The sequence below is a fragment of the Nyctereutes procyonoides genome, unplaced genomic scaffold, assembly GCF_905146905.1.
Source record: "Nyctereutes procyonoides isolate TBG_1078 unplaced genomic scaffold, NYPRO_anot_genome, whole genome shotgun sequence".
NCBI classification, from domain to species: domain Eukaryota; kingdom Metazoa; phylum Chordata; class Mammalia; order Carnivora; family Canidae; genus Nyctereutes; species Nyctereutes procyonoides.
The window spans coordinates 157371-301549 of NW_026575045.1; the positions used below are offsets into that span (position 1 = coordinate 157371).

Sequence of the window (144179 nt, forward strand, 5' to 3'; positions counted from 1 at the left end):
GTGTTTAGACTTATTTGACGGAAACTTTGTAGGCTGGATTTTCCTCTTTTCCCACTCTGACTTTACAAGCCAGAGCCCACATACTTGGAAACAGTAACTAGGCAATTAGTAAATGGTTGCTGAGTGATGGCATCAATAGTTGGAAAAAAGCTTGAATTTGGATTCATGACAGCTATCAAGTTAAAATTTCTTACTCATATTATAGATAGCTTTATATACGAATGGGACACAGGACTCTGGAAGGAAAGTGGAAGTTTTCTGGGTATATCAAATTAAAATTCATCTTGATCTGTCAAGCGTGTTATATAAAAGTATAGAGAAGACATTTTTTTTTATTTTAAAAAAGTTCTCTTAAAAAAAATACTTGCCCTGGGAGGCTCCGCGTGTCCTCAGTAGCCACTGCTATGTGCTTTCTGAGAAGACATACAGAAACCTCCCAACACAGAGGGAACTTAAATTCAAAGAGCCCTTGTCCCAGCACCAGGAACTCTAGGTTGGCCAGCTTATTCTCATCAGAAGCTGAAGCCAGGGCAAAGACAGGCCAGGAGCAGAACTGAGAGTCCTTGTCACTTTCATATTGTATGTTTATCCATATATGTTTATGGATATATAACAATATTGCATATTTATCTATCAGGTGAAAATAACATTCTCTTACCTGCAGAATTTCACAACTGCCACCACCACACATACACACACACACACACATACATACACACACACACATCTGCTTTACTGGGTGAATATTTTGATAAACTGCTTGGGATGTAACATGAAAAACACTTGAGCCTGCCTTAATCAACACTCATTATTTATTGATCTGTTTTTTTACAGTGGTGGTAATGGCTATTATGTGTGGAGGGCATTCACTGGTCACCTTTTTGATAATTGAAGAATTCAAGCCAAAGGCTGGATTTGAATGTTAAGATAATAGAAATAATTTTTTTGATTGGCAGACAAGAGAAGGGAATGGAAAACAGTGAAGATTAACCTTCATTACATTTTTCTGGGCAATATGTAATTTCTTTTCCTCATTTCCCCTAGAAATCATCAGTAAAATTGGTATTACTAATGAATGCATGGTAGTGTTGGATATATTCTGTGGATGTGGCAAAACCTGAATTTGGCTTCAGAATAGATACAGGGTGAGAATGGGAGCCAATATAGAATGTTAGGCACATCTTGTAACTTAGATTTTCAGGCAGTGATTCATCTCATCTTAATCGGAAATGCTGTTATGGTTATCAGGTTATCTGCTGTTAATACTTTTGCTCCAAATTTAGCCTGTAGAAGCAAAAAAAGATGACTGCTTTCATAGGCAAGAAAACATTTCCTTTCATATATGCATTATAATTGTATCTGTATGTCACTAACAAAATTGTAAATACATGAAACTCTTTTGCAAATGGGTAGTTTGGACTAATTAATCAACAGGGAAATTTCTGATGTAAAAAGATGAAAAAACAAACACTTGTCACTGAATTTAAAGTATTATCTTAAAAACTAAAAATCAGTTATTAATCTTGTTATGAAACTCTAAATGCTTTCTATATACAGAGAAATACAGATAGAAAAATGGAATAACACTCAAAATATTATCAAACAGAGCAAATCACTGCTAATATCTGAGTGCATATTCTTTTAAGTGCTGCTTATAGAAGGTCGTATTCTGTATATTCATTATTCTCTGTATCCTACAGATAATAGTACTATGCTAAATACTCTACATACAGTATTTCATTAAACTTCTTTTTATACCAGGAGATAAATGCTATCTCATTTATGTGTATATACTTGGCTGTTTAAAGAAGTAGAAATTAACTCCTTTGGGGGTTCTACAAAGCCACTGTACTTATTTATGGTGTATGGTGCCTTAAATTGGTAAGCTCCACTGTTACTTCAGCCCAGACAGTGGCCTAAATTGGAATATTCCTTCAGGAGATTTCAGGAATATAAAGAAATCCAGATCAAAACCAAACTTCTAATCTACAGAAGAAAGAATTCAGGAATATCCAATGTATAGAGTTCTCTCTATGTTGATTGAAATATAATAGGAAGTATCCTCATATTTGGTTTATTTTCAAATATTGAAGTGCTAGGATCATCAAAGACAGAGTTGAATTGTCCCAAATAAAATATTCAACGTTGTTGTGTTTGAACAAAAATACAATTTTGGTCATGTATTTGCCAAAACAATTAGCATTACTCTGATTAATGCAATTATTGATTATGGTTATAGTTAAAAATATGAGTGTAGAAGACAACATAATGAAATGAAAATACCTTATGTTACAAAAAATATATAACATTTTCAAGCTTTAAAAAGCTATGTATTATTTTATATGTATTTATTTTATGTTTAAATTTTTTAACAGACATACTGTATATTTGGGAAATGTGAATCCTTTTTTCCAAATGAAATTGTTTAAGACAAAATCTATGAAATATGAGTCACCTCCCAGACTTCCAAGAAACCAATACTCCTGAGTTTCCTTAACACATGGTGATTCATTCTTCCAGAATGCTCCAGAACGTGGGTGGCAAAGGAGAAATTAAGAGCAAATATAAGAATTAAACAATAGAATGTGTCTTATTTTGCACATGGTGTTTCTTGCCTGAATGCATATTCCTGGTATTTTAACCCATTTTTGGGAACTACTTGATATTTTGTTTTTTCACTTTTACTCTATAATCTATGGTAATTCACTTGAAGATGGGAGTTACTAGAAACCACTGGGAGCAGTGGCCGGCTGAGTAATGAAACTTTTCATGTACCTTGGAGGTTTATATTTAAGACACAATATTTAGAACAATGCAATTGTACTTGAAAGACCACTTTATAAAATGTATTACAGCCCTTTCTGCCCTTTTAAACGAAGTATTCTATACATAACCAAATGTTGTCCTACAGACTCTGTTTATTATCTTGAACAGCAATGCACTCTGCCCTTTGGCCAGAATTTTTTTTTTTTTTAGGATTTTATTTATTTATCCATGAGAGACACAGAGAGAGAGACACACACACAGGCAGAGGGAGAAGCAGGCTCCATGCAGGGAGCCCGATGTGGGACTGGATCCTAGGACTCTGGGATCATGCCCTGGGCCAAAGGCAGATGCTCAACCACTGAGCCACCGAGGTGCTGCCAGACTTTTTTTTTTTTTTTTAATGTATGTTGTGCTTGTTTTTCAATGTGTTCTTCGCTGCCACTCCTTACCCAGCCCGGGCCCACTATGCTCTGTCTGCCCTTTGGTTTCAGGAGATTGGTTGTCACTTCTTTCTCTGTAGTTATGTCACAGCTTAGACCAGCCCTGACAGCCATTTTTCTCATTTGCATTACAGAGATTGTTATGGACTGAATTGTGTTCTCCCCAAAATTTATATGTTGAAGTTCTAACCCAGTACTTCAGAATGTGACTCTACTTGGAAATAGCGTCTTCACAAGTGTATCAAGTTAAGATGAGGTCGTTAGGGTGGGCTTAATCCGAATGGCTAGAGTTCTTACAAGAAGAGAAACTTTGGACACAGAAACCTAAAGAAAGAGGATGTGAAGACACAGGGAGAAAACGGCCATCTATAAGCCAAGGAGAGAGTCTGAAACAGATCCCTCCCTCACAGCCCCCTGAAGTAGCCAACCCCGCTAAAACCTTATCTAGGATTTCTAGTCTCCAAAACAGTGAAAATACATTTCTGTTGTTTAAGCTATCCAGCGTGTGGTACTTTGTTATGGCCACCCCAGCAAACTGTTATAGGTCAGCTTGAAAATCCTGTATCTAAATTAATGAATACCATGAAAACTAACCATAAATAGACTTTGAAAAAGTCTAAGAATATATTTTCTACGAGTAGCTTTTATGAGCTTTATAAGATGAATATTGGCTATTCAAATCCTGGTTATTTTATACTGCCTTCTTAGGTACTACTATTCATTAATCCAATTATCTATGCAGTTAATGAATATTTGTTGAACTGTATTAAACCTTAGGAATATAGTACCAGACATTATGCCAGACATGGCACAGTGAGGTGTTGGTACATCTCCCAGGGAACTTAAAATCTCAGAGAGGGAGACAGTCCTATATAAAACAAACAAACAACTAGTTATAATAAACTACAACAAGTATATAGGGTGTTGGTGAGGTTCAAAGGAAGAAGTGATTTATTTTCCCTGGAGTCTCTGTATAGAGATAGTGATTCTTGAGCACACAGAACGGGAAGAGGGCACTACACTTGGAGCATGCTATGGATTGAATTGTGTCTCCCCCAAATTCAGATATTGTAGTCCTCACCCCTATGTGATGGTATTTGGAAATGGGGACTTTGGAAGATAGATATTAGATTTAGATGAGATCATGAAGGTGGAGACTTTATGATGGGATTTGTGCCTTTGTAAGAAGAGATACTAGAGAGCTTGCTCATTCTCTCTCTCTCTCTCTGTCTCTCTCTCTCTACTATATGAGGATTCAGTGAGAAGGCGATCACCTATAAGCCAGGAAGAGAGTCCTCATTAAACACTGACCATGCTCACACCTTGATCGTGATCCAGAACTGTGCGAATATTAATCTCTATTGTTTAAAGCAATTTCTTGGGAGTGCAGTGGTGAACAAGTTAAGTCTTTGATCTCATAGAATTTATGTTCTAATGAAAAGATAGATAATAAACTATTGAGCAAATAAACAAGATACTCTCAGATTATGAAACTGTCATCAAGAAAAGAAGCAAGAATGAGATGAAGAGTAACTAGTAGCTACTATAGATAGAATGCCCAGAGAAGATTTCACGAAGAAGTAACAGTTAGCTAAGTTCTGAAAAATGAGAGTCTGAGAGCTGTATAAATATCTGGGAGACAGTGATTCAGGTAGATGGGCCTGCAAGTTCTAAGATAGAAAAGAGGACCAAGGCTAGTGTGGCTGGAACACAGTAAATGAGGGGAGAGATATGTGAGGAAAATTGGAAAGATATGAAGTGGCCAGGTCATGGCAGGCTTTGTGTGCCAGGTCAAGACCTTTCCAAAGACAGTCTTGTGGACAAAAAAGAAACTTTGACAACATTAAGCTGGAAAATACTATGGTACAATTTTTTTGCTCACTTTGACAACAATATTAAAGATGTGTTTGTAGGATTGCCAGATAAATGATAGGTTCCTATTAATATTTGGGAAATATGTGCACTAAGATAATATTGATTGTTTGTCTGAAATTCAAATTTAATTGGCCATTCCGTATTCTTATTTGCTAGATTTGGCAACCCTGGTTGGAAGGCACAAGAGCACAGTTAAGTGGCTGTGGTGATTGCTCAAAGAGATGACAAGGCCTAAAATGTGAAAAAATAAAGAGAAAAAAAGTGGAAGACTGAGTGGAGGAGAAGAGAGATGGACCTAGGTGGATGTGATAGCTAATGATTCTGGCAGGATATAGGAGGCTGAGATTTGAGGGAAAAGAGGGAGTGTATAGTGACTAAGTTTTCTGACTTGGGTAGATGACATTGTCTGTTTCTTAGAGATACAAAACAGAAAGAAGATTTAGGGGAAGGAATGAGTTAAGTTTCAGAAGCAATGAATTTAAAGTCCCAGTGGCCCATTCAGGTGAAAATAAATAGGAGGTAGTTGGATATACAGATCTGAAAATCAGGAAGATTCTGGTCAGAGAATTCTGGGTTCCTGATTTGTGAGTCATCTGTATGTTATGGTCAATTATGTCTATGAAAACGATCATCCAGGAAGTATACATTAGAGTGAGAAGGATCAGGCAAACTTTATCATGATTTTTATATTTAAAGAACAAGAAGTGGGATGACGAGCAAAAAGGGAGAGATGCAATAGAATGTGGTGATACCAATGAAAAGGAAAGTTTAGAAAAGAAAGTAGTGGCTTTCCCACTTCAGGTAGTAAGAGGGACCTGCTAACCAGAAAACAACCTTGCTAAGTCACACCTAATATGTTGGATAAAATATAACAAACATGCTTTAAATGGCAGGATAACTTTTTGTGTTGTAATCCATCACATACAGAATAACAAAACAAAAGGAAAAAATTCTGCAGAAACATTCAATTCTGAGCATTTAAATGGCAGGATAACTTTTTGTGTTGTAATCCATCACATACAGAATAACAAAACAAAAGGAAAAAATTCTGCAATTTCATGTTACAAAAAATGTACTGCTGTAAAATATTAAGAAGGAGTAAAGGATATCATCTATAACACAAAGTAACAACTAGAGGGCAGCCCTGGTGGCTCAGAGGTTTAGTGCTGCCTTCAGCCCAGGGCGTGATCCAGAGACCAGGGATGGAGTCCCACATTGTGCTCCCTGCATGGAGCCTGCTTCTCCCTCTGCCTCTGTCTCTGCCTCTCTCTCTCTGTGTCTCTCATAAATAAATAAATAAAATCTTTAAAATAAAAACAACCCCCCACAAAATGTGTCAAAGAGCAAACAAGACTCCTAAATAAAAATATCAAAATACACATAGCAACCGAAGCACAAATACTGCATTAAATACAGTAAAGATTTAATAAGACTAGCTTATAAAAGACACAAAAATAGGGGGAGCTAGGGCAACCAGTAAATAAAACCAAAATAAGGGGGAAAACATGTGAAGTATTGTTTTTCCCCTAGTTGGAGCACAATTTTTTTGGGTGTCATTCCATTCATATAATACCTAACACTGTACATTAAGATATTAATGTCACAGAAAAGCTTGGTTCTTCCATGAAATTCTTTAAATTCTTGATGAATTTTTCAAAGTAGACATTATTATGAATGAAAAACAACCAACAAATGGGCACCTGTTGTTTTTAACACTGCAGATTTACAGGAACTTTTTAAAAGTTATCGTAATGGTTTTTGTCTTTTTTCCCCTCAGCTTCAAATCCATCAACTCCATCGCTATCCTTTCTTCATTTCCTGTGGATGTTGGCTCATTTGGGTAATGGATCCATGCCTAGAACTTTGTGTATCTGGTGGAATGCATGGACTCTCAATGCAAACTGTGCACTGGATGTGATGTCTTCACGCTGTTGATCAATCATTGTTGCCAAGATATCAAATGGATCCTTCTCACAAGGACCCAGAAGTCTAGGACTACCTTTAAAAATAATCCCTAAAGAAATGGACTCAAAAACTCTTCTCAGTGCATCTCCAGGGCTCTGAGGACTAGAAGCACTACTGATTGCTTTCTCTACTAGTAACTCCATAGCCCAGCTTGGAAAATCAGACCATGTTGGAACTGTCTGACCGAGGTCCTGGAGAATACGTATAATAATCACACAGGACTGCAGACCATTAGCTCTAGCCTGGAACCACTTAGCGTGGCGTAGAGCAGCCAGAGTGTCAAGGCATTTTTGCCTGTCCAAGACAGAAGATTAACACCGGTGGGTGTTTCACCATATCTGAGGTTACATCTCCTTCCCTCATGTTCTCTTCTTGAATAATTGGAGATGTCAGGGTGATAGTGACTTGCATTTTGGGTTCCACACATGAATTCCAGATTATTGCAGCTTCAGACACAGCACGTTTTATGTCATACTTCTCAGGACTTATAACAGCAAGCTGTTTGGGTAGGTTTTCTGCGATATGGCTTAATAATGTCTTTGAAGGTTTCTCAGAGCACAGCAAAACAAGGTTGACATTTCTATCTGCTCGAAGAAGTAATCCTTTTGCCAATACTCCCACTCACAAAACTCCTTTTAAAGCTTTGTCTTTACCTCCCTCTTTCTTATCATCTCCCTCTTTGCTCTTGCTCTTCTCACGTTCAAACTGTCTGAAACAAGTTTTAAAGCACGTTCAGTAATAGAAACAATTTTCTGAACTGTCTGCAATTCCTCTTCAGTTGGATAAATGGTTGCATGTTTTGTCATTACATAATGGTCATCAGAGGAGTCAGGCATAAGGGTGCAGGCCCCTGTGGCTGAGGAGGCATGCCTGGTCGGACTCCTAGAAGGCCTAATGGGCCTGGGAGACCATGAGGATATCCTCCATCAGGTATTCGGTGGCGATTATCCCAATGGTGTTGTTCTTCCTCCATTCTTCTCCAGTACATGTCCTCTTCATAACGCCTTATTTCCATTCTCCAGCATTCTTCTCGTCTTTGCCAATACTCTTCTTTCTGCATCTGCTTCCTCATTTTCTCTTCTTGAATCTTTCTGGCTCGAATACTGGGCTTTACTTCTACTTGCAAATCTGGATTTACTTTTTTTTTTTTTAATATTGAAGTCTGTGTCTTTGCCCTTTCAAGTGCATCTCCTTAGCATTGAGATCATTACAACTGTATTTGCATAATTACTTTTCCCTCATCATTTCGTACCTCCTCCACATAATCATGGCCCATTGGCTGCATGTCACTCTGCAAAGCAGCAAGAGATGCAGGTGTGACTGGTTCTGACACGGTGTCTGGCCTACTTCTGGAATCTGTACAGAGGTGACAGGAGTGCTTTTAACACATTCCGTTCCTTTGAAGTGTTCTGTTTTACTTCCTGTTGATTGCAGCTTATTCCCACCAACAAAGTTTATTTTGGGTGTAGATGTTTTCTTGGCAGCCATATTTGTAGGCTCTGGTGATACTTCAGTGTTGGATGTGCTATTAAGAGATGAGTTTCCTGTAGTTGTAAGATCTTTCACTGAAGAAGTTGCAATTGATGAAGTATTTACAGTACAATTGCTTGCTGCAATGCTTGAGGGAGAGGCAGTAGGTTTTGAAGCAGACACAGCTGTTGAAGAAGTAGCTTGGCTAACAACATTTGGTTCTGTTGAAGGAATGGGTTTACCAAGTTTTGTGTGTAATTTATCCCAAAGATACAGATGCAGTGAAACGCCGGGACACCTGCACCCCGATGTTTATAGCAGCAATGCCCGCAATAGCCAAACTGTGGAAGGAGCCTCGGTGTCCATCGAAAGATGAATGGATAAAGAAGATGTGGTTTATGTATACAATGGAATATTACTCAGCCATTAGAAAGGACAAATACCCACCATTTGCTTCAACATGGATGGAACTGGAGGGTATTATGCTGAGTGAAGTAAGTCAGTCGGAGAAGGACAAACATTATATGGTCTCTCTCATTCATTTGGGGAATATAAAATATAGTGAAAGGGAATAAAGGGGAAAGGAGAAAAAAATGGGTGGAAATATCAGAAAGGAAGACAGAACATGAGAGACTCCTAACTCTGGGAAACGAACAAGGGGTGGTAGAAAGGGAGGTGGGCGGGGGGTGGGGGTGACTGGGTGACGGGCACTGAGGGGGGCACTTGATGGGATGAGCACTGGGTGTTATTCCGTATGTTGGCAAATTGAACACCAATAATAATAATAAAAAAACACTTTCTGATGCTTAGCACCACGAATGTGGGCAGCATATGCATCTGCTCCTGTACAAGACACATCGCAGAGCTCACAACATAGATGATTTTGAGTCCCACGATAGAATTGTTGCTGCTGCCAGTATTTTGTGAAGCTTTCAATGTGGCTTCTTCTTCTTCTTCTTCTTTTTTTTTTTTTTTAATGTTTTTGTCCTTTTAAATGTTCTTTATAAGTCTGTGGTCCAGCACAGCTAATCTTACGAACATCATGATAGTCTATCTGGGCCAGTTTGGGAGGCTGTTTTGGTTTCAGTTGTTTATTTTGGAATGGTGCTTTTTTAGTAAAGATGGTCCCTGTCCAGGCAGCTGTTGCAACATCAGCTTCTGCTGCCGCTGCTGCTGCCGCCAGCGCTGCTGCCTGCTTCTGTTGCTGCTGTTGGTAGTAGAAGGATGCAGCTGAATATACTGCTGCTTCATAACCTGAATAAGATGTACCAGAATAAGTAACTGCCATGGTACTATAAGTAGCACTCTGGGTATAGTGGATGGCACCACAGTAGCTGCAGCTGCTACTGACTGTACGGTGGAAGATACGGGATAAATGGAGAAAGTAGTGGTAGCTGGACTTGGTGTGGCTGGTTTTATGGCTGTCACTTGTCGAGTTTGCTGGGCTTGTGTATACTGAGTTGTACCTTGGCTATAACCTGCTTTGGGGGCTATCTGATAGTAGGTTTCAGCAACAGAAGGCTGAGGCTGGGCAGGCAGCTGCTTACTATCATATGCTACAGCAGGAGCAGTGGATCTTACATATGAGTATGAGTCCTGGTAGTTCTGTGTAGTAGCTGGGGGTGGTGGTGGTGGTGCTTCTTGTTGTCTCTGGATAGAGCCATAGTCACTTGCTGTATGTCCAGTGGGGTAGCCTCCATAAGCAGCAGCTATTTCAGCAGCTGCAACAGCTGCTGGGGCAGGCCTGGCAACTGCAACTGTGGTGCCTGCTGGTGCATAGGCCGCAGTAACTGTGTGAGCAGCTACTGGAGCCTGATGGACAGTGTAGCTAACAACTGTAGTTGGATGAGAGTAGGCTACACCAGAAGCTGGATGCTGGCTATACTGGGCCGCGGCCGCTGCCGCTGCCCCGCTGTGGGTGAATCCAAAGTAGTTGCGGGTCGCCATCTTGGCATCTTCCCCCAGCAGGCTGGGCACATAGGTGAGAGAGACTGCAGGGCACATGGGAGTCATGGGCTCAGGCTGCTGCCGCTGAGCTCTGAACTCAGGATCTTCATTTCTCTCTCTCTCTCTTTTTTTAATAATAAATTTATTTTTATTGGTGTTCAATCTGCCAACTACAGAATAACACCCAGTGCTCATCCCGTCAAGTGTCCCCCCCAGTGCCCGTCACCCATTCACCCCACCCCCCGCCCACCTCCCTTCCACCACCCCTAGTTCATTTCCCAGAGTTAGGAGTCTTTATGTTCTGTGTCCCTTTCTGATATTTCCCACACATTTCTTCTCCCTTCCCTTCTATTCCCTTTCACTATTATTCATATTCCCCAAATGAATGAGAACATACACTGTTTGTCCTTCTCCGATTGACTTACTTCACTCAGCATCATACCCTCCAGTTCCATCCACGTTGAAGCAAATGGTGGGTATTTGTCGTTTCTAATGGCTGAGTAATATTCCATTGTATACATAAACCACATCCTCTTTATCCATTCATCTTTCCATGGACACCGAGGCTCCTTCCACAGTTTGGCTATTGTGGACATGGCTGCTAGAAACATCGGGGTGCAGGTGTCCCGGCGTTTCATTGCATCTGTATCTTTGGGGTAAATCCCTAACAGTGCAATTGCTGGGTCGCAGGGCAGGTCTATTTTTAACTCCTTGAGGAACCTCCACACAGTTTTCCAGCGTGACTGCACCAGTTCACATTCCCACCAACAGTGTAAGAGGGTTCCCTTTTAGGAACTTCATTTCTATGAAGAAGCGAGAGATGAGATCTTATAATTAAAAAAAATAACCTACATATTCATAAACAGGTAACAGTATAAATAAATTGTAACGTGTACATACAGTAGCCTACTACTAAAATGAAATTACAATGAACTATGACTACATGGATCATTGCAAATAAGTTTCAAAAAGCAATGTTAGATGAATGAAGAAAATTTCAAGATGATACTCCAGTATTCCACTTAAAGGAAATTTTGAGAATACAAAAGATTAAAATTATTTATTTAACTATAATTAAATTAATGTTAATTAATATATGCATTAATTATTAATTGATACATGTATAAATAATAAAATATGTAACCCCTATATGATATAGTCATGTTACTGGTTACCTTCAGTGAGGAAAAGAAAGAAAAGGGGTCAAGGAGAGGCGTATCAGAGTTCCTATGATACATATAGTATGGTATTCTTTAATAAAATAAAAAAGTTAAAATGTTAGGATTTGTCAAATCTAGGTTATTAGTATATGGGGCCTTATGCTGGAAATAATGTAATATATAATGAATAAAAGGAGATTTTGACATCTTATCTATAAGCTATAGAAACCAAAGGAAATTCAAGACTACAGAATGTAGGTGTGTGCGTGGGTACACACATGAGTGTGTGTGTATACATGCATGTCTGTGCATATGTGTTTGCATGTGTATTTGTTTATGTTGAAAGAGACTGAGGGTGTTTTTATAAGTTGTGTAGAAGGTTCCAGCACAGTGTCATACATTTGAATGAGCATCTGAATAAATAAATGAAAGATGGCCTTAACTTTCTCTGTCAATTGTAGAGAGAAAAAAAGCTTGGGTGCTTGACATGTGAAATTTAAGAATCAGTTCTGTGGTCACCTCATACCTGCCAAAAGGACTAAAATAAAAAACATAAGAAACAACTGTTGGCAAGGATATGGAGAAAAAGGAACTCTCATGCACTGTCACTGGGAATGCAAGCTAGAGCAGCCTCTGTGGGAAACAGGATGGGGTTCCTCAAAAAATTGAAAATAGAACTACCCTTTGATTCAGCAATCACACTACTGGGTATTTATCCAAAAAATATAACAACACTAATTCGGAGGGATGCATGCACTCCTATGTTTACTGCAGCATTATTTACAACAACCAAACTATGGAAGCAGTTCAAGTGTCCATCAGTAGACGAATGGATAAAGAAGATGTGATATATATATATGTATGAATTCATATATTCATATATATATGAATATTATTCAGCCATAAAAAATGAAATCTTTCCATTTGCAACAACATGGATAGAGCAAGAGAATATAATGCTAAGCAAAATAAGTCAATCAGAGAAAGACAAATACCATATGATCTCACTCATATGTGGAATTTAGGAAACAAAACAGATAAGCAAAGGGGGAAAAAAGAGACAAACCAAAAAACAGACTCGTAAGTATAGAGAGAAAACAGGGTTACAAGAGGAAAGGTGAGTGGGGGGATGGATGAAATAGGTAATGGAGATTAAAGAGTACACTTATCATAATGAAAAAAAAAGAATTAGTTTTGTGAGGTATGCAAGAGGAAGCTGACTAGAGGTGAACAAATACATGCATATTCTATACATCAATGCTTGCATGCATGCATACATAAAATGATTAGGTGATCCTGAGTTCTAAAAGGTGAGTTCACCAGATGGTTGAATTCAAAATACATGAAATATTATAGTTGTGTGTGTGTGTCTAGATATTAATCTGTTTACCTAACTGCCTATGTCTGTTAACATATAAGCACACTTACATTTTTGCTTCGTTTCAATGCCCATTGTAAGACTATGGAGGCCAAGACATATGATAGAGTGGTGAAATAGTCAGAAGATGTGTTCATGTCTTCCTTTTGTTACCGCAAATAAATCACTTAGCCTTTTTAAGCCTCAATACTTTCCTAACTGATTGTTTGGGGGATTTGATAAGATGATATATGTCATAGGGCTTTGGAAAAATACATCCTTAAATAGTCTGATTATGATTTATTGAAGAAAAAAATGAATCTGCCTGGAAAAGAAAAAGTTAAAATTAATAAATGGCAGATGAAACCAGGGCTAAATCAGGTGCAGGGAGCACGTTACCCTCTAAAAATTATTTTCGTTATTTTAGGTATTATGTGGCCTTTTGTGTGCAAATTTCCATTTTCGTTGTTTTTACTTTTCTAATACCATTAAATGGTGCTTTCTGCTTTATTGGAAAATTGAGCATTTATTATGCTAGATGTGTGGGAGTGGTTGGGGAATGTTCTTAGTATGATTAAGAGCATTCCCTGATGGACAATACTGTTATGTGGTTAGATACACAGACTCTAGAATTAATCCCAAGTTATTTTAACCTCCATGTAAAAATAGGAATAGAGATGCTATTTACCTTATTACAGGATTGTTATAAGAAGTAAATGATTTGAGATTTATAAAGCACCTAGAGCGGCTGGCACATACTAAGTGCTATATATATATTAGGTTAATAAGTAAGTTCTGCATCTCTGAAGCATCAGCTTTTACCAACTGCTGCAGACCTCTACACCAAATGCTGGGTTTTGCTCTGTTGTCTTAACAAAGTTGCACATTGCAACAAATGCCTTCTCAGAAGGCCCCTGGATTCTCCATTGTTCTGAGATAATAATCTAACTCTGCTGCCGTCTCATTTTACAAATGGGGGCAACAGAATGACAATCATTTACATTATCTTAGCAAAGTATAAGACCCCAGTGGAGGGGCCTCGTGGCAAAGCAGCAAAACTGCTTCTTCTCTCTTCTGGCATTATAATAAGGACCCATTGATTTGCTCTGCTAAGGATGTTATGGCACTTTCAAGGACTGTTAGGGAAAATGTTGGTTGGAGGATCCTCAAAAAAACCTCAAAAATAGAACAGCTATATGATCCAAGCAATTGCACTTCTGGGAATATAGGCAAAGGTTACAAAAACACTAACTTAAAAAGTTCATCTTCACTTCCATGTTCATAGAAGCATTATTTTCAATAGCCTAAACAAGGAAACAACCTAGATTTCCTTCAATGAATGAGTGAATGAATGGATAAAGGAGTTTTTGTGTATATATATATATACATATATATATATATATACACATATGCATATACATTTATATTTACTTTTTGCATTTTATATATATATACATGTATATATGTGTGTATACATATTCAACCACGAAAATGAGAAATTCCTACCACTTTCAATGACATGGAAGGACCCTGAAGGCACTATGATTAGTGAAATAAATTAGAGAAGACAAATACTGTATGATCTCATTCATATGTGGAACCTAAAACAAACAAAAACACAGGGCAAAAAATTACCCACCCCAAACTCATAGGAAAAAAGATTAGAGGGGATCCCTGGGTGGCTCAGTGGTTTGGCGCCTGCCTTTGGCCCAGGGCGCCATCCTGGAGTCCCAGGATCGAGTCCCACGTCGGGCTCACGGCATAGAGCCTGCTTCTCCCTCTGCCTGTGTCTCTGCCTCTCTCTCTCTCTCTCTCTCTCTCTCTCTCTATGTCTATCATAAATAAATAAATCTTTAAAAGAAAGAAAGAAGATTAGATTTGTAGTTGCCAGAGGCAAGTAGTAGGGGAAGGCAGACTTGAAGGAAGATTCTCAAAATTACAAACTTCCAGTTACAAGGTAAGTAAGTATTTGTGATGCCATGTACATGATGACTATAGCTAACATTGCTGTATGATATAGAGGAGAGTTAATAGGAGACTAAATGTGAATTCTTATTATAAGGGGAAAATTTTTTCCATCATTCTTCCTTTTCTTTTCATTTTATCTATATGAGAATGGTTGTTAGCTGAACTTATTGTGGTTATCATTCACAATATATGCAAATCAAACCATTATGCTGTATGCCTTAAATTTACTCAGTGATGTATGTCAGTAATTTCTCAATAAAACTGAAAAAGACAAAACAAATCCAAGAAAGAGCTTGGAAGAATCTGCAAAAAGTATTAATGGTTATTATCTCTGAATAGTAGTATTTTGAGTGGTTTTAATTTACCCATTTTCTTTTCTTTTTCTTCAAAGACTTTTACCCATTTATTTATTCATGAGAGACACAGAGAGAGAGAGAGAGGCAGAGACAGAGGCAGAGGAAGAAGCAGGCTCCAGGCAGGGAACCTGATGTGGGACCCAATCTTGGGACTCTGGGACCACGCCTTAAGCTGAAGGCAGACACCCAACCACCAAGCCACCCAGGCGTCCCCTCACTTTCTTTTCAATTGTATTTTTTACATTTTTTTTCAATGATTGTGAATAGAATGCATAAAAACAAAAAAGAGGAAAAAATATTTTAATGAGGCATTTCATCAGTTTGGCTGTTTTTTGTCATCAAGTTATTTGGAACAAAACTTTCCATGCTTTCCAAGAGGTCTCTCGGGAAGGGGAAACTTCCTGCCACCGTCCTAGGTAGGGTCTGTGGCTGGCTCTAAGAAGTAAGCTGACAGAAGACAGATGAGCAGGAGCAAAGCATACAAATTTTATTTAATATTTAATGCGTGCGTGTGAGTCTTCAAATGAAACTGGTGACCAAAAGAAGCCATTAGGTCCCAAAGCTTATGTATTTTTTTTAAAGCAACTAATGATAAATTGTGGGTATGTGGGCAGCCCCGGTGGCAAAGCGGTTTGGCGCCGCCTGCAGCCTGGGGTGTGATCCTGGAGACCCGGGATCGAGTCCCACATCGGGTTCCCTGCGTGGAGCCTGCTTCTCTCTCTGCCTGTGTCTCTGCCTCTCTCGGTGTGTCTATGAATAAATAAATAAAATATTTTAAAAAAATTGTGGGTATGTGGTTTAAGACAAAAGTTTGGGCTACGGGCAGCAAATCGTGAGGCAGTGATGAGAAAATATATGGGAGAAACTAATGGAAGATAATAGTTATTTTAGTAGGTTTGCTTGTGTGTTCATCTCTGGTGGTAAGAACGTTCTTTTCCCAGTGCAAAAAGGACATCTTTTCCAAGACAAATCTTATGACATACTTTTGGTAGAAAGCGGGACCCCTTCCTGCATCTGTTATTTGCCAAGTGCTTTCAGCTCAAAATAATCAATATGCTAAGGCAGCCTGTCTCAGGGTGGTATGTTCTGACCCCCTCAGGGCCATTGCTGGTCTGAGGAATGTTGTGTTTTTCTCCTGATCTTGCTGGCTAGGGCCACATGCCTGTGGGTTAAGTGACTGACAGTGTAAACATGGGTGCTGAGAAGCGGTACAATGGATGTTGATTTCTTTGCACCTTACCACATGATTCTCAAAGGGAAAGAGAATCTCTATTGCACAAGGTCAAAAGTACTTTACTATCTAAGGTCTTTGGAGGGAAAAAAGAGAGAACAATCCTTATCTTGACCTAGTAATCGATAGTGAGCTCTCTAAACCACAATTGGTCCCTTTTGTGAAACTAATTATCTTGGTTGAAAGAATATCTTTGAACTACTCCCAACAGACAAGTCTCAGTGATGAGATGTGATGTTTGAAGCTTTTGGCCAACAGCTCCTAAGGGTGCTGCCAACAGTTCTCCTAAGGCCATTGTCAAGCTTTTCTGGCAGATTTCCAAAGCCCACAAGTCTGAAAAAGAAAAAATAAAAAAAGAACAATAAAGCATTAGAGTCTCCCCTCTGTGCTTGTGGCAGGTCTTGATGTCTCTAGGCTAAGGCTGGCCATGGCTGGGGGTGAAGCAGCCGGAATAACTGACTTCACACCTAATGTTCACTGTTATTTCTGTCAGGGGCTCCTTTCTGTTTCTAGTGGCCAGAGATTTCAGGTCCCACTAACTTATTTCCTACCTGCGATTATCCTTCTTATTAGAACACTTCAGATTAAATTTAGGGACTTACGGACCAATCCTAGGGGGAAGGAACTTGGCAAGGAGACATATCTTAGTGCAATAATGAAGAACCAGGGCTCTGGGTCTGAGTCACTACTTAACGGCCAATTGTTAAGCAGAATTTACAAGCTTCAGCCTCTGCCTTTTAAAGTGGGAACAAAAATAGTACCCACTTCAAGATGTTACTATGAAAAATAAATTCAGTTGTGTTCCTTGTCAACCTAAAATTGTCAGGAGGCAATAATTAAGCAAAAATTTGAGAGGCCCGATGGCCCAGCGGTTTGGCGCCGCCTTCGGCTCAGGGTGTGATCCTGGAGACCCAGAATCGAGTCCCACTCAGGCTCCCTGCATGGAGCCTGCTTCTCTCCCTCTCCCTCTGCCTGTGTCTCTGCCTTCTGCCTCTCTCTCTGTCTGTCTGTCATGAATAAATAAATAAAAACTTAAAAAAAAGTATTCATTTGGGATCAACACATTTATAATTCAAGGTAATAGTTTCCCATTAGGGAGCAAAGACAGGTTTTTTTTTTAATATAGGTTTTATTTATTTATTCATGAGAGACAGAGACAGAGACAGAGACAGAGAGAGGCACAGACACAGGCAGAGGGAGAAGCAGGCTCCATGTAGGGAGCCCAAGGCGGGACTTGATCTCGGGTGTCCAGGATCATGCCCTGGGCCGAAGGCAGCGCTAAACCGCTAGCCATCCAGGGATCCCAAGGCAGGGGTTTTTAAAGACCAAAAGGGAATACTTGAATATGATGTTTACAAAGAATTTTAATCAGTATAGGCAACAGAAAACTAATGTGGGCTAGACATAATTGGTTGCTAAGGCTATCACTGAGCAAAAGTCCCCAACTGTAAGCAAGTTGCAAGTGTTCAGAGCAGAGTCCTTGGAGCATTTATTTGCTGTTTGGTCCAGTTCAAAAGTTCATGGTTCCATCTGGTGAAGACATGCATACAGCCCCCTATTTCATGGCCTCCCGGTTCCATTGTAAAATTCCTTGACCTAAGTGACTCTATTTTATTTCGCTTTTCACACTTTCACACTTTTTTTTTAACTTTCACACTTTCAATGCATGTAATAAGTATTTAATAAAAGTAACATATGCATAGAACAGTTTCGGGGAGCTAAACATTGACCTGATTCTGGTGTGAGAGGTGGTGAGGAAGGACAGAAAAGGAGTTTATGAATAGAATCGGCCACATTGGGGATGTGATCTCCACCCGCGTGGAGTCATCTAGGCAGCTACTTCTTCAGTTAAAGCTTCTTCTCTTTATGTTCCTAAACCCCAAAACATAGTACTTAAAGTAGCACTACCCTTTAGTGAAGGTGACATTTTGAATGTTTGTTTTATTGAATACAGTTCAAAGTTATACTTATAGATGTATGCTCATTAACCATAGTCTTTTTTTTTTTAAAGAAGTCAAGGTCTTAATTTTTTTTAAGGATTTTACTTATTTATTAATGAGACACACACACACAGAGAGAGAGAGAGAGAGAGAGAGAGAGAGGCAGAGGGAGAAGAAGGCTCCATGCAGGGAGCCAGAGGTGGGACTTGATCCCGGGTCTCCAGGATCACATCCTGGACTGAAGGCGGCGTTAAACCACTGAGCCACCGGGGCTGCCCTCGTTAACCATAGTCTTGTCAGCAATGCAGAAATCTGCTAGGGACATTACCAGGGAAAAAGAATGCTTCTTCTTATGCTATCAATTTTCTTGTAAAGAGAGCATCAGAAGGCTCAGAATATTTAGGTTATTTGAGAATAGTAGGGAAAAGTGAACTCTAGAATACTAAAAATAAAGAAAAACCATTGCATCTATATGACGTGATCACTGCAGCTGCAGTAGCTCATTGAAAGTCAATTTCAAAATGTGATAGCTTTCAAAGACCCTTTTCATATATTTTCTGAAGTCTCCCTGAAAGGATTCCTTTCTTTGTGAACATAACTGGTAATGAGGGCCTCTCTGAGCCAAAATGTGCTTGAAGGTAAGTATGGTTCTTGAAGGAATAGAAGCCTGATTCAGAGATGTTTGTTGAAGTGGAGAAGTCCAACAGACTCTCCCAACCCAGGCAAACCAATTTCTCTCGTTTTCAAAAGTAGATACCACGTTCTAGAGGCCCAATGTCCCATTTGGGAAATCAGCAATAGCTATGTCTGCACTGGTCTGAGCCCTTTGTCAACACGTTGATGTATGGGATTGGGCTGCTGTGGCATTTCAGGCCACACTCTCTGTGTCCTTTCAGATTGCAGTCACTCACAATCCCTGGAGTGGTTTCTTTGCTTCTATCTCTTAGGTAAACATTTGCCCCTAAGGTCAAATACTTTTTTTCCTTTCTGAATCTTATCTGCTGTTAACCTCTTGAAACTTTCACAATGGAATCAGTTAATACAGAAGCAGTCATTTAGCTCCTGGGAAGATGAGACTGGCCAGATGGAAGGGAAGGGATCCCTTCCCGGGCCCCCTGTGTGCTTGTGAAGAGACATTAGGTGCTGTGTCCATCAGGAATCAGGCACTTTAAAGCTAAAATTGAGACAAAGTTAGTAGACAGGGTAATGTAGTGGAAGGGTGCAGGCTTTATACACGGAACACCCAGGGTGACAGGTTTTCTAGGTGTGGTTATCAGAGATCTCATCACCATATTTTTGTATGAGATAGTTAACGAAACATATAATGCCATATTTTTTCAAACAATGGTCTATAAGTCATGTAGATAGCTTGTTGAGTGCTCAAAAATATGTGCTCATTTTGGCAGCCTAGGGAGTAGTCAGAACACTAAAGCTCATCAACAGCATGAGTTCTTCAGGTTTCATTGTGAGAACTTGAGCAGGTCAGTTAGTTACTGGAAGGTATTGCTACAGGATTTGTGTTCCTAAGTGCCCAGGTTCTTGGTCACTCCACTTCAAAGAATGAAGAGGTAGACCAGACCAAGAGTGGTGAGCAGCAAAGCAAGGTTTACTGAGCGAGAATATAGAACTTCCAGAGAGAAGGGGGAGCCTGAGAGGGTTGCTCCTGGAGTTTCTAAGTTTAGGGATTTTTAAGAGCTCTTTTGCAGAACTATCTTAAGCAATCAGGGTGTGCTGAGTCCTGCCAATCAGGGCTTTGGTCCGGTATCTGTCTACCTATTAGATTAATGTGTCTGTGCTGTTGACGGCCTTTTTATGCTGATATCTGGGGGCTTAGGTCTTCACTGCCCCTTGTCCGTGACATTGAGAAATGCTTTGTGGCTAATTGTCTCAATTTAGGATGTTTTGCAGAAGTCATTTCTGCAAGGGCTGCAAAGCAGAATGTGAGTGTGGTCCCGTGTAATCTGTAGAACAGGATGTCAGTGGTGTTTTTCTATCTGTCCTGACTCCATATTTTCGTGTTGGGGATCCTGGTCCTGACTCCCTAACTGTTCAGCTAACTCCTAACAAAATGAGATAAAGCCCCAGAGGAGAGTCTGCCTCAAAGATAGTTTATAGATATTCAGCCTTTTCCTAGATTTCACCCACCTTGTAACACCCTTTCTAGAATGGAGGTCGCTATTACATATCCCCTGAATCTTCTTTTCTCTCAGGATGAACACATGTGGGGTTTTTTCTTTTCAGCTTTTCCTTATATGACAGAGTCTGTGCTCCTCCTCATCATACTTGTATTGTCCTTGTTTTAACAAGATTCCTTTTATTTCAATTGTGCATGGAACTGAACTCATACTTCAGGTGATGTGACCTCCACAGAAGGGAGTGACCTTTCTATCCTCTCTGAACAGGATTTCTCTCTCAGATCAGACCAACGTCACCTTTGGGGTTCCCTCAATGGTCTATTGATCTATAACAAGTTGAGTCTCCTACATTTTTCACCATTCGTTGCTCAGGGGCCTGCCATGCCATTGGTTGTGAGTACCCGTGATAGGCTTTGTCAGATGCTTTCTGGAGATCCAGGTATGCTCTGACTCTGGCATTGCCTTTATTTACTGATTACCAAAAATAAACAAAGGAACAAACAAAAAATACACGATGTTATTTTCCATAAGGGTGGGAGTTTTTTCATTCAGAAGACATATACTGGATGCCTGGCACATGATAGGCCCTCAGTGACTTTTAAATAAATGCATGAATCTGTAGTTCATGAGTTGATTGGCTCCTGTTACTCCCTTGTGGTACAGGGTTGTGGGATTCTGGTCTCATGGAGTCAAAGAATGCATCTCACAGATGCAAAAGGGTGAAGTGAAAGTTTATTAAGTGAAAGTGAGAACAGAAAGAAAAGAAAAAGCCCTCTGGAGTAGAGGGGTTACTAAAGGGTTGCCACTGTGGGCTGTTAGTACCAGTCTTATTGAGAACCAACCAGGAAACTTAAATCTTCTTGACGTCTCTATCACTGATAGTGCCATGCTTACTTTTTCTTTGATGTTTAGTAATTTTTAGTGGTCCAGCTATAACTATAACAGAGATATCTGGTCGCTGACATTAATGGCAAATGAGGTAGTCTCGTTAATCTTGTTATGTTCCCTTATCTCTGGTTTTGAATGCCTCAGGATTTCTCCACAGCTGGGATTTCTGTGAGCCTGGTCACTGGACCCCTGCATGAGCCTGGTCAGGGGAGTCAGGGGCTTCTATCTCTCCCTGTCTATACCTTAACCTGTTCCTTACTTAATTGCTTAATACAGGTTTGAAAGGCAAGCCATGGCCTGTGCAATTTACTTTAGGAAATTGTGTAATTTGCTTTAGGAATTGTAACTATAAGTTCCACTTATCTCTTATTGCACAGCAAATATATTTCAGTTCACTTCTTAAAAGTAACTAGAAATGGCTCAGAAATCTTAAGAGCCCACCAGTTGAATTTGTGAGGATAAACTGGTTCAGAGTAGCATCCTTTTCTCACACGGCCTCACATATCTCAAATATTTTATGATTCTATCTCCTCTCAATAATGTTTGTTCTTCGTCTGATGTTTCTTCTTCACGAAAGAAAATCAAAAAGCAAAATTGAATACATTTTTATTCCTGCTTTCTTTCAGCCATTTGCCAACATTACACTATTTGCTATAAGAAATGAGCCTGTCTTTTAACTTTGTATACTATTAATGGGGCCACTTTGTTATCCTTTGGTGTTTATGACTATAAAAATCTGGTATTAGATCATTATATCTTTCAGTTGCTAATACTGTTAGGAGTTAGCTAGACAGTTAGGGAGTCAGGACCAGGATCCCCAACACGAAAATATGGAGTCAGGACAGATAGAAAAACACCACTGACATCCTGTTCTACAGATTACACGGGACCACACTCACATTCTGCTTTGCAGCCCTTGCAGAAATGACTTCTGCAAAACATCCTAAATTGAGACAATTAGCCACAAAGCATTTCTCAATGTCACGGACAAGGGGCAGTGAAGACCTAAGCCCCCAGATATCAGCATAAAAAGGCCGTCAACAGCACAGACACATTAATCTAATAGGTAGACAGATACCGGACCAAAGCCCTGATTGGCAGGACTCAGCACACCCTGATTGCTTAAGATAGTTCTGCAAAAGAGCTCTTAAAAATCCCTAAACTTAGAAACTCCAGGAGCAACCCTCTCAGGCTCCCCCTTCTCTCTGGAAGTTCTATATTCTCGCTCAGTAAACCTTGCTTTGCTGCTCACCACTCTTGGTCTGGTCTACCTCTTCATTCTTTGAAGTGGAGTGACCAAGAACCTGGGCACTTAGGAACACAAATCCTGTAGCAATACCTTCCAGTAACTAACTGACCTGCTCAAGTTCTCACAATGAAACCTGAAGAACTCATGCTGTTGATGAGCTTTAGTGTTCTGACTACTCCCTAGGCTGCCAAAATGAGCACATATTTTTGAGCACTCAACAAGCTATCTACATGACTTATAGACCATTGTTTGAAAAAATATGGCATTATATGTTTCGTTAACTATCTCATACAAAAATATGGTGATGAGATCTCTGATAACCACACCTAGAAAACCTGTCACCCTGGGTGTTTCGTGTGTAATTCTCACAATGATCTTTCTTTCTTTCTTTCTTTTCTTTTCTTTCTTTCTTTCTTTCTTTCTTTCTTTCTTTCTTTCTTTCTTTCTTTCTTTTTTCTTTCTTTCTTCTTTCTTCTTTTCTTTTTTCTCTCTCTCTTTCTTCTTTCTTTCTTTCTTTCTTTCTTTCTTTCTTTCTTTCTTTCTTTCTTTCTTCTTTTCCTTCCTTCCTTCCTTCCTTCCGTTCTTTTTTTTTCTTCCTTTCTTTTGGTGAGGATAGTGATAATCTCTGTTCTACATCCTGGAATTACAGAGGAGCTCAAGCTTTGGAGTTCAGTAAGTTTGAATTCCAGTTCTTCCATTTATTAGCCATATAACCTTAGGGAGTTAATAACCACCTCTCTCTACAGCCTGCTTTCTCAACTGTGAAGTGGGTACATTAACAGTATCTTGCAGAGTTGTCATGAGAATCAAATGAGTTTATATGTGCACAGTGAGCATGATTAGAGGATCCTGTAACATCACAACATGAGGACCCTTTGTGACTTCATGCAGCTCAGGTAATTGTCAATAAGTGACTTGGCCAAGATCATGTAGGAAAGTCAGAACACTGGATAGAGTGTCCAGAGGTATCCAAATGTTCCCAGACCCCCAGCAAGCAGGAGTGAACCAGCAGCTGCCCTGAGGGCTTGGATGGAGGGTGGCAAAGGGGAAGGTAGAAGGCAGGGGTGGCAAGAAGCAGCATGTCCATGTACTGCTGACAACAATGATACTATGGTTTACACTTTTTACAGTTGGAGGAACTAAAGCTTCAGTGTATGTAGTAATTCACCCAAGCTCACCCAACTAGAACATGGAAAGTTGTATTTGGACCCAGGTTTGCCTACTCAAAGTCTGCACTCTTCCACTACATTTCCCTGCTTACTAACTTCCATTCATCTATTTGAAAAATATCTATTAAGTACCAGGCACTGTTCTAAATGTTTAGAATACATGAATGAAAAAATACAAAGCTTCCTGGCTTCATGAATTTTAGATTCTAGGGGTAAAGACAAAGAAACAATGTAATTTTATAAAAAATTATATACTTGTTAATAGATGCTAAGTACTGGGGGAAAAGAAAAGAGGAGCAGAATCAGAGGAGTCAGGAATGTTGGGAGTGGAGGCCAGGACAGGTTTCCATGTTAAATAGAAGATGAGCTTCATTAGAAAGATGTCATTTGAATAAGACTTGAAGGAGGTGAGGGAAGGAGGGAGCCATGCAGGTCTCTGAGTAGAGGCATTCCAGGCAGGAGGAACAGAGAAAGCAAAGACTCCCAGAAAAGGGATGTTCCTGCCCAGTTCAGGAATAAGCAAGAGGCCAGGATGTTAGAGCAAAGAGAGTGAGGAGCAAAGGAGCAAGAGGTGAAGTCGTAGTAAAAAAAAATGTGCCCCTGTAGGACTGTGAATTTAATGTATGAGTAGTGTGGACTGGAACATTTTGAGCAGAGGAGTGACTTAGACTTTATCAGGGTCACTATATCACCCACATTGAGAATTGACTGCCAACAGAGACAATGTAGAAGATAGGCCATTTGGGGGTAAAAATCCAGGCAAGATTTGATATCACTTGAATTCTGCTATCCAGACCTGAGCGGGATCAGTGGCTGGAGGGAGAAGTGGTCAGGTTTCACATGTATTTTGAAGGTAGAGTCACAGATTTGCTGAAAGATTAGATAAAAGAAGGAGAAGGAAAAGTCGAGATGGCACCAAGGTTTTGTCTGAAGCAACTGAAAGGATAAAGATGTCCTCAAACAGAAAGTCTGGGGACAAGATATGGGGCTTACTTTTGCCTTATTGAGGTTTATATGCTGAATAGATCTCTAAATGCAGTTGTTGGGCAACCAGTTGGATACTTCCTAAACAATTGCTATGTATCCTCATGTAGTTTATTAATGAAATGATTTATCATATAAGTGGCTTGAGTTATTGGTAAGTCCTAAATATCTTGCCTTCATCTTTATTTGCTTATAATTATATTCCTTGGTGGGATTAGTTGAGAGGGCTAGGTTCACCTTCATTGGTGCTCATTTCTTCATTGCATATCCATTGCCCAGCAAACGTTTCTGTCAGGTGGTAGGTACTCAAGGCACGTGCCAACTACTCAAGACATATTTATTAAATAAATTGATATTTGTTAGAACAATGGATATTTTTAAGTTTACAAGAGGAGTGTTGATTTGAAAATAGAGATAAGAAAAAAATTTTTGGAATTTTTCAAATGTTATTACCATGCTGTTTTACCACAAGTATCCACCCACTTTAATTCAGGATTATACAATGATATTATCAGAAATTATATTCTTAACTATGACATTTCAGAAAAGTTGAGGCATCATGACATGTGACTGTTAATGTAGCTTGTAAAATAATATATGTATATTAAACATATACATATGTAAATTTAAAATATATATTTATATGTATAAATTGTGCTCTTCAAGTGAGAAGGCATGTGTGAAATGATGATGTGCCCCAAGGAAGAACATTAATAAGATTTATAATAATTGCAAAAACAGTAAATCAGAACTTTTCTAGAATGCTACAAACTTGTAAAGAGAAACTCATTTTATGTAAATGTTTTGGTTTTAAGTTGACGGCAATGATATGAGAGCAAGGAAATGGTGGGAGGGTAGTGGGTAGAAGATCTTGATGCAAAAACCATGGGGAGGTTGGATTTTGAGGAACTTGTGACTCTGTGTACTCCCATATGACCCACCTCAAGAAAAGTAAACCATGCATGTGTCCTTGGATTCATCGGTATCCCCAGTGGGGAACCTTTCTTAAGTCTTAGTGTCTTAGTGTCACTACTCCCTTGTCTGATGTGGTTAAAAAAAAAAGAATGGGGGGGATCCCTGGGTGGCGCAGCGGTTTGGCGCCTGCCTTTGGCCCAGGGTGCGATCCTGGAGACTCGGGATCGAATCCCACGTCGGGCTCCCGGTGCATGGAGCCTGCTTCTCCCTCTGCCTGTGTCTCTGCCTCTCTCTCTCTGTGTGTGTGACTATCATAAATAAATAAAAATTAAAAAAAAAAAAAAAAAAGAATGGGGATCCCTGGGTGGCGCAGTGGTTTGGCGCCTGCCTTTGGCCCGGGGCGCGATCCTGGGGACCCGGGATCGAATCCCACGTCGGGCTCTCGGTGCATGGAGCCTGCTTCTCCCTCTGCCTGTGTCTCTGCCTCTCTCTCTCTGTGTGTGACTATCATAAATAAATAAAAATTAAAAAAAAAAGAATGGTCAAGATTCTTCATGTATATCTTAGTTAATTTCTTGAAGATATCTCTGGATTTCTTAACCCCTGGATAAGGAAAAGACAATAACTCACAAAGTAATAGTGCTGCAAAAGCTCCAGCATAACTGATGGTGTTCAGTTAGTTTATTTCTTTTTTTTTTAAGATTGTATTTATTTATTCATGAGAGACACAGAGAGAGAGGCAGAGACACAGGCAGAGGGAGAAGTAGGCTCCAGGCAGGGAGCTGGATGGGGACTCGATCTCAGGACTCCCTGAGGCAAAGGCAGACCTCAACCACTGAGCCACCCAGGTGTCCCCAGTTAGTTTATTTCCATGATTTTTCCCTGAACACATAATTCTGACTTCCTCAGTTGAAACTGGACTCAGATACGGAGAAAGTGAGATAATGTGTCTATAGCTATTTTTACAGTGTTTTCAGGCCAATTGCGGGCCTGTAAGATTTTCTTGGCTTTCCTAATCTCTACCAGATCCTAAAAGGAATGTATCCCTCATCCATCAGGGAATAAACTGAATTAAACATTACAGACTGATCTAATGATAACAGTCTGCCTATTGCTTCTTAAGATTTCAATATATTTTTGCCAGTTATTCATACCTCCCTTTGCAGAGTAAATGAAAATATGTCCCTTTGGCAGCTACACATAGAAACACTGTGCAGATTTTCTTAAACTCTCTAAGCATCAACTTTTTAAATCTAAAAAATGGTACAATAACAATACATCAGAAATTTTTTATGGGTTAATGCATGTAAAGAGTTAATATGTGCTTATGATAGCATCCAGTACAGAATAAGTATTCTAAATAATTGTTTTTAATACAGAAAACTTGGGTGAAACATCATTGTGGTTTTAAAAAAAGAGTGGGGTTAGAAACCAGAGTCAGTTCATCTTTGTTCACTGCTGAATGCTTCCTACCCATGGATTCAATCTTGGGCTTTTTTAAAAAAAGACCTCTCAGTAAAAAATTACAATGGCATCTGAGTACTATGAAATATACAATATCGTTAGAAATAGTTCAAAAGATAGCAAGTCTTAACTATCAAAATATTACTAATTTGTTGAAAAGCATTCATTTGTTCAGCGGTGGGAAGAATGATGAGCTAATATAAGTAGTGGGGACACTGCAACAGGCACATGCCAGGCTGGCCCCTTGAGAATTCATGACCGCCTCTCCCACCCTCCTCAGGTCATTATCTTATCTCCATATTCTTAGTGTCACGGTTCAGAAATGCCCATATCCCTGATCGTGAATCCTCCTGCATACTTCCTCTGCTCTTGAATTAATTGGCAGAAAAGTCAACAGAAAAAAAAATCTCTGCAGATTTATAGCTTCCTAGCAACTGAGGACAAACACAAGTCCAGATAAAAACCTATCCATGTAACTGCCCTCAAGGGAACCAAGAAATACATGAGGATCCTGCCTTAAATTGGCAGAGGCTCCAAACAGAGGGCAGAGCATCTACATATGTACGGTAAATCCACTGGCTGCACTTGGCAATAAAAGATATGAAATCCCAGAAGAAGCTCTCTAGGGAGTGTCCCACAATGGTAGTCAGTATTTGTGGGATTTGTAGATAAGGGTTGTTTCTCACCTCCAAAATCCAACTTCCTGACCTCTTTCACTTCATTTGCTTTCATCTTTCTTCCCCAGCTCTGCTCCAGCCACCCTGGTCTCTTGGGTATGCTTCAGAAAGGCCATGTAGGCTCTGACCTCAGAGCTGTGCACCTGCCAGCTCTCATTTTCTGCAACACTCCTTCCCCAGATACCCTTTGTCACCTCATTCTTTATTACTCTTTACTTAGATGTTACCTTCTCAGTAAGGCCTTCTCTGGCCACTATGATGAAAATTATAGCCACGTCTCCCTAATATCCTCTCCCTTCCCCACTTATTCTTCTCCACAGAACTTAGTACTTGCTAACACACTGTACGTTTTATTTATTTATTATCCTTGTTGTCTACATTCCACCCCCAATAGACTAGAAGTGCCAGGAAGGTGTCTTTTCCCACCATTACTATATTTCCAGTGCCAGCCATGTGGTAGGCTCCCAATATCTGTCTCACAGAGAGATGGATGTCTATTTAAAAATGGGTATAAGGGCCTTGATGGTGGTGGCAGTGGTGGTAGTGGAGATTAAAATAGTTCATTAGGTAGCAAGGTAGGCAGATGGAGGGGCTGAGAGGATTTGATGGGCCTGGTGAGATAAAACCAATTTTTGGCCTGCTAGCTTTACATTGGAAGTAGATTTGACCACTGGTATGGACTTCTGGGCAGCCATTTTGCCGATATTTATGAAGAGAACAATTTTCTTAAAACAGAACTCTGAGGAAAACAACCTAGAAACCCAAGGGTCACTGGGATGGAGGAAATCACAGGCTGTTAAAGAATAGATGTGACAAGCTCTAGGTGGGTAGGGGAACAGAGAGGTCACTGGGACACAGCAGAAACCAGGACAACCAGAATACTTTGGGAATGTAGAATATCGGTTCATACCAAGGCTGTTTGTGTTCTTAAAGCTTTTCCACACCTGTTTTCTGCAATACCCTTCTCCAGATGTGCCTAGCCACTTGTGGATTTTTTAATCCCCTCCTAACCAAGAGATATTCCATCTTGTTTGACCTGCCTCATTAGATACGAAATCCTGGTTTATCTTGTTCACTCATTTCTGCTTCTTTCTTTTATCCAGATAACCAACATTATCTTGAAGGGGGAACGCGTTGAGGTAAGGTTCAATAAAATGAGACTAGAAAATGAATGAGTTGATTTCAGAGTTGACTGAGTACTGATCTGTGTATCATAGATGCTCCATTTTTTATTACATATTATGAAGACCACAAAATCTTTAGACTTCAGTCCTCTGGAATCACCATTGATCGAGAAGGTTAGCCAATTCATCAATCTTCTTATTAACTCTCATTGGTTACTCTGTGCAGTAAACTGACTTCCATCTTTATTTCTCTATAAGAAATGACCAACACACAACATATATGTGTTAATATTTCCTGTTAATTCCAGCATATGAATTTTAACTTTGCTTATGGGTTGTTTTGTTTTTGTTTTTGTGAGAGAACTATTAGCACATTCTCATTGGCAGAACTTTTTTCCAGGAATTGGAAACCAAGAAGCAATTAATCATGAAAAAAATACTTTCTGGTTGTAGTAATGAAGTCTGGTTGTTTCAATGTATTTCTCTATGGTTACCTAGCAAAAGGCTTAGGTAAGCCCATATTGATATATGTGGGCCAAGTTTCTCCTTCCTTGCTTCTGTCTTACTTCTCTCCCAGGAGATTGTGTGGAACAAAATTGCTCAGTTGGAAATGGCCACCCTCCATGTAGCCAAACTCTCATCCAGAGTTCCATCAGCTCACTGTCCAGACATGTAACTCAAGCTTCATGTAGGACCACTGGGCGTTGGGTTTATAGTTTCTACTGGAAGGCTTATTGAGAAGAAGAGTGGAGGCAAATGTAGAACATCTGTGCCCTGGGCCAGGGAGCTTCTGGAGGCTGGATTTCTCTCGCTTACACCCTGGGAAACTGGTGGTCTTATTGATACCCACTCTCAGTACGGATCTTGGTTCTGGCATGAGAAGTCAGGCAAATTCCCACAGGAAGCTGAAAGGAGGAAAAACTCTGCACAGAACTCAAAATCCATGCCTTCTTGGAAAACCAAATTAAGAATAATTTGACATTTCAGATTTTTTTTTTTTTAGAAAGAGAGAGAGCATGTGTGTGCATGTGCACCAGTGTGGGGAGAGGGGAAGGTGGCAAGGGAAGAGGGAGAGGCAGAGAGAGGATCTTAAACAGGTTCCATGTCCAGCACAGAGCCAGAGGTAGGGCTCAGTCATGCCCCTTGAGATCATGATGTGAGTCAAAATCAAGAGTCAGATGCTTAACTTGAGCCACCAGGTGCCTTCAAAATAAAAATTATTTGGCTTTTTAATATATAAAATTGTGTCATAATATTGTTTTTCCCCCTAAAACACACATGCCTCACTGAAAGTCTAATATACTCCACAGAAAATCTTCAGTCTCAAGTATGGATGATTTCACCAGGGGTCCTAGTCACCCTGGGGTTTGGGGGTTCAGAGAGGGGATAAAGAAACACTGGAATTTCTTAGTCCCCTTCCCTATAAGGGTTTCACCTTTATAAACACTCCTGGTATTTTGGTTCCTGGTATTTTGGTTCCCTTCTAGTTTGCCTGCTGTTTATGGAATAGAGTCATGATTCCTTAGTTTTTAAAAAAAAATGTTTCCCAAATGTAAAACTTGTTGGTGGAAAATTTGGAAACCTAGGATGCTATGCAAGCCAAGTGATTATTTTTTATGGGCTTAATTATTTCCTTTTGTAAGATTGTTTTGTTTGCAGGGAATCATTTCAAATTCTGTTTCTCAGAATTAAGAGCCCAGAAATAAACCTACACATGTATAATCAATTAATTTATGACAAAGAAGACAAGAATATACCATGGGGAAAAGACAATTTCTTCAATAACTGTTGTTGGGAAAACTAAACACCTACATGCAAAAGAGTGAAACTGGATCATTTTCTCACACCATACACAAAAATTAACTCAAAATGGATTCAACACTTGAATGTATATCCTAAAAACACAAAAGTCCTAGAGGAAAATATAGGCGGTAAGCTTCTCAATATTTGTCTTAGTGATCTTTTTTTGGACCTGACTCCATAGGCAAGGGCAACAAAAATGAAGCTAAACAAATGGGACTATATCAAATTAAAAAGCTTTACACAGCAAAGGAAACTATCAACTTAATGAAAAAGCAATCTACTGAATGGGAGAAAATATTTGCAAATCATATATCTGATGAGGGACCAATATCCAAAAATGTAAAGAACTCATAGAATTCAAAAGAAAGTAAAACAACATCTGATTGAAAAGGGGGCAGGAGATCTCCGGCCAGCCTTGGTGGCTCAGTTGGTTAAGCATCTGACTTTGATTTAGGCTCAGGTCATGATCTTAGGGTCATGAGATTGAGCCCCACATGGGGCCCCATGTGGAGCCTTGCATCAGGCTTGTTCAGTGTGGAGCCTGCATAAGGTTCTCTCTCCCCCTCCTCCTCTATTCCATCACCTCCCTCCCAAAGGACACACATGTGCACACACATGTACCCTCTCTTTCTCAAAAAAAAAAAAAAAAAGAATGAAATTTTACCATTATTAAGGTGGATGGACCTAGAGGGTATTATGCTAAGTGAAATAAGTTAGCTAGAGGAAGACAAATATCATATGATTTCATTTAAATGTGAGAGCTATAAAATAAAACAAATGAACTAACATAATAAAACAAAACCAGATTCACTGATACAGAGAATAGACTGGTGATTGCCAGGGAAGAAGTTGGGGGTTGGGCAAAATAGGTAAAGGGGATCAAGAGTTACAGATTTTCAGTTATAAAATAAAATAATGGGAATGAAATTTCCAGCACAGGGAATATAGACAATAATATTATATTAGCTCTGTATGGTGACAGATGGTAACTAGACATTAGGTGATCATTTTTGTAGCATATATAAATGTTGAGTCACTACATTGGACACCTAAAACTAATATAATATTGTATGTCAATTATACTTCAATAAAAAAGAAAAGAAAAACAAAGTTCTATTTTTTAAAAATACTGTGATATTTTTCAAATATTTATTTCCACTGTTAGCCAAAGAGTAATTTAAAATCAGCAAAATCATTGTATGATATACAAACTATATTATGTGTATCATTCAATAATAATACATCTTTGGAAAGAAAAGCACAGGGGATATTGAGGGTAGGGCAATAGGATCAAGGAGCATCCAGAATCTTCCTCATGAAAAAATATTTGAATATTGCTTTTTACCTGAAAGCTGATGTCACCTTGGAATAAGAGGCATAGAGGGAAAGAATATAGAACAGAATGGGGTAAAAAAGAAGTGATATGGGATCCCTGGGTGGCGCAGCGGTTTGGCGCCTGCCTTTGGCCCAGGGCGCGATCCTGGAGACCCGGGATCGAATCCCACATCGGGCTCCCGGTGCATGGAGCCTGCTTCTCCCTCTGCCTGTGTCTCTGCCTCTCTCTCTCTCTCTCTCTCTCTCTCTATCATAAAAAAAAATTAAAAATAAAAAAAAAGAAGTGATATTAAGCAACAAAGAAGTCGTGGGATCTCTTTAGGAATGAAGGTCATTGTACTTAGGGTGGGGAAAGGGTGGGCACATCTGTTTAGCTTGCCACAGATCTTATAAAAAGGCACACTGACTTTTATTTTTAAAGTTAAATTTGAAATTAAATACTTTGAAATTAAAGGTCATTTTCTTGCATAGAGTTCTGTATATTTAGAAATTTATTTTGGATCCTCAGACAGGTCTACAAATTCACACAATTATCACTTCAGGGTAGAATGTCCTTTGGAGCAATTAAGAAAAACAAGTTTGCTTTCTCTGTAGTTATAAACTGTAAAATTTTCTTCAGGGAACAATTTTTTTTTCAGCAGTCACGATGTGAAATTTAAAATGAGTGTTAATTTAAAATACATAATGTTTGCAAGTTACGTTTACCAATACTTTGTTTGAAACTAAAAAATAAAACCCTAGAAATTTTAGGGTAAACAAACCACCACTCCAAAGTGGCAAATTTCCCCTTCAGGAATAAATGATTTGGCTTCGGTTTGCATCTACTCTACAGTTAATTATAACAGGAACATCATCACCAACTCTACTAGTCCCTTAAAACTTACAAAGTGCTTTCATGTCTAGACTCTTCATTATATTTCAAACAGCCTTTTTGAGATGGGCAGAACAGATAGTACTATTATCTTCATTTTCCAAATGTGGAAATCAAAGCAGAAAGATGTTAGGCAACTTGGCTAGGTCATCCAACTATTGAATAGGGAAACCAGAACTTCCAAAAAGGTATTCTGACTCTAAAGCCTCTTCTCATTACAAAATGATACTTCTTTAGCTATCTTTACAAACAGCGGCAGACCCTTCAGAATAATGCATCTGGGAGCAGTCCAGTAGGGACTGGATATCAGGCACCACCGAATCACATACTTTCTTTGCTTCCTGCTTCCCCTTTCCCTTCTTTTCAGCCAAAGAGAATTTTGACTCTTCAACAGTTATTGAACTTATTCAAATAACTGTATTGCCATAAAAACAGAAAAATATTCACCAAGAGTTGCCAAATTTGGAGGGATCAGGTAGGGAGGAAAAGATTGTTGATGTTTTATCTTTGCTCCATGTCACAGGAAGCTTAAGAAAAAGAGAAAAAGGTTTCCTTACATCTGGAAACAAAACATTAAAAAAATAGCAAGGTTTCAAGTAGAAAGTCATAAAAATTATAATCAACCTCCTCAGTTTATTCAGTCCCATGCAATTAATTCTTGTTGATCTATCTTTTGTCAGAAGCTTTAGGAAGCCATCAGTTTCCCCAATAAAGCTGCTATAAATTCTTCTTTAGTTCAGTGATATGCTCTGAAAATTATCAGAAAGCTGTATTCTAGAGTACTTGTCAGATTCCTTTCCATGAATTTCTCTGAAGATGAAACAAAATTTCAGGAAGCTTTTGTAAAAACATCTGAATAAAACAATAACAAAAGACTTAAAAGTAGCCATAATTAAATATGTGATGAGAGTTCATTATAATACAATTGATGAGAAAATTTGACAAGATAATTTATTTCTGTGACACACAACATTTTCAGATAATAATAACCAGAATTGTGATTGATAACATTATACCAGGATATATCAGAATTCTAGGAATTTTATATAATTTTAAAGCACTCATATTATTAACATTCACTTATACCCTATAACCTAAGAAGAGTTATCATCATTATTTGACAATCCTTCCCATGTAATTTAACATACTAAATTAGAATAATTTGTGTACCATTTCTCTCTCTCTCTCTCTTTTTTTTTTAGAGATTTTATTTATTTGTTCATGATAGACATAGAGAGAGAGAGAGAGCCAGAGACATAGGCAGAGGGAGAAGCAGGCTCCATGCTGGGAGCCCAAAGTGGGATTCAATCCTGGGACTCCAGGATCACACCCTGGGCCAAAGGCAGGCGCCAAACCGCTGCACCACCCAGGGATCCCCAACATTTCTCTTTTATAAGAGGAGAGATAAATCTTTTGAGATGTCCCAGAGACCCTCTTAAAATTGTTTGTCTGAGGTCAAAAAGACTTTATTTAGAATTTGCTTTGAGGGAAGCTTGTCAAAAATATCAAAAGGTTTTAAAACACTTGGTAAAATAGGATCATAGTTCCCTGTGAAATAATCCTTAGTTATTTATCTCTTTAACCAAAGTGACAATTACAGACCTCATAGGCAAATATAGGTTACATAGTTCTAAGCAAAACTTAGTTCTTTTAATATCAAGAGAACTAGGTTTACTTTAGCAATCAAAGACCTGATAAACACTGGAAATTATTTTGGAAAAACATAAAATTCTTGTTTTCTAAGCAAATTACTTTAAAAGGTAAAGAAAAACCTTTTTATAATTTCTGATGAGGAGTATAAACTCTTATGAGGAGTAGACCAATAGTCCAGTCAAATTTATTTGTCCTTTTAGAAGTTGAAATAAAATTAAGTTCTGGTTTGACATAAGTACACTATTGATATTCAAACTTATTTCCTTAACCCTTATAACAAATTAATTCAATTCATCTAACTTGATCACATATAAAATTCTGTCTCCAAGATTCCTTCTTCATAAACCTTCTACAACTTCCTATGTTTATTTCAATTTGTCCCTTGTTATCTTTCCTGCTCAGAAATAATCAGCTTTACTTTAGGACAGAATTATTTTTTCCAACCAACAAAAATGCATCTTTATTCCTCATATGTTTGCTTTCTAAAAATGTTTATCCTACTTTTCTTGCATACAGTTATTTCCCTTATTTCTAAAAACTTTAATTACATATGCTAATTACGATTCTTAACCCTTAGGAACCTTAATTTCTAGTGAAAATTAAAAAGTAAGCAACTATGAACTATTACATCAGTATTCTTAGATTGACAAAATTATAAATACATAAGTAGCAAAATGTATTTAACATAGCATAAGGCATATTTACTAATACACCCAAATTTCTCTAGTTCCTTTGTAAAAAGAGTTCAAAAGTAGCTTTACTTAGGCTTGTTCAGCAATTAATGTTTCCGTATTTATCTTATTGGAAATGATTTAGACAGTGAACAAGCTCCCTTAATTTGATTTAACTTAGCAAAATCCTAAGGATAGGAGTTCTGGAAGATATCAAGTAGTTTTGGAAAACTATTTAAGTAAACATATTCCAATGCAATCATTGCTTAAAAATTCAGTTTTTAAAACTCTTCTCTCATTTAACTCATATGTTTTTAAGAATCATACTTAGATTACTCATGGGAATTTCTTGAGATCATTAAAGCAGTTAACCATTAAGTTTTTTTTCTTGCTGACACATTTTGTAACAGAGATAACATGAACTTATTTGACTTTTGGTAAGCTTTAGGCAGAATAAAAGCATTATATTTAATGCTGAGAACTCTAAAAACATCTGTATTATTTAAACCAACAAACTTAAACTTGCTCTAATACCAAATATTTTCCCAGGGCATGTGATTTTGAAAATCAATACGATTAGTTTCTATTATCTTTTTTGAGAATCAGAAATACTTAATTTACAAGCACTTAAAGCCATTAAATAGAGCTCTTTTATGAATTAGTTTTGGCAATACCATCCAGAGGTAGAAAAATACCACATTTGTAATGTACATATTATACACATACATACAGACAACATAAACAGAGATCCTACAGCTTACGATCTCTGCATAGAAAGACCTGAAGCTGGTAAAGTCTGACTATAAAGCCCAGCAAAATGAACCTTATTGCTCATCCTGGGTATTTCTGGATTTATTTCCTGGCTTTTAGTATTTACCTAAGTAACTTGTAGACCTTGGGCCTAGGGATTATGCTGGAGGGCTCTCTGAAAATCTTGTAGGGGAAGGGAAGTTAAAACAAGCAGCTGAGTGTTTAAGGGATTTTCTGCGGAAGGTGGAAGAGTTTGAGGAGTTAGAGGAATTTGAGGAGATGGGGCCAGATTTTAAGAAAGGGAATTTATGTTGGATGTGGACTTTAATTTCATTTTAAGTTTAATTTCTGTTCTTTTATCTTGTTAACAGAGTCCTTACAGTTAGCTGTCATATTTTTTGTGCCACTTTTTAATTTGGTCTTTCTGTAGGTATCAATAAGACAATTATTTAGGTTCTCTAAAATATAGAAGTTTTTCCAATTCAAAGGATCCATTGTGTGATCAGTGATGAATAGAATCTTATACTAATCCAATAGTGACTCAAGCCAGTAAGCTTTTTTATGGCTTCACCGAAGATGCCAGAGGTATCCTATGAGAGACCACAAGAACTGCAGCCCTCACAGATCCAGACAGCCTAAGAAAGCTAAGGCCTTCATTGCATAGGCAATAAGGGATGGTGAATTGAAAATGCTATTTCTGTTCTCTTATAGGAACATGAGATGCCTCTCCAGTCCCAGACCTGCTAATCTGTGACATTGTGCAGGTGCTGGTGGAATTAGATTAGCAGACAGAAATGTTGAGATGATAAAGGCCCCTTATGGAGTGTTAGGACAAATTCCCTGGAGAGTTGGCATGGTCAGACAAAGAGAATGCTGCTTATAACATCGTGTCTTGGAATCCCAGTCCATTCAACTGACCACCAAAGTGTACCCTGGTAAGTGCATCTTCTGGATGGGGGAGACCAGAAAGAATATTCCCTTTGGTCATAAAGGCACACTCTCAGGACATAGAACAAGACGAAAGGAAAAGCCTGATCTAGTTTTTACACAGGGAACCCATAGCAAAGTTTATGGTAAATAGACATTGATCTGGTGAGAAGTGTGACCTCACCAGTCTGTGAAGCCAACTTCAAAAGCAGGGTTATAGGTCCTATGCCAGTGTTTTACCCTTTGATTTTTCCTCCTTATGATAAATGATATAATAAACAGAAACAAAGAGAAATAGTAGCCATCTTCGGGGAGAAAAGGATCAGTACAAAATGACAGCACTCATACAAAATCTATACCTGTGTCCTTGTACCCAAGGAACTAGTTCCACAAATATTTTCTCCTGATAATCTAAATTTTGAAAAACAGCAGAAGGGTTATCACCACTTTTGTTTCCATTGAACCCTGTAGACAGAGACCTGCTGACAAAGTAAGAATTCTTTACTTTCTGTTGGTGCTAGTCAGGGCCCTAGGACCTTTCAGTTGTAATCCCGGAGCAAGTAGTGTCCAGCCAGCAAAGTACCCTTCCTACTATGCCAAAACTGTCAGAGAGGGGACAGTTTCTCCCAACCCCTCTTGGTTCTTTTGGCAGGTCTAATACTTAAATTAACATAACACAGATTGATGGGAGAAACACATATTTAATTTTGTATATATTGAACCCCATAAGAATATGAGACTCAAAGAAGTGATCAGTGAAGGCAGCTTTTATACCTTTCAGACAAAGAAACAATACATCTGTGAAGAACTGACAAGACAAGGAAACTTAGGTTTGAGTACTCATTAGTGAGGAAACTAAGCAGAGTTTGTTTACAAAAAGCCTACATGGCTTTGAACTCCCTATCTCTAGCAATAAGGATGTCTCTACATCCTGGTGCATGGAAGGTGCATTTTACCTGGGAGATTTATTTCTTGCTTTCAGAGAGACAGAAAAGAGAGTCAGAGTATTCTTGTATTGGCTGTTTCTCAAGTAACTTTAATTCAAAATAATATGCCAAAATGGCATATTCTGGGGCAGCCTGCCCTGAACCCCATTAACCCCACAAGTAGTAACCAGTATTATTTTATTATTTATCATCATTTATTTTCTCCCCATAATATGCAGTTACATAGCAACAAGGCTCTACAAGGCGACTGTGGTTGTTTGTATCAGTGCCTGTTAGAGATATCATTGGCTTTAAGCCTTTGCTCAAAAAAAAGCAACTTCATGTCTCAGCTGCTTGCCAGATGGATCTGTTACCAACAGCTGTTTTCCAGCCAATCTCAATCATGGCTTACTTCCAGGGAGCTGAAGAGGATGTCTGAATGAATCCTTAAAGTCCTTTTTGCCTCTCCTTGGAATTGTGTTTACAATACAGCAACTGCTAGAGAGGAGGATCTGCCCATCCTCTGAGCTGGGAAGCCAACTGCTTCTTTATGCACAAAGGCCTAACATCGTGACCCACAGAATCCTCATCCTCCTATTTTAAAAAATATAATAACTTACTAAAATGAAATTTTGAATCATTTTACAATTTGTGACTTACAAAGTTCAAGTATCTCTGAACAAAGTGTAAAAAAAGTAAAAATAAATCTTCACATTGCTTTGTCAGTTTGCCAAGCATTCATTCCTATGAAATATCTTAGAAAGTTTAACTTTATTTGACTGAAGCAAAAAAAGTACAAGACATTCAATTTCCTGTTAAAACCTCATAAAGGTCACTTGTTACTTGCAGTGCTTCGGAACTCAAGGTAAATCAAAACAAAAATATCTTTACAGATTTCCTTTCTCGACATCATTCTGTGATTTGCTTTCTTTTTGAATCTCCTTTTCGATGTATAACTTTTCTCATTTATATGACTCCCTTATTTTCAAAATACATATTTGAATCTATTTTCAAATGTATATTTTATCTAATTTGCTCTTTCACTTTCTATTTTCAAAATGCATATACCTGGATCACATTTCAAATGTGTATTTTTGGGACCCCTGGGTGGCTCAGTGGTTGAGTGTCTGCCTTCGGCTCAAGGCGTGACCCTGGGATCCAGGATTGAGTCCTGCATCAGGCTCCCTATGAGGAGCTTGCTTCTCCCCCTGCCTATATCTCTGTCTTTCTCTGTGTCTCTCATGAATGAATAAATAAAGTCTTAAACACACACACACACACACACACACACACACACAAATGTATATTATTGTTATCATCCCTTTGAAGTTCTTTTTTCACTTGTAAATTCAAGTACTTCTCCCTATCCAGATCCCAAAACTCTGGGCAATGTTAGAGAGATCTTGAATTGTTTTCATGTATAAAAGGACACCATAAAATTGGCAGATAAAGAACTGATACCTGAATTGTCTCAGTTTATGACTCATGGCCCATTTATCTCATTTCTTCCTTTATACAGATGTTACACAACTGGTGTAAGCATTTTTCAAAATCATCTGGGTCTGTGGTCTTATTTTCACTTCCTCTAATTAAGCCCTACCTATCTTTCAAATTTTGGTCCAAGCATCACTTCTTCAAGGAATCCTTTAACCACATCCTACCACTACCGCAGACTAGTTTAGATATTCCAGTATCTATATTCTAGCCTATTGTACTCTTTCATCATAGTGCTTATTGCACTTTTTAATATAATTCTAAGCACTTACTTGATTAATATCTATTTCCTTTCACAAGACACTTAACTCCTTGAGAAGATTGATGTTCTTTTACTCTTGTAGACCAAGCCTATAATAACACTTGACTCATGGTAGGAATTCAATAAATACTGGGTGAATACATGCATAAATAAATGAATGAATAAAGAGGTGAAAAAAAACACATGAATGACTTAAGTCTCCAGAACCATGACCAGTACACAGTGACAATCAATAAAATAAGTTAATATTATTATTGTTAGTCTCCATGCCAGCCAGATCAAATAAATTTGCTGAGTATTTTAGTCCATCAAAGACCTGATTATGGTTTCAGAAACTGAAAGTTATGTGCTCCTTCAAATATGTTGTTTCCCACCATCTTACTGTTTCCTATAGTTGTGCAATGGATGGATGTATAGACATAGAAAGATATACATATATGTATGTGTACGTGTGAATGCATAATAATAATAAATCAGTTAATTTTTAGATGTAAAACATGTAAACTATTTTTCTATTTAATAGTCATGCATATTAAAAATGTATATTCATATTGACTTTACTTAATTTTCTAAAACAGTAAAATTTTTAGTATAAGTTTTATTAGTCTGATGAAGATTTCTACGATCAAGAAATATATAGCCAAGGGGTGCCTGGGTGGCACAGTAGATTCAGTGTCTGCCTTCTGCTCAGGTCAGAGTCACAGGGTCCTGGGATCAAGCCCCATGTTGGGCTCCCTGCTTACTGCGGAGTTTGCTCCTCCCTTTCCCTCTGCCTCTCCTCCTGCTTATGCTCTCTCTCTCAAATAAATAAATAAAATATTTGGAAAAAAAGAAAGAAATATATGGCCAAGAGTAAATAAAATTAATTATTCATACATTTTTTTCTGAAAATTCAATTTTCTCTAATTTGCATGTTTTAATAAAATTTGCGAGTTTAAGACCTTCATTTTTCTTTATAAAGAAGTATGATAATTTCAAGAATAGGAACATTTCTGGGTAACTAATTTTTCTGTTATAATAATGTTAATCTTAATTTCAGTTCTCAGTGAATTGACAGCAAGGACTCAGAATCACTTTGTTTTAGATTCACATGGAAAATTTGAGACCTGTGGATAATTACCATCCCATTCATCTTACATTTAATTTCTTTTTTTAAATAAAGTAGTTGACTACATTTATTTTATTTTTTTAAGATTTTATTTATTTATTCGAGAGAGAGAGAGAGAGGCAGAGACACAGGAGGAGGGAGAAGCAGGCTCCATGCCGGAGCCCGACATGGGACTCGATCCCAGGACTCCAGGATCGCGCCCTGGGCCAAAGGCAGGCGCTAAACCGCTGAGCCACCCAGGGATCCCTTACACTTAATTTCTTAAAATGAATTCTCTTGTAGCTCAAAGAGATTGAAGATATTTTGAAGATATCCCCCCCCCCCCGAGTTAATTTTCTAAGTAGGATATTTACACACAACAATACTTCTGTAGATTATTCTCCTGGAACCAGACAATTCTTTGGTTGTTTTTGTTTTTGTTTTTGTTTTATCGCCATGTGTTTCCAATACAGCCCTTGATATACAGTAGATAATCAGTAAATGTGTTCCCAATAATGGTAACTAGATAGATATGTTAATATGGTAATTCCTTGCCTCTCATTTCTGGAGTCCTTGAGTCCAAAGACTGTGTTTTATTTTCCCCACAGAATAAATATCCAGTTTTCTGCTGACAAGGGAAAAGAGAGAGACCAATTGCATGGAGTTGGGGTGAGACTCTGGCCCTCTCAATGCTTCTAAAACAGACTTTTACCCAATTCTCCTGTTTTTAAGTCCAACCTTTATAACCTCTAAAAGAGGTACCCAGTGCAGCCCATTTTACATATAAGTCTAGTTGCATCTTGGCTTTTGGCTTAGGGTTGCGTTTCTTTCATCTCCTAAAGCAGTTATCAAATGTCCACCTCTTTTTCCACCTAATGTTGTGTTATTCTGGTCATCTCTTCTCCAGTTCTCTTTGTCCTTGTATGTGTGTAAAAAATCATTTTGTTGTTTGAGTGTGGTTTGGGAGAAAGTGAAAGAGTTTGATCCACGCCTTGCCCAGAAATCCCTGTCCATATTACTTCATTTTTTATTTTTTAAAAATCAGCCTTATTGAGGTATATTTTGTATGCAGTAAAATTCTTTGATTGTAGGTGTGCTATTTAGTGAGTTTTTGGTGTATATATAAATGGAGTAATGATATAAGGCATTTCTATCACTCCAAAAAGTCCCCTGGCAAAGGTATAAAACAGCAGGACAAATTTGTAGCTGTAAGTCCAGGGAAGTATTAAAAAATGTCAGAAAAATACTCAGAACCCAGAGTTGCTATAACACAGTCCCACAAGTCCAGTGTTCAACCAAAAATTATATTACATGCAAAGAAACAAGAAAAAGTAACACATATTCAAGGAAAAAAAAATCTGTGTGTCTATATGTGAGTGTTCTCTTAATTTCTTTAAAAAATATGGTTGTTTAAAAATGATTATAACACTGAAACATTGGCTTTATAACACATACAGATTAATATATATAACAACAATAACAAAAGAAAAGGATGAGGAAAGGGAAATGTATTACAGAAAAAAAAATGCTATATTTTACCAGAATTAAGTCAGTATCAATCTGAAGCAGATGGTAAGTTAAAGATGCCTATTATAACTTTTAGAGCAACTACTAAGAAAAACACCTTTAAAAAAGCTAAAATTCAACAGAGAAATTAGCATGGTATAACAACAAAAAATTACCACAAATTTATAGAAGTGAAGGAGGAACAGAGGGAAAGATAAGACATGAGGCACGAGGAAAGCAAATAGCAGAGTGGCAGACATGAATTCAGATTATTGGCAACCAAAGGTTTTTTTTTTTTAATTCAATTTGCCAACATACAGTGTAACATTCAGTGCTTATCACATCAAGCTCCCTCTAGATGAGATACGTATTTTCCATGTTTTCATGGTTTCTGTAACTCTCAACTGCATTTTACACTTCGTGGTTCACTCCACTCATTTTGCTGCCTGCTAAGAAGCTGTCTCTCCTCCATCCCAGAGGGGCAAGCATCTCTTCCTGACCCCACAGGCTCTACCTTTGTAGTTGCATTTTCTCTGGCAGCTCTCGAACCTTTCCAGAAATTAAGTGTTAACCATGCATTATTTACATGAAAATGAAATTGTTTTATTCTCTCTCTGGTAGGGGTGTGAGTTGAGTGATTTCAGTATGGAAAGGATACAATGAATGGATAAAGAAGATGTGGTCTATGTATACAATGAAATATTACTCAGCTGTTAGAAATGGCAAATACCCACCATTTGTTTCGACGTGGATAGAACTGGAGGGTATTATGCTGAGTGAAGTAAGTCAATCGGAGAAGGACAAACAGTGTATGTTCTCATTCATTTGGGGAATATAAAAAACAGTGAAAGGGATCATAGGGGAAAGGAGAGAAAATGAGTGGGAAATATCAGAGAGGTGACAGAACAAGAGAGACTCTAACTCTGGGAAATGAACAAGGAATAGTGGAAGGGGAGGTGGGTGGGGGGATGGGGTGACTGGGTGATGGGCGTGGAGGGAGGCACTTGATGGGATAAGCACTGGGTGATATGCTATATGTTGGCAAATCGAACTCCAATAAAAAATAAACAAAAATATGGAAAGAATACATTCAAATTTTTGTGGCAGTAGGGAAATGTTAATTTTTTGTTGTTGGCATTTGGAGACAGCAGTGTAATTTTATGGTATTATTTGTAACATCATTTATAAATGAGGAAGCTGAGACTCAGAGAGTCCTTGTAATCTGTACAAGGTCACATAGTTATCCAAGCTTCTCCCAGAGAGTAAATCCTTTGTGCTTATGAAAAGGAAAGAGAAAGGATATTCTACAAAAATCTTAAAAATAAATTAATGCCATGGAAATTGTTTTTTTTTTTCTAAGTCTCACGACTGAAGAGCCAAAGTTTTTTTTTTTTTTTTTTTTTCTTTTTTAGGCTGGGCTAGAGGTCTTTCCTGTTTTACTGAATAATCAGAGAAAGCTGGACAAGCTCTGGAGCAGCTGGTAAAATAATTACTCTGCAGCATATTTCAGTTTTTAAACCCCAGAAACTGTTCCTCACATTGTGAAGTCAGAATTCAAACACACAAATAAGTTGGTTTTATTTGGTGTTTTGGTCCTATCTGTGTCTCAAGTTTCAGGCACTGGGAGGGAAACATTGAAATATTTCTGTAGAGGGATGCCTGGGTGGCTCAGTGGTTGAGTGTCTGCCTTTGGCTCAGGGCATGATCCCAGGGTCCTGGGATAGAGTCCTGCATCGAGCTCCCTGCATGGGGCCTGCTTCTCCCTCTGCCTGTGTCTCTGCCTCTCTCATGTGTCTCTCATGAATAAATAAATAAAATCTTTAAATGCATACATACATATTTCTGTAGAATAAAACTTTGGAAATCTTATAAAATCTTAAATTCTCATCTTTCCTGCTATACCAGATTATAGTCTTCAATCATTAAAGCAGAGTATTTAGGGTCAAGGATCAAACTTATTATTAACCTTGCACTAACCAGGAAGGTTCTGTTGTACTTGGGAGTGTGGAATACAAACAAGACCGAGGCAAGACTCACTACAGGCATTGCTATGTCTGTAGCTAAGCAATATGAGTGGCATGCTCAATTGATCCATTCTTATTCCTCTGATTTAAATTGTTTTTTCAAAAAAAATTTAAAGATTTTATTTATTTATTCATTAGAGACACACACAGAGAGGAAGAGACATAAGCAGATGGTGTGGGATCCAGGAAATTGAACAAAATCCCCTACCCCTGGACAAGCAGAGCAGGAGTGACTCTATTTTGGGCTGCACCCGCCTTGTGCTGACCTGCTTATTACTTAGGGCACTGGCCCGCCCTAGTCAAAGACCAGGGCACAGCCTAACCGGAATTCCGGCTCAGCGGACCAGCATGACTGTGCAACTTTCTGTGTATCCCATTGGCCACTGGCCCCTATAAAGCTGCTACACCTCTTAGTCTCGGGGTCCAAGTCCCTGCTCCGCTGCGGCGGGTATACTTGGGCCCAGGCTCGAGCTTGTAATGTAAATAAACCCTCGTGTGATTGCATCGGTGTCGGCTCCTTGGTGGTTTCTCAGATTCGCGATCTTGGGCACAACATTGGAGAAGCAGTCTCCTCGCAGGGGGCTTGATGGGGTTACTCGTTCCCCAGACCCAGGATCAGGCCCTGAACAGAAGGCAGACGCCCAACTGCTGAGCCACCCAGGCATCCCTGATTTTAAAATTTCCATGGGACCTTTATAGTTACCCATACAAGTCCCGACTGGCACAGGCAAGGCCTGAGTATAAGGCAGAGGCCACATCCTGGTGGCTTGTTTGCCAGGCCCACCCTGCAGATGTGTTACATTTTGTTTGGCCTTTCAAGTGTTTAAATAAATTGTTTTTCTGAATTTTGTAGACACAGTTTTGCAATCTGGAGAATTCGCACAAACATCTACGTTTCTTGTTTCTCTTGAGAAATCTAAGTGGCCATGATAGGCACATGCCTCACCCCTCTAACGAGGGCACACAGTTCACCTACCCGGGGCTGCCTCACTCCTTTATGGTGTTTGAGTTTGTGACTCCAGAGTGTCCGCTCACATTTCCAATGGGTGAAACCTTGAAAGTGATTCTTTGCCTTGGAATGTGAATGATCAATATACTGATTCCATTTGTTTTGTCAGGTTCACAGCCACTTCAGAAATTTCTGTGGAGTTTCCTTTAGGAGTTTTGACACTGACTTGACCAGTTTCTGTGGCACAAATCTTTGTCCCTGAATCCGACTTCTGGACACAGTTAAAGGAAAATTTGGAGCCAAGTTTGGGGTAAAAAATATGTGTGACTATGAAACAGTGAAAACGTGTTTCTTTTGGGTGGTTTGTAAGCTGACTCAAAGGTAATTAAAAGTGGGCTCAATAACGTTTTGAGGGATGGCCTTTTACTCCTTCCAAATGTCAGTTACCTCTCCACTAAACTTTCAAAATATCTGATTTGTGACACTATTTTGTATTTAGGACTTGGGTTTTAAATTTTTTTTGTTTGTTTGTTGTCTTTACCCCCTTCCATCAGACTGAGTGAGAGCTACTTGAGAAATACATACATTTTTTTCATCTTCAATATGGTATACAAAGTTGGAGGCCAAAAGATTGAATGAATGAAGAGTCAATATAAATGGAAAGCATCCTAAATTGACTGTTTTAAAGGGAACAACAAACATTTTATATTTGTTAAATAGTCATCCTCAGTTTAAAAAAAATATCTGGGGGCATCTGAGTGGCTCAGTGGTTGAGCACCTTTGGCTCAGGGCTTGATCCTGGGGTCCTGGGATCCAGTCCCATTTTGGGGTCCCTGCAGGGAGCCTGCTTCTCCCTCTGCCTGTGTCTCTGCCTTTCTCTGTGTCTCTCATGAATAAATAAATCAAAACTTTAAAAAAATTGTATACATTCGTGTAGTCAAAATGAATTGACAATGAATGTCTTTGGACTGTGAAACTTTCCTTGGTCTTCAAAGTCAGTCCCTAGTATTGCAGAGCTGTTGAAAGCCACTCATCTGTTTCCGCTTGACAAGAATCACTTCACTACACACTTGCGGTTTTTCTGATGAGGAAGGAAATGTGAAAGTTGTAGAATAAAAGGTGAATCAAAACCCATCAAGATTTACAGCCTACCCCTCATGTCCTTGTTCAAAAATAAAGTATCAAAGTATTTCAGATGATGTTAAAATGTTCAGTATTGCTAACCAAGTGCCAGGATCCACCTCAGGAGGAGGCAGCATGGACACTTTGAAGCCTTCAACACAGAAAGTCGAAAGGAACTAACAAGTATATTAAGGCAAGATCGGCTAGAAAACCCCAGAAACCACATAAAACCGTGGAAAACTAAGTATCCCTTATATGTGAGTGCTTTTGTCACACCAGGTGTCTTAAATTAAGGTGGGTAATTCATCTCTCAGAGGAGAGTGGTAGTGGGGGGCAGGGCTTTGAAGGCCTTCCCACTTGCTTCCCCGCAGGAGAAAAAAGCAGGTGGCCTTACCCCCCCGCGGGTCCGCGCGCACCTGGAAACACGCGCGGCCCCACTGCTCTCGCTGGCCACGGGGAGGCAGCGCCGGCCCCGGCCCGGCCCGGCCCGGCCCGGCCGCATCCTTCTCCTCCTCCCGCTCTATTTTGGGGCCCCGAGAGCTCCTGCCCTCTGCAGACCACACTCTGCGATTCCAGGGCGGCTGCGCCGAGTGTTCGGAAGGTGCCCGGGCGCGGGGAGGAGAAGGCTCTGGGGGAAGTTAAAGACTCGCCCACGTGCAGGACCTAAAATAGCCGACGCGCAGAGCGCCCGCAATCAGACAGGAAGCCAAATAACCCGGGGCGTTGAGTCGCTTTCCCTTCCCAGTAGCGCCGGGCGGCTGGAGCCGAGCCAAGGTCCGGCGGCGAGGGGCGGGCGCGGCGGGGCGGGCGGGGCGGGGCCGCCGCGGAGCCTATTAAAGGCGCGGCGGGCGGGCGGGCGGGCCGGAGCGCGGGGGCCACGATGGAGCGCGGCGGCCAGGCGGGCCGCGGCTCCCGGGAGGGCCCGGCGGGGGACGGCCCCGAGCCGAGCTGCGCTCGAGCCGCCGCGGCGCCGGGAGATGGGCAGGCGGCCGCGTCCTTGCTGGCCCCCATGGACCTGGGGGAGGAGCCGCTGGAGAAGGCGGCCCGCGCCCGCCCGGCCAAGGACCCCAACACCTATAAGGTGCTCTCGCTGGTAGGTCCGCGGCCGGCCCGGCGCCCGGGAGGCCGGGGAGGGCGGGCGGGGAGGGCGGCGTCCGGCTCCTGCCCGGTCCGGCTCCTGCCCCGTCTCCACGCGCTCGCCCGCGGCCGCTGTTCGGGCCCCTTGCCCGGTGCCCTCTACTCCCGGGCGCCGCGGAGGCTTCGGAGGGCCCGGCTGGGAAATGAGGCCGTTAGAACTGCGCTGTTGGTGACTACCACTCGTCCCCCAAGGGCGAATGAAGTTGCTTTTGGGGAAAATTAACCAGCCAGCCGGAGGATTGCTGCTCTTAGGAAGGACCAACATTTTTTTTTTTTTGTTTCCCCTTTTCAGCCTCTTTTTAGGCGACCCTGGCTGTAGTATTGAGGACTTTCTTTGCATTAACCTATTTCACTGGAAAAGATTTAATGGAGTTCCCTAAGTTTTACGGGGAGCTTTAGGAAATGCGTTTTCTTTTGGCTCTGCTTAGGAATTTCCGTGCAGCTGTTCAGAAATCCCATCAATATTCATGTTATGCGAATGTGAAGAAGCGCGTGCGATTCTTTGTCCACTCTTTTTACCGTAGGTTACATGCTTTTTGTTGCTGACAAAAGTAGTCATTATTCCTCTGCTATTTTGTTGTGACAGTGGCAAGACCCACAGCCAATTTTATGAAATGTGGGGGATTTTCATTCCTAGGGTAGAAAGTGGTTGGCTGAGAGTCAGAGCCTGGGTTCTTGGTTGAGTTAGTGATTGCTGAGTCCTTGTATAACTCTCCCAAACCTCAGTTCCTTGTTTGTTAAAATGAGGACGTTACTTTCATTGCCCATTGCATAGGATTATTATGAGGATCCAATGGGAACAATGTTTGTGGGGAAGTAAACTGAAAATTACAAGGAGACATTATTTTTATTGCATTAGGTGGAAGTAACATACATCACTTATTATGATTGAACAATGTTGTGTAGAGAATACGTTTCCTGATATTTGAAACCTACCTCTTCTCATAAGCATTTCCATTTTCACTATATTTTAGGTTTCATGGAGCTGTTACAATACTTTGAGGAACCAACATTCCTAAAGAGATGGTGTCGTATGCTTAGTCAACCTAAGCCTAAATTTCAGAGAGTCACTAACCACACAGTGTATCTCAACACATATTTTTGCATCAGGGTGAGAACTTACTTTTGGTCTTTTGAGTCTCCTTTTAGGTTTCTGTTAATGGGAGACCTTTGCTTTTATAACGATCACTTAAATTCTTTAGTATCTGTACTTTCAGGTTTAGCACACTCCTAGCTATTCCATAATTGTACATTTGAATCTGTGTGTAACTAATGTTAAATCACTTCTAAATGCCTGTAGTCTTAGAAGGTTGCTAAATTGCCAATTACTATATCTGTTTTTAAGTTTTTCCCACTGTTTACGTTCAGGTATGAGCAAAGGTCTACCTCTGAAACTTGCATTTCAGTCTCTGACACCTGCAGTCACTGGTCAGACAGCATTCCACTGTGCTCTGATGATGCAGCTGTGGATACTGGACATGAAAGTGTCTTAGGTCTCACTTTCACAAGTAGTACAGTCATGAATATTTCTTTTCCCGTTAGGTGGGGTCTTTGCTGTAACATGAATTGGCTAAGAATTCTTATCTCACATTTTTGATGAAACACTGTGGGACATTAACTATACACCCAAACTCATTGCTGTATTTTTGAAATGTTAATAACTCCAGTGAATGTGAAAACTTTTACCCATTCTTTTTCTTCCCTACTTCAATAGCCTGCTTTCCTCTACAACTGTTCCCGCTTTCCCAAATGATGCACTTACAAAGGGAAAAGTCTCCTGAAGGAATTTGACAATTGACATTAAAGAGTTCTGGGATAAGTCTTCTAGAAAGGAGCTGCAATTACAGGATTCCTTTTTTCAAGTTGGTCATCAACACCTTTTTTTGTAAAGCTGAAGGAATGTGTTGACTAATTGTATCCTGTGTTGGGATTACTGGAAGCCAACCACTGACCTAGTCGTGGGGCACACAGTCTTTACCTAGCAGGATAATTGCAGTTGCTTTCCAGAGAGATAATCAGTGGCAACTCTTGCATTTTTGAAGACATTTCCGATAAGTTTAAATGCTGTAGTAATGGGAGAATGGATGAAGGAAAGAACCCACTCTATCCTTGCTTCTCTTTAGTGTGGTGTCTGAGTCCAGGGAAAGAATTGCAGGTTCTGGTGCCTTTTGGCCCTGGGCCCTGGAAATGCCAATGCCTAAGCACTGAGCTAGGCTGCAGAAAACTCAGAGGGCAAATAGGAGAATTACTCTGTATGTGCTCTAGATGATATGTTAAATACTGGATGTCTTTCCTTAGTTCCAAAATAAATTCTGAGCTGAAATTTTGACTTCCACTGAGGTTAGACTTGAAGAGTTATTAAAAAAAAAAAATCCTTGTTCCCTGGTATCATTTGAAAGGGCAGAGAATTTTCAACCACAATGCAGTACATTTTTCCATTCACCAGTGAGTCGTTCTGCAGTGTTATTTTGTTTGTGACGTCCTGCTGTGCTTATGAATAGATATACCTGTGTATGTGTAAAGGGCTTTATGTGTAGGTGGTGGTGGCTAAAGACTACTTTCACCTTTCAGTGAAAGAATTCTTTGTAAGTGGCAGAGGTTGCCCTCATTTATCAGAAGTTTGAGTATGAAAGCTATTAATTTGATAAGATTTTCTCCTTTTTTTTTTAGATTTTCTCCTTTTTTTTTTTTTTTTACAACACATTGTCTTATCTCTAAAATACATCATGGAGAACATTCAAGATAATTCTCTGCCTTTTTTTTTTTTAAGATTTTATTTACTTAGAGAGCCTGAGCAGGGAGAGGTGCAGAAGGAGAGGGGAAGAGAGAATCTCAAGCAGATTCTACTGAGCGTAGAGCCTGATATGGGGCTTACTCTAACAATCCTGAGATCAGTACCTGAACCAAAATCAAGAGTCAGACACTTAATTGGCTGAGCCACTAGGTGCCCCTGGTTCTCTGCCCTTAATCAGATTTGGAATCAACATTGTTCTTTGATTTGTAAAATTTAATATCCATCCAGCCATAGTTTAGCATATTTCAAAATGACCAGAGCATCTTAGAGGCCAAAGAAGTCTCCTGTTTATGCCTTTTGGTATTTGTTTCACATGTGATAAAATGAATCAAACATTTCTAGGAGGCAAGTAAGATGATTGTGTTTACCACTGGTTCTCAGATGGTGCCTGACAGTGTCAGCTTCTGGTTGAATGAATGAATGCACTGCATTTTTACTTAGACCAGGTGACACTTTGCTTTGGAAAATGGGTAGATGAGAAGCTGCATATACAACCACAGGCCCATATGACCAGTTGAAAGTCAGGAATCTAAATATAGATGCACCAATAGATAAGGCACTTGGGTAGAAATTCAGGGTAAGATCAAAAGTAGGATACCATTCCATTAGGGCATTGCAGATGGAAGAGGTAGTGAATAAGCCATAAACAAAAGTTTCCAGCCAAGGCCATCATGCTTTAGGACAGGCCAAACAAGGCCTCTGTGATCACTTGGATTCAGAATCAGGATCTAACCACTGGCCATCCTCTCAGGTATGAATGACCTAGTGAGGTCGCATCTGGCATGCACAGGTTAGGTCATCCTGCAGGTACAAATGAGAGTCTCCTTTACTTGTGTCAAGGCCTCTTCTGTTTTTGTGACTTTGTGGCATTCAGTCTTCATGGCTTTTGTGGGCTGTTTTCTCCAGCATTGCTTTCAGTTCTTTCTGGTTTGAGTCTTAGGCATTCTGGTCACTCTCTCACCATTGATACTCAGCGGTTTCTGCTCCATGGATACTGACATCTTTTCAACATTTTATTTTTCCCTTGCATTCTGCTTGTTCAGTTAACTCTGGACACTTGGTTTTGCTGTCCCCTGCCTCTGTTACATCCTATTCATGATTCTGAAGAGAATCCCTAATGGCCATGTTGAGGGACCTTATGCATTCTGTGTAATAAAGAACTGAGGACCATTGATCATTTAGAATATTCAAAGAAATTTTTATCTATCATCTTCTCTTCCTCCAGCTAGTTTTTTTCTCAGATACAAACATTAAAGGTAAATGAGAGTAGTTATGTACTCAGATTGAGTTTGATAAATTTAATGGCAAAATATCCCTGTGATTTCTAACTCATATCAAATGTATTTCATCTGTATTATGGGTTTTTGGACAAGTTAGAGAATATAATTGTGATTCATAATTTTTATTTGGTAGAGGGAGAGGCGTTTCATGTTTCAAATGATTTAGGAAGATGTAAGCTTTTGGAATACAACTTGTGATTAGAGATCTATCTTTGGTTAAAATAAACATGCCTTTATCAGCTATGAAATATTCCCAAACAACAGGGAGTAAATAAGGGACCTCTTAGCAAATGAGTTCAAGGCAGAAATTACTCTTTTAAGCTTGACTCCTATATAGCAAGAATTGATATTCAGAAAACTGAGTCAAATAAAAGCCCCCTTTGGCATCAAATAAAATCTGTTATATATTTACCATGGAAATAAAGTATAATAATATATTTAAAATCACTTTTCAAAAGAGTGACCAGGATGTTCAGCTATTAACTAGACCACTCTATTTACTGTGTATTTTAGTTATCTGAGGTTTTATGGTAAGAATTCATATAATATCTGTAATAATCTTTTATTCATTTTTACAGTTTTTTTGAAAAAATATTATTTATTTATTTTAGAGGAAGGAAAGGGGCAGAGACAGAGGGAGAGAATCTCAAGCCGACTCCCACTGAGTAGAGTGCCTGACTCAGGGCTTGATCTCAGGACACTGAGATTATGACTTGAGATGAAACCAAGAGTCGGATGCTTAACTGACTGAGCCACCCAGGTGACCCTCACTTTTAATTTTTATTTTATTTTAATTTTTAAAAATTTTATTTATTTTTTTTGTCAGGGAGGGGGGAGAGAGAGAGAGAGAGGGAGAGGGAGAGAGAGAGAGAGAATCGTAAGCAGGCTCCATGCCCAGGATGATGCCCATTGCAGGGCTCGATTTCAGAACCCTGAGATCATAACCTAAGCCAAAATCAAGAGTGGGACACTTAACTGACTGAGCCACCCAGGCACCCTTACTTTTAGTTTTTAGAATATGATCTGGTGGAAGTGTAGGTGATAAAAGTTTGGATGATTATCATTCACAAAGCACTTTGCAGTCTTAGAAAGCATTTTCTCACATATTCTTAACTGATCCTCAACACATCAGCAATTCTGAAGCAGGAAAGTATGGTGACTATCAATCCCAGTTTACAGATTAGGAAACAGGCACACAGGGGCACACTCAGGTTTCTCAAACTGCAGCATGCTTAGGAAAACAGCCAGAAACTATTAAGGAAAACATTATTGGGCTCCAGTCCTAGAGGTTATGGTGTAGAAGGCTTGAAATTGTTAGGACTAGGGATGCCTGGGTGGCTCAGTGGTTGAGCATCTGGCTTTGGCTCAGGGCGTGATCCTGGGGTCCCAGGATTGAGTCACACATTGGGCTTCCTGCAGGGAGACTGCTTCTCCCTCTGCCTGTGTCTCTGCCTCTCTCTCTGTGTCTCTCATGAATAAATAAATAAAATCTTAAAAAAAAAAGGAATTGTTACAGACTACACATTTGTGTCCTTTTCAAATTCACATGGTGAAATCAACTCTACAGTGTGATAATATTTGGAAGTGGGGCTTCTGGGAGGTAACAAGACTTAGATGAGGTTATGAGAGTGCAGCTGTGGGGATCAGATCAGTGGCCTTACAAGAAGGGGAAGAGAGAGGAGAGCTAAGTGGTCTCCTCCCTTCCTTTCCCCCATGCCCTCTCTAACACACACAGAAAAGGTTCTGTGGAGACATAATGAAAGAGCAGCCAGGAAGAAGAGTCTTTACCGGGATGTAGTTTGGCCAGCATCTTGATCTTTGACTTGCCAGGCTCTAGTACTGTAAGAATTTCTGCGGTGTAAGCTACCCAGTCTATGATATTTTGTCACAGTAGTTTGGGAAGACTAAGATAGGAATGGACCCAAAGAATCTGCATCATATTAGGTACCTCAAGTAATTCTGACATAGTTGGTTCATTTACTCTACTTCTAGAAAGAGTGGGTTAAATTTATAGGCAAAAGTCATACCATTTGGAAGTAGAAAACTTTGATAACCAAAAGGACTTTTAACTATGGATTTTTATTCTGAATTATTGGTGAATGGCATCCTATTTGTTTGCCTTTTTATCAGAGTGATGTCAGTAATCACATGTTACTCTGAGCTTCCAATGTATACAATTTTGGGGAAAATGATTTTCATCTTCTTTAATTTGAATTTCCTTCTTAATGCATTTTTAAATGTACTAGAATAGGAAAATAGAGAGTCATGATAGAAAGTCATTTTGGAGGGAGTGAATTTTCACAAGCATATCTCATGTGGATGGATCATTTTCTCACCATGTCTTAGGTCTTTACATAGATTTGGGTGGCAAACATTCTATCACAGGTGTGATTTGATATCCTTTAAAGAGCATTCTATTTTGGTTTTCAGGAAATCTTTCAGAGAAAGTACCTTGTTCCTAAAGCTGATTTCTTTTCCTTGAAAAGCTTTGTGCCATTAGCAAGCATCTGGGGCCTATGGTCTGTCATGGAGAGACAGACATGGAAGGGACTTAAGCAGTTTTTATGGTGCTGTCGTGCAGCAAAATAAATAAAACTTTCATTATGATGTTTTTCCAAATAGTCGCCTGTTGCTCCGGATTACCTTTATTTTGAATAAATTTTCACATAAGCAAAAGACAACACAGGTAGAATGAAGTTTCAAAAGCCAAAATATTTCAGGCAGCAGCTCTCAAAGTGTGGTGTGTGGGTCCCTGGGGTATCCGTCCCTAAGTTAAGCCTTCCTGAGGACTACGAGTTCCAAATGATTTTAACAGTAGCGTGCGGTCATTTGCCCTTTTAACTGTGCTGACATTTACACTGATGACATTAAAGCAATGGCAGGTACCTCTGTGGTCGCCTTAGCAGAAATAAAGGCAATGAGTGGCCCCAGTAATACAGGTAGTCATGTACTTGGGATCACGACAAAAAGAAGTCAGTTTCACTTAAAAGAGTATACTAGATAAAGCAGTAAAAATGTCCTCAAGGAAGCATATTTTTATTAAATATCAACCCTAAATTACCTATCTCTTTAATAGGTGTGAAATTGGAGGTACGCATGCCGCATATCTGCTGCATACTGGAGTGCTGTGGTTTTCTGGAGGGAAAACTGTGTTGTGAGTTGAACTAGCTGTGTTTTTTTTTTCCCCCCATGGAACATTTTTATTGGAAGGAACAACTGACACACATAATATAAATGTCATAGATTTTAGATTAGATTTTCATATTTTAGATTAGATTTTAATATTTGGCACACATTTTCTCAAAATGCATAATGTTAGCTTGTCACTTCAAGGACAACAAATTAAGATACCTGTTTCCTATGATAAAATCCAATCTTTTCAGCAAAAATCAGAATTTTGGAGAACTTTGTAGCTGCCATTGTATGATTGATAGCATCTCAATTTTTAAAGACTTTCTTCAGGGGTGCCTGGGTGGCTCTGTCAGGTATCTGCCTTGGGCTCAGGTCATAATCCCAGGGTTCTGGGATCAAGCCCCACATCAGGCTTCCTGCTCACCGAGGAGCCTACTTCTCCCTCTCCCTTTGCAGTTCCCCCTGCTTGTGTTCTCTCGCTCTCTTTCTCAACTAACTAAATAAAATCTTAAAAAAAAAAAAAAACCCAACAACTTTTCTTTAGAAATTGGTGGAAATAGTAAGGAGTGTGATTTTTTTCGCATGGGGTAAAACAACGTGTCAACATTTGGAAGAACCGTGTAACTCAGTAAATCAGTATTTTGGGGTCAATGGATGATTTACAAAACTATGAATGAGTGTAAGTTTCATTCAAAGTACAGGATAGACCAATGGATTTTAATGTAGCAGTATGAAAAATGTATTGTTTCAAGTTGCATGTTGCATTTTGCCTTTAAGAAATTACCATTTGTAGAATTTTGGAATCGTTTTAAAGAATGCCCACAATTGTCTGAAAAGTCCTCTGTAAGAGTATAAAGGAATTCTGAGACCAAAAGCTTTAAGAATATCTGCTTTAAAGAAAGGTATACATTCAATACTATTTTAAGGAGAGGAGATTTAGACATATCTCTTAGTTACAACTAGAAGCTAGTTACAACTTACTGTATCTTCATATAACATCCTTTCTAGACTTCTAAATACATCCATTACCTCTTTTGTTCTCTGCCACAGCTCTGCCATTATCTCTGTGTTAGGGACAAAAAATCATGGCTCAGAAATTTGGGGGACTCGGGATCCCTGGGTGGCGCAGCGGTTTGGCGCCTGCCTATGGCCCAGGGCACAATCCTGGAGACCTGGGATCGAATCCCACGTCGGGCTCCCCGTGCATGGAGCCTGCTTGTCCCTCTGCCTGTGTCTCTGCCTTTCTCTCTCTGTGACTATCATAAATAAATAAAAATTAAAAAAAAAAAAAGAAATTTGGGGACTCTAAGAATTTCTAATACTTTTCTTAATCCTATCCCTGTAGCTTATTGACAAACAGTTTTCAAGTCAGACAGACTGGGTTTGTTTGTTTATTTATTTATTTATTTAATTTTTCAGACTGGGTTTAAATCCTGGAACTGTTATTAGCTGTTTGAATGCTGGCAAATAATTTTACTGAATATCAGCTTCCACAACAATAAAATAGAGATGATCAAATCATACTGGCTGGTGTAAGAATTATATTAGGCAATGTATACAAAGTGGGACACAAAATGTGCCCTGAATAAGCGCTCATTTTTCTTGTGCTTCCTGACATGCTTTGGTGTGATTGAATTTTTTATTTTTCCTTATTCAGAAGACCTTTATATCCTTGCTACCCAAAGCACAGTCTGCAGGCTAGGCTAGTGGCATCACCTCCTCGGTTCCTGTGCAGAATGCAGCACCTTGGGCCCCACTCCAGACCTCCCAAACCAGAATCTGCATCTTCGCAGATCACCAGGGGTTTGTGTACACATTAAAGCTTGAGGAGTGGCACTCCTAAGGATGTTGAAGTGGGTGGTACAGGAGGCATTTCAACCCGAATATCTCGGGCTGGGGGTCATTGACCTTTGGGCTTCCACAGACTTCATACATGATGTTATGGTTAAGAATAAAATTACTAAGTGTTCCTTAATGATCTCAGCTGTGTTGGCTTTGGGTTGATGTGGTGCTACCGCTTGTTGCATTTGGCCTCATTCTTTCCTGGGACCTCGGTGCATTGATGAAGGTAGCCCTTGCCCTTGTGTGGACAGGACATGAAGTAAAGTCTTTCTTACCTCCCTTCACATGTACAGTCACTGTCTCTCAGGAGCCAACCTGTGCTCATTTGTTTCTTGTACTTTAACTGCCTTTTCCTGCCTCTGCCCTGGCTTGTCCTTTAATTGCTCTTTATTACTCTCGGCTGTGCCAATCTTCTGCGATTGCTGGGATCTGATAACATTCGGATGTTCTTTTCAATTCAGACACCCACCTATCAGAATATCAAGCTGATTTCACTTTTACGTTGCACCACCAAATAGAACTCTTCAGAGTTTCCATGGCCAGCACCTTCTCAACAATCAACAATATACCCCATGCAACACCAAAACAAAGAGATCTTGGACCTGGGTTTTTTCAGGTGGCACTGAATCAAATTAAATGTCCTTGGCATAGAGTTTATTCCATGATACTTCATCATCCAAACACATTGGTTTCTTATAGAGTGCCACCCAGCATCACTTTGATTAGAATCTTCTGTGCCTAGGAAGCAGGTGAATGAAGTGTATTCAGGTGGGAAGGGTGTGGTTCGCATCATGAATACTGTGTTTGTCTTGACTCTGAATTAACAAAAGAGAAGTAGGAAACCGTACTTGTACACTAAAGTACCTTACAGCTCAAAGGAAGTAAAGGTGAGGAGTGGTGATGTATGAAAGTATTGCTACATTTGTCATCTCTTGGAAACTTTTAAAGGAAAAGAGAACGTTGAGTTTTCTGGGATGATTCAAGCAAATTTTAAGAGATGGGCATGTGAAGTCACAGCAATTAATTGCTGTGTGACCTTTGAACACGTATGTGCTTTGCTTCTCTGACTTTCAGTTTCTTTAACCACGTTATAGGAGGTTTGGGTTAGGTGACTCTCTTGTGCATTCAAATCTTTGTATAGTATAGAGAGCTCAGAGTATTTTCACCTTGTTAGAAACATACCATGTATTACAGAAAGTTCAGAAAATGTGGGGAAATATAAGGAAGAGAATAAAGATTGCATTCCCCTTATCTGCTATTTATAGGGTTTTGTTTTTGTTTCTGTTTTCTACCTCAGGACTTTTCTGTGTATGTATCACTTTTTTAACAAAAATAGAATTATACTACAGATACCGCTCCATTTCCTTTTTAAATTATGTTCCATTGAGATTTTGTTATTGCTAGACAGCTTTATAACCTTTCAGGAATAGGGTTTCGAGACTTTTATTTTATGGGGTTAAATCATGGGGTAATCTTTGAAAGCGTCTCTGCTCATACCTCAGACGTAGTCCCCAAGAATTCAAAAATTAAGAACACATTTTTTGTTTGGTTTTGTTTTATTCATTCCTCAGCTTCACCTCCACTGCTCAGATCTCTTTCTTACTGTTACTAGTTTTCCTGAATATACCATAACATACAAGGGGAAATGCATACCCCTAAGTGCAATCTTTTTGCCTGTTTCTCATTGCCTGAGTAACAATGTTACCGATGGGGACTGGGCGTGAATCGCTTCACCCGTTCATAGCAGCCCCGAAGGTCCGTGACGCATACGTGTGGCCGTTGAGCGGTCAGTGTTCGCCAGGCTCTTCGAGTGGAGCCTTGCTTGTGCTAAGAGCTGTGAAGTGTTTGATGGACTTGTACGTGCCTTTATGGAGGGGATGGACTCTGTGTCAGACTTCTGTGAAGCGCTTTTCCGCCTTTGATCGGCCCGATTGGGTGACCTAACAGGGATCACACCTGATGGCTGGGAAGTCAGGTCTGGCACCCAAATGGAGGTGGGACACTGGGTCCCTTCTGTAATATGGGATATGTGGATGTTGTATGCCTCACGTGGGTTTAGATGTTCGAAGGACTCGGGTCAGTATCCCCTCCTGTACTCCCGGTGTTGTGCCAGTGGAGGCAGCCCAGGTCTTGATATCCCTGTTCACAGTGCCCCAGCTCTGCTGGAACATACCTTCCATTATAGTCAGCTCAGGCCTATATACACTTGTTTTGACTATTTCTGTTTTCTAACCCAAGAATGATTCTTTTTTTTTCCTTTTAAACCTCTTTTTCTTACCTGACATGAGGCACTCCCTGGGATCCAACTCCGTTTCTCCTCTCACAGGAAACATTCCTTAGCTGCTCTTTGGCACCATCTCCCCTGTCCCTGAAGCACTCAGTTGCTATTTTATCTTGCCTCTGTTAATCATATAGAGGCCATAGAACTTAGTAGTTAAGGGCCAAACTGCTGGCATTGGAAATCATCTTTGTCCAGAACTGTTGTGTGCCCTTGGGCAAATCCCTTCACTTCTCTTGTGCCTTAGTTTCCTCACCTGTAAAATGGGGAGAAAAATAGTAGCTAGCTACCTCATAGGTCTAGAGATTAAATGAATTAATGATGGTTGATTGTTATTGTTAGGGTGGGTAGCTTAACTCTTTCAAGTCCCTGCTGTGTAAGCAGTCTCAAGTCCCTGCTGTGTAAGCAGTCTCATGCAAGAATCAGGGCTAAATGTGGCTAGGAGAAGGGAAAGACTTCCTCCCTGTTCTCAAGGTCCACCCCCGTAGCACCAGTTATCAAAGAATCTGTATGATTATCTCCCATTGCAGCAGTGATAAGAATTGCCTGGGAACCTTACCCAGGGCTGTGAGGGAGAGTCCTGAGGGGGAGGTGGCACCTTCACAGAGGTTGACGGTGTCCTGGGGGCAGTGACCTGGGAGCAGAAGAGGCTTCCGAGGAGGTGGCTGCATGTACAAAGGCCCCCTGAGATAGTGGGGAGCACGGTCTATCCCAGAATTGGGAGGAAACCAGGTGGCTGGTAAGCAGAGGTTGTGTGATGAGTGACATGGCTGGGAAGGAGGCCTGGGGCCAGGTCCACGCAGGGCGTTGCAAACTGGAAATCACTGTTTGTTTTTGTTTCTATTTTCATTCTTAGTGACAAAATCTGATTTACATTTTGGAAAGATCAGTAGTGGTAGTGATGAGGGGAGCAGAGGCAAGCTGAGGGCAAAGCATATGTTGACACCTCCCAAACCCCCCTCCCCCAGGTGGGATCTGTGTAAGTTCCTCAGGCACTCCTGGCTGCCTGAAAACTAAGGGAAGGAAAGAAAGAAATGCTTAACTAATAGAGATCACAGTCCTGCAAGACAGAAGTCTCCCTCAGTTTACAAAATGTCTTAGTGATTTACAAGAAAAAGGATCTTTATCAATACCCTAACTAACCCAGAAAGAATCTTTCAACTGTCTTCATATTAACACCTTGCAAGAAGGAAAAACAGCCTTAAGTTGACAATGGCATGTGAAAATCCTTTTGAAACCTCCCTTTGCCTTGCATCCCCCAACTCCCAAGATTATAATCACAACCCCTCACAAGCCCTTGGCAGCAGCTCTTCCTGCCCATGGGTCCTGTCCCCACGCTTTCATAAAATCGCCTTTTTGCACCAAAGACTTCTCGAGAATTAGCTCATTGGCTCCAGACCTTACCCCACCAACCAACTCACCTACATTCCAAAACCACATCAGTAGGAACATGGGTGAAGGAAGAGCCTGCTTTTTTACCTGGCTGTTTCAGAACTATTTTCTCTTTTCCTCTAGATTGTAAGTTCTGCATGTCTCCCATTTAAATTAAAATTTCTGTTACGTAAGGTTAAATAAAAAGGAATCCAGTTCGTTGTTGCAGGAGCCACTTTTGGAGTTCTCCACAGCTAAGTGCTAGTCACTACCATACTGGGCAATAGAAGCTGTTAGAACATGAGCATCTTAAAAACTTCTGTTGCTAGTAGTTCTTGAAGGTCGTGGTATCATAGGGTTTTTGTTGTTGTTGTTTTTACTTTTATAGTTCTTCCAGGAAGTAATAATGAACATGTACCTAAAACAAATGTTCTTTGTTCAAGAAACATTTGTTAGAACAAAAGAAATTGTTCAAAAGGGTTACTTTGTAAATGTTCTTCCAAATGTAATTTTAAGATTTTTTAATCCAACTGAATGAGTATAATTAAGTTGGTTTCAGCCATTCAGCAAATCTGCACGTTAAAAGGTGACACATTTCTAAAATTATGTTGCCTCCTAAATTATAAACCCAGGTATCCTTTACCCGTTTTTAAGTTCTGTCTTTTAAGTTTCTTTTTTTAATTTTTTTAATTTTTTAATTTTTATTTACTTATGATAGACACACAGAGAGAGAGAGGCAGAGACACAGGCAGAGGGAGAAGCAGGCTCCATGCACCGGGAGCCCGACGTGGGATTCGATCCCGGGTCTCCAGGATCGCGCCTGGGCCAAAGGCAGGCGCCAAACTGCTGCGCCACCCAGGGATCCCTGTCTTTTAAGTTTCTACTGTAATTGTGATTGAGTCACCACTGCATTATCTTGCATTATTAACCAGTGCATTATCTTGCATTATCTTGCATTATCCTGTTCCCTGTCCTTGGGAAGAATTGCCAGGAATCCCCTGGATAAATTGTCTTTTTGTTGTCTATTCCCTTCACTCCTGCCGCCATCTTTTAAGAATAAATATAAGTTGCTGTAGTCATTATGCTGCAAAAATTATTTGGGGTGCGAGGGGAAACAAATCACATATAGTTAACTGAGCACAATGCCCTTTCTCCCTTTTGTTTTTATCTCAGACCTTTCATCTGTGAAGGCAAGATACCTGTCTAGGCAAGAAAAACTATTTTGGATAAAATCCATAGTTCCTTACCCTTTTTGTCCATTTGTCCTCAGCCTTAGGGGAGAAAGGGCTGTCCTGTTCTGTAAATGAACTACTTTTCCTCCCTTTTCTAGCTCGTGAACTTGACTTAAAACATTTTTTTCTAAAATCAGTTAATAATACTTTTCATTTAATGACTCATCTTTCTTGATCATAGCTTCAAAAGAAACAAACTGTTTTCAGAATTATTTTGGCAGTGTTTTTTTTTTTCTTCTTCTTCTTGAAATCCAACTGAAGCAAGACTTAATTAAAATATATGTATGTTTTGTATCTAGGAGATAGAGAATTAAAAACAAACAAATCCCCAAAATGGAAAGTTCTTTGCCTATATTCAGTTTAGTTTAGATTATACCTTTAGGTTATGCCTTGAGCGGTCTGTGTGTGTGTGTGTGTGTGTGTGTGAGTGTGTGTGTGTGTGTGTGTGTGTGTGTATAGCGTGCATTGAGAGAGAAATTCCAAGCTCTTTTGGCCAGGGTCCAATCAGAAAAACAAAGGCCATACTTGGTAATCTCATCCAGAGAATTTAGTATGAGAAACAGGTTGCAAAAGTATTTGAAGAACTGAAATCCAAATGGGACGGTGTGGCAATGAGGCAGCTCCAGGAAAGGTAACAGGAGGAACCTGCTACCACCCTGAGGGCAGGAGGGGCAAAGGGGAAAGAATGGTGAAACCGGAGCTGAGATGATTAACATCTTATGCTAGAATGATGCATTTGTCACAATATCATCAATATGATGAACCCATATTCATACAGCCTCATTAACTAAAGTACATGCTTTGTTTGTATTTCCTTATCTTTCCTCTGCTGTCCTTTTTTGTTTGTTCCCATATTCCATCCAGGAACACCACATTACATTTAGTTGTCACATCTCTGTGACAAGACTATTCTTGTTTTTGATGATCTTGACAGTTTTCAGCAGTACTAGTCATGTATTTTGTGGAATGTCTTGCAACTGGGATTTGCCTACATTTTTCTCATGAGTAGAGCGGGAATGTTCACTTTTGGGAGATGGAGCCCTGAGGTAGTGTTTTCCAGTGTTCTTCACTCTTTGAGATACTCTGTACTTTTCCATCCTGTACTCTGAAATCCCAGCCAACACTTTTATTAGAGTATGTTCTGTCTTGAGGGTAGAGTATCTACAGAAGTTAATTGGAATTCTGTATGGGAGATTTGTCTCTTCTTCCCCATATATTGCTTATTTACTCAGTCATTTGTTTCAGTTTGTACTTACTGATGTTTATTTTATACTTTGGGCTATAACCCCAAAATGTGTTATTGTATTTTTACACAAATTATTGTAGCTTTGACAATTGGGAGTTGGCACCTCTGTCCCTTTGACCTCCTCCATCTTTGTGTGGTGCATGTGTTTGTGTTTAACACTTCCTTATTTTCTGGTACTACAAAATGTTTCAGGCTTTCAAGCTCATCTTGTCCTATTCCCCTCCCCCCACCAAGTGTTTACTAATATTGTTTTCTTTACGGATTAATACAGTTTTTCTAAATTAAATTATAGTTGGCTTTTAAAGAAAATTGAATATAGTTGACAACAAAAATTGCTTTACTTTCAAAGTATTGAGGGCTGACCATGTGAAATGTAATTGGATCATAATTTTTTTATTGAGGTATAATTGACATATAACTGTATATTAGTTTTGGGTAGACAACATAATGATTCAATATACATATATATTGTAAAGTGATCACTACAGTAAGTTTAGTTAACATCCATCATCACAGTTATAATTTTTTTGTCTTGTGTTGAGAACTTTTAAGATTTAGCATGTTTCAAATATACGAGTATTTTTTTTAAAGATTTTACTTATTTATTCATGAGACAGAGAGAGGCAGAGACACAGGCAGAGGAAGAAGTAGGCTCCCCGCAAGGAGCCCAATGTAGGACTTGACCCCAGGACCCCAGGATCACAACCTGAGCCAAAGGCAGGTGCTCAACCACTGAGCCACCCAGGCATCCCTACAATAGAGTATTTTTAATTATAGTTACCATGCTGTACATTAATTACATCTCTATAACTTGCTTATTTTATAACTGAAAGTTTGTACCTTTTGGCACTCCCCCCATCATTGTGTGTGTGTTTGGTATTTAGTGCTTCCTTTACTTTCTCGTATAAGACAAGATGTTTCAGACTTTCAGCCTCATCTTGTCCTATTTTTCCCCTAAATGTTTACTAATATTCTTGATACTCATAACCAAAAGTCTACACTTGAAAATTAGGAGTGGACTTACATAAATACTTGTGCCTAAATTCTCTGTGCCCATACCAAAGGAAGCAACATACACATCACATCACTAACATGCTTATGTCCCTATGTGAAGTAATTTTTCAGGCATTTCCCTTCCTTCAATGAAGTGATGAGGAACAAATTTTACCTCTGAAAGAAGCTGGCCATTGGGCACTTTAAGCAGAGTTAACTCATTCCTCCATTGATAATTTTATCTTGGGAATGATGTAGGCTTAAAATCTGGGAGGAAGGAAAGTGTGTTCTCTCCTATGCTCAGAGAGCCATACTGGTTGGTATTACCAGCTTGGTAAATTCCTCTCTGTTCAGTATCTGGTTGTCAGTTGTATAGATTCAAAACCCTCTCATGGTATTTGATGGGTCAGGAATTTGGGGAAAGTGTGGTAGGGCAGATGTGGTTCAGGTCTGTCATGTGGTTATAGTCAGATGGTGTCTGGAGTTGTAACAGCAGGGGATGGAGCATCTAGATGCTGGCCGGGCATCTTCCTCCCACTTCATATAGTTTCGGGACCTCCTCATGTGGTCTGATCTATGCATAGGATAGCTTGGGCTTACGGCACAATAGCCTCAGAGTAGACAGCTTACATGGGGCTGAAGACTTTAAGAGTAAGCATTTCAGTGATGGATTTACATAATTTCAAAAGAATTGATCAGTATTTTATACTGTTTGGGTTTACCATAATGCATTATATTTATTCAGTTGCTTATTATCAGAAATTTAGGTTTTTTGCACATTTTTGCTATTACAAAAATTGCTACAATAAATATCTCTGTGCATAGCATAATGCATTTATGTGAAAATTTCTCTGCAAATTATTAAATTTGGAATTGCAGGAGTGGAGATTATGTACATTTTGAATTTACATAAATTAATCTAAATAACTTTTTAGAAAGGTGGATTAATCTAAATAACCTTTTAGAAAGGAACATATACTATGAAGGCAGTGCAAAAGTGTCTGTTTCACCTGATATACTTGCCAATACTTGCAATTATTAATCTTTTTAATAATTGTTAATCTCATTAGCTGAAAAAGGACTCTGATTTATAGTTCTTTGATTTTTAATGGAGGCAAATATGTTTTTATTAGCTGTTTTACTTCTTTGCATAGAATAGTTTATTATTTTTATTACTTTATTCTTTTCTACTTGATTTTTATGTGCTCATTATTATGGATGTTTACCTGTCATACGTTGAAAAAAATTTTTTTTTAAGATTTTATTTATTTATTTGAGAGAGAGAACAGGAGATGGGCAGAGGGAGAGGGAGAGAATCTCCTGCAGACTCCTCACTGAGTGCAAAGCCTGATGTGGGGCTCAATCCCACAATCCTGAGATCATGATCTGAGCTGAAACCAAGAGTTGGACACTTAACCTACTGAGCCACCCAGGTGCTCCTTTTGAAATGTTTTATCCTAGTTTCTCCCACCCCATCTTTCTAGTGGCTGATGTTCTTTTTCTTTGGCATTACAGGCATTCCTTATTTTTATGGATCAAATATATTAATGTCTTCATTCTAATTTTTGGATTTTTGTGCCATCTTTATAATGGTGTTTATCACCCTAAAATTATAAAAATATTTGCTCATATTTTTCTTCCAGTGGTTTCATGTTAAATCTTTAAATATTTATTCCATCTCATTTTACTTTGAAACTTTTTCTTTATTTTTTAGAGAGAGGCTACAGTTAAGTGGGATGGGGGAGGAGCAGAGGGAGAGAGAGAGAAAATCTTAAGCTGGCTCCATACCTAGTGCAGAGCCGACCTTATGACCTGAGTCTGAGTTCATGACCTGAGCTGAAAAAGAGTCTGAGGACTCTTAACCAATTGAGCCACCAAGTACTCCCCATCATTTTATTTTGTTAAAAGTCAAGAGATAGAAATCCAGTTTGTTAAACACTTTCCTCAAGATCTTATTTCGATAGATTACTTTTCTTAAGAGACTGGAGTCAGAAGATTACATAAAGGAAAACCACAAAAATCTTCTGTGATCATTTGTGGGTATTATGCATTTGTAGATATAAGTAGAAACTTTAGTGGCAGAAGGCTGTATCTGAGTTAACCTCCAGCCTTTTTAAGAGTGATCCTGTTTCATGTTGAGGTATTTTCTGTTATTGATCTTATTTATTGTTTATATCTCAAGATTAAAGGAGAGCATACAGGTCATGGGGTGAAGGCTGCCATCAAAGCTAAATCTACTGAAACCATTACTTTATACCACCAACTGGCTGCTTTACTCCTTGACCTTTAACTTCAGAGAGAAATGGTCTGTGAAAGCAATTGATGAGATCTGAGAAAAGTGATTACTCACTCAGCCAGAAGTTACAAAGACTGGATATTTTTCCCTATGAAGGGCTTGGTACTTTTTGAAACAAAAATAAACAAGTTATTCTTTTTATTATATCTATATGAGATGATAGATGTTAACCAAACCTAATCATTTCACAGTATATATCAATCAAACCATCATGTTGTATGCCTTAAACTTATAGTGATGTCAATTATTTCTTGTTAAAACTGGAAAATAAATAAATGAACATAATAGAGAAAAGAATTGCTGTCCTAGATGATTCAATTCTCTGGAGGCTTTGCAGCATTCCAGGAAAAATTTTGACTATGAAGGATATGGCTCAGGTGAGTTGCCCTGCCCACTTGTACTTCTGATTCACCTGAGGAAGTAAGTCTCCAGGGCTGATGTTTCAGTTCTTTTCATAGCAGACCTAATAGTTATTCCACTATACTATTTTTAGCTAATAGTCTTTTTTTTTTTCTTTTTCAAGTTTTTAAGTTCCAGTTAGTTACCATACAGTGTAATATTAGTTTCAGGAGTAGAATTTAGTGATGCATCACTTAACATACAACATCCAGTACTCATTCCAAGTGCCCCCCTTAATACTCATCACCCATCTAGCCCATCCTCCTGCCCACCTTCCCTTCATCAACCCTCATTTCATTCTCTATAGGTAAAAGTCTTGCTTGGTTTGCCTCTTTCTTTTTTTCCCCCTTATGTTCACCTTTTTGTTTCTTAAATTCCACATATGAGTGAAATGATATGTCTTTCTCTGACCGACCTATTTCACTTAACATAATATTCTCCATCTTCATCCACTTTCTAACAAATCGCAAGATTTCATTTTTTTGTATGGCTGAGTAATAGCCCGTGTGTGTGTGTGTGTGTGTATGTATGTGTATGTGTGTGTATACACCACAACATCTTTATCCATTCATTGGTCGGTGGACATTTGGGCTTTTCCCATAATTTGGCTATTATTGATAATGCTGCTGTCAACATTGGGGTGCATGAGTCCCTTTGAATCACTATTTTTATATCCTTTGGGTAAATACCTAGTAGTGCAATTGCTCAATCTTAGGGTAGTTCTATTTTTAACTTATTGAGAAACCTCCATACTGTTTTCCAGAGTCAGCCAAGAATCTTAATACATGTTCATATTTGAGGTAATATTCCTTAAGAGAGAAGGGTGGAGGAGATGGGGTCAGGAGTAATCCAAATAAAAGTAGGATCAGTTGTCAGAAGTTGATTCGTAGATATTTTAGATTTATCAGGGACCATAGAAAATATTCAGTCCAATGTGGGAACTACAGATGATGTGGCTTCTGTATCACAAAGCTCGAAGTATAATACACATCCTTCTTTGGATATAATGGCATGAGAGTTGTTGATCTTTTTGTGATTAGGGCCATGATTTTGCCATACTTATATTTTTAACTGAAAATGGTTAGGATTTAATCATTTCCTTGCAGTTTATGGCAAAGTAGTAACATTGTTTCTATTTTTAAAGCCAGCCTTTTAATTTGATATTTTATTTTAACTTGTCCTAAAAAGATTATTTTTCAGTTATCATTACCAGCTTTTATTGGCTGTAGATAGGAGCTTTTTTGGATACTTTTCTTTAAATGCTTGTTTAACTAGGATAAGTCTTTGAAAATCAGGGAATTGATGAAATGACTATTTGCTTAAATATCAAAGGTGCCAAAAAAAAACCCCAAAACATTTTCTGAACCACTAATTCTAGTTTGGGGAAGAATCTCGTAGTTTTATCAGCCCAAGAGACTAGTTCAACCAAATATGAAATGTGTTTATTCAAAATAATTATTTTGAACTGCATGTTCTTTTATAAGCATCTCCTAACAGATTCATGTGAGATTGAAGGCATTGCTGCTTTTCTCTGTCTTTCATACCTGAATGTTTCAAAATATCTATTTGCTGTTTTCTTTCTTTCTCACTTAGGAAAGGGTTAAATGGGTTAAATGTCCAGAGGTCCAGAGTAACACATAGTAGCATTTGAGAGAGCCAGTATTTAAAATAATAATAATTTAAGGATTTCTATTTTATGTCTTACTAGACTGTTCTACCTCCTTCTGACATTATTTCTCTTCTGTTTTTTTTTTTTTTAAGATATGAGAAAAGGAACTAAATATTCCAAAGAAGAGTGTATGGTTTTCTTTTTTTTTTTAATGATTTATTTTTATTTTTATTTTTTTTAATAAATTTATTTTTTATTGGTGTTCAATTTACCAACACACAGAGTAACACCCAGTGCTCATCCCGTCAAGTGCCCCCCTCAGTGCCCGTCACCCAGTCACCCCCACCCCCCGCCCTCCTCCCCTTCCATCACCCCTAGTTCGTTTCCCAGAGTTAGGAGTCTTTATGTTCTGTCTCCCTTTCTGATATTTCCCACTCATTTCTTCTCCCTTCCCTTATATTCCCTCTCACTATTATTCATATTCCCCAAATGAATGAGAACATACACTGTTTGTCCTTCTCCGATTGACTTACTTCACTCAGCATAATACCCTCCAGTTCCATCCACGTTGAAGCAAATGGTGGGTATTTGTCGTTTCTAATGGCTGAGGAATATTCCATTGTATACATAGACCACATCTTCTTTATCCATCATCTGTCGATGGACACCGAGGCTCCTTCCACAGTTTGGCTATTGTGGACATTGCTGCTAGAAACATCGGGGTGCAGGTGTCCCGGCATTTCACTGCATCTGTACCTTGGGGTAAATCCCCAGCAGTGCAATTGCTGGGTCGTAGGGCAGGTCTATTTTTAACTCTTTGAGGAACCTCCACACAGTTTTCCAGAGTGGCTGCACCAGTTCACATTCCCACCAACCGTGCAAGAGGGTTCCCCTTTCTCCACATCCTCTCCACATTTGCGGTTTCCTGCCTTGTTAATTTTCCCCATTCTCACTGGTGTGAGGTGGGATCTCATTGTGGTTTTGATTTGTATTTCCCTGATGGCAAGTGATGCAGAGCATTTTCTCATGTGCATGTTGGGCATGTCCATGTCTTCCTCTGTGAGATTTCTGTTCATGTCTTTTGCCCATTTCATGATTGGAGTGTTTGTTTCTCCTGTCTTAATATTTCTTATTTTATTTATTTATTTTTTAAACTTTATTTATTTATTCATTAGAGACACACAGAGGGGGAGGGGGCAGACACACAGGCAGAAGGAGAAGCAGGCTCCATGCAGGGAGCCTGACATGGGACTCGATCCTGGGACTCAATCCCAGGTCTCCAGGATCATGCCCTGGGCTGAAGGCTGAGCCACCCAGGCTGCCCAGTATTTCTTATTTTAAAACCAATATTTACCCTTTTATGTTTGTGGAAAGTGACGAACTAGTATTCATGTAACAGAGAATTTTTTTATCCACAGTGCTAGGTATCTCTGTGAGGGACAGTGCTATGGCTTGTGAGGTTAGCTTGCTTGTAATAGAGAGGTCCTAGAAATACTTTAGCAGCTGGGTTGAGCAGGTAATAATAAGTAGTGCCTCATGCACAGATCTTTGCAGATCCAAAGGAACCACTATAGTGTTCCCCCTCTGTTATGTTGTCATTAGTTTTCTGATTGGTCCTTCTAGTTACTCTTAGAAGCAGTGATTTGGTAGCAAATGGCCTTGTCCATTAAGACCCTGGGTTTGGTTTGTTTGTTTTGGTTTTACTGTCTCTGTGTGTGTGTGTGTCTCAATAAATTGCTAGTTATTGCCTAAAAGCTCATAAAATGAGGGGCGCTTGGGTGGCCCAGTTGGTTAAGTGTCTGCCTTTGGCTCAGGTCATGATCCCAGGGTCTTGGGAACAAACCCTATGTCAAGCTCCCTGCTCAGTGGGCAGTCTTCTTCTCCCTTTCCCTTTGCCCCTGCCCCTCCTCACTCTCTTTCTATTCCAAATAAATAAATGAAATCTTAAAAAAAAAAAAAACTTGAAAATGACTAATTTCTCGTTTGTTTTAGAACGTGATCCTCCTTCTGTCATTGCAGTCTTTAACCTATTCTAGTCAGAAGATAATAAATATTCCTATAATGATTTGTGACTCTTGAGACTTGTTATTGAGGTAATAAAAAATACCTCTATTTCAGTAAATTACGTTATAACTAGCATAAGTATGAGCACAAAGGACATTCTACTTAAGACAGCAGGGCAGCCTGGGTGGCTCAGCACTTTAGCGTTGCCTGCAGCCCAGGGCCTGATCCTAGAGACCCAGGATGGAGTCCCACGCAGGCTGTGTCTCTCTCTGCCTGTGTCTCTGCCTCTCTTTCTCTCTGCGTGTCTCATGAATAAATAAGTAAAATCTTAAACAAAAAAAAAAAAAAAAGAAAAAAAAAGAAAGAAAAAGCATACTAGATGTTCCCTGATACAGTACAGGCAGGCATTAATATTTCTTGAACAGAATTTGATGAGCTTGACCATAGAAAAGAGAGAAATATAAGAGGTATATTTCTGGAGGCTATCATAAATCAGAAATAATATTTTGAAGTCAAAACTTCATTCTGTAAAGAAATTTTGCATGCTTACATATCTTATATGCTGTGAATTGTGATATAAATGTATTATATACATAGTAGGTTGTATGAAGTTGGAACACTCTGTAAGACCTAGCTCTATTGTATAATTATGGTGTATTTCCCATAAATAAAGATATATGTAAGTTGATCTCACTTTATGTACCTCAAGTTATAAAGGTGTTCTCAAACTTGAAGTTTCTCTAATGTTTTTGACAGAAGCAAATATAAATCATTTTTGGAAGAAAACACTTTCATCCCAGGCTTCATAGAATCCTGAAAATTCTTAACATCAATGAACAGAATGCAGTTAAAAACCACCAGGCACCCAAAGGAAAATAGCACCATGAGCGAAACCAGGAGAACTATCACACAACAGAAGCACATAATAACATCGGATGGTATTGCTATCAGACATAGATAGTAAAATTCTTGACTATTTTTGAAGAAAATGTAGAAGAAATAATAATGGGAAAAAGGGTAATTTTTTGTGATCTTTCTTTTTGTGATGTTAGATGATGTCTTCTGAACTATCTTCCAGCTTACCAATTCTGTTTTTCACTGTCTTTTCTGATGTGAAGCCTTATCACTGAATTTTGTTCATTTTTTATTTCTAGAAATTTTATTTGGTTCTTTAAAGACTTTCTAGGGCCACTTTTTGTAGTTTAATGTTTTCCTGCTAATATCTGTTTTTCCTTTTATTTTGGATACTATGTGAAGAGATGACAGTTTTCTAGAACTGAAGAAAGATACCAATCCTCAGATTTAAGTAGCTCATTGAATCTTATGCAGAATAAATATGAGAAATATATCAACACATGATAGAATAACATTGCAAAATGCAAACATAAAAATGAAAATTTTTAAAGGTATTGAGAAAAAGACATGTTTCCTTCCAAAGTGCAACAGACAGCTGAATTCTCAATAGCAATGATTAAAAGCATAAGAGAATGTAGTGATATCTTCACTGTGCTGAAAGAAGATAATTGTTGCCAGTTATTTTGGCAACATAATATATTATGGCAACATATATTTAGGTATATATTTAGGTATATACCTAAAAGAAATAGCTATCAAGAATGAGAACAAAATAAAGACATATACACACTAACAAATAGAGAATCTGCTATCAGGAAAATTCTAAGAAATACACTTTAGGCAGAAGGAAATAGATTTCAGAAAATTCCATATGAAAGGTTCAAAAGAAAGTGTGTTAAAATGCATAAAGTCATAAATATTTGGGTAAATCTAAATGAACTTGTAATATAACAACAATGCCTTAAGGAGTTTGAAAATTAGAATAAAAGTAATATACCTAAGTAGCCATATCAATAACTTAGGAAAAACCAAACAAAACAGAAAATTAAATGTAGGCTATGGAAGGAAATTAAAAATAAGACCAGAAATCAATAAAATAAAAAACATGTAAACATGTAGAAGATGGGTAAAGCAAAAAGTAACTTCTTTAAAAAGGAATATTACTTCTGGTGAGCAATTAAGCCAAAAAGTAAAAAATGACAGAAGGACCACAAATACAGATCTACAGACACTGAAGAAATAACAAAGGGCTATTATAAATCACTTTATACCAATATATTTGAAAATGTAGATGAAGTGAACAAGTCCAAGAATAAAAACAATTTACCAAACTGACTCAAGAAAAATTAGGAAATGTAAGTAGTTCTATAACCCACAAAGAAATTGAACCAGAAATCAATAAACTTATACAGATCTTTCTAGGCCCAGAGAGCTTCACCAGTAAGTTCTACTAAACCTCCAAGGAAAAACTAACTCTGATCTTATACATCTTTACTGCTCATTTAAATTTTTATAATATTGGCATACTTTCACTTGATCTTTTTGTCATTGGTGTTCTGGAATTTTACAATGATGTCAATAAGTTTGAGCCTTCTTTGATTTATTATCCTGGATACTTGATAGAATCTTTGATTTGAAGATTTATGTATATCCTCTTGACCCACTGAGAAAACCAACTAGGTGTTATTATGTATTTTTCTTTCCCTCTCCCTTTATTTCTGTTGTGTTGATCTTACACTTTTTGTTTATCTCATTGTAGGCTTACCTCAGATGTATGGTGAATCATGGCTGTTCACTAATATTTAAGAATGTGGGATTAGGAGGGTTGTTGGGTGGCTCAGTCAGTTAAGCATCCCACTTGATTTTGCTTATTCAGTGTTTGGTATCTCCTTCCCTTTTTTCACTTGATCATTTATATAAATTGCTTTACATAAAATGTCACTGCCGTTTGGGAGAATCTCCAATTAAGTCAGACATAACTAAAATGATACTGAGTGTAGAAGAGGACAAGCAAAAGTTAGAACCATTTTTTTGAAAAGTTCTAAATCCATGCAAGCGGTTGTTCTAACGTGCACTTTGAACTCTGTAATACTTAAAAGTTCTTCAAGAATATGACATTTTCTTTGGTGTCCCTTCGGATCTCCTATGAAAGTTTCTGAGGATCTAACCTTCATCTTCTAGGAAAAAAAAAAATTTCCCTGAAGACTTAGCACTGTGTAGAACTGAGTTCTTACAAAGTTCTCTTCCGAAAACATGTAGCTCTGGTCAGAGGTCAGAGGACTGATAGGCAGTGTGATCAGCCAACTTATCTTCACATCACATGGGCATTTATATTCCATCTGTCACAGTTGAATACCAAATCCAGCCATCTACCATTTCCTTAAAAAATGTTTTTCATGTATATTTATTGTAGGCATTTATATAAAGCAGATACCAAGACACTTGAACTGATCGACTTTGTCAAATCAGATGAAGAAAAGGGGAAGTTTATGGTTTTCCCTCAAATTATGGTTAATGGAGTCACAGTTTGATTTTCAGTTCAACAATTATTTTTGAATGCCTACTGTGTGCTAGGCGCCATGCTAGACATGGAGATTATAGAAATGCATCAATTACCCCTTCCTGGAATTTACAGTCTAGTCAGAGACAGATTAGTCTCATGGTGCATAGTGAGGGCTGTAGTGCTTGGGGGTGAGGAAGACAGAGGAGGACAGAGCATCTGCTGAGAATCAAGGAGAGATGGATCAGCCCAAGCTCTCATTTCACACTTGAACTCATACCAGAGCCTTCCACATGTTGCCAAAGGCTTTTTCTAGAATTTGAAAATCCAGTCATGTCACTTCCATATTTAAACACCCCAATGGCTCCTCACTGACTGCCCCCAGGACCACAGCCCCCCCTTCAGTCACTATTGTGTATCCCTTCTGCTCCATGGCTTTACAACCTGACTGCCTGAGTTCAGATCTTTTCCATGTGACTTGTCAGCTCTCCACAGCTGTTTCCTTAAACTGAGTTAATGTCAATAATCTGTCTCATTATTGTAAAGATTAAATGATTTGGTATAAAACTCAGAAAAGTGCCTAGCACATAGTTCTGGAGAAGTACACTTTTTAGGTCATTACTTTCTGTCTCCCAGGCTGGTGCTATCTTCTGTACCTCTCTGGCTTTGCACGAGGTATCAATTGCAAGTCACTGCCATGTGATTTAATTCTTAGGCTGCTACTCACCACTTCCTGTCTTTATCATCAACAGATTCTAGTTGTCAGCCTGATTAGATGGTAATCTAAGAGATTAGGGATTTCACCACAATTTTTTTTTTGTTTTATTTTTGTACTTACCCGTAGAACTTAAATACAGCTCATACTGCAGACACTGGGACATTTATTTATTGATGGAGGAGGAAATCCCTTTTTCTCCAAATTTCTCTTTATCAAGTATTTTTTTTTAATCACCATTCTCTCCTTTGCTTCTCTCTACTGTGCTATTTGTGTGTTAACATTTTTTACATATTTCTTCTGTAGCTCTTGTCCCTTTTCATCGTAATCATTAATTTCCATGCCCTCCCCCCACCAGCTTCATTTCTCTGTCAGGATGGGAGTTACTAGTTACTTTTATTTGTCTCTGGCCTTTAGCAAAGGGAAGGGACTGGGTACAAGTAGACACTCATATATGAATGAATGCTCAATAAAGAATAATACATGTTATATTAATGTCACTGTATTTGAGGGAATCTGTGTGAAAAAAACTGAGTGCTTTCTTTGTATCTATTTCTTTTGGTTCACTAAATGTCCAAGAAAGGCCTAATTATTTAAGTACTCCAACTGAAGAAGCAGGAAATTATCAAATAAATATTCTCCTGATGTAGAGGTAAAACATTCCAACAATTTACTTATGTGTCTGGTAGCTCCATGTGTTCAAAGATGAAATGTTTTGTCTCAAGTTTCTAAGAGAATATCAAAATATGAAAAGTACCTAAATTGATGTAGAGGTGAAAATGAGTAGTGAATCTTGACATTGCTTTAAAAAAGAATTTATTTGAGAGAGATCACACACAAGAGGGAGGGAGGGGCAGAGGAAGAAGCAGACTCCTGTCTGAGCAAGGAGCCCGAAATAGGGCTCGATCCCAGGACCCTGAAATCGTGACCAGAGCCCAAGGTAGACACTTAACTGACTGACATCACAGATTGCTGATTTTCAGCTCAATGATTATTTGTCCAGCTGAGCCATCCAGGCACCTCTGACATTGCTTTCTTAAACTACTTTGAGAAGAGGTTAAAATTGGATTAGATTTTATAGCTCTGAAATTTCCTACTAAAAACTGTTCTGATTGGATGTTGTGCAACACAGTAGTAGATGATGTTTCATCTTTTAAGGATGTGATTATAGATGAGAATTAATTATTCCTATTGTCATATTTTTGTTTCATTTCCATGCTTTGTATTATTTGTGAGAGGTAAATCTAACATCTTTTAGCAATGAAGAAGTAATAAAAAAAATCATGCCCCTTCTGCAGCTTAATAAAAGATTAGAGACTTCATATACTATGTATGTTTTAAACTTATACTTAGTATTCATTCATTCATTCATTCATTCATTCATGGAGCCCAGTGCGGGGCCTGAACTCCCAACTCTGAGATCAAGAGTCAGATGTTAAAATGACTGAGCCACCCAGCTGCTCCAACTGAGAATTCTGTGTATTTCAAATTTCTCTTTTTATTCACATTATTGCTTTTCAGTAAAATTTTGTAGTTTTCATCATCAAGGCTTTAGAATTATTGGATTTATTTTTAGACATTTTTGGCTGCTAAGAGCAGTATTTTTCACAAGGCATTTCCATTGGTTGTTACTGTGTGCAGGACAGGTAGTGACTGTTGAACGTTGATTTTTCCCTCACATTGTAACTCAAAATCTGATTGGATTACCCACCTCGTTATTTTTTTTTTTTTAAGTTGACTCCTTGCCCACCAAGGGGCTAAAACTCAACATCCCAAGATCAGGAGGTGCATGCTGTATGGACTGAGCCACCCAGGCTCCTCTAATTCTTATGATTTAAATGCTTACCTGTGATCAACTCTTCCCATACTTTTCCTCAAGATGAGGCTTAATTGTAACAGAACCATTGGCAAGTTTGTTTTATGTTTAGTAAGAATAGTATGGTTGTTGGTAATATATCTCCATGACTAAATTTCTTACAGCAATGAGGGAATGTGTATTTTAAGCCAATACCTTTCAGAATATAAATAAAGTTCTCCTGTGATTTTTGTTGGTAAAAACTTAACTGTGATTACTAGTAAAAGTCCTGGAACTTTCAGGTCTTCTTACTCCAACAAGTATTTTATGCCAATTTCAGATTTCTCCTTTTGATTTCATCTCCATTCCAAACTGTCCCACTTCTGAGAATGTAGACTCTGAAATTCCTTTCAAGTTCATAATTTCCATTCTTCCTCCTTCTTTGCTCCCTCCCTCATTCCCACTCTCACTTTTGCCTGATGCCCTATCTTCTCTCAGTTGTCAAACATCTGTGTCCACATGGTCCCAAACCTGTTCAGCCACTGCAGTCACATTTTGACTCTTGTAAGCTTCTCTGCTCTGTTTCCCTTGCCTTTGCATCTCCCCATGCCATGTTATCTTTTGGTCATATCCTTTCACTCCCAGCCTTGGAATTTCAGGTTATTTGTGTCCATTAGAATCCATGATTTTAGGTTCAGCTGGGCTCCCAGAGCTTGAAGGTCTTTCTACTCTTCCCATCTTGACTCAGCCTCCTTTGTTACCATGGCTTTGCAGCCATTCTTCATTTGTGATATCCTGTGCCTTCTCATTACAGAGCCCCAACTAGACTTCTTCATTCCCAGAAGATATTCTTACTTGCCCAAGGAGATTGAGGGGGTCCACCATCAGCTGCTTCCAGCTTCCTCTGTCTGCATCTCAGTTTTGTTTTTTAGTTTCTTCTTCTCAGGCCTTCTGACATGCCTATCTTTGAGGCTAACCTCCTGAGATTGTGTAGATTAAACTGACCTTTTAAGGCAGTTTCTTAAAATGAACTTATTTCTTGGTTCTTGTTTGTTTGTGTATTTATTGTGAAGACCAACATTTTTGAAATAGGCAGCCTTGGACAGCCATATTGCCCATGCGTGAGAGCACAGGCACCCCTAGTTTTGCATGACTCCGTGGCATGCTCAATTTCAGTAACCACAGTTTAATAACACCAGTCCCCCAACAACATGGATCATTTTAGTTACTAAGATTTATTGTTAACTGTAAAGAGTTGCACAGAGTAGGGTCTTTGCTGCTAGCTTTTTCAGCCTGCAAATCACTGTGTAAATAACAGATGTGTATGGTGGTCTGTGACCAACTGGCTTTTTTAAAAGTCTGTGAGAGGCATCTGGGTGACTCAGTGGTTGAGCATCGACCTTTGGCTCACACAGTGATCCCTGGGGTCCTGGGATCGAGTCCCACATTGGGCTCTCCACAGGGAGCCTGCTTCTCCCTCTGCCTGTCTCTGTCTCTCTGTGTGTGTCTCTCATGAATAAATAAATAAAATATTTAAAAAGTCTGTCAGTGATAGGTTACTATGCATGTGTTGGCCAGTTCACAGCCAGCAAAGCAAGTAGTTATGTTGCTTCTTTGTCTGCCGGTGGCAAACGTACATGACATTTTATAAAAATGTATAATTTAAAGAGAGTATTGGCCAATAAAGATGAAAATTGAGTAAAGGCAAAAAAAAAAGTGATAACGCCAGAAGTGAAATTCAGTTCAAGTGTAGATGAGATTATGGAAGAAAAAGCCAACTGTGTGCATGTTAACACTGCCTCTGGTTAGCAGACTCCAGCTATGCAGCCAGAGGAACTTACATCAGTTTCCCTCATTTTAGGCTTTGCACTTTTAAGTATTGTGCAGTATCTCCAAGACTTCCTTTAGTATGATTTCTTGTGCTAGTGTCTTTTTCTCTGGGACATTCTTATCCTATCCATCCACCACACTCCTCACTATGTCCATAAACTCACCATCACTAAGTTTAGAAAGGAATATGGCAGGGTGCTGAGGCATGGAAAAGATTCTCATTCTGTATTGTAAGCTATATGACAAGAAAATAAAGCACTGTTCAAACTATTCTTATAAATTTATTACAATGAAAACTTTAATTCTCCAGGTTTTAAATTACAATATACTAAATACAGATTAGTTTTACAATTGTTTATTTCCCTATGTGACAATAAGAGTGTTTAGTGTTTTTTGATAGAGACGAAAATTACTTTTCGTATGTTTGTGTCAATTTATACTACCATCAAAGGTTCAAGGCAATCTGTTAGTGCTCTCTGCTGGTGCCTTGTTCTGTTTGCCATCATTTACCTGTTTGTTGAAGCTCTTCCTCTGATGGCTCCCTATTTTGATGGACATAGATACACTTAGGTTTTTGGTTTCCTAAGAAAAAAGCTTCACTTAGACCCTGTTGTGTTTGAAACCCACTAAACTCTTGCTCTCTCTTCCTTTACCCTCATTTTCTTCTGAAATAAATTAGACCTGCTGATTCAGTTTGCCATTTCCTTTCTCTTTAGTTCTTGTAGTCACTTGACATTAGGCACCTCGAGGACAAAGGTCATGTGTGTTTTACTACTGAGTATCCAGTACCTAACCTGGTGACTGGCATATATGGTCAATACTTGATATGTTTTATTTGAGGGAGTGAGTTCAAAAATGCCCGTACCCAGCATCCACCCTGTCCCATTTACTCATTCCTCTTGTTTCTATTATCTCTTTAGCTTGGCTTTTGGGAAACACCACTCTACCTGTCCCCATTACATCCATTCCCCTTTGCATATTCTTTGTTCTAGCTAAAGTAGGCTGCTCATTCATTTGCTGCCTTCCACTTCTTCCTTCAGACATCCTAATGCTGGCCTTCCTCCTAGAAGTTTGCTTCATCATTATCACCTATCATGTCACACCATCATTTTCCCCTTTCAGAGCCCCGCCTAAGGACTTTCTCCATGAAGTCTTCTCTGATCCTCTCTCCAACCACTGCAACTTTTCTCCTTCTTTAAACAACCTTGGAACTGCAGCTGCCTCCTTGGACCTGCCAAATATGAGCCATTTATGCTGTTATATTTATCTTTTGCCACACAAATAGAAGCTCCCTGAGGTATCTCTCCATTCTTTCCTGTGCATAGCAGTCTTTACACATAGTTGGTACTGAATGCATAGTTTGTTGGATTTTCCTGCAAAGCAAGACTCCAGGGAGCTGTCAAGGGAACTCCATTCCAGTAAAAATATTGAGAGTTGTTCTCTGGATTTTTTTTTCTCTCTCTCTCTAATTTTCAAATAAAAATTCTATTTGGTGTATCTGCTTATTTTAAAATGTCAAAGGCCACAAGAGTGGAGAATGAGAAAGTGGCAAAATGTTAGAGCTGGGAAGATTTTTAGATATCATGTAGTCCAGCCCTTTGATTGTATAAGTGAGTAATCTGATGTCTAGACTATTGTAAGTGATCTCCCCCAAGTTGTACAACCAGTTTGTGGTGATGTTTGGGCCCACATTGGAGTTACCCAGCCCTATCTAGTTAGTGCCTGTTCCCATGAGCAGCTGTGGGGCACGGGGCCTATGAGGATATTGTTTAGGTTTATGTAAACTATATAAAGGAAGCATCTAATATTCTCATGTTGCCTTTTATGGATTAACAAATAAGAAATTGAATCTCTAAATAGATTTTATTCCTCTCTCCTTTCCTTAATTAGTTCAGAATTCTCTGACTGGATTAATTTGCATCAACTGGGAAGTTTCTGGAAACATTTTCAATGGCACAGATTTGTTTGCTAACACTTGAATAAACTTTTTCTTGAACTATAACATACATACAGAAAAATGCACAAAGCATAGCCATGGAATTTGAATTTTTCACAAAGCACATGTATCCATGTGACCTGCACCCACATCAGGAAACAGAGCTGCACCAGCAAGTTTAGAAACATTTGACTAAATAAAAGGATTTTGAAGCTATATAATTTTCTTTTTTCTCTCTACAGGTATTGTCAGTCTGTGTGTTAACAACAATTCTTGGTTGTATATTTGGTTTGAAACCAAGCTGTGCCAAAGAAGGTAATTACCACAGTAATGAGTGTGCGTGCCTGTGTACATATGTGCACATGTATTGCTACTTAGACTTCTTTAGAATGGATTGAGAAAAGTGTTATGTCCTGATCTATGGGTACTCCTTAGTTACTGCAGATTTCATGCTGGTTTGAGCCTTCTTGAAGTTTTTATTATTATTATTATTTTAGCTATAATATTGTATTTACTTGCAAAACTTCATCCTAAAACAACAAACAGGGGCTATGACCAAAAAAATTAACCAAAGAGAAAACCACCAAAACAACAAAAAATAAATTAAGAACGGTGAAGCAAATAGGCAAATATGGCCTAGAGATTCTGGTGGTGTGCCCCTGGAGCCCTCTCCCTCACTTTCTCCAGGGACTCCTAGGACACTCTTTTTTTCACAAGGAGTTAGTTACTGAAGCAGCCCTACAGGGGGTTACTAGGTAATCACTTAGCATCATTGGGCGACCAGAAACTTAATGGTTACACGCCCTTTCGGCTTTTAAAATTGTCGGCCTTGGTGGTCAAAAGCTACAATTATTCCTTTTTTTCTGTTGGATTTGCATTATTTTACAATGGATTTTTTTCTCACCATCCTGATTTTTTTTAGTCATCTAATGAAAACCTATCTTTTTTCAGATATCTAGTAACAAAACATAAAATTATTGTTCTTAATAAAAAGTTTTCCTTTCATATCCACCATTTATCCATTTAACAAAAACTTGCTAGTACTAACTATAGTCAAGCACCTTGTAGGGTGCTGGGCAAAATCCACATGTGGTCTTTGTTCTTAAGAACCTGGTAGTCTGGGATCCCAGGGTGGCTCAGTGGTTTATCGCCTGCATTTGGCCCAGGGTGTGACCCTGGGGTCCCAGGATTGAGTCCTGTGCTGGGCTCCCTGCATGGAGCCTACTTCTCCCTCTGCCTGCATCTCTGCCTCTTTCTATGTGTCTTTCATGAATAAATAAAATTGTAAAATAAATAAATAAATAAATAAACATCTTAAAAAAAATAAGCTGGTAGTGTAGTATGACACTGGGATATTAACCAAATACTCTGGTTCAAATGGAATTAAGTGACGGAGTGGAAGGACAAGGTTTTATACAAGCTTCAAACAAGGAAATCAGACCTTGACTGGGGAGTTTGGGCACCAGGCTGGATCTGAAGGTGAAATGGGTATTTTGGATGATGATGGGAGGGGCAGTCTTGCAGAACATTCGCACATGGACATTACTTCTTTTATTTTTAATTTTTTTTCCATTACTTCTTTTATATACCAAGACTGGGGGGGAGTTAAGTCAGACATTCTTTCTCTTTCTGAAGTGCTCAGATAATCACTTTTAAAATCTTACCTCACAAAACAAAAAACAAAACAAAAAAACAAACTTTACCTCACGTTTTGAGATTTTAGAGAACTTTATGGCTGTGTAAGCCAAACTTCTCAGAGCATAACACATTCAGAACAAGTCCTTATTCTGACTTATCTTTACCGTGCCATAAGGATTTAAATCTTATCAGCCCCAGTTGGGTTTGTAATAAATTTTAAAAGTCCTTTTTTCTATGGCAAGAGATAAAATCAAAACTCTATGCCTTCTGTTGTACCACTTCCTATGTATATTTATGAAAATATTTTTAGGTAACTTTATTACCCCAATCTGTGTTTTCTAAGGTAGGATTTGATTTTATCTTAGGTATATTAGTTGATGTTTGCTTTGTGTTTCTATGATCAGAAACCTCTAACTTGTTATTCAATATTTTCAGTTAAAAGTTGCAAAGGTCGTTGTTTTGAGAGAACATTTGGGAACTGCCGCTGTGATGTTGCTTGTGTTGACCTTGGAAACTGCTGTCTGGATTACCAGGAGACGTGCATAGAACCAGGTAAATAAAAATGTTCAGGGCAAAAGATGGGGCCATGGGCATTTAGTAAAAGATCAAGGAAAAGTTCTGCATCTTTTAGGTATGTGATTTATCTAACTCATTTGAGATTTTTAAAAATTTGGCCTTGGTATTTCCTTAGAGAAAAAATTTCATGTGTTTTGCCTTTGTTCAACACTTGAGGGCTAGCAAAACTGTGCTTGTTTTTAATGTACGCTGAAAGCCAACATAATCTAATTTGCACTTAAACTAACCTAAGGTTGCTTGAAATATATGAATCTTTTCAGTGTGGGCTCATTAAAACACAGTTCTTAGATAGCCACTTCTTTTTATTGAAGTATATAGTTGACACAGAATGTTACATTAGTTTCAAGTATATGTAGATGTTTACTTATACTTCAAAATAAAACCATCAGAATATGTAAATTTTCTGTTTGATTTGGACTTCTCTACATCTGACATGGGTATTTAATATTTAAATGAGAATAAACCAGATTGAGCTTAAATTTCAGAACCCTGAAAATGGCTGGTGGAAAAAAGCCAAGAAAGATCCATATATGATCTGATAATAATAATATTTGTCCATGTTTCAAAATGATGAAATTCTGGGTTCTTTTAGTGACATAATAACAATTACTGCTTGCATGTTTTCTATTAGTTCAGATCGACCACTGCAGTGGCAGATTCTGTGAGTAACTATAAGTTATGAAAGAGCTCATTGTGTCTCATGGATTGTTCTCCAGAAGAGAGGCATTGTGTGTCCACTTTAGATGTATTCAATTTGGACCATAACATGGATTTTGTTGTTGTTTGTTTCTAGAACGCATATGGACATGCAGCAAGTTCAGGTGTGGTGAGAAAAGGTTGTCCAGAAGCCTTTGCTCCTGTTCAGATGACTGCAGGGACAAGGGTGACTGCTGTGTCAACTATAGTTCTGTATGCCTAGGTGAGGTTTCCAATGCCCATCTGGTTCCACAGCAGCCGGACATCCCCCTACATGGTGGCGGGGTTTTGCATAGGTGTCGTTTTTTTACATTAGGAGCCATATTTATTACATTAGGAGCCATATTTATTGACCAACTATGGTTAGTTATGGTTTACTTTATTAAAGAAAAATTCAAACGTGAATAGAGTATGCAAAGAATCTTGTACCTATCAATCAGTTGAAGAATTGCTATTATCTACGCACAGCAAATCTCATTCTATCTATAGTTACTCACTCTGCCGCTACCACCCCTTCATGTTATTTTGATATTAGCTATACATTTAATGATGCCTTGTGGAAAGATGACTTCTGCTGTCCTGGCTATCATGTCCCAGGTTGCCTCGTAGTAAATGAGGACAGTGTCTGTCTGCCACGTATTGAAAGAATAGATCTGAAATTACTGCCCATGATTGTAGGGTATTATGTAAACTGATGCTATTGTGATGTCTTGTCCAAGTGTTACAGGATTCTTTGAAATTAATATGAAGGGAACTAAGACATCAAGGATTTAGTACTAAAATATGTTGGGTGGATAAAAGGAGGGCTATAAATTTTGGCTAAAAATATTAACAACTAAAGAATGAAAAAGATGCCTTTAAGTTCTCACAAATTCAGTAATATGTTGTAGTCTTGCAATTATACATTTTTTTCTTCCTGGTATCAACTGGCTCTTATTTTTTTTTTCCATAGGCTCTTATTTTGCTTTCTATATTTGTTGTATTTCCCTAAAATCATGCCACATATTACCTATATATCTGGTTTATTTTGTTTTGGAATCTGTCATTGCCTCACAACATCACAATTATTGTTAACTGTTTAGTGTGTTCAACTTGTTTTATTTCTTGAAAATACTTTAGGAGAGAAAAGTTGGGTAGAAGAAACATGCGAGAGCATTGATGAGCCGCAGTGTCCAGCAGGGTAAGATATTTTCTAAGATACTATTCTTTTAAGGTACTATTTTTTTTCTCTTTCCAAGTTGAAAAGATAATAATTCATTTTTGGTTCATTAAATGTTGTTTTTAGTCAGGCCTTGTGTCAGGCACTGATGGTGTAGAGTTGACTATGGAATGACCTCCCCCCTCTGGAAGCTCACAGAAAAAGAGAGGCCATGACTTTAGGTTTTAGTGTTTGTAAGCATTGAGTGGAAATCTTTTGTCCTTCTACTTGGGAAGGAAGGCTTTTTACTTTCATTTATAGCTTTAAGAGTTAAACCTTTGGCAAATTACTTTATAGCTTCCTTTTTATTTTTTGTATTTTGGCTCACTTATAAATTTTGGGAATAAGCAATGTGTCTATCAGAGAATATTACATAATTTTTATAATTTAGGGATCACTGGGTGGCTCAGCGGTTTAGCGCCTGCCTTCAGCCCAAGGCGTGATCCTGGAGTCCTGGGATCGAGTCCCACATCAGCCTCCCTGCATCGAGCCTGCTTCTCCTGCCTGTGTCTCTGCCTCTCTCTCTCTCTCTCTCTCTCTCTCTCTCTGTGTGTGTGTCTCATGAATGAATAAGTAAAATCTTAATTTTTTTTATAATTCATATTTGTTCTTTTTGTCCTTAAAGTATTTTGCACAGTGTCTTATGTGTACTAGGTAGGTCATTGAAACAATTTGTGTGGAATTCAAAGGGGGGAGTTTTATGAAGATGTTAGATATATTTATCTTGGCTCCACTTGAGATCTATTACCTCATATAATTTGAATTATTCATCTTCAGAAATACATTTTTACCTTTTTAAAATAATGATATTTTTCCAAAGGATGAAAATTTTAAAACTGTACTTTTAGCTTACGTTGTTTGTGTATATAATTTATCTTTGCTTTATACAATGCATTTTTTTCCTTTGGGATGAGAGAGTACATTTTTTTGGAAACAAAAGTAATAGCAGGTGCAAAAACTAAACCCTAACCAAAAGATTAAAACAGAAGAGACTTTTTTCAAAGGGAACTCTCTTATACCTTAAGCTGTCTTTTTTTTTTTTTATGATAGTCACAGAGAGAGAGAGAGAGAGAGAGAGAGAGAGAGAGAGGGGCAGAGACACAGGCAGAGGGAGAAGCAGGCTCCATGCACTGGGAGCCTGACGTGGGATTCGATCCCGGGTCTCCAGGATCGCGCCCTGGACCAAAGGCAGGCGCCAAACCTCTGCGCCACCCAGGGATCCCCATCAAGCTTTTTTTTAAGTCCGAGGTATATTGGAAAATTTAGATTTAGTGAATTTTGAATCTTTCTTTCCCTTCTACATATTGATCATTATTTTTGATTTGTAATGTCGATCTTTTTAGTGGAAAAAAAATTCCTTTCTTTACAATAAGATTGTAATTTAGAACATGTGTTATTATACTGGAAGTTACCAGTATATTTATCTGGTGGCACAAGAAACTTATATTTTATGTTGCTTGAATACAAATGATTTTATACAGTTCTAGACTATTGAGACCCTATGTAGCTGATTCTGGAATCTTCTGAGCTATGGTGTAAGTAGTTCTCAAATCTCTCTACAAAATAGTAGTATCTTTCAAATTTAGTAAATTTAAAAACTAAATATTATATATAATTTATCTGATATAAGGTACCATATATTAGATTCACGTAGAAACAATGTCAGGAAGTGGTTGCTCAGGAAAAAACTTAATGGAAGCAAAAACATAATTTAGAAAAATCCTATTTATTAATATTTATAGTCCTACAAATTGGGAAAATATTATTATATTTTAGTAGCATTTGGCCCAGTTTTTGGAATAGCAGGGACTGTGAATGATATTCTCAATACGGTGGCTCAAAATGGTAGAAGTGTTTGAGAAATACTATTTGATGATGTATGTATATATCATATATATACGTTTGGAATGTATAAGCACATATATATAAATGTAAAATCTCCTTTATAAGGATGCTTGCTGAGCTTGTAAGTTTGTTTATTTTTTTTTATTTTTTTATTTTTATTTTTATTTTTATTTTTTTTAGTTTGTTTACTTTAGATTGCAAAATGATCTCAGGGAGAAGTCTTCATTGGACTTTTGCCAAAGAGGGAGAAGAACTTTCATTGGATGTGTGTGTGTTCCTTCTGCTTCTTTATACATTTGTTTCTTTTCTTTCTCATTACCCAGGTTTGAAATGCCTCCTACCCTCTTATTTTCCTTGGATGGCTTCAGGGCAGAATATTTACACACTTGGGGTGGCCTTCTTCCTGTTATTAGCAAACTAAGTGAGTAACTTTGGAGTTCCCTGTTGGAGGTGTCACCGTTTTCAGTGAACTAGATGAAGCAGACAGTGGTTTTGTTTTGTTTTGGTTTGGTTTGTTTTTTTTTGGAAAAGTACTGGCAGAATGTGTTTTACCAAACATCTCTATTGCGAAGTAGTTGAACCTGATGATAAGGAGCTGGTTTCCAATATTGTAATTACATTGAAGCTGCCTTTTAAATACTTCTAAGATAATATGGTTATGTGTGTGTGTGTGTGTGTGTGTGTGTGTGTATACACACACACACACATATATACATTTAGATCTCTATAGGCATGTATGTATTTTTTTCTTAGAATTTTTGGTTTCATTTTGTGGAAAAATAATAATTACATCTTAAAATAGAATTTCAAAAACTGAAAGTATTTCTGATATCATTCTAGTAATGTAGACACTGAATATTTCCCAGTTATCCTATAGTATCATGTAGCATCCTTCCAAATTTCTTTGCCTCATACAAAGCCTTAATTTAATGATTGTCCTATAAGTTGATGCAATAGTAGAATGGTCTTTTCTTGGTATTAATGCTAAAGTTTTAAATCAAGTTAACCCCCAGTTTTATGGGTGCCAATTTGCTCATTATCGGTGATCAGTAGTTAAGCATTACAGTATAATACAAGACTGAAATAGAAGCAAATACAGTGATTTTAGTGTTCTGGAATTCTAAAATATTTATTAGACCCTTGAGTACTCGAGATTAGTTTAAACATTAAAATCACTCTCAGTAAATACACATGTGCATTTATTTTGCTTCTTTTATGACAAAATAATTTTGGGAAAACTTTTAAAAAATTCAGTTTTTAATTTCTACCTAGAAGAAAATAATTTTTATAAATAATCATTTGACATGAAAAAGTCCATAGCAAAAAGCATGCATGGGCAAGGAAGGCTCTGTTCTTATCAGTTAGGCCCATGGGCTTTGAAGCTTGAATCTAGTCCTTTGCAACCATTAGGAGGAAAGATTGTGGCACCAAACATGCATCTTGAGTTCAGAATTAAGGAACTGTAGCTACCTATATGCGAAATTTAAAAAGAAATCAGTACACAATTAGCCTAAGCCCCAGCTTCGCATAATTGGGGAACATACTCTGTAATTCTGCACTGTTTGGAAGGCATTGAGATAGATCGACACATGCCAGTTCAGGAACATTTTTAGCAATGATGTACTGAAATGCTAGAATCATTAGTTTATGTGTTCTTTTTTCAATAGTAGAGGCAGGAGAAAGGAGCATGACACCAAGGCTAAATCTGGAGCAGTCTGACTTCTGTGCTTTCTCTAGCTTAAAGTCAGAAGATATCTTTTATCTTTAGAGCCGTGTTGAGTTTGTCCAGAATTAGTTGGTTGTGGATTTTCAGATTGGGATACTGTCATCCCAGCTACTGTTTCACCCGTGTTTTAATGTTGCAGATTTTGCTACCAGTGGAGTTTTTGTTTTTTGTTTTTTAAAACTACCTCTTATAATTTAGGTATGTAAGCACCAAGTAATATCAGACAGAGATCTAGTAGGCATCCTCATTACAAATGGTCCACCTAGAACTTAAGGTTATTGATGAGTATGGGATAATTATTTCAATGGCTTAATTATTTTGTTTGATATTTTTCTGAAAAAAATGAACTCTTAACATTGAATTTGAATCTACGGTGTTGCTTTATAAGTAGCCCTAAATTTTTATATGGTTATAAATTCCTCCTGGGTTAATTTTTTAATACTATTTAGATTTATTGGTAGCAAAGCTAGATGATGTAAACCGATTATCAATTGTATTTAATAACAATCTTTAATTTTTTCCCTTATAGAAAACTGTGGAACATATACCAAAAACATGAGACCAGTATATCCAACAAAAACTTTTCCTAATCACTACAGCATTGTCACTGTAAGCTCCAAGTTTCAACTTTTGTATGTTCACAGAAGTGAAATGTAAATGTTACATTTTTCGAGGGAATAATTAGACATCAGATCAGAAAAGGATAACTTTTCCAATATGTAGTTAAGCAAGGAAACCTAGTCTTTGCTCTGCCACTACTGCTGCAGTTTGGGGAAGGTCATTTTACCTTCTGGTCTCAATTTTTCCATCTTGAAAAGAGGTGACTAAAGTCTCTGAGAAATGATTTCTTGACTTCCTTTTGCCTTTCCAATCATCTTGATGTTTGAGTTTAAGCAATCACTTTGCCTGACTCTAGACAGGACTCTAGACTGTTTCTGTTTCAGTTTCCCAATTTAATTGGAGTCCAGAAAAAAAGTCAAATATATTAGGTATTAGGGTTGAAGCCAGAAAATTAATTCCTGAGGTTGTGTTAATGCAAGCTATTCTCAGACTCAACTAAAACAAAGTTTATTCTACAAAAATACTTTACTCAGCAATGTGAAAGGAAAATAGAAGAACACTCTTAAAAAATGAAGAGCTTATAGGGATGCCTGGGTGGCACCGTTAAGTATCTGACTCTTGATTTTGGCTCAGATCATGATCTCAGTGTTGTGAGATCCAGCATGAGTTAGACTCTGCTCCTTGTGAAGTCTGCCTCTCCCTCTGCTCCTCCCCCTGCTTCTACTCTTTCTCTCTCTCTCAAATAAATAAATAAATAAATAAATAAATAAATAAATAAATTAAAAAAGTCTTCATCTAGATCCTCATCCATAGCATTCCTACTTATTACATAATTTAAAACACGAATATTATAAAACATCTTGAGTGGTTGATCGTGTTTTGACAATTCCATTTCTTTGTTTTCTCTCCTTAACCTATGTTAAGTTTCTTGTAGCTTTAATTACCTGTTTCTCTTTGATGATTTTGTTCTCTGAATTTATTTAACATTAAAAACCTCACAACCTGCATAAAACTTGTTTTTATATTTTTTAGGGACTTTATCCAGAATCCCATGGCATAATTGACAATAAGATATATGATCCCAAAATGAATGCTTTCTTTGCACTTAAAAGTAAGGAGAAATTTAATCCTGAGTGGTACAAAGGAGAACCAGTGAGTTGTTTGTTCATTTTAGCTAATAAAATAGTTTTTTTTAAATTATTCTAATCTATTTCAATCACAGTAAAAAGATTTCCTGAAGCTTTTTTTTTTTCCTGAAGCTTTTAATAACCTACATCATTTATCATATCTGTGGTCATCCTTTTGGTGATGGAGATGAATGCTGATAATCCTAAATACAGCTTGTATCATTGTATAATGAGAGTAGTTTTATTTCATAGCTGGGTTGGGGAAATTCTGAACCATTTTTCTTTTCTGCTTGATTCTACCTTCTTGTACTAGTAGTTTATAACTGTAGTCTGGGGGCCACATTTTGATCTACATATAACAAATTGTTTCCAAAGGAGGTAAACTTTGAATTCATTTATATATGCTAACTTAGAAGATTCTTTCTTGCTGTGATTTAGATGTGTTCATTGTATTTTTAAAAAATTGCCCCAGAAATTCTGTGGAGACTTTTTTGGATAGTCTCAATATTCCTCTTAGAAGGAAAAAGAGCATGATGTTTAATTTTCAGGAAATAAATTCAAATTCTAGTACTGATATTTAAAATTATGTGACTTTGGGCAATTTTTGATATAGCTTGGTTTTCTCATATTTTTCCTGTAGATGATACCATTAACTACCTCATGGGGTTATTGTGAGGATTATCTAAATTAATAATTGGGATGCTTATGGGGATATTATTTAGAACTATAATTGGCAGTAAGTACTTAATAAGTGTTACACAACAAATATGTCAACAAATTAAACAGATGAATTTTTGGGAATATTTTCTTCTTTCAAGGGGAGCCCATTAAGTAGGTAGGGTTAGGGCTCTGAAAGTTGCAGAGGTTTTCAACTGATGGTGTCTATATTTTTTTAGACTAATTTAATCTCTAATTATTTCATTTCATTTTGCTGCTATTCAGAGTCCTATTAAGTGATTATTTTATAGTCTCACTGCAGGAACTTACTAACCTCAAAAATATTGTAGCACTTGAGAAGAGTGCATTGATGTCACATGAACACATACTTTCCTAATAGATGCACGGTTTTATAATTTTCTGAATTGCCTTCATTCTATTCCCCAGATTTGGCTCACCACTAAATATCAAGGCCTGAAAAGTGGCACATTTTTTTGGCCAGGATCAGATGTGGAAATTAAAGGAGTTCTCCCAGACATCTATAAAATGTATAATGGGTATGTATAGTTGTATTTTTTTTTCAGAATAGCTTATTTGTTTTAAATCTCAGCTTCTCCTTGTTATCAAGTCTAAGTTCCAGCATTTCTGTGATGCGTTGGCTGAAAAATGAGAATGGTCAGAATAAGAACTCTATCTCAGCTACCTTTTAGGTGGAAGGTAAGTAAGTTTTGGATGCATGGATGGCCAGTAAAACTAGACAGTTTTTTTCTAGAGGTTTTCTAGACAATGCTGGTAATGTGTTGGAGTTTGCATTCAGATCTTTGGGCAGGAGTAAAAAATGAAGTTGTGGTGACTGACTCCAACTTAATGTAAGAGTCACAAGTGAGTGAACTATCCAAGAGGTACCCTTTGTAGAATGTATCAACACATGGGTCATTCACCTGGAAGCAGTTACTGTCCTCAGAGAAATAATATCCTCAAGTAGATATAAGAAGAAAATTTTTATTTATTCATTATTATTTTTTAAAGATTTGCTTATTTATTTGAGAGAGAGAGAGAGAATGTGAGCAGGGGGCAGGGGGAAATGGAGAGGAAGAGAGAGAGTCTCAAGCAGACTGAGTGGGGAGCCCTACATGGGGGCTCAACCTCATGACCCTGAGACCACAACCTGAGCCAAAATCAAGAGTCATATGCTTAATAGACTGTGCCACCCAGGAGCCCCAAGAAGCAATTTTTTTTTTAAGAAGCAAATTTTTAAACCCAGTTACAGTTCTCATATGTGTAAATCTTAACCTTTGTTCCTTTATTGGGAAAAGAAATTTGAGTTTTCATATAAAACTTTTACATTGTTTCAAACACAATGCATGGGATTATTTTAGTCTTTCAGTGTTATTTTGAGTAAGAAAAACACTGCCATTTTAAACTCAGACCATTGTCACAAATTGTTTCATTTTGCTTATCCTTAATTTTAGTTCAATACCATTTGAAGAAAGGATTTTAGCTGTTCTTAAGTGGTTACAGCTTCCTAAAGATGAAAGGTATGTAGAGGACTAATTTCTATGATAAATACTGCTTTGTTTTACAGAAATCACACAATATTTTTAAATAAGTTGCAAAAAAAACCTTTGCAATTGGCTCTGGCATTTTATATCCAAATGAACTTTTTTAATGTAGCTCTAATAGCCACATTTTGAAGAACTCCAAATCTGTAAATTATTTCTTAGGAAGTTTAGAAATGTTACCCCAGTGTTGTAGACTTTTTACTCACTGTTGATTGTTAAATTATTCTTTCCATTCTGTTTTACAATGTGTTTATAAAATATTACATTTTGATGCTGTTTGATTTAGACCACACTTTTACACTCTGTATTTAGAAGAACCAGATTCTTCAGGTCATTCATATGGACCAGTCAGCAGTGAAGTAAGTGCCTTTTTTATCAGTGATTACTTCTAACTAAACCTTGCTTTGAAGCAGGCTTCTGGACCATTCTGTAAGATTCCATGATTCTGGAAGGAATAAGATGCACTTTAGTAAAAATAGTAGGGAGAATTGGTCTTATCTAAACTTCCTGCAATGCTAAATTGAACTGGTGATAAATTGCGTATTCTCATTTCCAAAGCTTTTATTCACTCCATTTCTCACTACATCAACTTAAAAAACTAAGGGCTCCTTGGAAATGCTGAAAATGGGTAAGACTCCAATTTTCTATGTAAATATAGGAGAATTAGTCCAATAGCACAAGAAACCTACTGTGACCTTTCCACCCTAGGGGATTATCTCTGATTTCTGAGTTTATGCTCACAACAGAGCTCAGGCATCAAAAAATAGGAAATTTAGTCAAAACTATAGAGAATTTGAAATAACTATGATTTTACTGAGCAGTTACTAGGAAGCTAGAGATGGGAAACAGCTCATAGACTAAGGCTGACAGTGTAAGGTCTTACTTGACCTGACACTCTTTCAGGAACTTAGCTCATCCTGGCTATGTTTGTAATCAGTATAAGGGCTTTATTTTATTTTTTAAAATACTTTTTTCAACTCACATTTAAAAAAAAGATTTTAAAATTTATCTGACAGCACAAGCAGGGGGAGCAGAAGAGGAAGAAGCAGGCTCTCCTCTGAGCAGGGACCCCATATATGGGGCTCAATCCCAGAATCCTGGGATAATGACTTGAGTTCGAAGGCAGATGCTTAACCGACTGAGCCACCCAGGGGTCCTGGTATAGAGATTTAGAAGATCAAATACTGCTTTCAGTTTTTGAGTGGCTATGTAATTTTTGTTTCTTGGAGCAGAGGAAGCAATAGCACAGATAATGATTTGAACTTCTTTCCTTGTACCTCTAAGCTGACTTCCCTTATGATGTATATTTTATCTGTAACCCGGGATCTGAAAAGAAACAAGAAATAAGATCTGTGAATATTGTTGGTCATAATGAAAGGAGAATCCATATAGCCAGGGACCCTAATCTCAGAATCCTTGTTTTCTTTTTCCCCATGTGACTCCAAGAGATAAAAGACCAGGAATAGCTAGAATTTCACCCTCAGGGTGGATATTTTGTAAGCTTCAAAGACTCTGTAGCACAGAGTCCAGACCAGAGCCTATACTACTGTGTCTGTCGTGAGCTCTGGTTTTGAGAGTGCTATTTGCTCTAAATGCTTCCTTCAGCAGCAGCAGGAGGAGGGGAGAACATGGCTCATTTTTTCTCACTTGAATTTAAAACACCTGCCTACACCATCTTCCGGTTTCCCTTACCCCAGGAAGGGATTTTTTTCTTTACTCCAGATTTGCCTCTCTTAAAGCATAGGTTCCTCTTGGATGCCATATTGTCAGCTAAAAGAGACAAAGAGAGAGGGAAGTTGATCCTCAGTCTAGGTCTGTATTTACTCTCTAGGTTCTTTCCATCAAAACCCATCTGCAGCAGCTCTAATGTAGTTAGTAATTCCATGTGCCTTGCTTTGCTTCTGGCCTTCCACTAAGACAAAATGCTCCTGAGAGGTGGAGTAAAGAAGACACACAGCTGACAATGCGATGATGTCATAACTGGAAGGGAAAACCTTCTTGTTGGTGTTATGTTGGTTTGACAGTTGGCCAGATGCATATTATTTACTTGTTCACTAAATTCCCTGACACTTAAGATTCCTGTCCAGGTCAGTTTGGCTACAAGTAAGTCTGAGGATCATTTTGTAATTGTTTGATGATCAGCTCTTAGAAGTTGTAAAGTCAGTACTGTCTATTCTAATTTCACAGAAGATTTGTCAAAGGACTACTTTTTTGATTCACCTGCATTAAGATTGAGCCCATTGCTTTTCATCATAGTCGCCAACTTGTAAACTCTGTTAAATTCTAATATTTCTGGCACATCAAAACCCACCTTATTTTAATACTTTAAAATTTGAATTCAAGTTGGATAGCTTTGCATGAATGAAAGACTGTATTAAAGGAGCTTGTTTCATATTTCAGTGAAATACATTGACTGTAGAGATGAAATACATTGACCATAGAAATAAGATTGATTTGATACATAACAGAAAGCACATGTAGAACTGCAAAGAATTTTCCTCAGGCAGCTTTGCAAAGAGAGCTGTAAAGGGAAATGTCAAAAAGCAAGTTGCTAAAACCATTTGCTCTTCTGTGTCCTTGTGATAAACTTGTGCAAAATACGTGTAGTTTGGAAGGAAATAATAGGTTGTATTCCTAAGAATTCTAATTTTAAAAATCAAATACAAAGAATTATAAAAAGCATTTCATGAATAATTTTGACATCTGGCAGTTAAGACAATCAGATCAGCTGGTGTCATTCCTAATATTTATAATTGAGCAAGTATGGGATTTGGGCCCTTCTTTTGTTAATGAGTATTGTCTTAACTGACCTGTCTTAGCCTAATGTAAGTCAGTTCATCATAGCATACACTGAACGTTCCCTTTATTAACAGATATAGAAATAGCCATTAGTATGGAATCCATCATATGAAATTGCTTCCCTTTCTTAGGTCATCAGAGCATTGCAGAGGGTTGACAACATGGTTGGCATGCTGATGGATGGCCTGAAAGGGCTGAACTTGCATCGATGCATGAACCTCATCCTTATATCAGACCATGGTAATCTGAATTTGTATCATTTGCCCTTCAGGTTAAATGGTGCCAAAAAGAAGTTTCCTTGATTGGTTATTGTTTCATTATTTCTTCTGATTGTTATAGTTAATTCTTTTTTTAATGTAGTTTTTTGTGGAAAGTTTTTAGAAAAAAATTATATTAAACATGAAGTACGAGTAAAACACAAAATTCACAGAAACCTAAAAGCCTATCAATGACAATACATCCATCTCCTGATTTGGGGAAGGTTTATACCAGGAATTCTGAATAGTTGAAACAAAGTTATTTAATAATAAATTTTGGTAAATCTAGTCTAACAATTTTAGATTTCATTTGAGCACATTGTTGAGTGCTTTTTCTATTTTCTTTACCACGATAAATCTGATTTCAGAAGCAGTATAAATTAATTTTAGCACTATGTTAATTTCATTTTTTACTTTGATCTTAGAACAGTAATAGCCTTGGGAGTACAGAAGTAATGAGTATATAAGAAAATAGAAAACAAATTCTTATTTGTTTTCTCTTGCTACTGTTTGCTTCAGAAATAATTACTAAAAGCTATTTCTAGAAACAGTTGTAAGAAGTTCTATGCCAAAGAAGCTGCAGTTCTGGAATGAGACTGAGAATTTTTTTGCTACCATTAGTATTTTGGATGATTTAGGGAAAATAAGTGGGCTTTCCTTTTCAGTCTGAAACTGTGATATTCCTCCTCACTCACATAAAGTTACTGTACTACATAAATAAGAAGAAACAGTAAATGAATTGTGGATGAAAGAAGGGAAAAAGTTCTTTTTTTTTTTTTGAAGTGGAGTGGTATATATAGCTGAAATTCTATGTCTTACCTATTAGATGTTTAACAAACATAAACACTGAGCATATAATTATTGAAATAAATTCTGGAGGTAAAAAAATTCTCTTCTACATTTAAATTCCTTATTAAAATTGCAAAATGTTTGGGAATTTTTTTTTCTCCCAGGCATGGAACAAGGCAGTTGCAAGAAATATGTATATCTGAATAAATATTTGGGTGATGTTAAAGATATCAAAATTCTATATGGACCTGCAGCTCGATTGAGACCCTCTGATGTCCCAAATAAGTACTTTTCATGTAAGTATACATGGATGCTAACTTGGATTATATTTATAATACTTTCCTCTAAATTATTATGTCTCTTCACTAAAGTGCATCAAAGTTAATTTCTTTTTCATGATCAGTTCTCCAGTGCAGATCTTTGGCACTCAAAGGGATTCTTTTCTTTTTTTTTAATAAATTAATTTTTTATGGTGTTCAATTTACCAACATACAGAATAACACCCAGTGCTCATCCCGTCAAGTGCCCCCCTCAGTGCCCGTCACCCATTCACCCCCACCCCCCGCCCTCCTCCCCTTCCACCACCCCTAGTTCGTTTCCCAGAGTTAGGAGTACTCAAAGGGATTCTATAAGGGGACTGGGTATGAGGACACAGGTCCAACCGCTTATCTTTGTTGTTCATTGCTAAGCATATTATTTGATGAACTTAGTACAATTTTATGTTGAAGTATGTGTTTTACTTGTATTAGGTTCAAGAATACTTGTACTAAAAAAAAAAACTGAAAAGTTCAGCTACACGTATTCAAGTTTAATAACATTCCATTAAAATAGCTTAGAGCTGTTATAGAATAATATTCCATTATGAGGAGAATGTTGGCAATTCTGTAATTCTTAAAATTCTATAAACAACTGGTTTTTGTCCTCATAAATGACTTTTCCTTGACCATTCCAAAACAGAGTAAGAATGTGTTTTGTAAATGGAGAAGAAATTTCTTCACATTCTGTCCTGACACATGTGGAACCCCACCTGCCAAGAAATGGTTTTAAATAGTAATTCTTTGGCAAGTGAGGTCCGTTTGCTAGCTGTTTGAACCTCTGTTGTAGCCACTTCTTGATTGCCATCTTTGTTAACTTCCAGATGCCTACAGCAGGTCCTGTTTATCTCTCTACTAAAGTAAACTTTGAAATAGAAAGAGATAAAAAGCTTGTCTGACATTTATCAGAATTAGGTTTGGGCATTGTGGTGCTGTATGTGTCATGTTGAATATTCATGAGGAGAAATAGATGTCACTGCAGGAAAATGTTTATGCAAATATTAAACAATATTAATATAGTGACACTAAGCATAGACTCTGTATATGCATGGCAAGTTTTAATTAGTAGTTTTTCAATTTATAAAAGTAGTATACAATTACTGTAAAACCTGTTATAAAAACTATGCAGGCAGAGGCAGTGCCCGGAACTGTTTAGGATGGGATGGCTAAGCTTTGACCACACCCTTATCTCCTTAGGCTTCTGTTTCCCAAATTAAAGCAAAAACTGTATCTATATTTATTTATCAGTATACATACATAAAATATATTTATAATACATGTTCTTTTATCTGAGTAATTTTCTCAACTTTATATAAAGTATACTAGAAGGTTCTTTGGAAAGCTAGACATTTATTGATTTGTAGCACAGAATACACTAAATCTTGCTTTGCAAATTCAGTTTCAAAGCTAGTCTACTTGCCCTCTCTTCTAAGTTCCCCTGTTTCCTTTTTATTTGGAAATTCTAGAATTACTGAATATCAAAATATGTAAAGTAAAACATAACAGTTTCCCTAAATATCCCTAATTCATGACTCATTTCCTCTCTCTAGAGATAAATCTTGTTAGGTTGGGATATGTCTTTCCAGATATCTGGTATGCGTATATAAAACATGTTTGTTTTTTTTTAATTTTTATACCATGAAATCGTTCTAGATCTAGGTGCATGGACAGATAAATGGGTGGTCAGATGGGTGGACACATGTATAAATTAACAGATGAATGGATAGAAAGTTATTCTGTAACTTGCCTTTTCATTGAACAATATGACATAATTTTAGAGGCATGGGGTGGTTGCCTTCTCAATCTTGCCAATAACTAATGATTTAAATAAGGTGCTTGAAACATATTTTGATATTTTAATATAGAGTTTGAGTTTGACATGCAGCATTTTTGTTTTAACTGTAGCATACCATCAACAATAATTTTTATCTTTGTCCCCCTTCAGTTAATTATGAAGATCTTGCCAGAAATCTTTCTGTAAGTATCTTTATATCTCCATTATCTAGTTATTGTTTGTTTGTTTAATATGTGTTTAGAAAGGGGGTTCAGTATCGGTTCTTGGGGGTTTAGCATTAGAATTTTTGAGTATATGGGCCAACATTTATATACTCTGTTGTTTTTAAATAACTTTGAGGATATGTCCCAATAAGCTAGCATTGAAAGTTTTTAAGGGTGTGCCTGGGTGCCTCTGTGGGTTAAATATCTGCCTTCAGCTCAGGTCATGAGCTCAGGAACCCAGGACTGAGGCCATGTCAGGCTCCCTGCTCACTAGGGAGACAGTAAAGAAATAATTGGCCTTGGTGGCTCAGTGGTTGAGAGTCTGCCTTCATTCAGCTCAGGGCATGATCCCAAGGATCCAGGATAGAGTCCCACATTGGGTTCCCTGTATAGAAAGTGCTTCTCTCTTTGCCTGTGTTTCTGCCTCTCTCTCTCTCTCCCTCTCCCTCTCTTTCTCTCTCTCTCTCTCTCTGTGTGTGTATCTCTCATGAATGAATAAATAAAATCTTTTTTTTAAAAAAGAAAATAAATAATTGGAAAAAACAGAAGGAAAAAATCTATAGCTATTTTACCATAGGTACTGTTAACATTATTACATATTTCCTAGCAGTCTTTTTATACCTATTTAAAAAATAAATGTCTGTCTTGTTGATAAGTTATCTACAGTACAGTTTTTTACATGGTATGTTTTAAGTATTAAAATTCTTGACATTGTAGTTCTAAGTGTTTGAAAATAATATAATCAGTAATAACAAAACTGAGTGCCAAAGTCTTAAGAGTTTGTGGGTTTTTATGAAGTCTGATTTCTTGTAAAAAAATATGAGTGCTGAATTGTTGGGAATGGTCAACTGGTACATTATATAACTGGTAAGAACTCAGTTATTTTTGTATCTGTGACTTATTGAGCAGTCTGGTAAAAATTTTATCAGAAAAAATTCATACAGAATTAAGCAATTTCAAGAGAAGTTTGCACCTAAAAAGATATGGAAATAAGAGTTTTTCTTTACCTCCTATAATTTCAGTGCCGGGAACCAAACCAGCACTTCAAACCTTATCTGAAACATTTCTTACCGAAGCGTATGCATTTTGCCAAAAATGACAGGATTGAGCCCTTGACATTCTATTTGGACCCTCAGTGGCAACTCGCATTGTAAGTTTGATGGCTTCCAGATAAACTTAACCTCATATGTTAGTAATTCAATGTAACCATTGGCCCCTTTCCAACAATCTTGTTATATGAAAATTGTACAAATAGATTCTCTCCACACTATCCTGGAATTTCTTAACCTTGGCCTGTTGACCTTTTGGGTCAGATAATTCTTTGTGGTGTCCTTCACATTGCAGGATATTTGAAAGCATCCCTGGCTTCTAACCATTAGATTAAAAAGCACCCTTTCCACAGTTGTGCCAACCGAAAGTGTCTCTAGACATTGCCAGAGTTTCCCTGGGGAGAGCCATTCACCCTCAGCTAGATACCACTCCTCTGCTCACATCCATATGATTATTTCTTATGTTCTACATTTGTACTACCACTTACCATTGTATCCCTGCTGCACATTACAGCTGTCCTACTAATACCTTTAAATCCAGCAAATAGGGTGCCTGGGTGCCTTCAACTCGAGTCATGATCCGATGGTCCTGGGATGGAGCTCCTGAGCAGGAAACCTGCTTCTATTTTTCCCTCTGCCACTACCCCTGCTTGTGCTTATTCTTTCTCTCTGTCTACCAAATAAACAAACAAATAAACAAATAAATAAATATAAATCCAGCAAATAATTGGTAAAACCTCTTTATAATGAACGATTACTTTCTTCATTTTACAGAGTTGTTTTTCACCTCAGTTTTTTGGTGTGTTGGAAAACTAGTTGAATGGTTAATATTGTTAATATCTCAAAACATGATAATTAACTCTTTTGATGGTTGTCAGGAAGTCAGGGATGATAAAGCAAAGCCTAAGCAATGAACAAGGATTCAGTTAATGTTTCACTCCATTTACTAGAGAGCTGTACTTTTAGTGTCTGGAAGAAAAATATGAAGGAAGTGGTGGTCTTTACCCTCATGAGAGAACTAATATTTCAATGACATCTATTATATTCCAAAGATTTCTTTAGACTAAACCATTTAATTTGTACAAATAACCAAAAACAACAAAATTGAAACCAAGAAAAGAAAACTAGCTTGTTAAAGTCACAGCTAGTAAATAGCCTAGTCAGCATTCAAAATCAACTCTGTGTCAGTGCTTATGTCTTTTCTCCTCTATGCTATATTGCTTATAGAGTAGATTTATCTACAAAATAAAAGATAAGGGTAGCCAGTTAATTCTTTCCAAGCCAGGTGACTTTGTTTGCTTTTTTTTTTTTTTTTTTTGCTTTGTTTAACAAAATAGGGCCTTATTCTTTATTAACATAAATAATGTCATGATTATAAATTTGGTACTATGAATAGACTTTACATCATTAATTCATACTATGTCAAAATTAGGAATCCTTCAGAAAGAAAACATTGTGGAAGTGGATTCCATGGTTCTGACAATTTGTTTTCAAATATGCAAGTAAGTAAACTTGTTATACTTTAAAAAATGATAGTTTATATCTGAAGAAAACTGTATGAAGTTATATTATAGACTTAGAAACATAGAATATGATTATATGTCTTGAATGAAAATCAATGAAGCATATAATTTTATATAGCTGTTTTACTTTGGGCATTACATTAGTAGAATTTTGTTAAAATGTTATATTCGTGTTTCATGAACTTGTGATTTTTACCTTAGACTAAATTTCTAATAGTTATTTGCCCGTATTTCTGCTCCATTAAGAATATTGCTCTATAGTAAATGAAAACTAGTGATTTAATAGGGGAAAAGATATTATGCTTTTTTCCTAAATGAAGATAATGCCTTATATTTAACTAACAATTTAAATTTTCAAAATATACTCACAATGATTAATTTGATTCCTACTGCACTGTGTGTGGTGAGCAGGGTGACATTTATATCCCATTTTACAGATGAGCAATGATTTCATCATCTGTTCTGACTGTCAAGTCAGGATTGCAGTAAAGCTGAGAGAAATAGCCCATGTGTCCTTAGATTAAATGTGCACCACGGGTTAAAACAGTATCCCGTGGAGTCCATGGACACAAGCATTTTTTCCCATTATCTTAACCAGTTTATACATATACAGTGTGGATAATATAAAATAGTTTTTGTCACTGACTACATACATAGCTGAAATGAATCGACAAACTGACTTTTCTGGCCAATCTAGGCCCTCTTTATTGGCTATGGACCTGGATTCAAGCACAACATTGAAGTTGACTCCTTTGAAAATATTGAAGTCTATAATTTAATGTGTGGTAAGTGTGAACAGGCTTCTTTCATTTTGTCTGAAAACAGAGCTGATATAGGACTATCCAAAGTAGGCCACGTGGTGGGCTCCTTTATAGAGAGGGTGATGAGGGGAAACAGACCTTCTTCTTCCCGACCTGGAGTCATTGAAAAAAAATATGGGGATCATGCCATCTGATTACAAATGTTTCTTCCACTAGGCTGAACACAGGTAAACTGGAACATCCAGAGCAGGTACATCCCCAATGCCTCACACTTTGCCAGGACTTGGGCTTAATTATATAACATTTGAAACAGGCCTGGGGGGAAGCCTGAGAGAGTTTGGAGTCTGTGAAGGGTATACCAAACAGGCAGAGCCTCTGGTAGTAATCATAGTTGAATGGATGACAGTGTCAAGGTGGTAGAAATTGAGGAGGACTCATTAGATACATTCTTGGTTTACTCTGTACTTTCTTAATTAGTACTTTTATTTTTTTATTTTTTTTAATAATAAATTTATTTTTTATTGGTGTTCAATTTGCCAACATACAGAATAACACCCAGTGCTCATCCTGTCAAGTGCCCACCTCGTGCCCGCCACCCAGTCACCCCCACCCCCGCCCTCCTCCCCTTCCACCACCCCTAGTTCGTTTCCCAGAGTTAGGAGTCTTCCATGTTCTGTCTCCCTTTCTGATATTTCCCACTTATTTTTCCTCCTTTCCCCTTTATTCCCTTTCACTATTATTTATATTCCCCAAATGAATGAGACCATATAATTAATACTTTTATGGTCAGATATGTGTTTTAAATATTACTTCCTTTTTCTGATAATGATACCAGGCATTTGCAAAACTTAAATATGTCCTCAGTGTGATTCTTTCAGTGGGAACCTATATATTTAAATGAATTAATATGTCCTAAAGCACTTAAAACAATGCCCAGCACATCCTAAGTGCTTTACTATAGAAGTGTTTGCTATTTTATTTTTAAAGATTTTATTTATTTATTTATGTGTGTGTGTCTCTGTGTGTGATGTGTGTGTGTGTGTGTGTGAGAGAGAGAGAGAGAGAGAGAGAGAATAAGTGGGGGAGGAGCAGAGGAAGAAGCAAATTCCTCACTGATCAGGGAGCCACATGTGGGACTCGATCCCAGGACCCTGGGATCATGAGCTGAAGGCAGATGCTTAATTGACTAAGCCGCATAGGCACCCGTGTTTGCTGTTGTTATTACCAAGAGTATGAGTCAGACTCACACTAAGCTATTTTTGAATCCTAGGTCTTACTCCATTAAAGCTTTGAGGCCTTGAGCAAAACACTGTGATTACTCATCTACCAAGTATTGACAATAACTTATTAAATTGTTTTGAGGATTAAGTAAGAAAAATATATTAGCACAGTGGTTGGCATATAATAAGCATACTAATGGTGGTAACTATCCTACACATTAAAATTCAGAAGTTTCTATAGAGAACTACAGCATACATATCAGTAATTCTATTAAGAATACCTTAGTCATAAATGCTCTAAAATTCAAGAGAGTGTTACAGTTTCATTTTAGGTAGAGAGTAAACTCTTTTATAGATAGGGTTTAAAAAAATAAAAATCAAAGGATAAGTCTACTGTTTATTTGATTTTGAAACCTCTAATGATTTATCATTCTTGGAATTATGCAGATTTACTGAATTTGACACCTGCTCCTAATAATGGAACTCATGGAAGTCTTAACCACCTTCTAAAGAATCCTGTCTACACCCCAAAGAACCCCAAAGAAGTTCATCCCATGGTACAGTGCCCCTTCACAAGAGCCCCCAGACGTAACCTTGACTGCTCTTGCGATCCCTCAGTAAGTATCTTCAAAAACGTAGCCCAGTTTGATCTTACGGCACCCTCTGCATAGCTTGTGTTCTAGGAACAATTAATGGTCAAATTAAAATCTATGAGTGGGCATAAATATATATTTATGTTTAATTCTGGTAGAACACTGCACCACTTTTATTGTTTATTTTTCCTCTCCCTAGTTTTTGCATTTTCACCTCTGTCTCTATCCCTTGGTGCTGTGACTTGACTTAGGTGCAGGTTGGGAGAAGTCCAGCTAAGTCCTGGAGCATCTTGAATCATGAGAATCTGTGCTGTTATCCTAGCAGTGAGGTCTTTATTATAAACCAATCACAGTATTCTTTCTCTAAAATATATCTCAATTTATTTTAAATTTAGAGGGAAAATCACATTTCTTTTGGTATGAAATGAATATATGGCACTGTTTCTTTTTTACTCCTATCTTCACATACAGTTGTAAGAAGATAAAAATATGTGACAAGTGAACAAAACTGATAGTGTCCTTAGAGATTTGGGGAGCAGTTGATTTTATGCTTTCCATTTTGTTTTAGGCTCAAAGAAAGACTATAAGAATAGTGATAAAATGATAAAGCAGCAATTTTCATTTTTCATTCATACTGTTGGGCTTATGTAACAGTTTTGTCTTTTTGTAGCTGTCATCTGACCTTTTATCCTCTTCTTCAAAAAAATAACTTTCACTTGTACAAGATGGTTTTACCTTTGTCCCATGATGGAATAATCAGGCTGTAGAAGTTGTTTCTTTCAAGATTAAAGCATGTCTTAAGACAAAAGCAAAATAAAACCCCATGTCTCTCGTTACTTAAAATAGTACTATTACCTTTTTAGGTTTTGCCAGTTACAGATTTTGAGACACAGTTGAATCTGACTGTGGCAGAAGGTAAGACATGTTTACTCTTGAGCTTGGAATGTGGAAGCAGGCTTTTTCTCAACAGTATCAACCACAGAAAGTTGGTTTGGGGACATTAGTTGAGAACAATGAAACATTATATGGTCTCATTCATTTGGGGAATATAAAAAATAGTGAAGGGGATAGAGGGGAAAGGAGAGAAAATGAGTGGGAAGAATCAGAGAGGTGACAGAACATGAGAGACTCCTAACTCTGGGAGATGAACAAGGGGTGGTGGAAAGGGAGGTGGGTGGGGGGTTGGGGTGAATGGGTGACGGGCACTGAGGGGGGCACTTGACGGGATGAGCACTGGGTGATATGCTATATGTTGGCAAATTGAACTCCAATAAAAAAAATAATGAAATTTTAAAAAGACCATAGAGAACTCCAAAAAAAAAAAAAGAGAGAGAGAGAACAACCAATAACTTAAAGGTAGTAGTGGTGGAGGACCACCTGAGGAAACAAAGAGATGTCATTGCTTGACACTCTAGACTGTTCATCATAAAGAAAGAAGGAATCTTTAAAGCACATCATATATTTAATGGAAGCTGAATTACTCTTTATGAACATAGTGGAGGTGGTTTGAGATTTTGAGGATTTTAATAGGTTTATAAGAGACCTTCAGATTTCCATTGTAAACACCTGTTAAATTTCTATTTCACTTGGTTCTTAGTTCAGAGTGTATAAATTATTTATCTAAAGTTATTTCTTCATAACTTTTGAATGAAAATTAGGTATGCTTAATATACAGACAACTGTTAACATTCATCAGTTGTGACTGGGATGTTCAGCATCACTTTGATATGGTCTCTGATACACATTGATATAGTCTCTGATCCTTAAGTTACTTGGCTCAGTTTTTTCCTTCTGGAATAAAAGTGAATTCTGCATCATTCCCAAGTTGAATTTGCTTATATAAAATCTCTTAAAATTTGGAGCACCGGGTGGCTTTGTCAATTAAGCATCCGGCTCTTGATTTTGATTTTGGTTTAGGTCATGATCTCAGTGTCATGAGATTGAGCCCTACATCGAGCTCCACACTGAGTTTGGAGTCTGCTTGGGATGCTCTCACTCCCTTTCCCTCTGCTCCTCCCCCCTTCTTGCATGTGCTCTCACTCTCTCTTTCTCTCTCTCTCAAAAATAGAATAACAGAACATAAAAATCATATCAAATGAAATAAAAAAGCTCTGTAAATGTTTAGAGAAATCTTTGATGGCTCTGTAATGGCAAAGAGTTGTGGTAAAGGATGACACTTCTGGAACTGATCAGTGTTTGAATATGAGCATAGGAACTGTATGTCCATGGATAAAGTATTCAATCCCTGTAAACTACTCATCTGTATAATGGGGCATATAACCTTAATTCATAGAGCTATGTAAGAATTAAGTTAGATGATGTATACAAAAGACGCTACAAAGCACTTGATACTTGGCAAAAATACAATAAATGGTATATCTTATTAATGCTTCATTCAGCTCAGTCTCATAATTTCGGCTGTGAATTTTTTACTTTCTAAGCACATGCACCACCCGGAAATTTCTCTGTCTGTAGTTTTCCCTGAAGAATAAATCATTAAAATAATGCTAAGAATTTTAGTAATATTCTTTTAAGTCCTAGTTGCTGAAATTTCTAGCAATTTCATATAGTGTCCTCTTGTGATACCTTGATATTATGTTGATCTTTCAGAATCTTCATGGGCAAAAACTATAGTGAATCTCTTTTGTTTTCTTAATTGTTCATGGTTCTGCTCTTTGTAATTAGGGGTTTTTTTTTTACAGTTAAAAATCACTTTTCAGTAGGAAAATTAGAGGAAAGAATTGGTTGAATGTATCATTATATATTGTCATAGAACTCACAGTAAGTATGTTTGAATGGTGGTTTCATTATTCCCCTATGACCCAAGAGAAGGTTATTAAGCGCAGCACTTTACCTTATGGAAGACCCAGAGTTATCCAGAAGAACACCACAGTCTGTCTTCTATACCAGCACCAGTTTGTGAGTGGTTACAGCCATGACATCCTGATGCCCCTTTGGACATCTTACACTGTCGACAGAAATGCAAGTATTGGTCTCCTCTTTAGCTATGTGTGGATATTTCAAATTATCATGAAGCAAAACATTGAAAGCATAGTTAATTTTGGTCAGTTAATCTTGGCTCTATCCTCAATTCCTGAGTTAGAAGGTCACTAAACCAGGAGTCTGAAAATTAGGTTCTGGTTCTAGCTCTGCCACTAACTAGCTATGTGACTTCACAGATTTCTTCTGTGAAATGAGGGATGTGCATGTAATAGGAGTTCCTCCCGTGCTTTTAGTTCATTTTACTATCTTATGATTCTAATTTATAATTTTTCAAAATCAATTTTTTAGTCAGGCACAGTTCTTCATCTCTAAATACATAGATGTGTGAGCACAAAGGATCTTCCTCAGCTGCGCTCACCTGAGGGGGTCCTCACTGATGGGGGAGGCTGTTAAAGCTCAGTAACCTCCCTGTATATACCACTCACAGGACGACCCCCAAACCAAACCAGGGAGAGGCTGGGGTCCTGTCTACCTCCCAGAACATAGGAAGGCCTTGAAAAGAGTTGGGGTTGAAGAGGGCAAATACCTCAGAATAAGACCATCATTCCCCCTCACCCCTGCCCCCTGGCTGCTGTGATATAAAGAGAAATGGAAGATGGGCCTTGGAAGAGAGAATGGAGGAGGGGATGAGATTTAGATTTTAATCAAATTGAAGTTTTAAACTAGACCAGATTTTCAGAAAGTGAATGCCTGGCAAGCTACAGGATGCCCTTAAGGGATGGGAAGGGGATTTGAGAGAGCTTAACTGAGTGTAGCAGCTGGATTTAAAGAATAAAACTATTGTCAATACTCACTGAGAAAGCCAAATAAAACGATAGGGATATGTGTGTGTATATATATGTAATTTCTGTGTTAAATATGTGTGTGTGTGTGTGTGTGTGTGTGTGTATATATACACACACAACATACCTGCACATATTCACATGATTACATAAAGTTTACATAAAGTTTCTACCATAAATTTGATTGTTGTAATTTTGAAGACTATCTTCCAACACTGTAAATACATTTTTTTTTACTTGACTTTGTGATATATGAGAGTCTGTGTGGTGTTTTGTAGGTCCCCAGCAGATGTACTGTTGTTTAAAGCCTTAATTACAGTGTTCTTTAATTCTGTTCAAATGTTCAGTTTTCTTATATAATCAAAGCCGCATATATTGTCATCACTACTCCTGAGGCTTTCATGCCGCATTATTGTTCAGTGGCTCCCCACTCCTAGCTTTATAGTCTGTGTAGTTGTGTATGAAAGAGAGACTCAGGTCTCCCCCAAAACAGCATTTCATCCTCAGTCGGTTTGCAATTGACCAAACAAAAACAGTGTCCACAAAATGAGCCAGCATAATAGGAAAATATTTGCACATATACAACAGATGTCTAATATCCTTAATATCTTAAAGAGGTTTTACATTTACATCTTTAGAAAAAAAGATGAATATACTACTAGAAAAATGGGGAAATGGTGGAGGACAGCTGGAGCTCTATAATTGTATGGTGTTATTCACCTTCAGCTACTCAAAGCAATCTTCTTTTATATGTGTGATACTTGATGGCTGTTTTCATTTTGTTGTTCAGGACAGTTTCTCTACAGAAGACTTTTCCAACTGTCTTTACCAGGATCTTCGAATTCCTCTGAGTCCTATCCATAAGTGTTCCTTTTATAAAAATAATGCTGAACTGAGTTATGGGTTCCTCTACCCACCACGTAAGTTTCTATCTAAGTCTGACCTTTTCTCTCTCTTGTCCTCTGTCTTCCTTTTCTTTTCCTTATGAGGCAGAGTACATATCTTTTTTTTTTATTGGTGAAACTTGTGAATGAAAAGTATAACTATTAGGGAAAAGTTTACAGTGCCTAAAACTTGAATTTTTGAAAACAGAACATTCTTCACGTTTCTACATTTCTTTGACATGGAATTTGAGAAAGCTTGGATCAGAAGGATATATCAGGGTTCTTAGGAAGGAAATATCTTTTGTTTCTTACAAGGAAAAATGTAGGGGTGCCTGGGTGGCCCAGTCGGTTCAGTGTCTGCTTTTGGTTCAGGTCATGATCCCAGGGTCCTGGGATGTCATGCTCCCTGCGCATCAGGTAGCCTGCTTCTCCCTCTCCCTTTGCCCCTCATTCTCCCACCACTTGTCAGTCATGCTCTCTCCCTTTCTGTCAAATAAGTTAAAAAAAATTTTAATAAAAATTTTTTAAAAAGGAAAAATGTAATTTGTCAAAGAATTAGGAATAGGCAGAGCCTAGGTGTACTTGCTCTTTCACAGAGATGGAGCTGCTAGGGAATGGCTTTTTTTTTTCTTTTTTGAAGTTGTGTTTATCTTTAATGTGGCACATTTGTGGGTTAATGAGAAGATGTTTTGAGGCTGGCCTTAAAAGGCAGAAATCAGGGACACCTGGGTAGCTCGCAGTTGAGTGTCTGCCTTTGGCCCAGGGCGTGATCCTGGAGTCCTGGGATCGAGTCCCACATCGGGCTTCCTGCATGAAGCCTGCTTCTCCCTCTCCCTTTGTTTCTCCCTCTCTCTCTCTCTGTGTCACTCATGAATAAATAAATAAAATCTTTTTTAAAAAAGGCAAAAATAAAAAAATTGAAAAAATAAAAAAGGCAAAAATCAGAAGGCTCCAGGTGCTCAAATATTCTCAATATCCAGTCCATTCCCCAGAGTAAGTGTCTGAAGTCAGAACTTGACTATTGCTTTATAAAAATAGACCAGGCCCAAGCCAAAAATCTATACAAAGAAGTCTTGTACAGTAATTAGTGGCAGGCATCCTGCGATGTTTTTTCTGGGTAGTAAGTACTGTTCTGAAGCCATATATTCTCTTTTTTTCTTCTCACTATTGGAAGAGTTTAAGGAGAGAGGGTTGTCAATACATTTTAGTTGAAATTTGAATATATTTAAATTGGGGGTGTTATTTTTTTTTAAGATTTTATTTATTTATTCATGGGAGACATAGAAAGAGAGAAAGGTAGAGACACAGGCAGAAGAGAAGCAGGCTCCATGCAGGGAGCCCGACGTGGGAATTGATCCTGGGACTCCAGAATCATGCCCTGGGCCAAAGGCAGGCGCTAAACCGCTGAGCCACCCAGGGATCCCCAATTGGGGCTGTTATTAAACTTTTGTTTCTTTAGTAAATTCATCTTGAAAAAGAAAAGATCTATATTTTACTTTTTTTTTTAAGGGACTTGACCGAACACATTGCACTTTCCCTTGACTCAGTACCTAGGAATGTTTTATGAGTTTAAGGTGATACTCAGCTAATTTTTTTAAATGCCCTCCCATAGATAAACCATTAGCCAGCCTTAAAAAACAAAAGAGAAAACTCTCAAATTAATAAAATCACGAATGAAAAAGGAGAGATTATCACTAATACCAGGAAAATGCAAACGATTTTTAAAACTTATGAGCAGCTATATGCCAATAAATTAGGAAATCTAGAAGAAATGGATGCATTTCTGGAAAAACACAAATTACCAAAACTGGAGCAGGAAGAAATAGAAAACCTGAACAGGCCAATAACCAGGGAGGAAATTGAAGCAGTCATCACAAACCTCCCAAGATACAAAAATACAGGGCCAGATAGCTTCCCAGGGGGAATTCTGTAACATGTTTAAAGAAGAAGCCATACCTATTTTACTAAAGCTGTTCTAAAAGAAAGGGACGGAATACTTCCAAACTTGTTCGATGAGGCCAGCATCACCTTAATTCCAAAACCAAAGACCCCACCAAGAAGGAGAATTACAAACCAATATCCCTGATGAACACACATGCAAAAATTCTCAACAAGATCCTAGCCAATAGGATCCAGCAGTGCATTAAAGATTATTCACCATGACCAAATGGGATTTATCCCTGGGATGCAAGACTGGTACAATATTCATAAAGCAATCAATGTGATAGATCATATGAACAAGAGAAAAAACAAGAACCATATGATCCTCTCATTAGATGCAGAGAAAGCATTTGACAAAATACAGCATCCATTCCTGATCAAAACTCTTCAGAGTACAGGGATAGAGGGAACATTCCTCAGCATCTTAAAAGCCATCTATGAAAAGCCCAGAGCAAATATCATTCTCAATGGGGAAGCACTGGGAGCCTTTCCCCTAAGATCAGGAACCAGACAGGGATGTCCACTCTCACCACTGCTATTCAACATAGTACTGGAAGTCCTAGCCTCAGCAATACAAAAGACATTCAAATTGGCAAAGAAGAAGTCAAACTCTCCCTCTTCACATATGACCTGATACTGTATATAGAAAACCCAAAAGACTCCACCCCAAGATTGCTAGAACTCATACAGCAATTCGGCAGTGTGGCAGGATACAAAATCAGTGCCCAGAAACCAGTGACATTTCTATACACTAACAATGAGACTGAAGAAAGAGAAAGTAGGGAATCAATCCCATTTACAATTGCACCCAAAAGCATAAGATACCTAGGAATAAACCTCATCAAAGAGGTAAAGGATCTATACCCTAAAAACTACAGAACACTTTTGAAAGAAATTGAGGAAGATACAAAGAGATGGAAAAATATTCCATGCTCATGGATTGGAAGAATGAATATTGTGAAAATGTAAATGTTACCCAAGGCATTTTACACATTTAATGCAATCCCTATTAAAATACCATGGACTTTCTTCAGAGAGTTGGAACAAATCATCTTAAGATTTGTGTGGAATCAGAAAAGACTCGAATAGCCAGGGGAATATTGGAAAAGAAAACCAGAGCCGGGGGCATCACAATGCCAGATTTCAGGTTGTCCTACAAAGCTGTGGTTATCAAGGCAGTGTGGTACTGGCACAAAAACAAACACATAGATCAACGGAACAGAATAGAGAATCCAGAAGTGGGCCCTCTACTCTACGGTCAAGTAATATTTGACAAAGCAGGAAAGACCATCTACTGGAAAAAAGTCTCTTCAATAAATGCTGCTGGGAAAATTGGACAGCCACGTTCAGAAGAATGAAACTAGCCCATTCTCTTACACCATACACAAAGATAAACACAAAATGGATGAAAGATCTAAATGTGAGACAAGAATCCATCAAAATCCTAGAGGAGAACATAGGCAACATCCTTTTTGAACTTGGCCACTCCAAATTCTTGCAAGATACTTCTATGAAGGCAAGGGAAACAAAAGCAAAAATGAATTATTGGGACTTACTCATGATAAAAAGCTCCTGCACAGCAAAAGAAACAGTCAACAAAACTCAAAGACAACCTACAGAATGGGAGAAGATATTTGCAATGACATATCAGATAAAGGGCTAGCATCCAAGATCCATAAAGAACTTATTAAACTCAACAGCAAAGAAACAAACAATCCAATCATGAAATGGGCAAAAGACATAAACAAATTTCACAGAGGAATACATAGACATGGCCAACAAGCACATGAGAAAATGCTCCGCATCACTTGCCATCAGGGAAATACAAATCAAAACGACAATGAGATACCAGCGAGAATGGTGAAAATTATCAAGACAGGAAACAACAAATGGTGGAGAGGATGTGGAGAAAGGGTAGCCCTCTTGCACTCTTGGTAGGAATGTGAACTGGTGCAGCCACTCTGGAAAACTGTGTGGAGGTTCCTCAAAGTGTTAAAAATAGACCTGCCCTACGACCCAGCAATTGCACTGCTGGGGATTTACCCCAAAGATACAGATGCAATGAAACGCCGGGACACCTGCACCCCGATGTTTCTAGCAGCCATGTCCACAATAGCCAAACTGTGGAAGGAGCCTCAGTGTCCATCGAAAGATGAATGGATAAAGAAGATGTGGTCTATGTATACAATGGAATATTCCTCAGCCATTAGAAAGGACAAATACCCACCATTTGCTTCAACGTGGATGGAACTGGAGAGTATTATGCTGAGTGAAATGAGTCAATCGGAGAAGGACAAACATTATATGTTCTCATTCATTTGGGGAATATAAATAATAGTGAAAGGGAATAAAGGGGAAAGGAGAGAAAATGAGTGAAAATACCAGAGAGGGAGACAGAACATGAGAGACTCCTAACTCTGGGAAATAAACAAGGGGTTGTGGAAAGGGAGGTGGGCGGGGGGTTGGGGTGACTGGGTGATGGGCACTGAGGGGGGCACTTGGCGGGATGAGCAGTGGGCGTTATGCTATATGTTGGCAAATTGAACTCCAATTAAAAAAAAAAGAAACAAGTTAAAAAATAAAAAATAAATGCCCTCCCATGAGAAAGTATGATTTCTAATGTTATTCATGAAGAACGAAATAGTTACTTTTTTTTAATTTTCTTTGTAGAACTAAATAAAGGTTCAAATCAACTATATTCTGAAGCACTGCTTAGTACTAATATAGTGCCAATGTACCAGAGTTTTCAAGGTAAAATTTTTAACCCTGTATTTCACAATTTCAATGAATTTCTGTATATTATAGGTATAATTTATATTAATAAGACTTATCCTCTAAATTAAATGACTATCAAACAGATTCTTACAGGTATATGTTCTTATCTGTTCTTAACTTTAACAATATCAGTACACAAAACTTCTACAACTCTTAGAATTATGATATATTCCAATGTCTATTATTCTACTTTGTATTTAAATGTTTATAAATATTTTTTGGTGGAAAAAGTATGTAATATTTTTCCTAAGTTATCTGGCTAATATAGCCTACTAACACATTAACTTTCAATATGTTTTCCCATTTAACTTTTGGAGGTTCTTGATAATTGTTTTTGATCTTAAAATGAATAGATTTTTGCATCATCATTAATTATTACAGTATTTGGAACTCTTACAAAAATAAATACACATTTTTTTCTTTAGATGTCATAGAATTTCAAAATATAGAGCACACAAGGAGGCTTTTACTCTACGTGTAGAATACTTGCGAGTATTTCAAAGGGAATTTTTGGATATTAACAAAAATTCAGATATTTTATCTGAATAACCTGCCTTGCATTTAGGTTCATGGTTTTTAATGCCTAATGGTGATCTGTGATCACAAATTCATGGTGATGCACATGGTCAGGGATGCCCAAAATAGTGTTGATTTCAACATCTGTCTCTTTTGCCAGAGGCCAAAGCTGAACAGTGTACTTTTGGCATCACATTAAGACTGAAGTCAGATTTGACATTGTCTTTAATTATTACAGATTCTAATTTTGAATAAGATTATTGAGTTATTTCACATGGCGGCATGACTTCCTTCTTGTTTCAGTTATATGGCACTACTTTCATGGTACCCTTCTGCAAAGATACGTGAAGGAAAGAAATGGTGTCAATGTTGTCAGCGGTCCTGTGTTTGACTCTGATTATGATGGACGTTATGATTCCTCAGAGACCTTGAGGCAGTAAGAACATATTTCATTTACTCTTACAAACAGCTGTCAACTGAGATTACCATCCAGTTGAGTCAGTGGAGCTTTTTCTGTCTGATACTATTCATATTGCTGAACATGACATTTCTGATTACACTGGAAGCCCCTTGAAATATCTGATTAATTTTGATGTTTTGCTCAGTGTTCAGTAAAATGTTTTTTAGAGGAAAGAAAGAGTGTTTCTCCCCCACTCAGTTTAGATGAGTGATTTCCTGAGTTCAGATCAAACACTGAAGTCTGCCATATGTTAAGAAGGTTTAAGATACATGTTTAAGATCTCTCTGTGTGGCTAATTGTTACGATACTGTCTTAATAAAGTGATTAGAAGATAACCATGTGGTGTGGCTAGAGGCATCATGAATGGAAGAATAAAGCTGTAGTATTCAAGCATAGACCTCGGGTGAATGTTACAGATTTTACCTAGCGTTGCTTAGAGGGAGACTGAGTCACCATCAGTGACTCAAACCATCAGTGGGTGCTGTTTTTATAAAGGAGAGCAGCAGAACATTTTCAAAACCACTTGATTTTTCATAAAATAATAACAGCATGATTTTTTGAAGCAATATTGCTATTAAGGCTTACAGGAAAAAGAGAATGAAATGTATGCTGACATTCAGCTCTTTCTGGAGAACTGCTCTCCCAGGCGGGCTCAGGGATTACTCTCACACACATGTACCAGTGACACATTAGTTTGTCATGTATAATTTACAGACCTGTCATTGTAAAATGACAGGTTTTGTTTATTTATTATAAGTAAATAAGGGTCTCAACATAACTGCCTCAGAGGTCATAGCAGTAGAATGGGTAAAGAAGAGAATTTCATGCCTTTCCCCTTCCACCAGAGCTCTCAGTTTTAATAAGTTTTATATATTATGGTGCCGCATAAGGTTATGATAGAAAACAATGCTCCCACTAACTTAAATTTGGAAAGATACTGAAAAACAAATAAATAAACCTGGTTTTGAGGCCAAAGGAAATAGCATTAAGATGAGGTAAAGGGACATGTTGGAAAATGTGCTGCAATTTAAAAGAAGTTCTCAGGATGAGAAAGAAAATCCCTTTAAAAGCAAGGAGGGTTCACAGAAACGTGACTTCTCTGGCAGGGCTGGAGTAGAAAACATCCCAAACCAGTTCCCTCTCTGTCTGCCATCTGTGCACAGCAGCACAGAGTTGGAAGACAATTAATAATGCTTTGGAATCCTGGTTGTAGGGATTTGAGAAAGATTTTTTTCTTTAGTGTCCCAATTCCACCGTGTTAAGGTAGAACTAAAAAAAAAAAAAAATCTGAAGTTCAGTAAATTTTTATAGAAAATAAAAATTTTTTGGCTCGTGTTCATCTGTTTTCTAGCTCTAATTCTCTCAATCTGGCAGAACATGTTGAGGTATTATGATCACTAACTTCTTCACAATATTTTTAATTATTTGACTGAATTTTATTTTTAGATGCATTGTACTAAACATATACTTTACTGACATATTCATTAAAAAAGATGGTTATGTTTTTCTTAAAGTGAAGATTTTCATGTTTTCTAGAAACCGCCGACTCATCCATAATCAAGAAATTCTGATCCCAACTCACTTCTTCATTGTGCTGACAAATTGTAAAGACACATTCCAGACTCCCTCACAGTGTGATGATTTAGACAGCTTAGCTTTCATTTTGCCTCACAGGCCTGACAACAGTGAGAGCTGTGTGGTAAGAAGCCTTTGTTAATTTACCTTTGTTAATTTGCGTAGAAAATATGAATATAAGTATATTTGTGTATATCATATCTGACATTACTGTGGGCAAAAACAGAATGTGAATATGCATGTACTTTGAAAGAATGTACTTTACATGAACTCTGCAGAGTGGTTTTAAATTCGAAACTTCGAGATGATGTATCTTTGGCGAAGACCACCCTTGTCTGTTAAAACACAAAAAACAGATCAAAATGTAAAACCTAAAAAAAAAAAAAAAAAAAAAAAAAAAAAGTAAAACCTTAGGGGATGCCTGGGTGGCTCAGTGGTTGAGCATCTTCCTTTGGCTCAGGTTGGGATCCTGGAGACCCGGGATCGAGTCCCGCATCAGGCTCCCTGAATGGAGCCTGCTTCTCCCTCTGCCTGTGTCTCTGCCTCTCTCTCTGTGTCTCTCATGAGTAAATAAACAAATCTTAAAAAAAAAAAAAAAAGTAAAATCTTAGCACCTGCATTTGGCTTAGCTGCTAAATTCCAGGTTTATTTAAACTACAAATTTACTCTTGTTTCAAAACTAGATTGATAATTCTCAAAGTGTCAGCACTGTTATAAATTAGTCTTAAAGTTATGGCTAGGTAGTATTTCAGATTAATTTCTACATATAACTTCATTATAAAAATCATGTTTGTCCCTAATTAGGCACTGGGCTCCTTTTCCATCTCTACCATTCCAAAAGCTATTGTACCAATGTCTTAAATGTAAACATTTTAGCAAATTCTATAATAGCAGTATACCTAGAATACACTAAATATTGGACTTGAACCAGAGAGAGGATTATTGGAAGGTGTATCACATATGTTGACTGATCCCTTCTGTTTCATCTCTGAAGTAGTGACTAACCATCAGCAGGATATTGACGTGAGAGGAAGATGCATTCATTACCTGTACTTTTTATCTCTCTGTGTTGGGACACCAGGAATGGAAAGTACCTACTGGCCTAGTAGTCCACTGAGTCAGGGTTATTCCCCTAAGAGCCAGAGTGAAGATTGTTGCAGAGAAAGAGCTTGAGTGGGGTAGTAAGTAGCACTGGGCATAGTGATCATTGGAGGCTAATGGGAAAATGGAAATGATTGATCCATTCCCTTTTTATGTAGAAAGTCTGAATTATTTCCAACTAATATAATGCCCCAAGGGTACAGAAATCTTTATTGGAGGATGTCTTTAAAGTATAATTATAGCCCACCAGCCAGTGCATACCTTCTTCATGCTACTCCAACAGGAGGCATATTCAGAAAAATGTATAGTTACTCATAAGTGTATGACTTCCATCTCTGTTACCTGCCTCAGCTACTGGCTCTGCTTCCATGTGCCAGAGCATGTGTCTTTACTTCTTGTCTGATCTCCCGTTAGCCGAGATGTCATTACCCCACCAGAAAGGAAATTGTGTTTTACTATGTCCCCAGATCCCCTCTGCATTGCAACTGTGTAAATAACTGATTCTGATTAGAACTGGTGTTCTCATAGTGCATTTGCACACATCATGACATTTGATCCTCAGAACAACCCTCTCAGGAGGGTGTAGGTAGGAACATCAGGTTTCAGATGTTAAATAACTTGCCTCAGTTTACATGGTGTGATGGTGACAGGACCAGGACTTAAATCCAAGTTTCTCTCTGCTAATTCCCACACTGTTGAAGGTTCTTGCACCAATGCAGTACATGAGCATCGATTCCAGGTATATGTCCCTTTTCCCAAACTTGAGACATCTAATTAAATAAGCCTGCTTGGTATGTATTAGATGGTGAGCTACTCAAGAGCAGAGATCATGCCTAACAAAGCTTATAACACCTGCCTTCTGGGAGCTAGAGTGATGGAAATCTTTGAAATGTGAAGATGGAGTGCTTGTAAGGAAAGTGAACTGTTCTCTCCAGTGACTTCTTTCTCCCCCCTCACTTTCATAGCATGGAAAGCATGAGTCTCTGTGGGTTGAAGAGTTACTGAGGTTACACAGAGCTCGGATCACAGATGTTGAACACCTCACTGGACTCAGCTTCTATCAAGAAAGAAGAGAGCCAATTTCAGACATTTTAAAGTTGAAAACACAGCTGCCAGCCTTTGACCAAGAAGACTGATTTTTTTTTTTTTTGAAGACTGCTATTTTTAATTCTAAAAACATAGCACAATGTTTTGGAAAGAACCTTCTATTTTATACAGTCCTCTCTTCATGCTGTCACATTGTTTGGAAAATGTCTGCCAGAGCTGAGAATCCTCTGCGATACAACCATCTCAGGGAACCCTGTGGCCTCCGCTTGGCAGTACAAAAATGCTCTTACTGAATCTCACACACGGTTGAATGAACAATTCTTAATTGTTCCAATTTGGGGAATAAAGACAGACTATCTCTAAAACTACTCTTCTACTTCTCTTAAGGGCAGAAGTACCTGTGAACCTTGTCTGGATACCAGATATTTGAATTTTATTTTCTTTAATAAACTTTTATGGAACTGGCAAACACAACTGAATGGATAGGATTGGAATAGTCTGTGTTACATTAGTATTTTCACAAGGATTTAAAAAGTGATTCTGGACACTTTCTAACTTGGAGTTTCATTCATTTTAGTTTTAACTGAAAAAATTAGTAGAAGCAAAAATATTTCTAAGGCCCTCTTTCTGTCTTTGCCCTATACCCCTTCAGAAGCCAAAATAAGTCATCCTGTGGGTTTTTTTTTTTTTTTTTTTTTGTGACTGGGCTTCTTCAGATTTAAAGTCTTTAACAAGTTAGACTTCAAGGGAAGATGTGTGAATTGTAATCTAGTAGATCTACCTGCTATAAAGTTTTCTTCTACATTTATACAAAAAGAGATTCCCATCCTGTTCACTGGTAATTAACATAGGTGGAAAATAGCTCTAAAAGTGGTTCTTTTAGACTATTAAAAATGACTTGGTGGAACTTCAGAGAACTTGTCGGCACATGCGTCGTGGCATTTTTCAAGACAGTAGGTTGTTTTCCTCTGCATAAAAATGACCCCGCCAACAGCAGAACTGTGCTGAGCTGTTCATTTTGAAGTTCCCCAGATCTGGAGAGAATGTGTAACCATTGCTTTATGTCTTCTTGGTCATCAGTCATAAAGGAACCTGACCTCTCCACCACATAGCCTGTATCTTTTAGTCCCAACCTGTGAACCTTCAGAGTTGGCCTTCACTGTTAGGCAACCTGGGTTTGATTTCAGTGATATATTAGTCCACCAGAAATCTGTATTTGCTCTTCATATAATCATTCTTCAACAGACTACAGGGCACAGAATCCTTTAGATAATATAATTTGTATCTAGAAATTATTTAATGACTTAGAAAGTTGGGTTGTTTTTTGTTTTAGTCCCATAGGGTCCTGAGAGTTTGCATATTACTTTTTTCCAATCTGTCTTCTGTTATTCAATTTGGGTCAATTTCTATTGTTCTGTCTTTAAGTTCACTGATTTTTTTTTTCTCTCTCATCCATTTTGTTGTTGAGCCCACCCACCCATTGATTTTTGTATTTCAATAATTGTGTTTTGTTTTGTTTTCTAAAATTTCCACTTAGTTCTTCTTCATGTCATTTCTTTCTTTGCTGAGAATTTTTTATTTTTTTTGCTGAGAGTTTCTATTTTCTCATTTTTTTCCATTACACTTCATACTTCTCACTGAAGCATTTTGGTGATGGCTGCTGCAAAATTCTTTTCAAATAATGCCAGCATCTGTGTCATCTAAAGGTTGGCATATGCTGTCTCTTTTCAAATTGAAAGAGATTTTCCTGGTCCTGGGCATGATGAATGATTTTCAGTGGAAAACTGAATAATTTAGGTATTATGTGAGTATAGATTTTTTTTAAACCACCTGTTTTAGCAGACTTTCTCTGACATCAGCTCAGTGGGCGAATTAGAAGCACTGTCTAGTTATTTCCACGCGTGGCTATGAGTCCGGGTTTCCCACTCAGCCTCCAGTGACGGTTGGGGCGAGATGAGACCCTTGTCGCTGCTGTGTAGGGTGGGATGTCAGCTCTCCACTGGGCCTCCATTGAGTGCATTCCTGGCTAGGGTGTGCAGTGGGCCTTGTCCTTGCTCCCATGTGGTATCCACTGACACTGGGCAGGAATGCTGGGAAAGCATTATTATGACCCAAGAGGGGATGAAATGACCACTTGCCTACTCAACCTTCTCAGACACCGCAATTTCAGGGGCGTTAGGATACTTCATTACAACCTGTTGAGGCTGGAAGTCTAGGCTCCCCACTTGGCCTTTGCTGGCATGGGTAGGGCCATGGTCTTTTCAGTGCTGTTTCCTGGAGTGGAGCCATTACTCTTTTCTCTCTTGCTAGGCTACTCTTCCAGTCCTTTGGCTAGAGAGTAGGCCTTTCTTCCGACATTTTTCTGCCCACTCTGTTGGCATGTACAGGTTGTGACTTCTTTTGCTCCAAGTCTGGGACATATGAACTAAAAAGCAAACTCAGGGGAATTCATCACAGCTTTGTCTTTTGGGTCCCAAGGTCCCTAGCCTGTTTGCCTCCTCTCCACCTGTCAGAATCTTCCTATTTTTGTTTTATATGTAATATCTAAGCTTTTTATCTGCACTTAGCAGAAGAATATCTACTTCTTTATAGAAGTGTCTCATTGATTTTTATATATTCTTCAAAACACATGCCGACACATGATTGCCTCTATGTAAAGTATCTTAGCAGATCTTAATTAAATGGATAGATGTCTCTCCCTTTTGCCAGTCACCAGGGATACAAAGAAGGACAAGTAATAATCCTTACAGTTTTAGGGAGGGAGAGGACATAGCAGAAGTGTAGATGATCCCAAAAGGGTGGTAATTGTCTTAATGGAGCCAGGCAGGGTGCCAGGGAGGAGAGAAGAGACACTGGGTGGTACGCAGTAGTCTTATCAGTGACTTCCCATGGATGGTGACATTTGGACTGGAACTTGGTGTGAAGTGGAACTCTTCAGGTGAACAAGTAAGGAAAGGACATTTTTCAAATTTTTTTTTAATTTTTTTTTAAGATTTCATCCATTTATTCATGAGAGACACACAGAGAGAAAGAAGCAGAGACACAGGCAGAGGGAGAAGTAGGCTCCATGCAAGGAGCCCAATCTGGGACTTGATCCCGGGACTCCAGGATCATGCCCGAGCCAAAAGCAGGTGCTAAACTGCTGAGCCACTGAGGCATTCCAAGAAAGGACATTTTAATATCCGTTGGACGAATACATCCTTGGCCTCTTCCCATTTACTCTTTTACTTCTGATATTTCCTACGAGTGTTGCTATGACCAACTTATGATGTACAACCACTTTATTTTTTCTGCTTTGTTATAATAATCTATTCTTAAAAGTCAGGCTATAAATGCTATGCTGACTCTTTAAAGGGCACCCACATCCATTCCTACTGAGCTTGTTTTTTCAGTTCCTCTTACAGTGTTCTTTTTCTTGTTTTGTCTCGAAAGAGATCTCTCCTTTGACATATTATCAATTTAAGACAAGTGACTGGCCTTCACTCTCTCAATTTGAATGGTAAATTCACAAGAGTATATATGAAAATGTCTTTATCCTACTCTCTACAGTAAAGGCTGGTCTTTGCTTTTCATATGCAAAGCAAAACCTTTACTTTTCCCTCATTTTATTGCAATGCCTCTGATTAGTACTTCTTAAATGATGTAAGTAACTTCCGTATAAGATTTCATAGCTCAGTCAGCTCATTCATGGCAGAGCAGAGAACCAGCTGGAACTTAAAAATACCTAGAAGTTTCGGAGAAAAGAGGGCAAACCTTAGGGGGCTGAAGGCAAATGTTCCAGCACGGTAGATCAATGTGTAGAGGACCATTAGGCCAGTTGGCCCAGTCCTGTTTCAGGAGAGGAGGCAGATGAGATTGTAGCGGAGACCACCCACTCCTCCAGGAAAGGCTGTTACTTCTCCTCACCCTGACTTTTTTCTTTCATTAGCTACAGTAACTGTCCTGCCTTGCCTTGTGCGTACCTGCTTATGTATAACAGGAACAGGCATTTGAACTTTGAAACTAAATGTGATTACACTTCATGCCAAAGCCTATCACAGGAATCCGGTGTGTTGGTGCTTTCGTAATAAGCATTTGGTAAAATTTTAACATGACTGCAGTCCAGTGGCATTTTCCTTGAATTTTGGCAGTCTAGATATTGTAAGGGGGAGGGGAATAATCTACAGAATATGTCTCTAAGCTAAGAAATGTGGATTTACCAATAAAAGTGATATATGCAGAAGTGTGGCTGCTTTCCTGTGTGTGCATGTGTGTGGAGGGCGGGGACAGGGAATGGGATGGTGATTTTTTCCAGGGATGGTACTGCATGCAAGGATTGTAGACAGCCACAGTTGTATTGATGGTAGGGGAGAAAAGATCCAAAGTTCATTTCAGGTTCACAGAGTAAACATGAATTTCTGATCTGTGACTTATTATTCTTGTTTTTGGTTTTTAATTATTTGCAATCATACTTGTAGGTAAAAACAAAAGACTGGCATGTATAAACATCCTTCCAATATTTAGAATGGTCTGAAGCAGAGGGAAAGTATCCAATTTGTAACTTCCATAGAATTTTTTAGTATGAAATTTTTGTACTTCTCCTTTCCATTGTGTATAACCAGCAATTGAGGGAAAAATATTTACTAGAATTTATAGCTATAGCAGAAACTATAGATGCATAAAATTAGTCTTAGTCTGCTAGAAATGAAAGAATCTCTTCCTGAGATGTGAAAGGAAGCAACAGAAAAAAAAAATGTGCCTTTCATTCTACCCCAAAGTCATCGTTTTAAATTTGATTTCGTACTTGCCCATAAAACTTCAACTCAGGGGGCAGGATTTTATTAAAAATAACCCATTCATTTAAAACTCTCATAGAATTTCATTGCAACAAATTCAGAACTCAGAATAGATTTCAGCTTTCACAGAGACACAAAACAATTTAATAAATATCCAGGAAATGAATTTTTATATCTCTTAATAATTTTGCCCCAGGACATCCAGGTATTTCTCAGTATCAAAAATTTTTATGCCTACAATTAGATGACATTGTAATAAGTGTAATATAAACCTGTCAGAACTGAAGGTTTATAAATTAATAGAGACTGGAGATTATTTTAAATAAACGAGACTAGTATTTTCTCAGTTCAATGAATGGATCTCATTGCTCAAATTTTTACAATTTAAAAAATCTGAGATCAAAATCTACAATTTTGCATTCATAAACTATTCTAGATCTTGATACAATTTCACTGTTTTGAAGAGTTACTCACTTTTATGAAGGTCCAAACAGAAACAGTGGTTAACCCGTGAGGTCTTTTTTATGTTCTTGTGTGTTTTCAAGATCTCATCACTGTTTAACTCAATAGGACACTTTGCTGCCTTCAACTAGATTAAATTTTTTTTAATTTTTTTTTAATTTATGATAGTCACAGATTGAGAGAGAGGCAGAGACACAGGCAGAGGGAGAAGCAGGCTCCATGCACCGGGAGCCTGATGTGGGACTCGATCCCGGGTCTCCAGGATCGCGCCCTCGGCCAAAGGCAGGCGCCAAACCGCTGCGCTACCCAGGGATCCCCCTTCAACTAGATTAAATTCAATTAGATCAAGACTGACAACAGATTTCAAAGCTGTGTTTACTCTGTGTCAAGGAAATAGGCATTAGGCATAAATTGGGGAACAGAACAGATGGGATGCCTGCCCTTGTGATACTTACTTACCAACATTTCACCTTGATTTCAAGATATAGCTCAAGACCCATTTGCTTTTGACATCAGTTCTCTTTATCTCTAAAGCATGGTCATGTGAAGGCGTCAGAGAAGACAGACCACAGGCCCTCAGGCTAGTCATTGTAACCAACTGCACATGTGTGATGCATTTTATTGTCCTATAATCTGTACCTAATGTTACTAGATGGCGCTGTGACTTACTGGAAACTCTACTCAGGCCCTGATACTAGATCCAAGTGTGTGGCTTGTTAAAGGTAGTCTGCAACCATAAAAGGAAATAATTTCAGGGTGATGTGGTTATGGGTATAAGAGAAGTATTAGCTTCCACCTAGGGCTTTCAGGGACCTGGCAGGGTCTTATCCTAAAGAGAACACATTCCACCAACCTCTTGAGATTGAGAAGTCCCAAGAAGCTGCATTATCTAAGTATTTCCAGCCTGTGGTCTTCTGTTAAATTTGGTAAGAATATACCCTTTGAATTTCTTCTCTAAAACTATAACTTTGATGAGATTTATGTCAAGAGTGTGCTGTTTCTAAGAAATACAACTGAATCCTGTGGAACTTTCCCCCACAGTGGTTGTAACTCTCATTTGACATTAAGCATATATTTTTTAAATTGACAAATTCCTTTTCATGTATTTCTCCATTTTGTCTCCAAAACTGTCATTGAGAACATAAATAATCTTTATAGCCACTGTTTCTAGTACAGTGCCTGGCACATAGTCGTTGGTTATTAATAATGAAAAAAAAGTCCAGATGAATAAAACCCAATAAGCTAATCCTACCCAAGCATTCATTTAAGATAGCTCAGGAATCACAGGTTATAGAATGCAGCTATGGGACATCACAGTGACATTAATTATTCTTTGCATCTGTGGTTTTTATGTGCCAGATGGGTATTTTTTTAAAAGGAGTGCATCTGTATATGTCTTCCTAGTATACAAGGTATAATTTAAAAATAAATACAATACAAACATAAAAATAAAAATACAATAAATATAAGATCAAGAATGCCTTTCAAGGGCCACTCATAGTTTCATCGACTACATCCTGTGGAAGGTATGTTGCCTGGTGAACTGAAGAGGAAAAGAATGAACTTTGTTCAAAGTTTTGACATCTCAAATGAAAACCTCTCTACAAAGCATGTAGTGTTTTTCCAGCAACAAAGTGCTGTCGTAAACATTCAGTGGCAAAGGTGGAAAAGCTTGGGAGCATCTCCTCTATCAACCTCAACACTTTTTGCTATGAAGAAAAACATCAGCTTGGAAGAAATAAGTAGGTGGTAGGAACCATGCTGGAGCACCTTAAAACAAACATTTCAGGCAACTTCATTTTACTGAAGACAAGAGAGATTCTCCTACATCTTCTCACTATCTGTGAAGTTTAGAGTAATTGAATCTAGCATTGGCTAAGATAGTGACGAACTAAGAGATGTTAGTGATGTGAAATCCTCCCTCTCCATCATGGAAGGTTGATAGTAGACAAGTTTGATTATTTGTGTACCTAGTATTCATCATTATGATAACAAAGATGTCTCTGAAACTAGATCAAATATGATAATTATAATAATGGCTAACTTTACTGGGTGCTTATTGTGTTCCAGACATTGTACTAAATGACATTTTACATATATTTTCTCAACAACTCTGTAATATGAAAATAGTAATCCTAACCATGGCTAGTGTGTTATCACTGGCAGGGATTTGAGCCCACGTCTTGGTAAAGCTCATATATTTAAACAGCATGTTACACCACCTTCTTGAAGAGAACATTGAAAGTGTTCAAATTCATCAAGGTCTACTCCATCAGCAGCTGAATTCCAAATCAGTTCTGAATTAAATTAATAGTGTATTAAGAACATGAAATATCGCTATTTTAAAAAGAGCACTTAAAAGCAAAATTAAAAAAATTAACTCAAATTTAAAAAGTCTAGATTAAAACATTCATAAAGAAAAGAGCTGTAAAAGAAAGCAAAACCATAAAAAGTGTTTTAATTCATAAATTAAAGATATACAAGTGACATCTTTGTGTGCTTACCATGTGGGAAAAGCTTTAAAAGATGCGGATCTCCAGTGTTGGGAAGTTAATCGGCAGGAGTCACACCTTGAGGGTTGGCGGCACAAATTGTTATGGCCCATGTGAACACAATTTGATAATTTGCATTCCAAAAGTCTAAAAACTGTTCATGAACTATGACTCAGATTTCAGTTCCTCAAATTATTCTGAAGAAGCCATTGTACAATTGTACGAAGACATAAATTGATGCTCAATTGAATTGTTTGACTCTTATTAGAGAAATAGTTACAGTATATTCATACAATAGAATATTCTCTCAAATGTGATCTTTATCTGAATTTACTAAAGTGGAAAACTTCACAATACAGGAATCAAAAATGAACTTCTAAAATATCATATGATAATGTATCCATTTTGGTGAAAGGAAAAATAAAATCCCCTTTCCTCTTCTTCCTCCCCTTCTTCTATATGTTTTTCTTGTACACAGTAAAATATTTACAATGATTTTAACTGAGTGCTGGGGGTTTGGGGTGATCCTCACTGTCTTGTTCTTCTATAATTTCTTTCTTCTATAATCTGGGAAAAAAAAACACCAGTAAAATTCGTTTAGACAAAAAGTACTCTTGAATCTTAGAAAATATTTGAAGTGACTGCACCCATATCTATATATGTGGTGATAAGCATCCAAACAGCAGACAGTACCCAGTACCTAGGATATTGCTTGGGTGCATATTAGTGTATGAGGGATATTCCCTCATTGCTCTGCTACTCACCATGCTGATGGTCACACACTTCCAAAAAAGCTCACTTGGACTTGAATTTCACCATATGACACAAAACATTTGTCTTGGGTCCTCTTTCTTTCCCTTCCAAGCTTCTGTGTTGGCACCTGCCACCTTACTTCTAGTCTCTCATGGAGAAAATGGGATTTGTTTGTTCAGACCTGAGTTCTCACTTCTCCCAGGGCTTTGTTTTCTTTGTTATTAACCCTTCTTCCTCAGCCACCATCTGTGATTCCCACCTCTGTGCTGCTGCCATCTAGAGAGATACCTGTATGTACTGGTCCCTCCTTTTCCCTATGCATCCCCCTTGTTGCATCTGTCCCTGGAGCTCAAACAGTGAAACAGGGCCAGTAGGTGCCTGGCTTATAGCCCCTGACCTTATTGCCTCACTAACTTCTCCCTTTGTTTGAAACTCTAATAATTTGGTTTCTGATCACCTCCCCAGCCCTCCCACCTCCCATAACCGCTCTTTTTAAAAAAGAACAATGATTGCCTAATTGACAGATTTCATTTTTATTTTGGAAATGTAACAATATTCTGCAAAGTATAAGGTGAGAAATAATCATCATCCCATGCAGATCTCTACTCACATCCTGGCTTCTTCATTGGTTTCTCCATTATTGCATTAATCTTTCTTAGATATATTTCCAATCACTGTAATTATCTCAAGCATCCCTTTATGCCCCTGAATCCATTTTTCAGTATGTTTACTCTCTTCTTTGCTATTTGTGATTTATTATTTCTGTAGTATTATTTCTCTGGGCCTGCCATCTGCTCTTTTAAAATCTTTTATTATTTATCATATCTTCTTTGAGCTTGTTTTTATTTATTGAATTCATGTGTCTATCTTCTTATTGTTTGACCTATGTTCTCCTCTAGGTGGAATAGATGGCGTAAGCTTTCCTTCCTCACCTCCCCTCTGCCTCCCTGCCTCTGTCTCTCCCTCCTTTCTTTCCTCTTGTCTTAGCCCATAATATATTTGCTGAGTTTAATGCCATTCCTTTTCATCTTCCTCCTGTTTGACATGCTATTCTACTCAGAGATGGAGTGGGTGACCATCTTCCAATCGTATCTGAGAGTCATTTGTTTATTCCTTTAAACGATAGTTTCAGGGAGAAATATTTTGCCTCCCATCCACTTTTTTGAAGCCCAGGGGTAAAGTAGTGGTGGGAGAAAAGAGAGTTTGAGTTTGTCTTGGACTTTCTATATATTTGGTCTTCCCTCTTCTGAGCTTGTGTCTCATACAAATGTTCACGTTGTCTGGGGAGTAAACAATTCTTGTGTTCGATACTCTTGGACTGTGGCTCATTTTCTCAATTTGATGGATACCCAGGAGATTGCATATCTCTTTCAACTCCCTTTTCTCTTTCCTTATGTCCCTGAGTTTTCTCCCAGAATAATTCTCATTATATTCCCCCATTCCACCATTGAGATAGATTGTTCTCTCTTTCTGTCCTGCATGCTTCTTTTCAGTGTGACTTTGTTGCTCCAGCCTTGAATTGTGGGCTAGCCTTGTGACTTGCTTTGACATAAAGTGACATTTTTTTCACTTATGAGGTGATCCTTAAAGGTCCTTGTACCTTATGCTTTAGGCTCTGAAAATACTCCTACCATCCAGGGCTAACGCAATGGATGACAAGAAACTGTGTGGAAGAGAGGCTGAGGTCACAACCAGTACAAGGCCCCAACAGAGGAAAGGGTAAGGCCATCTTATGCCCTCCACTGTGAATGGAGCTGCCCGATTGTGGCAGTGGTATGAATGGCCCCAGAGAGACCAATAGAAGAACCACTCTGCTGAGCACAGCCATAGAATCATGAGAATTATTAAATCATTCTTTTAAGCTACTATGTATTGGAGTGCTTGTATGCAATCATATACATTTGATGCCTGAGAGTGGGTAGTACTGAGTTGCAACTTTTTTTGAATATATTTTTAATGGGGTTTGATTTGCCACCATATAGTATAACACCCAGTGCTCATCCCATCAAGTGCCCCCGTCAGTGCCCATCACTCAGTCCCCCCCCCCGTCTCCCCGCCCACCTCCCCTTCCACTACCCCTTGTTAATTTCCCAGAGTTAGGAATCTCTCATGTTCTGTCTCCCTCTCTGATATTTCCCACTCATTTTTTCTCCTTTCCCCTTTAATCCCTTTCACTATTTTTTATATTCCTCGTATGAAGGAAACCATATAATGTTTTCCCTTCTCCGATTAACTTCACTCAGCATACTACCCTCCAGTTCCATCCACGTTGAGACAAATGGTGGGTATTCGTTGTTCCTAATGGCTGAGTAATATGCCATTATGTATATATATGTATATATCACATCTCTACCCATTCATCTTTCAATGGACACAAAGGATCCTTCCACAGTTTGGGTATTGTGGACATTGCTGCTATAAACATTGGGGTGCAGGTGTATCGGTCTTTCACTGCACCTGTATCTTTGGGTAACAGTGCAATTGCTGAGTCATAGGGTTACTCTATTTTTAACTCTTTGAGGTACCTCCAGACAGTTTTCCAGAGTGGCTGTACCAGTTCACATTCCCACCACAGTGCAAGAAGGTTCCCCTTTCTCCACATCCTCTCCAACATTTGTTGTTTCCTGTCTTGTTAATTTTCCCCATTCTCACTGGGGTGAGGTGGTATCTCATTGTGGTTTTGATTTGTATTTCCCTGATGGCAAGTGATGCATTTTCTCATGTGCTTGTTGGCCATGTCTATGTCTTCCTCTGTGAAATTTCTGTTCATGTCTTTTGCCCATTTCATGATTGGATTGTTTGTTTCTTTGCTGTTGAGTTTAGTAAGTTCTTTATAGATTGTGGATACTAGTCCTTTATCTGATATGTCATTTGCAGCTATCTTTGCCCATTCTGTAGGTTGTCTTTTAGTTTTGTTGACTGTTTCTTTTGCTGTGCAGAAGCTTTTTATCTTGATGAAGTCCCAACAGTTCACTTTTCCCTTTGTTTCCTTGCCTTCATAGATGTATCTTGCAAGAAGTTACTGTAGCCAAGTTCAAAAAAGGTGTTGCCTGTGTTCTCCTCTAGGATTTTGATGGATTCTTGTCTTACATTTAGATCTGTTGTGCCCAAGATTGTGAATCCAAGAAAACCACCAAGGAGCTGACACTGATGCAAGTACATGAGGATTTATTAACAAGCTCGAGCTTGGGTCCAAGTATTCCCGACACAGTGGAGCAGGGACTTGGACCCCGAGGGGGGTTACAGTTGGGTTTTTATGGGAAGGTCTAGGGGATTTTCAGAAGGGGTGGAGGAATTTCTTAAGCTCTGTTTTCATTTCAATACAGGACTTTCTGTCTCTGTCAAGAGCGTTCTGAGCTCTGTTTTCATTCTGATATGGGACTTTCTGTCAAGGGCGTTCTGTGGTTTTTCCTGTAAAGTTCAGCTCTTATTCACAGGGGCCTGAGATGGCTGTACTTGTGCTAATGCTAAATTTGAGGTGGAATGGCCTTAATTTTATTGGCCTCCACATTTCCCCCTCTAAGAGGAACCTAAGGAAGGACCCAATCATGGGTCCAGGTTGGTCTCAGAATGAGCCAGTGGGAATGATTGAACCAGGATTCGAACCAACCTTGTTGCTGTTCTCATTCCTGTTTATGTCTAGCCAACTTTCTCTGACTTTTGCCATAGATTCCTGGACTATTCCTGAGTGGTCAGTAAAGAAAAGGCAGCATATGGATTTGCATGTTTAAAATGTAGTCACCCAAGGGAAGGTCTATTTTCTTAATGCAAAACATGGTACTGTGGGTTTAAGCCCCCCTTGCTTGCAAAAGCCTCTCGATAGTTAAGATGCTCCCATCTTTTTAAACTTTAAAAGAATTTAAAAGCAAGGCTGAATTGGGTGCATATTTTTAATCCTGATGGTAAACGAGTGCAGTGATTTTCATGGTCTGATCTCTTTAATTTCGACTCCAACTTCGCTAAAAGAAATGGCACCAGACTCACCCATTTAATAAACAGACCTTATACCAACTCCCTGATCTCGCCTCTGGCTCAGGATTCATACCATCATTTACATAACCCAATTTTCTAGTGCAGAGTACAACTATTTCCTTTAATACCCTTCATTGCATCGCATCCCAAACATAGTCTTTCTTGCCTTTCTCACCTCACCTGTCGCTGCCCACCTGGGATGCCAGGCCTTGCTGCATAGCCTGCACGTCCTCCCCACATTTTCCCTTGCAGGCTCTTTCTGCCACTTGCCAACTGGCCAGTTACACATTAGCTTAAGCCTTGCTCTCCTTCCTCTTCCTCAGCAGTGAGTGAGCCAGGGACATGCAAGACCCAAGGCTCAGGTTCCTCCTGTGCGCAATCGCAGTGAAAGCAGTCTTTTGAGCTCATTATCTGGTATGAAGGCCTTTTACAAGGGGAAAATGTCAGTCCTTGCCATTTTTCCTCCAGTGGAACTTGTACCCACCTGACCTTGTGTGTGTGTGTGTGTGTGTGTGTGTGTGTGTGTGTGTGTGTGAGTGAGTGAAACGAAGCAGGGGGTGACAGGATGAAACCCCATAGTAGGCTAGGGGAGGAAGTGAGGTGACTGGGTGAGATTACTTCTCCCCTTGAGACATCTATTACCTGCCAGGTTAGATTAAATGGCTGATGGGGATTGGTTCTGGCATGAAGAGGACATAGCATAGGCAACATTAGTAGGGTAAGTGAGAACGGCACAGTCTTAGCTTTAGGGGATTGTCTTTGGTTGAATTTTCTATTCTGGAACAAAGTCCTTGAGAACAGCGTGTGGGTCAGCTGGCCGGATGTGGGTGTACTGGACCCAGGGAGTAATCCCATCGACTTTGAGAGTGGTAGGAGTGGTCAGGTTCATGAAGTAGGGTCCCTTCCAGCATGGTTGAAGTGTCTGGTATTGGTATCTCTGGACGTACACCCAGTCACCCAGCCGACATTGGTGGGGGTCTGGGGGTGGCCTGGTCTTGTAAAGGGCCCTCAGCTTAGGGCCATACCTGTTCATGAGTTTGTTGTAACATTTGGAGGGAGAAAAGGAGCTGGTGATCATCAAATTCAGTAAGCACCTCAGGTTTTAAATTGGGGATAATAGGTGGAGGAAGACCGAACATGATCTCGTAGGGGGTAAGTCCCATCTTATGTGGGGAGTTTCGTACCCTATATAGGGCGAAGGGGAGGAGAGTCACCCAGTCCCTGCCAGTCTCCAGGGCTAATTTAGTTAAGGTCTCCTTTAATGTTCTGTTCATCCTCTCTACCTGTCCTGAGCATTGGGGCCTATATGCACAATGTAATTTCCAATCTGCCCCAAGTACTAGTGCCACTCCCCGTGTTACCATAGAGATGAATCCTGGGCCATTGTCTGATCCAATCTTAACAGGAAAACCATACCTCGGTAAGATATCGTCCAGCAGTTTCTTGGTCATGGTCTGTGCTGTTTCATGTTTGGTGGGAAATGCCTCTGTCCATCCTGAAAAAGTATCTACAAACACTAGTAAATACCTGTATCCGTATTTTCCAGGTTTTACCTCAGTGAAGTCCACTTCCCAGTAGGCTCCTGAGCCGTCCCCCCCAGAGCTGGGTACCCGGGTTAGATCCATGGGCAGTGGCATTAGTTAATTGACATGCGTGGCAGCTTGCCACGATCTGCTCGATCTTTGCCCAAGAGTCTTTAATAGTGATCTTTGCATGTTGTATGAGGTCTTCCATTCATCTTGTTCCCATGTGAGTACTCCGATGCATTTTGGCTAGGACTCATCGTCCTAGTTCCTCTGGCAGGATGATGCTGGAGTCTGCGGCCCTCCACTAGCTGCGCAAGCACTGGGTCATAGGCAAGCGTTTGATACAGTGTCCTGGGCAATGGATGATAGCTGGTGCCTTGGGCAGCCAGAGGGCCCTCAGGAGTTCAAGGATGTCTGTTTTGTTTTTAACAGTCTTTCCTTCTGCTGTCAGAAGCCCTCTCTCTCTGCAAAGTGCTCTGTGGATGTGAGCCGTGGCGAAGGCGGACCTGCTGTCGGTGTAGATGTTTATTCGTTTACCTTCTCCCATGGTCAGCGCCTTGGCCAGTGCGATCAGTTCTGCCCGTAGAGCCGATGTTCCGGCTGCCAACGGCTCTGCCCAGATGGTCTCCCTTTCCGTGGTTATGGCTGCCCCCGCATATCTGATAGTCTGTCTTGACCATATCTAAAATTCCTTTCCAAGGATTTCCCTTCACAAACCTTCTACACTTCCTTTGCATTCAGAATTTGTCCCAAGCTATTTTTTCCAGTCTTTTTTTTTTTCAGTCTAATTTAGGACAAAATTGCTTTCTTTTACCTTGAACAAAAATATATTCCCATTCCTTATATCTTTCTTACACATCTCCTTTCCTACATACAGAGTTGCTTCCTTTCAGTCATCAGTCTTATTTTAGCAGAATTTTTCATTCTTAGAAACCTTAGTCTCCAGTGAAAACTAAGAAGTAACCAATTTTGAACTATCACACCAGAATTCTTTAGACGGCAGATTTATGAAACAGTTAAGTACAAAGCATGTTCACCAACAGATTCAAATGCACGTTTCAGCATTTTTTCCTGTTTGGAAAAGACCTAGATGTCCAAAGAATTTAATCCCATTTGTTTTCTTTTTTTTAAATTTTTTTAAATTTTATTTTTATTTATTTATGATAGTCACAGAGACAGAGGCAGAGACACAGGCAGAGGGAGAAGCAGGCTCCATGCACCGGAAGCCCGATGTGGGATTCGATCCCGGGTCTCCAGGATCGCGCCCTGGGCCAAAGGCAGGCGCCAAACCGCTGCGCCACCCACGGATCCCCCATTTGTTTTCTTTTGATGTCTGGAGCAGCCTGGTTAACAAAAGCCATGATAATTGTGGACTTTGTTTCTGGGGCTTCTGGGTTCAGAGGGGTGTACTGCCTAAAAGCCTCTATGATTCTAAGAAGGCTGCTGGACTCTCATCCTTACCTTGTCTCCCATCATATACCTTGGCCAGATTGGTCGGCTTGTGCGCGGCAGCCTGGAGACCTGCCCCTAGAGTCTGGCGGTGGACCCAGAGTCTCTCCTTACCTTCAGCCGAGTTGTGGTCCCAGGTAGGGTGGGATAAGGGGAAGGCAGCGTTTATGAGGTCTGGGTTTTCCAATTATATAAATCACTGGTGGAGAACGGCCAATATAACATTGGCTGTCCACCGGTCTCGTTGGGGGTCCCATGGCGCAGAGGGGAGGGTCAGTGGAGTTGGCTGGCCCCACATTAGGGGGTGGGGCCACCCGGTGGATCCCTCTGCGTGTCCCCGCTGCCACCCGTGCACAGGAACTCTCTCCTCAGGGAGTTTGCTGTTCTTTCTCCCGTTCTTTTAGGTACGAAGTTAGCTTGTGTATTTGAGTTTTTTCCAATTTTTGAGGGATGGTTGTATTGCGATGCATTTCCCTCTTAGGACTGCTTTTGTATCCCAAAGACTTTGAATGGTTGTATTTTCATTTTCATTAGTTTCCATGAATCTTTTTAATTCTTTTCTAAATTCCCGGTGGACCCATACATCTTTTAGCAGGATGCTCTTTAACCCCCATGTGTTTGAGTTTCTTCCAAATTTCTTCTTGTGATTGAGTTCTAGTTTCAAAGCATTGTGGTCCGAAAATTGCAGGGGACAATACCAATCTTTTGGTATCACTTGAGACCTGATTTGTGACCAAGTATGTGGTCTATTCTCGAGAACGTTCAATGTGCACTTGAAAGAATGTGTATTCAGTTGTGTTTGGATGCAAAGTTCTATATACATCTGTGAATGCCATCCGGTCCAGTGTATCATTTAAAGCAAACATTATATGTTCTTTTTTTATTTTATTTTTTTTAATTTACGATAGTCATACAGAGAGAGAGAGAGAGGCAGAGACACAGGCAGAGGGAGAAGCAGGCTCCATGCACCGGGAGCCTGACGTGGGATTCGATCCCGGGTCTCCAGGATCGCGCCCTGGGCCAAAGGCAGGCACCAAACCGCTGCGCCACCCAGGGATCCCAAACATTATATGTTCTCATTCATTTGGGGAATATAAATAAGAGTGAAAGGGAATATAAGGGAAGGGAGAAGAAATGTGTGGGAAATATCAGAAAGGGAGACAGAACATAAAGACTCCTAACTCTGGGAAATGAACTAGGAGTGGTGGAAGGGGAGGTGGGTGGGGGGTGGGGGTGAATGGGTGACGGGCACTGAGGGGGACACTTGACGGGATGAGCACTGGGTGTTATTCTGTATGTTGGTAAATTGAACACCAATAAAAAATTAATTTATTAAAAAAAAGGAGTAGGATCCCCAAGTCAGGGGAATTTTAAAAAAGAAAACCATAGCTGGGGGCATCACAATGCCAGACTTCAGGTTGTACTACAAAGCTGTGGTCATCAAGACAGTGTGGTACTGGCACAAAAACAGACGCATAGATCAATGGAACAGAATAGAGAACCCAGAAGTGGACCCTGAACTTTATGGTCAACTAATATTCGATAAGGGAGGAAAGACGATCCACTGGAAGAAAGACAGTCTCTTCAATAAATGGTGCTGGGAAAATTGGACATCCAATGCAGAAGAATGAAACTAGACCACTCTCTTGCACCAGACACAAAGATAAACTCAAAACAGATGAAATATCTAAATGTGAGACAAGATTCCATCAAAATCCTAGAGGAGAACACAGGCAACACCCTTTTTGAACTTGGCCACAGTAACTTCTTGCAAGATACATCCACGAAAGCAAAAGAAACAAAAGCAAAAATGAAGATTGGGACTTCATCAAGATAAGAAGCTTTTGCACAGCAAAGGATACAGTCAACAAAACTCAAAGACAACCTACAGAATGGGAGAAGATATTTGCAAATAACATATCAGATAAAGGGCTAGTTTCCAAAATCTATAAAGAACTTATTAAACTCAACAGCAAAGAAACAAACAATCCAATCATGAAATGGGCAAAAGACAAGAAGAGAAATCTCACAGAGGAAGACATAGACATGGCCAACACGCACATGAGAAAATGCTCTGCATCACTTGCCATCAGGGAAATACAAATCAAAACCACAATGAGATACCACCTCACACCAGTGAGAATGGAGAAAATTAACAAGGCAGGAAACAACAAATGTTGGAGAGGATGCGGAGAAAAGGGAACCCTCCAACACTGTTGGTGGGAATGTGAACTGGTGCAGCCACTCTGGAAAACTGTGTGGAGGTTCCTCAAAGAGTTAAAAATAGACCTGCCCTACGACCCAGCAATTGCACTGTTAGGGATTTACCCCAAAGATTCAGATGCAATGAAACGCCGGGACACCTGCACCCCGATGTTTCTAGCAGCAATGTCCACAGTAGCCAAACTGTGGAAGGAGCCTCGGTGCCCATCGAAAGATGAATGGATAAAGAAGATGTGGTCTATGTATACAATGGAATATTCCTCAGCCATTAGAAAGGACAAATACCCACCATTTGCTTCGACGTGGATGGAACTGGAGGGTATTATGCTGAGTGAAATAAGTCAATCGGAGAAGGACAAACATTATATGGTCTCAGTCATTTGGGGAAAATATAAAAATATAAAAAATAGTGAAAGGGAATAAAGGGGAAAGGAGAAAAATGAGTGGGAAATCAGAAACAGAGACAGAACATGAGAGACTCCTAACTCTGAGAAACGAACTAGGGGTGGTGGAAGGGGAGGTGGGCAGGGGTGGGGGTGACTGGGTGACGGGCACTGAGGGGGGCACTTGATGGGATGAGCACTGGGTGTTATTCTATATGTTGGCAAATTGAACACCAATAAAAAAATAAATTTATAAAAAAAATAAAAGGCCATGTTGAATGAGAGACACCTAACTTTGGGAAATGAACAAGGGGTAGTGAAAGGGGAGGTGGGCAGGGGGTGGGGGTGACTGGGTGATGGGCACTGAGGAGAGCACTTGGCAGGCTGAGCACTGGGTGTTATGCTATATGTTGGCAAATTGAACTCCAATAAAAAAAAAATTTAAAAAGGCCATATTGCTGCATATCATGTTTGTAGCAGAACTATTCACAATAGCCAAGTGGTGGAAGCAACTTAAATGTACATTGACAGATGAATCGATAAATAAAATATGTTATCTACAAACAAAATATTATTCAGCCTTAAAATGAAAGAAAAAATATATCAGATGCTACAACAGAGATGAACCTTGAGAACATTAAGTGAAATAAGCCAGACACAAAAAGCCAATATTGTACAGTCCTACTTATGTATGAACTATCTAACGGAGTCAATCATAGAAGCAAAAGATTACCAGGTAGTTAGCTCCCAGGGGTTGGAGAGGAGGGATATATGAGTTATGTAATAATACAGAGCTTCAATTTTGAAAGATGGAAATTTTCTGAAGCTCTGTTGTACAACAGTATTAATATACTTACTGCTATGAAACTGTACACTTAAAATGGTTAAGATGGCAAATTTTGTGTTATATGATTTTATTTGTCAGTTTTACAATAAGTTACAAAAAAAAATGAGGAGGGAGAGGACAGGGTGACAGAATAGATCTATCCTGATGGTAATCTGCATGTTTACAAGTATGCTTCACAGCAATAATAACAGCAGTAAAAATACTGAAAGACAATCCTCACTTTAGAAATATTGTTTAGCTCCATAAATGCTGGCCTTGAAATAAAATTGAACATAGGAAACTACAAGAGCCGCAAATACAATTTCCCCCCACTATCTGAAAATAGAGCATTCCTATGAACCTTTTGCTAAGTAGAAATGGTATAGAGTGAAGAAGCAATTACCATTAGTTATGTGGAAATTGTTTTGAGTGTTCCCAGATGAAACAATATCTTCTCATAGGCTTTTTTGGTACCTTAGGGCATATCTTGCTAACAAGGCACCAAATAAATCGAGATAAAGCACAGATGCTCACAGACAGTTCAAAGCTCTGGTGGCTTGATACTGAGATGCCATGTAGTTCTCTCAGGAAGGAGCCTGGTGGAGCCCTTCTTGCTGCAGGAGGTGCACACTGCCTGGGTAAAGGCTCACTGCAAAGCAAGTGCTGAATGCTACTTTTGCCTTTTGAGTTTTTTTTTTTTTTTTTTTTGTAAAGGCAAAAATCCTCTTCAAATCCTCTTCTTTTGGTTAGCAAAACTAGGCACTAATAATGTAGGATTTGTGTGTGTGTGTGTGTGTGTGTGTGTGTGTGTGTGTGTAAAAGCAAAGTGGCCTAGCACAAACTTTCAAAAAGCGGAAGATGCCTGCTACGTAGTTTGGATTCCAACTCTAAAGTAAGGAGTAATTCTCCCCCTGCTGGCCATCTTGAAATGTTTTTAGGCGAAAACCAGGACAGCGAGATTGAGAACATTCCTTACAAGATTTTCCTGCCATGAAAATACAGACCTTTTTATTCACAAAAATATTTCCTGAAAACTCTTGTAGCCATTATCTGCAATTACTCATTCATTTGTTCTTCCATTTCTTAAAAGTAACATACTGTTTATTTGGATATAGCTCATTCATTCACTGGCCTTTCTATAATGTGCCAGGCATTGTAATAAACACTGAGGTTTCAAAGATGACATTGGGTTTGACATATAATAGTATGATATACACATGTGAATTATTAAATCAAATGCAGTAAGGAATTATGAGTTGATAGAAATCACTTGTAGTGACATATAAGAACTGGGGCATAAATAAGGTAGTAAAGCAGTTCAGCAGAGGTATAATCAGTACATTGGATTCTTGCCCTTAGTATTCAGTAATAAGAGGTTATCTAATCATATGTAGGTACACAGATATTGTCAATGAGCATTTTTTTCTGGTTGTATTTTTAAGCAGCTTATTATTTTTAAATAATTACAGTTGATCCTTGAATATTATTAGAGGTGCCAACCTCAATGAAGTAAAAAATCCTCGTATAAGTTTTTACTCCCCCAAAACTTACCTATGAGTAGCCTGCTGTTGACCAGAAGCCTAACTGATAACAGAGTTAACATACTTTGTACGTTACATATCTCGTACACTGTATTATTACAATAAAGTAAGCTAGAGAAAAGAAAATGTCATTGATAAAATAACAAGGAAGAGAAAATACACTTATAGTATAGCATTTATCCATACTGCAAAGTTATGTCATCTGTTTACAAAATGAAATCTCTGTAGAAACTACATAGATATTATCTAATATGATACAACACTGTTGATGTTACACATATTACTAACACTACACATAAAAAAGGAAAACGAAAAATGAAAAAGAAATTCCCATTTATTTACAGGTATAATGACTCATGAAGTGATAATGAAGTAGCAATATGATTGTTTTCTGGGAGCCTCGTACAATCAATGTCATTGCTTTGCTTTGCAGTAGCTTAGTTTATAGACTAGTGTGTCATCACAAAATTTCATAGCATACGATATTACAGTCATGTTTACAATACAACTTTGGAAACATTGTTATGGTCTTTTTAAGAAATCATTTTTGTGTGATGATAGGCTGACACCCTGTTTCTCCAATCATGAGAGAGGTGTACTGTATGATAATATAATTCTCTAAAAGAGAAGTTATAAAACAGAAAACTGACAATATTAATTTTATATTAAATATTACTCCCCTTATGCCTGTGTGAACATAGGTTATCCACTTCTATACGAGTCTTACACACAATGCTCTATATCAAGAATACTTAGTTGATAATGAAGAAGACACAGAAATGTCTCATATGGTTCTTGCCCTAGTTATTAGATTGTCACATGAAGACACACATACACAACAGGTTGATTAACTATATGGTGTGATGATTATTTACTGTTCAATAAGTGGAAATGGATCATCATAAGGAAGAAGTGGAAGTATGGTCCTACTGTCTCAGGGTGGCAGAGGCAAAAGAGAAGGAGGAAGCAGAAGGGGAGGCAGGAGAGGCAGGCACAGTCAGTAGGACTTTACAGAAATAGGTGATTCTGTCTAACTTTTTTTGTATATTCCTTGGGACTTTTTATGTAGGCAATCAAAGCATTTGCATACGAGGACAGTTTTAATCTACCTATCTTTCTTTTATTCCCTTTTTTATTGTTCTATTTCCATCCTAGAAATTACAATATCATTTTTTTTCTTACAATATCATTTTGAATAGCAATGGTGAGTGGAATGTTTACCTTCTTCCCAATCCCACCACTCTAAGGTGCAAGATATGCTGTTTTATTATTATTCCCAAATTAAATATGAACATTAGTTGCTATGTTTATGAGTGTCCATTGTTTTGTACAAAATGCTCAGTTTTTAAAATAAATATTTAGAAACAAAAATAAGGGATCCCTGGGTGGCGCAGCGGTTTGGCGCCTGCCTTTGGCCCAGGGCGCGATCCTGGACACCCAGGATCGAATCCCACATCGGGCTCCCAGTGCGTGGAGCCTGCTTCTCCCTCTGCCTGTGTCTCTGCCTCTCTCTCTCTCTCTGTGACTATCATAAATAAAAAATAAAAAAAAAAGAAACAAAAATAATACCAAAAACTTGCATTCTTAGTAGAATTTTATAGTAACTATGAGGATGTATTCATAAATAATTTTAAATTCCACTTTGTAGTAATTATATGAAAAGCAATGATCACATTGTTACCTAACCAATTAATCTGAAATATATTTTGTGTCTTCTCGTTTTTCCCCCCTTTCATAATGAAGTTCTCATCCTTCTGAATTAAAGAAAATAAAATAAGTCAGCAACTGTTTAGTTGGCCCTTGCAATTATGTTTATGTTGAACTAGTAATTTTTTTTTGGCACAATGACTTTGCCAAACAAAGTCTCAGCTTACTTATAGGATAAAGTGGATGATAGGAACGTTAGAAATATTATTAGATCACAGTGACCTATCACTATAGGATATCATCAGTTTAGGAATACTAGGAGCATAGGCATTCAATGTACAGATGCCATAGGAGTTCCTTGGGAACCATGGTCTACCTGTCTGAGTATCCGTCCAGAACACTGAACACGAGGAGGATCTATTTACAGGAGCATCGTATGTGAGAAGTGCCTTCCTTTGTATCTCAAAGGTCACTGAAGCCTGGGCAAATCAGCAGAGATCTTCAGCAGTCATGTTGAAGCTCTGCGAATTGCCAGCAATGCCTGGATATGACAATGGGCACATTTCTCTAAACTGGGTGGACTGTCTTTTCAAATGGCTTTTGCTTTAACAGTAACAATGACGCTAGGCTGCAAATAGCCCAGAAGTCTTAGCTATGTAGAGTTCAGGTGGTTCCTTGACCTCGAGTGCTGCACCTCTTCACCCAGCAGGTGGCAGTAAGTGATTATGGAAAATCTGTAACAGGCTTCCAAGGAGCCCAGGGCTGTTTGGAAAGGCAATTCCAAGGGCATGTTGGACATCATGGGGATCTGCAGTTAGCTTTTAATGTGAATGTAACCTGAACTACTGTTTTATCTGGTGCCTCTAAATTGGTGAAGTGGTACCTCCTGTTTTCACATAAAATATTTATAACATCTACTTTCGTTGAGTAGAGGTGTGAAACCTAGAACTTGACTTCTCAGGGACATTTCCCCAAATAGTAGACCTTTGAGACTTTGAAGACCTTGCTTTGCTCAACTCTCAGACCTTACTAGACATCTTCATTTAGATGTCTGAAGATCAGCTCAATTCAACATGTTCAAACTAGGCAGAGGTCCCTTGGGGACAGCCTCTAGGGGCTCAACAGAGGCAACTGATAATTGTCAGAGATTTTGCAAGCTGAGGGGCTTCACATTGGTAGTTTGAAATTGGCTATCATGGAAGCATTTACAGTAAAAATTTTCTATTGCTATAAACCAGGAACTTCCATCTCCTCCAGCTGGTTGTTTTTATCTTTTTATTATTTTTTATTTTTTATTGGAGTTCATTTTGACAACATATATCCCATCAAGTGTTCTCCTCAGTGCCCCTTACCCGGTCACCACATCCCCCACCCGCTTCACCTTCCACTACCCCTTATTCATTTCCCAGAGTTAGGAGTCTCTCATATCCTGTCACCCTCTCTGATATTTCCCACTCATTTTCTCTCTTTTCCCCTTTAATTCCTTTCACTATTTTTTATATTCCCAGTATGAATGAAACCATATAATGTTTGTCCTTCTCTGATTGACTTACTTCACTCAGCATAATACCCTCCAGTTCCATCCACGTTGAGACAAATGGTGTGTATTCGTCGTTTCTAATGGCTGAGTAATATTCCACTATATATATATATATATATATATATATATATATATATATATACACAATATCTTCTTTATCCATTCATCTTTCGATGGACATTGAAGCTCCTTCCGTAGTTGGCTATTGTGGACATGGCTGCTATAAACATTGGGTTGCAGGTGTCCTGCTGTTTCACTGCATCTGTATCTGTGGGATAAACCCCCAGCAGTGCAATTGCAGGGTCATAGGGTAGCTCTATTTTTAACTCTTTGAGAAAACTCCACACAGTTTTCCAGAGTGGCTATACCATTTCACATACCTACCAACAGTGCAAGAGGGTTCCCCTTTCTCCACATCCTCTCCAACATTTGTGGTTTCCTGTCTTCCTAATTTTCACCATTCTCACTGGTGTGAGGTGGTATCTCATTGTGGTTTTGATTTGTATTTCCCTGATGGCAAGTGATGCAGAGCATTTTCTCATGTACTTATTGGCCATGTCTATGTCTTCTTTGGTGAGATTTCTGTTCATGTCTTTTGCCCATTTCATGATTGGATAGGAGAACCCTCTTGCACTGTTGGGGGGAACGTGAACAGCTGGTTGTTAAATATTTACCAATATTCCACTGATTCAAACATAGTTGCTCTCTTAACCATATCCCTTCTGCTCATGTGTGTCTGTTAATTCCCAAACTTCTCATTGTCTCACTCTTCAATGCCCAGTTCAAATTCATCTCCTCCCATGGTCAACTAGTATTATCCAAGGATATTCAATGGCAAAAGGACAGTCTCTTTAATAAATAGTATTGAGAAAATGGGATAATTCCATATAAAAGAATGACACTGGATTTTACACCACTCACAAAAATAAATTCAAAAGCATTTAAAAACTTAAATGTAAGACCTGACACCATTAAACGCCTAGGAGAAAACATAGGGAAAAACCTTCTTGACATAGGTCTTGGCAATGATTTTTTGGATATGACACCTAAAACACAAAGCAACAAAAGCAAAAATAAGTGAGTGGGACTACATCAAGCTACAAAGTTTCTGCACAGCAAAAGAAATGATCGTTAAAATAAAAGGCAACATACAGAATATGAAAAACTGTTTGCAAACCATGTATTTGGTAAAGGCTCAATATCCAAAATAAATAAGGATCTCACATATTTGCAAACCATATGTCTAAAAGGGATTAATATCTAAAATACATAATGAACTCATAAAACTTAATAGCAGGGGCATCTGAGTGGCTCAGTCAGTTAAATGTCTGCTTTTAGCTCAGGTCATGATCTCAGAGTCTTGGGATGGACCCTGACATTGAGCTCCCTGCTCAGAGGGGAGCCTGCTTCTCCCTCTTCCTTTGCCCCTCCCTCTGCTTGTGCTTTCTCTCTCTCAAATAAATAAAAATTTTTAAAAGTCCCAACTTTAGGGATCCCTGGGTAGCTCAGCAGTTTAGCACCTGCCTTTGGCCCAGGGTGTGATCCTGGAGTCTTGGGACTCAATCAGGCTCCCTGCATGGAACCTGCTTCTCCCTCTGCCTGTGTCTCTGCCTCTCTCTCTTTGTGTCTCTCATGAATAAATAAAATCTTTAATATATATATATATATATATATATATATATATATATATATATATATAAAATCCCAACTTAATAGCAATAATAATAATCATTGAGTGTTAAAATGGGCAAAGTAACTGAGTAAACATTTTCGAAAGAAGTCATTCAAGAAGTACATGAAAAGGTGCTCAGTGTCACTAATCATCAGGAAAATGCAAATCAAAAGCACAAACAGGGATCCCTCGGTGGCGCAGCGGTTTAGCGCCTGCCTTTGGCCCAGGGCGCGATCCTGGAGACTCAGGATCGAATCCCACGTCGGGCTCCCGGTGCATGGAGCCTGCTTCTCCCTCTGCCTGTGTCTCTGCCTCTGTCTCTCTCTCTGTGTGACTATCATAAATAAAAAAAAAATCAAAAGCACAAACAACACAAAAACCTTACAACTGTTAGAAGGCTACCATCAGACATGTGGAGAAAGGGAAAATTTGTGTACCAACAGATGGAAATGTAAGTTGGTACAGCCATGATGGAAAACAGCATGGAGGTTTCTTAAAAAAAAAATTAAAAATAGAGCTGTCATATGAACCAGCAATCCCACTTCTGGGTATATGGCCCAAGGAAACAAAAACACTACCGTGAAGAGAGATCTGTACCCCCATGTTTAGGGCAGCATTATTTACAACAGCCAAGACATGGAAACAACCTAAGTGTCCACTGATGGGTAAATGAATAAAGAAAACATGGTATTTATATGCAATGAAATATTACTGAGCCATAAAAAAGAAAGAAAACTTGCCATTGGCAACAACATGGAAGGACATTGAGGCCATTATAAGAAGAGAAATAAGTCAGGCAGAGAAAGACAAATACTGTATGATCTCACTTACATGTGAAATCTAAAAATACTGAATATTTCTAGAAACATTGGTGGGGTAGGAAAAATGAGTGAAGATGGTCAAATGTAAAAGCGAGAACAAAATTCACCTCAACCTGCAGCAACAGAATTCCTCCAGGGGATTTTGAGGAATGTGTCTGAGACATTGTGGTGACCTCAGTGGCTATGGTAGACCTTGACACAGGGTAGATAGGAAAATGGTTGTGGTTTTGTGGAAGGCCACAAAATAACCTTGTGCTTCTTTTACACTCATCTCTGACCCCAATAAACATATTAACACTTTTTATTCTGCATCTTCATTGATCCTGTTATATGTCCCATTTTATTCAACTAAGGATGATGGTATGTCCATAGCCACCTCCTACCTTCTCCATCTTTGAGTCTGCTTATCCCTTTCCCCAGGGAGGCTCTGATTTCCCTGACCCCAGGAGACTCTGCTTACTCCTTTCCCCATGGAAGCTCTGTTTTGCCTGACCCCATGGAGGCTCTGTTTATCTCTGTCCCCATGGAAGCTCTCCTTATCCCTCTCCTCATGGAGGCTATGCTTATACCTGTCCTTGTGGAGGCTCTGCTTATCCCTGTCCCCAAGATGGGGTCTGCTTTCCCTATCCCCATGGAGGCTCTGTTTATCCATTTCCCATGGAGGCTTTGATTATCCCTCTCCCCATGGAGTTTCTGCTTGTTATCCCTATCCTCATGGAGGCTCTGCTGATCACTGTCTCTATGGAGGCTCTGCTTATCCAATTCCCCATGGAGGCTCAGCTTAATCCTCTACACAAGAGGCTCTGCTTATCCTTCTCTCCAAGGAGGGTATGCTAATCCCTGTCCTCATGGGGCTCAGCCCTTACCTGTCCCAGGGAAGCTCTGCTTTTCCTGTACCCATGGAGGCTCTGCCTATCCCTCTCTTCATGGAGGTTAGCTTATCCTTGTCCCATTGCGGGTCGCTTATCCTTCTCCCAATGGCAACTCTGCTTATCCATGTCCTCATGGAGTCCATGCTTAACCCTGTTCCATGGAGGCTCTGCTTATCCCTGTACCCTTGGAGGTTATGCTTATCTCTGTCCCCATGGTGGATCTGCTTATCCATGTCCCCAATGGAGGCTCTCCTTATTCCTTTCCCCATGGAGGCTCTGCTTATTCATGTCCTCATTGAGGCTCTCCTTATCTCTGTCCTCATGGAGGTTTTGTTTATCCATGTCCCCATAGATGTCCTGCTTATTTTTGTCCCCAAGGAGGTTCTGCTGATCCCTGTCCCCATAGAGGCTCAACTTATCCCTGTACGCATAAAGGCTCTACTTTCCCTTTCCCCAAGAGGTTCTGCTTATCCATTTCCCCATGGAGTCTCTGCTTATCCCTGTTCCCATGGAGGCTCTCTTTATCTCTGTCCTAATGGAGGTTCTGC

At 38.5% G+C, this 144179-nt stretch overlaps 1 protein-coding gene and 1 pseudogene across 1 annotated transcript; one reads left to right on the plus strand and one right to left on the minus strand.

Annotated features, from left to right (window-relative positions):
- Positions 1–6817: 6817 nt before the first annotated feature.
- LOC129509282 (zinc finger RNA-binding protein-like) lies at positions 6818–10529 on the minus strand (annotated as a pseudogene).
- A 36813-nt stretch (positions 10530–47342) lies between these two features.
- Positions 47343–120899, plus strand: ENPP1 (ectonucleotide pyrophosphatase/phosphodiesterase 1). Its single transcript, XM_055324660.1, has 25 exons — positions 47343–47553; positions 79947–80019; positions 81778–81894; positions 82712–82837; positions 83734–83794; positions 85981–86078; positions 87913–87992; positions 88977–89096; positions 90176–90285; positions 91201–91266; positions 91577–91649; positions 94221–94329; positions 95300–95431; positions 97395–97426; positions 98470–98597; positions 99929–99998; positions 100717–100804; positions 102448–102617; positions 103457–103508; positions 105421–105575; positions 107169–107298; positions 111874–111954; positions 112798–112930; positions 114491–114653; positions 116596–120899. Exons 1-25 carry the CDS (start codon positions 47470–47472, stop codon positions 116764–116766), a joined length of 2622 nt encoding a protein of 873 aa, XP_055180635.1. The 5' UTR covers positions 47343–47469; the 3' UTR covers positions 116767–120899.
- Positions 120900–144179: the final 23280 nt, after the last annotated feature.

Coding starts and splice junctions, on each gene's coding strand:
- ENPP1 (XM_055324660.1), top strand. CDS start 47,470: ATGGACCTGGGGGAGGAGCCGCTGGAGAAGGCGGCCCGCGCCCGCCCG. Junction 47,554..79,946: donor CCTATAAGGTGCTCTCGCTG/GTAGGTCCGCGG, acceptor TTCTCTCTACAG/GTATTGTCAGTCTGTGTGTT. Junction 80,020..81,777: donor ACCAAGCTGTGCCAAAGAAG/GTAATTACCACA, acceptor CAATATTTTCAG/TTAAAAGTTGCAAAGGTCGT.